The sequence below is a fragment of the Astatotilapia calliptera genome, chromosome 23 (assembly GCF_900246225.1).
Source record: "Astatotilapia calliptera chromosome 23, fAstCal1.2, whole genome shotgun sequence".
In the NCBI taxonomy this organism is placed as follows: Eukaryota; Metazoa; Chordata; class Actinopteri; order Cichliformes; family Cichlidae; genus Astatotilapia; species Astatotilapia calliptera.
In genome coordinates, this window is record NC_039323.1 from 12,021,373 (window position 1) to 12,147,347 (window position 125,975).

The 125,975-nt window shown below is 42.6% G+C and overlaps 5 protein-coding genes across 14 annotated transcripts; 2 read left to right on the forward strand and 3 right to left on the reverse strand.

Moving 5' to 3' along the window:
• The first annotated feature begins 10,067 nt into the window (after window positions 1-10,067).
• cyfip1 (cytoplasmic FMR1 interacting protein 1) lies at window positions 10,068-50,793 on the forward strand. 2 transcript variants are annotated; one of them, XM_026157660.1, is made up of 31 exons: window positions 10,068-10,551; window positions 24,414-24,531; window positions 24,947-25,036; window positions 25,372-25,449; window positions 26,990-27,091; window positions 27,174-27,355; window positions 28,159-28,255; window positions 28,389-28,517; window positions 28,593-28,697; window positions 29,001-29,092; window positions 29,975-30,092; window positions 30,558-30,680; window positions 30,775-30,900; window positions 31,274-31,440; window positions 32,203-32,350; window positions 33,985-34,138; window positions 34,523-34,679; window positions 35,534-35,630; window positions 35,970-36,046; window positions 36,822-36,930; window positions 37,015-37,134; window positions 37,230-37,429; window positions 37,699-37,786; window positions 42,741-42,884; window positions 42,992-43,082; window positions 43,940-44,070; window positions 44,192-44,264; window positions 46,727-46,821; window positions 47,225-47,463; window positions 47,543-47,690; window positions 50,189-50,793. In XM_026157660.1, exons 2-31 carry the CDS (start codon window positions 24,415-24,417, stop codon window positions 50,351-50,353), a joined length of 3,762 nt encoding a protein of 1,253 aa, XP_026013445.1. In that variant the 5' UTR covers window positions 10,068-10,551; window position 24,414; the 3' UTR covers window positions 50,354-50,793. The 2 variants fall into 2 exon arrangements, with proteins under 2 accessions (XP_026013445.1, XP_026013444.1); XM_026157659.1 differs by having other exon boundaries at window positions 10,069-10,551; window positions 24,411-24,531.
• On the reverse strand, window positions 37,793-43,933 carry fndc9 (fibronectin type III domain containing 9). Of its 4 annotated transcripts, XM_026157667.1 has the most exons (3): window positions 41,742-41,798; window positions 40,343-40,435; window positions 37,793-39,800 (listed from the first exon to the last, which is right to left on the reverse strand). In XM_026157667.1, the coding sequence occupies exon 3, from the start codon at window positions 39,719-39,721 to the stop codon at window positions 39,083-39,085; it is 639 nt and encodes a 212-aa protein (XP_026013452.1). In that variant the 5' UTR covers window positions 39,722-39,800; window positions 40,343-40,435; window positions 41,742-41,798; the 3' UTR covers window positions 37,793-39,082. The 4 variants fall into 4 exon arrangements, with proteins under 4 accessions (XP_026013452.1, XP_026013449.1, XP_026013451.1 ...); XM_026157664.1 differs by adding an exon at window positions 43,869-43,933 and having other exon boundaries at window positions 37,793-41,947; XM_026157666.1 differs by lacking the exon at window positions 40,343-40,435 and having other exon boundaries at window positions 41,742-42,734.
• A 4-nt stretch (window positions 50,794-50,797) lies between the features above and the next one.
• nipa2 (NIPA magnesium transporter 2) lies at window positions 50,798-57,870 on the reverse strand. 3 transcript variants are annotated; one of them, XM_026157661.1, is made up of 7 exons: window positions 57,229-57,506; window positions 56,974-57,125; window positions 56,655-56,888; window positions 56,184-56,240; window positions 55,020-55,110; window positions 54,757-54,917; window positions 50,798-51,896 (listed from the first exon to the last, which is right to left on the reverse strand). In XM_026157661.1, exons 2-7 carry the CDS (start codon window positions 57,032-57,034, stop codon window positions 51,238-51,240), a joined length of 1,263 nt encoding a protein of 420 aa, XP_026013446.1. In that variant the 5' UTR covers window positions 57,035-57,125; window positions 57,229-57,506; the 3' UTR covers window positions 50,798-51,237. The 3 variants fall into 3 exon arrangements, with proteins under 3 accessions (XP_026013446.1, XP_026013447.1, XP_026013448.1); XM_026157662.1 differs by lacking the exons at window positions 56,974-57,125; window positions 57,229-57,506 and adding an exon at window positions 57,514-57,870; XM_026157663.1 differs by lacking the exon at window positions 56,974-57,125.
• Window positions 57,871-60,231: 2,361 nt separating this feature from the next.
• On the reverse strand, window positions 60,232-65,404 carry nipa1 (NIPA magnesium transporter 1). Its single transcript, XM_026159797.1, has 5 exons — window positions 65,200-65,404; window positions 65,075-65,122; window positions 64,908-64,998; window positions 61,944-62,101; window positions 60,232-61,672 (listed from the first exon to the last, which is right to left on the reverse strand). Exons 1-5 carry the CDS (start codon window positions 65,387-65,389, stop codon window positions 61,170-61,172), a joined length of 990 nt encoding a protein of 329 aa, XP_026015582.1. The 5' UTR covers window positions 65,390-65,404; the 3' UTR covers window positions 60,232-61,169.
• On the forward strand, window positions 65,357-121,297 carry herc2 (HECT and RLD domain containing E3 ubiquitin protein ligase 2). Of its 4 annotated transcripts, XM_026159793.1 has the most exons (92): window positions 65,357-65,405; window positions 65,629-65,719; window positions 68,891-68,999; window positions 70,956-71,049; window positions 71,186-71,317; window positions 73,567-73,789; window positions 75,809-75,909; window positions 81,257-81,398; window positions 81,521-81,625; window positions 81,707-81,878; window positions 82,747-82,920; window positions 83,121-83,309; window positions 83,393-83,544; window positions 84,081-84,238; window positions 84,338-84,451; window positions 84,750-85,001; window positions 85,097-85,290; window positions 85,369-85,569; window positions 86,173-86,401; window positions 86,529-86,653; window positions 87,166-87,344; window positions 87,435-87,619; window positions 87,966-88,121; window positions 88,224-88,409; window positions 88,525-88,701; window positions 88,880-88,983; window positions 89,072-89,222; window positions 89,312-89,526; window positions 89,627-89,759; window positions 89,980-90,107; window positions 90,223-90,418; window positions 90,524-90,657; window positions 90,909-91,085; window positions 91,166-91,302; window positions 91,441-91,592; window positions 91,687-91,878; window positions 91,972-92,159; window positions 92,233-92,425; window positions 92,516-92,698; window positions 92,782-92,966; window positions 93,381-93,528; window positions 93,610-93,806; window positions 93,922-94,161; window positions 94,247-94,385; window positions 94,568-94,714; window positions 95,208-95,350; window positions 95,442-95,709; window positions 96,025-96,167; window positions 96,285-96,383; window positions 96,469-96,637; window positions 96,732-96,857; window positions 97,022-97,130; window positions 97,819-97,958; window positions 98,045-98,235; window positions 98,324-98,429; window positions 98,582-98,673; window positions 98,772-98,947; window positions 100,581-100,692; window positions 100,997-101,078; window positions 101,168-101,402; window positions 102,314-102,491; window positions 102,712-102,793; window positions 103,533-103,704; window positions 103,788-103,932; window positions 104,399-104,624; window positions 105,802-105,973; window positions 106,317-106,503; window positions 107,397-107,540; window positions 107,628-107,819; window positions 107,898-108,051; window positions 108,175-108,282; window positions 108,359-108,490; window positions 109,791-109,949; window positions 110,036-110,154; window positions 110,409-110,534; window positions 110,616-110,771; window positions 110,857-111,171; window positions 112,209-112,423; window positions 112,567-112,744; window positions 112,844-113,005; window positions 114,644-114,735; window positions 114,826-114,965; window positions 115,098-115,285; window positions 115,436-115,633; window positions 115,711-115,794; window positions 116,186-116,327; window positions 116,429-116,623; window positions 116,860-116,972; window positions 119,158-119,348; window positions 119,730-119,835; window positions 119,920-120,132; window positions 120,473-121,297. In XM_026159793.1, the coding sequence occupies exons 3-92, from the start codon at window positions 68,928-68,930 to the stop codon at window positions 120,743-120,745; spliced, it is 14,499 nt and encodes a 4,832-aa protein (XP_026015578.1). In that variant the 5' UTR covers window positions 65,357-65,405; window positions 65,629-65,719; window positions 68,891-68,927; the 3' UTR covers window positions 120,746-121,297. The 4 variants fall into 4 exon arrangements, with proteins under 4 accessions (XP_026015578.1, XP_026015577.1, XP_026015579.1 ...); XM_026159792.1 differs by lacking the exon at window positions 65,357-65,405 and having other exon boundaries at window positions 65,495-65,719; XM_026159794.1 differs by lacking the exon at window positions 65,357-65,405 and having other exon boundaries at window positions 65,495-65,719; window positions 93,613-93,806.
• Window positions 121,298-125,975: the final 4,678 nt, after the last annotated feature.

The window sequence follows — 125,975 nt, forward strand, 5'->3', positions numbered from 1 at the left end:
CCAATAGGCTGCCAGCCGAAGTGGAGTCCGATGCCGACTTCATGGAGGGGGTTTGTGTTCTACCACTCCCATGTGAGTCGGACCCGAGCGCTCTCGTTGCCCCAGGGGCGGACGAGATCGGCGACTATGTCGCCCAGGGGTTAGAGCCGGATTTAGCGGGGGAGGTACAACCAGTTATGGCCCTAAGTGAGCCAGAGGACAGCGATGGGGCCTCAGAGGCGAGTGATGAGGTGCACGAGGAGCGAGGGGAGGTTTTGCAGTCTGAACGCCCTTTGAGGCGAACCCGAGGGGTACCGCCTGCGAGGTATAGAGATTATGTTACGAAATGAAGCCATGGATTACTGTTATGCTCATTTGCAATGTAATGCGAGTCATATGTGAATGGTATAGAGTGTTACTGAACATGTGAGTTAATATGTGTTATTCTGTGTTTGTTACAGGGATGAACTGCTTGAGTCGTCGCTGGTGTGGCAGGGTTTAGCTGGGGGGAAATGTGAGGGCACATATTTACAACCCTTAGAAAACGGTCACGGGGTTGTTTACAGCCTGAAGCAGCCAAGAGGGAGTGACGTAGCGTGAAGAAGAGGGACATGCGCAGTGGGAGAGGAGACGAGCGGAGGAAAAAAAAGCACACGTGTCCGGATGAGAAGAGACGCTAGGAAAGGGCCGCGGTCAGGAAGAGACCCGAACAAAGTATAAACGGGAGGTTAGCGAGACAGTATACGGTACCGCAGCGAGTCTAGGCTGGGTTTCCGTCCGTGTATGCACTCTGACCCCGGCTACAGCGGCCTTACGGGTGTAACGTCGGGGCGAAGTGTCGGCGGAGATAGCGCTAGCAGAGGGGCTAATCGAGAGCTAAGGCTAGCGGCCGCTCCCCTCCAATCGGCCTCAGTTTTCCGGCGTTGCCAGTAGAGTTTGGCGACAAGAACGTTTAGAAAGCGAGACAGCGCGGCTGGCTGTCTGGCGAAGGATCAGCGAGTTTCCGGGAGAGGAATTGGGCGGCCTCACTTCGCACGGCCTGGGGACTGCCGTAGCTCCGTTAGCCCGCGGGACCGCCATCTTGGGCCCCGATGTCGGCGGTGTTTGGAGTACCCTGCCACCCAGACGACGCTCCGGTTGTTCACCCTGCTTCAGCTGGCTGTGTGTAAAAGTTTCACCTACCCGTGGGTTCATTACGCTCCATTTCAGGAGGGGCAAAGGTACAGTTTCTGTGTTTTATTTCCTTGCTTTGATGTGGACCAGAGAATGAACATTCTATTCCGGCTGTGGAAGTTCTGGACAGCCTAACAGACTGCAACTCCGGTTAATGACACATACCCCTAGAACTATCTGTCCGTCCCACCCCAGAGACAATTTACTGGATGAACTGTAAAGACTGAAAATGTTCCTTTGGTGTGTCGGACATTGTAAATGAGGTGATGAGACTGTGTCAACCATTTTAGACAGAATATTTGCTGTGTTAACTTTTACTGTTCTGCTGTGTTGTGAGTGTTTTTCCTGTGACTAGGGTGGGTTGTGTGGAGTCGAGGACTCCCAACTCTGGGTCTCACCAGTCTGTTTTGATTTATTTTACCTCATTTTATTTCTTTCATTTCTTTGGTCCTGGGGAGGCTCCTTGCTGTTTTCCCTTTGCTCTCCAGGGCCCTGTGGACATTGTTAACCAAGTTTGGTTTTTTTGAGGGCTCTCCAGATAAATAAAAAGAGCCACGTGGTTTAAAAAGTCGTTGTTGAATGCTTTTGTCCGACCCAGGTTGCCTTGGAGTAGGGGCACCCGAGTTATTTGGTTAGGCACAGGACGACGGAGCTAAGTGGGACCGTGCTAGTATTCCGTGTGCAGGCGCTGCTATCATTGCAGGTCCGGGCCTGGAGTCCTCCTTTTGTGCCTACTGTTGCCAGGTAACTAACCCCATTCTTACTGAAGTAAGTGTCCGGGTCAATCGCGCTAGAGGGGGGTACGGACTTAGATCCCACCACCCGCTAGTCGTTCAAGGCAGCCAGTGCGCCCTTCTACCCCTACATAGCAGGGCTAGTAGCCCCTCACACATGGCAGGCTTTTATCGTTGGTTCATACCACGATTCTCCACCAGGGCAGCTCTACTAACGGACTTGATAGGCATCAAGTGTCCTAATCAGATTAACTGGACAGAGGAGGCTATAGCAGCTTTCAAGGACATCAGTCAATCACTGAGTAGCGAACCAGTTTTGTACAGTCCAGACTTTAATGAGCACTTTTTCCTTCAAACGGATGCATCTCATAGGGGTCTGGGAGCAGTGCTACTTCAAGGTTTGGAAGGAGAACGTCATCCTGTTGCTTATATCAGCCGAAAGCTGTTCCCGAGAGAGGTTCGATATTCAACAGTGGAAAAGGAGGCCCTTGCAATCAAGTGGGCCCTTGATTCCTTCAGGTACTACCTTCTTGGAAGAGAATTCACCCTGGAGACGGATCACAGTGCACTTCAGTGGATTGAAAAGATGAAGGATAAGAACGGAAGGATCACAAGATGGTACCTTGCTCTGCAACCTTTCCGGTTTGTCATCAAGCACATTCCTGGGAAGAACAACGTTACCGCCGACTTCCTCTCTCGCTGTACCAGCGAGAGTCCTGAAGAGGGGGGGTGTGTGATGGCATCAGCCACACAGGGGTAAATTAGTCCATTTTTCACTTTATTAGTTTGCTTTGCAGTTTTCTTCATTAATCATTTGGTTAAACCTAACACTGATATTATGAGGCGCGCACATAGTAACATTGTGTGGTTTTTCTAAAATGTTTTGTTATATTAATTATGTTTCTCTTTCTTTGAGTTACCTGGGTTTGGGCGGTGGCTGTTTCCTGTCTGGGCAAAAGGCGTGGCTGAGGACTCTGGGGACAAAATGCCTGCTCAGCAGGACCAACCATGGGCTTACCAGGAGCAGGGGTGTTTTAGGTTTAGTTGGGTTATTCTGTGCTTAGTTAATATTAGTGTGTGTTTTTGTTTTCCCCCCTATTGTGTTCAAATGGTTTGGCCAAATCATTATAAAAGCTACCCTCATGTGTCTTTTTAATTAGGTCAGTTTGTGAGTTAAGTTGTGTCTCACTTTGTTGTTTAAGTTTTGGAAATTACTTTTTGTAGAGTTATATTTAGTTGACCTGTTTTATGGGCCTGCTAAGTATGGTTTTGAATTTTGTTAATTTTGGACTTTTTGAGGGTTAAAATAAAGAAAACCCTTTTTGAAGATATTTTTGCTTGTGTCCTCTTTGCTTTGGCTGCTTGGTCCCTCACATCTCTTCACATTCCATTTAACATATTGATCAAACTTTTATTTTATCTTTAATTAAGAATAAAGATGATTAGCAAAAGCACACAAAGAGACTCTGTTTTAGCACATAAATGATTGGATGTTGAGCCTTTTTACCCTCTCTCAAATGTAATGAGAGGTAAACCAGGGAGACTTCTCTTCTCTCTATCTTCTCTTCTCTTTCTACAACACCTTTCTCAACAATACACCAAGGGTATTGTGGGTATTTGTACAGTAAATGTAATTCTTGTAATTCTGTTGCCTGGAAAGCATTTACATTTATGTGATGCGGCACAGAAGTTGCACAAATCTCTGAAAATCAGATAAAAGAAACCACAGCTTCGAGCTTCAGGCGTGACATAATTTAATCATTCCTGACAGATGACAGTGTAAAAGAACATCTTGACTCAGTTTGACATTTCACGCAACCTCTGTGAAATATGTCAGTAAGTGATACTCTAATTGAAAAGTGAAGTATTGCAGTTATCTCACTTACTGTAAGTGCTGTGGGTTGGAAAATAGAAGCAAGAGCTGGGGTGGGAGGGGAGAGAGGTTCACCCGGCAAAGGTTTCCAGTGTGTTGTAGGGCTAACACAGAGAGACTGAAAACCTTTCACTTTTAAAACCCCATTTATAATCACTTATTAATATCACACTAATTGTGTCAATCGACATCATTTCATTACGACCACAAGCATATCTTTGAATTGTTGGAGAAAACACAAACTGCACAGAATCCCCAGCCAACCAGGAAGTTTGAATCCCGAACCTTCATTCAGTGAGGAAACTGTTCTAACCACTGCACCACCCTGATCTCAGCCCAAGCACTACAGAGGCAACTATGCTAAAACAGCTTGTCAAACACTGCCCCCTAATGGTGACCATTTATTAAGTTTGGCTAACCTCCTAAGACCCGAACTCTTTCATGGCATGGATTTTTAATTCCTCTTTCTCTGACATTTGAGCTGATTAGGACCTGATGAATGTAAAAACAAAGAATCACCAGATTTTTTTTTTTTACCTGATTTTTGTTTCTAAGAAAAGTGAGAGCCACATATGAGGACATTCGTTTTAAATTTTGATAAAACAGAGGCAGTATAATGTCCTCGTAAGTGGATATCAGGCCCTTGTAGAGCAAAATTTAGTATTTTTGGTCTAGACAACCAAAAATGTGATGGCCACGTATGTGGACGCCAGGTCCTAGGAGGTTAAAACTAATTTCTTTTTCCCGAGAATGTTTTTGATCTAAAAAAGGAAGATCGATATATATATATCTGTGTAGATGTTTGGGACATTTGGATAGTCATTCATGTCATAGTTGTTAAAGGAAAAAACACCAAACTGCTGATTTGTCACACATCAGAGGACCACCAGAAGCACCCAGTGAGGAGGAAATATAATTTAATTTATGCCATTTTTATGAAGTTAGATCACATTTTAAATTAAAACATTAAAATGTTACCTGACATATTCCTTTCTTTGCTTCAAGCAGTTCTTATCCTGTCTCTTAATCTATCGTAGATTAATATGGAATAACTTAAACTTCAGCTTAGTAAGACTCTGTACCTCATATATTACCATGAGCATTATCTCAAAATGCTGTGATGATCATACTTTGTCCATCAAGCGTGAAGAAAATTGAAAGAAACAAAAACTTTGTTGAACAGTAGATGGTGCTATTGGAATATTTTGTATAATATATAATAATATAATACTGTGGTGTTCTCACTGGGAAAAGGAAAATGAGAAAAAGTAAATCTTACTAAAAACATTTATATATTATAATTTTTTATTATGATATTATATTTTTTCATATAAAGACAAATTTATAGTGGTTTTAATAATGAAAAGAAAAAAAATAATGCAACTCAAAAACAGAAACTAAAAAAACATTTAAAGGATAATTTAGTGTGTCCGTCATATTGTTCCTGATTTTTGGTGCCCACCGGTGATATAAGTTCGATGGTAGATAGGGGGCAGGGTTTAATAAGAATATTTTCTTCTTCCTGCTCCTTTTCACACATGGTTGTTGTGTTTTGTTGACAGAAGATGTGGTTGTTTTGTTTGATTTGTAGTACCAAGTGTGAAATAAATAAAAATGAAATGAAATGAAATGAAATATAAATGATACACAAGGAAAATGCAAGGAAAACAATACATATTTCGTTAGCTTCATAGCATAAGTGCCTAAGTCATTTGACTTAGTCAAATGACTTAGGCAATTATGCTATGAAGCTAACGATTTGATTATTTGAGCCCAATAATGTAATCCACCATTCTTCTCTTTGATACATCCTCCAGCTTAGAGCTGTTTAAGTGATGAACACGGTTCATCAATATTTTCTGCTGGGAATGTTTCTGGAAGATTTCTTCTTGGTTTTCAGTTATCTTATCAAGCTTCATTACAACCTTCATTTGAAAGTCTAAGAAAAAAACAGATGAGCAAGTATTTTTAACATGTGAAGAAATGACAGACCTGTCACATCCAGTGTTGGTCAAGTTACTTGAGAAAAGTAATCAGTAATTAGTTACTGATTACTTCCCCAAAAAAGTAATCCTGTTACTTTACTGATTACTTATTTTCAAAACTAATTAATTACTTAGTTACTTAGTTACTTTTTAAAAACACGATTTACAACCTGAAGAGGTGATAAAGTGATAGATCTTTCAGCCCAATTCTACTTTTTCTGCATAATCCATCATACAAAATGTAATCAAATGGAAAGGTCCCTTTTTAAAACTTGTTTTATCAGTTTTAATCTTTTAACTTTATGCATCAAGCAAAACATTTAATTATATGCAACATTCTCTGAGTTGAATAAATTAGTTTAACATTTAAACCTATTTTCTGCACATTCCAGCACATAAAATAAAATATTTTTTGTGTTTACACTCACTCTTTCAAATAGATGCAAGTAAAACACAGCAGAAAATAAATAAAGTCAAAGACTCAGCGGTCCTGTTGCTCTATTTTTACCTGTAAAGCAGGACTGCGGTAGGCGGAGGTTTACCCTGGTGCAGGTGTGCCGCGGTCAGTTGAAGAATCCGTGAGTTTCTCTGTGAATTTCCCATTACGTCATGGCGCACTCGGTGCTTGCTCGGAAGTTTAGGGGTTTTTTTCGCTGTAAAAAGAAGTTTTCTTCCCACGCACAACGGACGCTAATGTTTTTGTCACTTTTTATGGAATCAAACTCAAAGTAAGGTCAGTACTTCCACGCTTTAACACTGCACGCTCATACTCTCTCCCACAATCGATATGTGATCCATTGTTGAGCTGCACACAGCTGTTGTCACTAATGGCGCACTCGCTTATGTCACTGTCGTGAGACATTCTCGCAAAAAATCACGGTTTTAGTAACGCAGTAACGCAGCGTTCCTATGGGAAAGTAACGGTAATCTAATTACCGTTTTTGCAATAGTAATCCCTTACTTTACTCGTTACTTGAAAAAAGTAATCAGATTACAGTAACGCGTTACAAGTAACACGTTACTGCCCATCTCTGGTCACATCTACATTAAACTCCAAACTGTGTCTTGTGTTGCATCATATTACTGAGGGGCATAATGAGAAAACTGACAAGAAAAGTCCATGGTGTATGTGGGTATGAATTTCTGTCATTTTAATTGCAATAACTTATAATTGTGTACTGTAATTCATATATTTTTAGTGTATAATGTGATGCCCGAGAAGAGTTTTCTGACACACAAGTGAAAAAAAAAACTGGAAAGATTTTTAACCAAACCTTACTATCATTTTAAAATAAATCTTCTGTCATTTTTAAAAGAACATTGGAATTCTTATGTCGACATGTATCCTGGTAATTAATTAGCTGAGGTATTAAATTTAAAGAAAACATAAGGAAGAAAATAACAATGGAAGTACTAGCTCCTGTAGCCAGCAGATGTCACTGTTGAGACATGGCAATATCAAATTCAATAATCTATTATTTCCAACAAGAGAGGGCATTTAGTTTATTAAATAAAGACCTTTAGACGCTGGATGTATAAAATCGGTGCAAATGATTAATAGATTTGCCTATTTTTCATCTCATTCACACTAACAACGTCATTTCACTGGACAAATTATTATTATTATTATTATCCATCCATCCATTCGCTTCCGCTTCTCCTTTTCAGGGTCGCGGGGGGCGCTGGAGCCTATCCCAACTGTCATAGGGCGAGAGGCGGGGCACACCCTGGACAGGTCGCCAGTCTGTCGCAGGGCCAACACACAGGGACAGACAAACAATGGCGCTCACGTTCACTCGCACATTCACACCTAACGGCAATTTGGATTTTTCCAATTAACCTATCCCCACAAGCTGCATGTCTTTGGACGGTGGGAGGAAACCGGAGTACCCGGAGGGAACCCACGCAAACACGGGGAGAACATGCAAACTCCACACAGAAAGACCCCGGCCTGATTTTTGGAATTGAACTCAGGACCTTCTTGCTGTGCAGCAACAGTGCTAACCACCGTGCTGCCCTATTATTATTATTATTATTATTATTTTAAAAGTGAATAAACAGATCTGGCAAATTAGACCACTTCACCTGGTGTGATGGCATCAGCCACACATGGGTAAAACAAGTCCATTTGTTCACTTATTAGTTTGGTTTACAGTTTTCTTCATTAATATAGTTCATTAATCATTTTATTTAAACCTAACACTGATATTATGAGCATAATAGCATTGTGTGGTTTTTCTAAAAATGTTTTCTGTTATATTAATTATGTTTCTCTTTCTTTGAGTTACCTGGTTTTGGGCAGTGGCTGTTTCCTGTTTGGGCAAAAGGCGTGGCTGAGGAATCCCAGAACAAAATGCCTGCTCAGCAGGACCAACCACGTGCTTATCAGGAACAGGGGTGTTTTAGGTTTACTCACGTTATTCTGTGCATAGTTAGTATTAGTGTTTGTTTTTGTTTCCCCCCTATTGTGTGTAAATTGTTTGGCCAAACCACTATAAAAGCTACCCTCTTGTGTCTTTGTAATTAGGTCAGTTTATGAGTTAAGTTGTGTCCACTTTGTTTTAAGTTTCTGAACATTACTTTTTGTAGAGTTATATTTAGTTGACCTCTTTTATGGGCCCGCTAATTATATTTTTGAATTTTGTCTTTTGAACTTTTTTTGAGGTTTAAAATGAAGAAAACCCATTTTGAAGACATTTTTTCCTGTCCTCTATGTCTTGGCTGCTTGGTCCCTCACACTTGGCAAAAAGTCCACTCTTAGCTCAAAACACACAACTGTACTGTGTGAGTAACTGTAAATATTAGGGCCACACAGTTAACTAGGAATTGAACCTTAGAAAAAGTAATTATGTAAGATGAATGTTTGATGAAATTATTTGCCAACAGTCTTTATTGATACTGGCTAGAGGCAATATCCAGCAGAGACACACACACACACATATTAAAAATAAATTCCCCTCTGGGCGGTCTTTATCCTTCAAGTTCAGGTCCTCCTGGGAGCTTGAGGGTAGCTTGCCCAGTTGCTTAGCCGTTCCTAGGACTGCGCTCTTCTGGACAGAGATATTTGATGTTGTTCCTGGGATCTGCTGGAGCCACTTGCCTAGCTTGGGGATCACTGCATCGAATACTCCGATTATCACAGGGACCACTGTTACCTTCACCCTCTACATCTTCTCGAGTTCTTCTCTCAGCCCTTGGTACTTCTCCAGGTTTTTGTGTTCCTTCTTCATGATATTGCTGTCGCTCAGTATAGCTACATCTATCACTATGGTCCTCTTCCTCTGCTAGTCATGTTAGTTAGCCATCACCAGGTTGTCTGTCTTTAACTTGAAGTCCCACAGGATCTTAGCTCGGTCACTCTCCACCACGCTAGGGGGGTGTCCCATTTGACCTAAGGACTTCCAGGGCAACTTAATTATGGCATTCAATCTATGCTCTGCCTGCTAGCATCTTGCACCCTTCTGTTATGTGCTAGATTGTCTCAGGGGCATCCTTGCACAGCCTAAGGGACCATCATGGAAGGACAGGCCCATGCACGGTATGTACCACCGGCAGGCAGAGGAAGTGGCTGATATCCAGAAATCCTTTACAGATATATAATCCTAGAGAGAGAGAGAGAACATTATATTTTATTGGAAGGCATTTAGATCTTGTGTTACATTTAGTGATTCTGTTCGTGAGCCAGTCAAACTTTAGTTTCACATGACCACTGCCAAATTTATCAACATGCTCCCTCCTTTGGGTGAGAAAGCGGGAGCATGATCTCCTTCTGCTTTGAAGAAAGTCATGCTCAGGATTGGCTCACTCTGTCAGTCTTCACCTTCTTGGTAAGTTCATTAAAGAGTTCAGAGCATTCTAGTTTATTTCTGAAGCTCCACCTTTTTAATTGGTTTCCATTCTTCACAAGGCTCTTTTGGTATATTACCACAATGTGATAATTTTTTGGCACTAGTCGCTCTCTATACACAGCCAAACTCCTATGCTTATTTTATTTTATTCTACTTCAATTGTGTCCATTTGCAGAATAATAATAAAATGGAGTCCAGAAGAGCTAAAGCTTGGAAGTACTTACATTACTTTGAGTTTGATTCCGTAAAAAGTCACAAAAACTTCCTACTGGGGAAGGTTCTTGTTGGCTTTATTTTGTGGCACCAACTAACCCCCATACATGGAGCAGGCTCTTACAGCATTCCACGGGCTTCGTTCTGTTGGAACTAACTGTTCTCCGTACTTTGGGCAGGTTCTTCTTGTTTGTATCTTGTGGTAATAACTACTCTCCATAAACGGAAAAAGTCCTTATGCTGCGCTTTTCTACTCTGCCTGAGCACTCAAAGCATTTTATTCAACGTGTATTATTCGCCCATTTACACAAACACTTTTTCCATCTACTTTTGACAGATTGATATCGACTCCGCCTTGGGGTACTAACCACCCACCATACTTCGAGCAGATTCTTGTTGGCTGTGTCTTGTGGCACTAACCGCCCTCCATACTTTGACAGACTTCTACGGCACATTCCTCCGACTGCACCTTTTATCCTCGGAGTTTCGGCCCTAGCGGAGGAGTCCAGCACGGCAGCTCTTTCAGTTTCCTGTTGAGTTTCCCTGTTTCAGGGACAGGAACTCCCAGCTCTGCTTCTGTCCCCCGCCCATGATAATAACACGGACCGAGGGCAGGACGCGATTCTTGGATTAAAGCCGTCCAAAGTCGGGACTTCCAGGGTCGCGAGAGGGATAACTTCCCAGCTTTATGGCGCTGTAGTCGGGTTATAAAGGCACAAGTTTTCCCTGCAAACCAACAACTCCGGGTGAGTAGAAACGATTGATCGCAGAGTTGGTTTCCAGCTAACTCGCCCACGGCTGGAAAAAGAAAAAGTTGTGCCGCTTCGGTTCGGCAGTTTCCTCCTTGTTGGGGCTCCATGCGGTAAAAACAGGCTCGGATCTAAAGATAATCAGCTCTAAGGAGGTGAACAGCTTGTCGCAGAGCCGTTTTCCTGCTCGAGGCCCGAGCTGTGACTAATCTCAGGCCACGGCACGAAGAGCCATTTTTACCGCAGAGTCCTGTTGGAGGCAGGACAGCCTCACACCAAAGAACCGCTTTAATCACACACTGTCATCGCGTTTCATTACCGACGAGTTAATTTTACTTGATAAAAGTAACACCTGGACTTCAGAGAGAGGCACCGGGAGTGAGAGCCGGGGTCAGAGATTTAAAACGGTCAAAGTTTTTCACTTTCAAACTAAAAACCGCCGAGTTTAAAACGTGAGGCTTAACATTTGGGGTTTTTCTCGACTTTTTCTTCTTCTGTTTTTTCCTTTGGGAATTACAGTCAGGAGAGGTGTGTTCAAGAACTATCTGTATTCCCCTGTGTCCTGATGCTGCATTCACGGTCCAGTAAATCAACTCAGTCATCCTTTGAACGCGTTTTAGTTAGGTATTTTGGTTTATTCGGCGTTTGGAGACTAAAGTTGAAAGTTCCAGAATATACCCCCCAACTGTGCTGACACTCACTGCTGTGTTCATGTGTTGAAAGAGAAATGATGTCTCGGTTGCTCAAACTGATGCTGGAGTTTGATCTACAGTTGATGTACAGTTTACATTCTGCAGAGACAGTGAGTTCAACTTTACTCAAATTTCTAATTTTGTTGAATTTTTTATCAGACAACAAAATAAACAAAATTATTTTTTTAACTTGATATTTATTTCTATAAGACAGCATAAAATATAAATACTTGCTAAAAAATCATTCTAAGCTATAAACTATATTACATATTTTAATACTCTGCAGTGTCAGGCCCTCCTTCCTGTTTGAGCTTCTATTTTATTCAAAAGAAGCAACCAATAAGCAAAAACAAAGCGCTCGTTTGCACCATGCCTGAGATAAAGTAGATATAAAAACCGCATCATAGAGGATGACACCAGATGAATCACTTCAGAACCCTACATGTGATCATTAACCTACACAATTCAACAGAAAAACAAACTGAAACCTTTTTTGGGGGTGGAGATAAAAGTAGAAAAACTAAAATAATATGTTTGCATAAGTGTGTGCACCCACCTATAAATGTGGATATGGGTGGGGATAATTAACCAAGCACATTCAGATTAATGCCAAATAGTCAGAGGACATTGACTCTGATTTAAAATCAATTTTTTGCTGCTCTCAGATGGTCATCAATACCTGAAAAAAACATGACACAACAGTGACTTCACCAACAACTAAAAACTGATGAAAATATGATTCCAGATGGTTTGTTTGGTTCAAAAGCAACACTGCACATGACCACAGAACAGCATACCTATGGTGAAGCACGGGGGAGGCAGTGTCATGCTCTTCTGTGGAGGGACCTGAAGAAAATGCGCTGAATTCTGCAATAAAATCAGTTGCCCAACACAGTTCCTGTTTAAGGATCCTCGTATTTATGCCGTTAGGTTATTATTGAAGTTTCTCACTCTTTTTTTTTTTTTTTTCCTTATGTGTGTGTTTTGTTTTGTGTGGTTTTTTTTTTTTTTTTTTTTTTTTTTTTTAGTTGAATTGTACAGGTTAAAGGTCACATTAATGGTGGAAAAGGTCCTGAAGTGATGTATCTTGTTGTCATTGTTTTACATCACAAAACCCTGGCATTCTAACAGGGCATCGGTTACAGGACATCGGTTATTATATAGAAATTATATCTATATTTAAATACTTTCTATAGAAAGTTCATATAATCGTACAGTAATTTTCAGATCTATTTCAATTCAATTTCACTTATACAGCGCCAAATCACAACAACAGTTGCCTCAAGGCACTTATTATATTGTAAGGTAGACCCTATAATAAAACACAGAAAAAAACCCAACGATCAAATGACGCCATATGAGCAAGCACTTTGGCGACAGTGGGAAGGAAAAACTCCCTTTTAAAAGGAAGAAACCTTCGGTAGAACCAGACTTGGGGAGGGGCGGCCATCTGCTGCGACCGGTTGAGGTGAGAGAAGGAAGACAGGATAAAAGACATGCTGTGCAAGAGAGCCAGATCGTGGGGGCGATCGTGGCTCAAGAGTTGGGAGTTCGCCTTGTAATCGGAAGGTTGCCGGTTCGAGCCCCGGCTTGGACAGTCTCGGTCGTTGTGTCCTTGGGCAAGACACTTCACCCGTTGCCTACTGGTGGTGGTCAGAGGTCTGTGTCTCTGCCAGAGTCTGGCAGCCTCGCCTCTGTCAGTGCGCCCCAGGGTGGCTGTGGCTACAATGTAGCTTGCTATCACCAGTGTGTGAATGTGTGTGTGAATGGGTGGATGACTGGATATGTGTGTATTGTGGGATGAACTTCATATAACAGAGCACCTTTCTAAAGCCATTGAAAGGGCTTTACTGGGAATATTAAAACATTGGGGGGTGCTGTTAGGATTTGTAAGGAGAAAGAACTGCCCTGTTTGTCACAGCTTTGTTATTACTCTTTTTATGAAGTGCTTTACTTATCAGTGTGTGCTGGAAGATGTGGCGGAAGGAAGGAAGGAAGGCAAGCGGGAGGGAGGGAGGGCTGGTGATGAGGCAAGATAGTGTGAGTTAGACTACATCTAATGTTGTTTTGGTAGAAGCTGCCATTTTATTTTATTTTTGTGATCCTGTAAGCCTTTAAATAATAAACCTCAGGTAATAGATTATAGCAAACTGTTCACACTGTAACATAGCAGGAAGCGGCTGAGAGGCTTCTGTGTTTTATATCTGTTAACTTCTGCAGATGTGAATCTGTTGGCCCTCTTAAGACAGAATCACCTTTATGAAAAAAATCTCTCCATCTTTTGCTAGTAAAAGTAAACAAGTAAGTAGGGTTTGCAGTTTGAGGCTTGACCTTCATTCTGGTAAAACTGGAAATGGGGGCAGTGAAATGTGTGAAAACCATAGATGTAAATACAATATATAAGGTAAAAACGTAGTTTGTGTAATTCTAATGAGCTTGGAAGTCAAGTTTTGGTTTGAGCGTCTTTATCCTTCAGCAGAGTCTTAAGTCTCTGAGCAGCTCTCTGTGAGGATCTTCAGGAATAGTTCTCCAGGCTTCTTGAAGGACATTCAAAGCTCTTCTTTGGATGTTTCTGCCTTTTGTTCTGTTATCTGTCAGGATGATCCCACACTGCTTCAGTGATGTTGAGGTCTGAGCTCTGGGAAGGCCCATTCATGACTGATAGTGTTCCCCTGTGTTTTTTCTATCCAGGTATGCTTTCGCTGCATAGGGTAGTGTGTTTGGGATAATTGATGAAGCCGTTGCAAATTAGATACTTTCCAGATGCTCCGTCGTGGATCATAATGTGATGGGACTTTTCTGTAACATCGCTATCACCACTGTGTTTTACAGATTGCTGTAGTCGATTACCTTTGTACCCAAAAATGACGATTATTGTACCATTTGGCCAGGGGGTTAGGGTTAGAAAGGCCTTCTAATTTATTTATCTTTTAATGTTTTTACCCTGTGGTATAGAAATGGTAACAAGTATTTTCCTTAGTCATAATAATTTATCATAACGACACTACTCAAGAATCAAGATTAACTCGCGATTTTTGCAAAGTTCTGTAAGTCAAACAAAAAGCAGGTTATCAGGAAATCAGAAAATAAAATACAGAAGACAAACACGATCCAGCCTGCACAGACACGAGGATCGCCGTGTTTGGGTCGGGATGATGTTGTAGGTGTCGTGCAGCGAGGATATTTCAAAGATGATTTTCAGGGGCGGATCTGGAGAAATTTTCTGAGGGTGGTATGGAAATCAGATGGGGTGGCAAAATCAAAGCCCTTTTTTTTTTGTTACACATATGAAAATGTTAGATTCTTTAATATGTGGTTAAAATACACATATACATGTGTTTCATATAAACCTAGCCTGTAACTTTTATATTGGCTTTAGCCCCAATAATTAAACACGTCAGTTACATTAAAAAATGCAAATTTTTAGGTTACTATGTAGCCCAGTAAGTATAAAATCCAGAAAGCTACACAACATGAGGTGGACCAGTTAGAAACACAAGTCTAACTTAAGTTTCACCATCTTTTATTAGAAATAATTACATTGTTACATGCTTACGTTTACACAAAATATCAGAAATCTGCACGATCGGTTGCTACTGACAACAAGAAACAAAGCTGTTTCCCATTTTTAAGGGGGGCAGTATGCAATATATTTAGTTTTATCATTTATATTCATTGTTAATTGTAGCTAGGCTCAAAGGGTTAATGTTAGCTTATTGTAATAAACAACACTGTCATGTGCAAAATGAGGGTGGCACTTTGGGTGGCAAGCGATTATCTGCTGGCCCCACAGTAGATCCGCCCCTGCTGCTTGGACGGATGGATCAGCTAATTCGACTGCCAGATTGATTCTGCACTGATAACCAAAAGCTTTGTGTTGTCACCTGCAAATAAGAAAGTGCAAAACTGTTTTCACACCTCTGTCATGAAAAACATCTCTGACTTCCTTCAGGCTGGTACTGTTTCATGCACCCAGCGAATGGCGTTAGTCGACGCAGCTGTGTTGTTGCCTGGTTGCCATGTTTGGAAACACATGTGAGCCTGATGTTGTGCAGGGTTTAGATTTACATCTGTTTGTTTTTTCACTTGAGAGGAATATGAAGCGTATGTGGCTTCCTCCCTGCGTGCTGATGTGAAAATCCTCTGAGAGTGTGATCCGCTGCTCTTTGTTTAAAGTGTTTTTATCTTTTTATGTGACGTGTGACAATTACACTCCAGCAGTGCCAAGCATACAGTCAGAGAAACTGATGCTTCCTTCTTTTAAAAAAGAAGGCTGCACAGCTGCTGTTTGCAGAAAATAACATTAAAAGGTCATTTTACAGGAAAAACACATACTTCCACTTTTCTTTTCTTCTAATTCCACCTCTAAATTTTTATGTTGGCATCTCCTAGAGTGGCTTTGGTTGATTCACAGCTCAAAATAATCCTCCTTTATCTGATAATTTAGCATTAATCTCAGTCTCTGTGTAAAATGAGCCGTTAGCCCCCCCTCCCCCAAGATAACTTTATTCTGATTGGCTGCCTCTCACAAGCAGAAGGTTTAAAGAGCTGGTGAGTGGGAGGGAGATGATCGTATTAGGGATATCCCCTCTTTGTGACCTCGGAGGTTAGAGAGTTGAAAAAACTGCGGTGACGCTGTAGGAAGTCCGGTGAATTTTTTATAATTTCATGCACAGCCCACCTACAGTTGCTCTTTGCCCTTCAAACATACAGGCAGTTTTCTTTGGGATCAGCACTTTGCCAGATTGTACCTCTTGTTTCTTTCTTGATTCTTTTCTCGTTTATGATAATTGCTCGGCTGATGTTTAGCTTGCGTTTGCGTCTGTCTAGCGCACCTCGGCCACAAGCTTGATGGTGGTTTTAATCTTCTTATTGCGCTGTTACGCCTGCAGACACATGGTGTGCAGCTTCAGGAGTGTGTGCAACAGCTCACAAACTAACAGGCTAAAATAACGCTTGTATGAGGACATAACTCTAGACATGTTAACAGGAACTGTGCACTGAAGTCAAGGTTCCTTTTTTCTTACATACAGGACATGGTTTCCCTCCTGAGTTAAAGCTGATCAGCAGACTCAGCAGCAGTTGTTCTTTGTGCTTACATCTTTTTTCCCTCTGCAGCAGTTTTTCAGTTAAAAAAAAAAAAGATCTTTGTTGAAATTTGCATCTCCTTTTTTATTGGTTACTTTCGATTTTAGTGGACATGAGGGTAAATTAGGAGTTCTTCCCCCGTACTGAAGTCGACCACGCATCACATGCTCTCTCTGTGGTTTATACTTCCCTGTTTTGCCAGTTTTTGATGACTGATCTGTAGTCTGTAATGGTGCTTACTTAACTGTTGGCAGTTCATCTTTGTTTGGCTAATTTATAAATCATCAGCTCTTTGCATTTATTCCCAGCTGACTTCCTTCTGTTTTTTTGTAAAACTATTTTTCAACGAGCCAAATCTATTTTTACTCCCAGGTCAAGAAAACATTTAATAAGAGCACAAGTTGCATAGAAATGTATTTCTTGTGCTCCACCTCAGTGTAGCTAAAGTAACAGGACTGCATTTTTGCGTTGGTTGGCTCTGATATTAAAAAAATGACTGTGAGATTGCAGTGCAATCAATGAAAATCAATGCTGTCAGTCAATATGAATTCAAACTCTGACTGCTGGCTATTGCAAAAGTCAGCCTTACAGATATTTTGTTCTATGTTGAAAGCAGTTATTTTTTAATAAAAACTGCAATAATGTCACAAACCTCAGTCATTTTGTCGTCTCAGATTTCTTAAGAAAAGACAACGTGTCACCATCTAGACTGTAACTGTCTGCCTCTTCCTCTTCCCATGGCAGAAGTTTCTAATGATGAGCTCAGTGTTTGGACAGTAATCCCTGACTGCTCTGAGCACCCAATTTATCACATTTTGCTCTACTTTTTGGATCTCTGTGATGTCAGAGAGAGCTGATATGTTTAATGTGGTAATCTAAGGATCAGAAGTTCCACTTTCCTGCTACTCAAATTATTTGTCAGAGGCATCCAGTCACAATAAAGCTAGTTTAAAGACGGGGATTCCAAACTCACCAAAACCAGACTAGCGGCAGTCCAGTTCTGGGAAGGAAGGGGAGCTCAAACGGTTTGTTTCACTCACTGAGGCTCCACTGAGATAAAAGAGGATTTTTTTGGGGGGGGGGAGAGAGAGATCTGTGAATTATGCAAAGCTATTGTATAGTTAAACATTTTTTAAAAAGTGGAGGTGAAATGTTTTCAAAGAGACACTTTTTTTTGTTTTGTTTTGTTTTGTTGTGAAACTTTTTATGCAGTCTCATTAATGTGAGGAAGTCTAAACAGTGCCAAGCAACTATTTGTGTATGTGCATCAGAAGAGCAGCTGCACATGTTCTATAGATATCACTATGGAGTGCATGCCTTAGCTTGTGTTCCACCATCCAGGTCTTTGGTATGCATTTGATGATGAATATAAGCTTATCACAAAAACTAAGAATATATGTTGTTTGAAAATTCATTTGTGGGTTGAGCAGCAGAGTTAAGTGGGCTGTGCCAATGCTAAACAACATCATTCTGCTACCGACACGTGTTTGGTGTCGTTTATTGGTATGGTGACCAAGTTAGTGATCAGCATGAGGAAGAGGTGCACGGTTGTTATGGTTCTTCCATATGCTGCTGAGGCCTTTTAATTGAATAAATTGTGAATATGTCTTGTTTCTTTAGACTTCAAACATCAAATTCAATAAATGACACCAAAGGAGATGATAACTCTGACACAGTTGTTTTATAATTTTGTGTATCTGACTGTATTAAGATTAATGAGCTTCTATTGTTCTTCGGTGTTGGATGACAACACTGAAGCCATGATTAAATGTTCTTTTCTTAGCATCAACCACCAAATATCCCATGAGTCATACGGGTGGGGCCGTGGCTCCAGCTCACCAGAACAGTTTACAGATTTAGACGAACCACCCCAGCTGACAGTTATTTCCCAAATCACCACCCAAACAGTCATTTCATAAATCCTGATGATACTTTCAGCCTTTAATTTTAAATGATTTGTTTTGGGTGGGGGTGTCATTACATCTAAAATCAATAAAATATGGAACATTTGTGATGTTGGGCTTGAAGGTTTACCTTTTGAGATGATGATGATGATGATGGTGATAACACATCCCATCATACTCTGAGGTGGTTAGAGGGGAAAAACATGCGGAACTAAAACCAGATTTAGTGTTTAGATTGTGACTCTTGGAGTGGGTTTAAAATTAATTTGGCTGCAGTTTCTAATGGAGCTTAAATTAGTTTTTCAGCCCTGAAAGTTTCATGTGCAGATGCTCTGAGGCGTGTAACCTGGAAAGTATTCATCGAATGAAAGTAAACTTTTGGATGGCACAAAGAAACGCAGTCAAGTTGCCGTACACAAAGAATCGGCTGATTTTTATGCTGATGCAGACTTTTAAAAATCTATTTAGTTGCGTATTTTTTTTCCCCACTGTATGTTTCCATCTGCTGATCAGCAGCTCGGTGACCCCTTCGGTGATCCCGCACACGCTGTGACCGCTGAGCTTTTGTTTTGGTGGTCAGTTGGTGTGAATTGTTGGACTCGCTGTCAGTTCTGATTGCAAAAGGTCTTTTGATTGTTGGGTATCAGTGACGTTAGACAGTCAGCAGCAGTGAGAATGCAAAGCAAAGCAGAGCATACCAAACACCTCCTAATTAGAGCTGGGCAATATGAGATTTTTTTCATATCACAATATGTTTTTTTCATTTCAGGCGATAACGATATCTATCACGATATAAGCCAAATAACTATATTTGTAAGATTTAAATGTGCCGTTGCTCACAAGTAAAATGTGAAATAATCAGCAGCTTGTTTTTATTTAAATATTTATTTCCCATAATAAGTTCAACAGGGTAGATGTACTTAAGGAACATGAGACTTTTTCAGATAAATAAAGGCAAATATTGCAAACTACACAAAAGGCAGCCGCTAAAGCGTTTAAGTTTCAAAATAGAACAAACGAAACAGACTAAATTGTCAATTCCACTTAGAAACAAAATATTAATTCTAAAAATAAATCTTAGTTTGTTTTACAGAAGAACAGACAAAACTGACTAACTTTTGTCAATATCACATAAACTGAGAACTAAAAGGAAATTCTCAATCTCTCCTTGTTGTATAGCTGAGCTTTTCAAACAGTTTTAACAGTTACTTTAGTCTGACAAAAGCCGAATGACGAATTAGCGCTTCCAGTCAGAGACTGAGGCTACGTCCACACGTACACGGGTATTTTTGAAAACTGAGATTTTCCGTTTTCGTTTTAAAAAATAATCCCGTCCACACATAAAGGCAGAAATGAAGGAAAACGCTGCTATGAACATGCCAAAGCAGCAGGTGGCGCTAGATTCCTAACCGTGCAGAAATGTTGGCCAATCAGAAGTCTAGAAGCCTCGGTGGGAAAAAGTAAACAAAGCTGGGGCATAGAAGCAGAACCGAGTCGTATGTGTGGAGGGACAGTAACTGTGTGTATATGTAAGCATTTAAACACTGCAGAGAGTAGAATTAACAGTATTGTAGAAATTCATTTCACCGAAACAATAACATGGCGCACAGTGTGACGCATGCACCAGTTTATTGTATTTCCAGACTTGCTTTCGGCACAATTTACAGTGCACGCTACTCTGTTTTTTGTCAGACTTGAAATAGCCGAAATACCTTCACACTACGGAACTTCTATGGCTCTTCCGTTCGACAATCTCTCCGGCGTTGGAACCATCATCTGTTTTCTCTTCGGTCACGCTCGGTTGATTTTTCTAGTCGGCGCACTCATTTCCTCCATTACGCGCTGGCTCCATTACCCGCTGGCTGCTTCCCAAACAAACACACGTGCGGCTTGGCACTTGTGCTGTACGTAACAAGTCACGCGACGTGACGCTGCGGCTGTGATTGGTTCGGCTCTGCGCTACTTAATTTGGATTGGCTGATCTTTTTTTTTTTTTTTTTTTTTTTTTTTTTTTAAGAGGACAAGAGCGACGAGGTCTATCGCGATAGCTTAATTTCTCTATCGAGTAAAAGTTATATCGCGATACATATCGTTATCGTTCTATCGCCCAGCTCTACTCCTAATACAGCTCATCTGTCCACTTTTAAACTAAATCTGTTGACCACATGCAGCATCAGGATGCATCACAAAAACACTAAATACACAATAATAGAATTAAAATAAGCCTAAAATCTTTCAAAAATAAATTATAGAATGAATTCAAATTATAGAATCGATTAAAGTGACACGCAAAACTCGAGAGGCATCAGCAGAATAAATGAAATATAATTATACACTTGAAGGTTTTGGGAACAACACAGAAATAAGCTCAAAGTATAAAAAATCAAAAACATTTCTCAGAAAGCACTAAATTAGACACTAAATACGTCTGTAAAAGTTTTAAAAAGGAAACGGGCTCTGACGAACCAGAGTTTGTCAGAAAGCAAACGGTCAAACAATAAAAAAATATCTTTAAAGAAATGAGCAGCCAGTGCAGTCATTGATGATGTATTTAAAAAAATAACTGGGACATGTGGCACACTATTGCGCTCATGAAACACAGTCCTGTGGTCAGATGGGTGAGGAGGTTTCTTCCTGTTAAAAGGGAGTTTTTCTTTCCCACTTTCGCCAAAGTGCTTGCTCATAGGGGGTCATATGATTGTGTTATTGTAGGTTCTAGCTTACAACATAAAGCGCCTTAAGGCAACTGTTGTTATTATTTGGCACTGTATAAATAAAATTGAATGGAACTGAGGCAGGAAAATTGTGCCAAGATTAGCAGGTAAATAAAAAAGCTGCTGTCAGATTGGGGGGGCTGCTCATCGCCAAAGAAATGAATTTTGGTCAGTACTAATAGTAGATTCATTAAACTTTAAAAAAGGAGAAACTCGTCGCTATTTAATCTTATTTACTTAAACTTTGAACTATGATTCAACTGCATAAACTGGACAGAATGACGATGGACTTTTGTGGAGAGGAAAAAGGAAATGTTGCGCTGAAAGGCCGAACGAGAGAATCATTGTAAAACTGAATGTGGTAAAACAGTCTGACTTTCATCTCCATTATTTCGTTTTCACATTAGACACGTTTGTCATTGTAGCCGAGACAGTGACTGAAGTTGAACGTAATAGCCCAGTAGCCCAGTGAGATTGTTGTTTTCAGCGGTGCTGAGGTTATGATTCAGCAGTGACCTCGTTGGCTGAGGCTTTGGACAGGAAGTGTCCGGACAGTCTGAGGCTGTTGCATAAAGGGGAATCTAAACATGGTGTGAAGCTTCTCTGTCTGCCGCTGCATTGTTTCACTGTGTTTGAGGTCCTCAGTATGACTTTAGCAACCCCCCCACCCCTCCCTTATTCTGCTGCCTGCAGGCTGACAGACCGGCCGACAGGTTAATACCTGGCACCTGAGCTGCCTCCTGCAAATAAAATCTCTGCTGTCTTAGTTTAAGCCGTGTTAGCGGAGCTACTTTAGAGAATGCACTGTGGGTTAGTAGGTTAGTTTACCTCTGGCCTCTCAACATCTGTCTTGGTTTAGAGTTTGAACATTTGCCTATTTTAGCATGAGGGTAAAACAAAATCCAGACTTAAAGTCTCACAGCTTTTAGCTCTTAACGGACTGAATCCAAACTCCACCTCGAACCCTACATGGGCCACCAGTGACCTGGTGGATGATGTTTCTACCTGCACCAGTGCAAGACTAACGTTTGTAATCTGCAGCCAAACATCTGACATTACGCTCGGTGCCTGTTCATGTTTCTCTCAGGGTAAATTAAATTACGAAACAATAACTCATGTCACGTTGCACTTTATTAACAGTTTGTGTGACTTGAGAAACTGATAAGATAAGATAAGATAACCTTTATTAGTCCCACACGTGGGAAATTTGTTTTGTCACAGCAGGAAGTGGACAGTGCAAAAGTTATGACGCAAAAATTAGAATACAATAAGAATAAATACAGTACACAGCTGTACAGAATAGAATAAAATAATATACTATATACAGTAGAATAAAATAGAATAAAAATATACAATAAGATAAAAATAGAATACGAATGCTATATACAACTGAGTAAAAATACAACGATGCCAGAAAAGATTATTGCACTTAGTGTTATTGCACATGTGTGGATGTGTGTGTTTGTTCAGTTAAAGTCTTTGTTGTGGAGTCTGACAGCAGTGGGGAGGAAAGACCTGCGAAATCTCTCCGTCCCACACCGTGGGTGCCGCAGTCTCCCACTGAAGGAGCTGCTCAGTGCTGTCACAGTCTGCTGCATGGGGTGGGAGACGTTGTCCAACAGGGATGACAGCTTAGCCGCCATTCTCCTGTCACTCACCACCTCCACTGGGTCCAGAGGGCATCCTAGAACAGAGCTGGCCCTTCGGATCACCCTGTTCAGCAGACCACACCATAAAAGATAGCAGAAGCCACCACAGAGTCATAGAATTTCTTCAGGAGTGGGCCCTCCACTCCAAACGACCTGAGTCTCCGCAGCAGGTACAGCCTGCTCTGCCCTTTCCTGTAGAGGGCGTCTGAGTTATGAGTCCAGTCCAGTCTGTTGTTCAGATGAACACCAAGGTACCTGTAGCTGTCCACAGCCTCAATGTCCATACCCTGGATGTTCAGTGGTTGCAGTGGAGAATGCTTGTGCCTGCGGAAGTCTACCACCAGCTCCTTGGTTTTACTGGCGTTGATCTGGAGGTAGTTCAGCTGGCACCAGTCCACAAAGTCTTGAGTCAGTCCTCTGTACTCCTTGTCGTCCCCATCAGTGATGAGGCCGACTATTGCAGAGTCATCAGAGAACTTCTGCAGGAAGCACTGGGTGGAATTGTGGGAGAAGTCTGCAGTGTAGATGGTGAAGAGGAACGGAGCCAGAACCGTTCCCTGTGGGGCCCCCGTACTGCAGACGACCCTGTCCGACACACAGCCCTGAGTCCTCACATACTGTGGTCGGTCGGTGAGGTAGTCCAAAATCCAGGTAGTGAGGTGATGGTCCACTCCAGAGTTCTCCAGCTTGTCCTTCAGAACCGAGGGAAGAATAGTGTTGAAGGCACTGGAGAAATCAAAGAACATGATTCTCACAGTGCTTCCAGCGGTCTCCAGGTGAGCGAGGGAACGATGTAGGAGGTGAATGACGGCATCATCCGCGCCAATGCCAAGCTGGTAGGCAAACTGAAGTGGGTCCAGTGATGAGCTTGTTAGGCGCCGAAGCTGAGCCAGGACCAACCGCTCCAGGGTCTTCATCAGGTGGGATGTCAGAGCCACCGGCCTGTAGCTGTTGAGGTCCTTGGGGCGTGAAGTCTTTGGCACTGGTACAACACAGGAGGTTTTCCAGAGCTGTGGGACTCTTCCCAACCTCAGGCTCAGGTTGAAGAGGTGCTCCATCACCCCACACAGTTGGTCCGCGCAGGACCTGACGACCCTCGAGCTGATGCCATCTGGGCCCGCTGCCTTCTTGCCATTAAACCTCCTCAGTTCCCTCCTAAGCTGGGTGGTTGAGAGAGACAGGCTGGAGCCTTGTGTTGAGTGTGTATTGGATGCTGTTGTTGGGGGTGGGGGGGTCACGTCATGAGTCACGTCAGCCTCAGTGTTACTTTTTGTTTTAGTGCTATTGTCATTGCAGCTGCATGCAGGTTGGTAACAGTGTGATGAGCTACAGAGGGTGTCAATATGTGCAACCAGCATAAAACAGTAGAAGTATTTACTGTAACAGGCAATGGCACGTTTGACTTATTTCCTGTGTAGCTAAAGTGTTGGCTGTTAAAAAACATAAAACGGTATAAGATTAAGATGTTCTTTACTCTGAGGGTTTACTTTGGTTGTTCTAATGTTGCACTTGGTTGAGCGTTGAAGCCTATGGGACATTTAATGTTAATAACAGCTCTGATCGTATCTTTTGCCCCACATTATAATAACGGGAAAACTAAGCCTGGAATAAATCAAACTGAACTTCTTTTAAAGTGAGAAAAATATTAAAATACGACATCACTGGGCTGAACCACATGGAGTTCTTCGAAGGTAGAAAATATTCTGACCTGATTCAGCTGAAATCATCACAGATGTTATAATGAGCAGCAGTTTAAGTTTACTAATTATGTCCAAAGTGTAAATTTGTTTCTTTTCTTGTGCTTTTCAGCAGCATGACGACTGCAGTGACCTTAGAGGATGCTCTCTCCAACGTGGACCTGCTGGAGGAGCTGCCGCTCCCCGACCAGCAGCCATGCATCGAGCCCCTCCCCTCCTCCGTCATGTACCAGGTCAGTACTCAGGAAACCTTGAAGCACACTTCTTAACATAAATAATAGGAATGATGCTGGGTCACTACAAACATAAACATACACCCACATGTAAGTGCAAACATGTGCAGTGTATGAGCATACCTTATGGACACATTTAACCCACTGATTCCTCAGTGAAGTACATTTAACCGCTGTGAGAACCAGCAAGGTGTATCAGCAAGCTCCACAGATTCCAGAAATACGATGAAATCGCCCCGTTAGATATAATTATCTAAGCTAATGATGGCTTATTGTGGCCAGCTGTGAAGTGTTCAACATGAAGTTCAGAGGAGAAGAAATCGAAAGTGATTTGGTTTCAGTATACAGATGTTCTTTATCCGTGTGAGCGCTGTGATACGATGCTTACCTTTCATTTTCCGTCTTTCCATCACAGCCCAACTTCAACACCAACTTTGAGGACAGGAACGCGTTCGTCACCGGGATCGCCACGTACATCGAGCAGGCCACCATCCACTCCAGCATGGTACAGTACACTCGCTCTGATTTCAGATTGCTCGCTTTTGTCTTCTGACTTACTGGGAAAAATAAATCTGTCAGAATTGGGTCAAAGGCCTGCTGGAAACGGGGCCTGGGAAGGTTCCCACCATTTGGTGTTTGTCTGGCAGGCAAACACAAACAGGATCCAAACCCAGAAGGAAATGACCCGGGGACAGACGATGCTTTGTGTCCCATTAGCGAGGGATGATGGTTCGGGGTCTCTGCGTGCAGGCAGGGCGGGTTTCAATGCATGCATGCTTTGTTGTGAATCATTGTAGATCGTTTCTTTAATCGCTGATGTGACTGGTTTTTTTCATGTAGAACGACATGCTGGAGGAGGGGCAGGAATACGCTGTCATGCTCTACACCTGGAGGAGCTGCTCACGTGCAATACCACAGGTAATACCACAGAGCGCGTTACTGCTTTGGTTGTTCTCAGGGCAGTGAGTCAGTGTGTAGAGAGAAAATGACATCAGACATCTTAAGTGTATTTATTTTTGTTTTTCTCTACAAGGAGGAGTGCTGAAAAAAGTGAATGAATAAGTGAATGATCTAATTAATATATGCACACTGGTAAATTCATCAACAGAGGTACAAAATAATTGTAGATATCAAAAACAAAAGAGTAAAAAGTTTGATATTTTAGTTCTAATTTGCTTTTGGGTTAATTTGTCCTTTTTATTAATGCCATATTTTTTTCATTTTTTCCTCTTACCTTTGTATGTTCCAGTTTAAATGTATGTATTTTAATAGTTAATGTACTATATACCTTATTATCAGTATAACAGGAACTTTATTGGGTGTTGTTTGTTGAATTGCTTCCTTTATCTGTTCTGTTTGTTTCATCGTCACACTTTTATTATTTTTCACAATTTCAAAAAACAAACAAAAAAGAGAAAATATTTAACAATAAGCAGAGGAATAAGTGATGATGCAGCTTAAAGCTGAGATATCAGTTTGTCACATTTGCCAATGAACTAATTCAATTCAATTTTATTTATACAGTGCCAAATCACAACAACGCTCGCCTCAAGGCGCTTTATATTGTAAGGTAGACCCTACAATAATACATACAGAGAAAAACCCAACAATCATATGACCCCCTTTTAGCACTTTGGCGACAGTGGGAAGGAAAAACTCCCTTTTAACAGGAAGAAACCTCCAGCTGAACCAGGCTCAGGGAGGGGCGGCCAGAAGGAAGACAGGATAAAAGACATGCTGTAGAAGAGAGCCAGAGATTGATAACATGTATGATTCAGTGCAGAGAGGTCTGTTAATACATAGTGACTGAAAAAGAAAAACTCAATGCATCATGGGAATCCCCCAGCAGCCTAATTCATGCTTATTATTAATTTTGATGCTAACTGGGACTTTAGGTTTTTTCCAGATCATTTGAACTAAAAACAAAAACGGAATCATTATTTGTTTAATTCCTGTCTTTGGTGTCTTGTAGTGGATCTCAGGTTGATCATAGATGTGATGTAATGATATTGTTTTTATTTTTGTGTTGATTTCTGCTGAAATTTCTTTTTATTTGATGAACATTAAACTGATTGGATGATGAAAACGTGAACAGTAAAACATTTTTTTTTTTTTAAAAAAACAACCAATTTCATAGTCGAGCCTTTTGATTAAACTGCATTGTGCACATCTGATGGTCACCTAAAGCTGGGATGTTGGTTTGTGACACTGCGGTGCTAACGCTGACGATGCAACAGAGGGCTGACTGAGGCAAAAAGAGTTAACTTTAGTAGAGTAGATGAGGTGGAGGAGGGTCAGACTGTTCTGTCTCTGCTGATTCTTTAAGAGAAGTCTCAGCTTCCAGAGAGCATTCGACTTACTGAATCTGCTGTAACTAGGACCCAGTCAGAAAAAGGTCATGTTTTTCTTTGGTTCATAAGATGAACACTGCTCTTTGCGTTTGTTTCTTTCTTCTCAGGTGAAATGCAACGAGCAGCCCAACAGAGTGGAGATCTATGAGAAGACTGTCGAGGTGCTGGAGCCTGAAGTCACCAAACTGATGAACTTCATGTACTTCCAGGTATCATCAATTCTTTGATCAGCAGATACTGATGATGACCGGCCGTCTCTAAATCCTCTAAAGCTGCTTTATTTTCCCGCAGCGCACAGCCATCGATCGTTTCTGCGGCGAGGTCCGCCGTCTGTGTCACACCGAGCGCAGGAAGGACTTTGTCTCCGAGGCGTACCTGCTGACCCTCGGGAAGTTTATCAACATGTTTGCCGTGCTGGATGAGCTGAAGAACATGAAGTGCAGCGTCAAAAACGACCACTCGGCGTACAAACGGTACTCCATAAAACACACGCTCTCCTGCACTCACGAGGCCGGTTAGCCCCACAGACACTAGATGGCAGCATCAGTCAGCAACCTGGAAACCATTTACTATCCCCTTCCTGATCTCGGTGTTGGAATATATGGAATTAATCATATGGAGTATGATAAAGAGCAGAGGCTCATTCGACCCTCCTTGCTTCTGCTTTGACTTATTTGTCTGCGTGTCTGCAGGTTTACAGATGCAAAGTGTCTGAACAGAAATCGGTAAAAGAGCTTCCCACATGCGGTCAGACATTCAGAGCTTCAGTATGATGTCAAAGTGTTCATAGTAAACACGATAAAAGTTCATGTTCATTTTTTTTTTCTTCTCCCTTTTAACTTGCTCAGCTTTTTAGCCACATTTTAGGACGTTTGAGGAAAATGAATCAGTCCAGTTTTGCCTGCCTAACATCAGGGAGTTCTCAGGATGACCTTTTTAACACTCAGCGTTAAAAGGCTGATGGGTATTATTGTCTCCATACTGGGCGGGCGGTCACATTTGTGAATGCAATAATGCCAGAACAAAGTGACGCGTCATATAATGTCTCGATTTGATACCATAGGTGCATCTAGTAAAAGTCTCCGTCACGTTTGAATCTCAGTGAGCTTGACTTCAGGGGTAGCACTCCCGTCAGTGTTTCTTCTCGATGTAAAATACATAAGTTGATCTCTGGGAATTTCAAGCGCAGCTCACGTATGTGTTCACGTCTCTCTCTGGTATAGAGAGGCTGTGTTTGGTCTTTAAAACGAATGCACCGTTTCTCTCCTCTGCTCAGAGCCGCTCAGTTTCTCCGAAAGATGTCGGAGCCTTCGTCCATTCAGGAGTCTCAGAATTTGTCCATGTTTCTGGCTAATCACAACAAAATCACCCAGGTTGGTCTAAAGAGTGTAAAACACTCTTTGCAGCATTCATAACGTCAAATCTCATTTCTCCATATTCTTTGGCACACAGGATTTGACAAGTAAATATTTCTTTAATATTAAACTCTTGTGTACCCTCTGCCAGTCGTTGCAGCAGCAGCTGGAGGTGATCCACGGATATGAAGAGCTGCTGGCGGATATCGTGAACCTGTGTGCCGATTACTACGACAACAAGCTGTACCTCACTCCCAGCGAGAAACACATGCTGCTCAAAGTAAGTGACGCTGCGGAGGCTCGTTTTAAACCAGAGCGCTGTGCACAGGATAACCACAGCTCTCCTCTTCTCCAGGTGATGGGCTTCGGCTTGTACCTCATGGATGGAAACAGCAGCAACATCTACAAACTGGATGCCAAGAAGAGAATAAACCTGAGCAAGATCGACAAGTTTTTCAAGGTACGGCGGGACGTGTGACATGAACAAAAAACACAAACACATCTGTTCTTGACTGGAAAAACAAAAAACCGATGATGAGTGATACGTTATATAAGATTTCTTTTTACGGCTGTTTGATGTATTTAGGAAATAAATACCAAAACTTCAAACCATGGAATAAAATCCCACATGTAAAAAGCTAATGGTAATGCTAGCTTTATCGATCGTCAAATCGGTGTTTAAAATGCTAGTTTCCACCTTGTGGTTGTCATCATGGTTGCTGTCCACGGTTTTAAATGGTTCGTGTGTTCTTGGTGTTCGCAGCAACTCCAGGTGGTGCCGCTGTTTGGAGACATGCAGATTGAGTTGTCCCGGTACATCAAGACCAGCGCTCACTTTGAAGAGAACAAGTCCAGGTGAGAGCAGAAGACAGCTGCGTGGCTGAAATTTTAGGAGCTGACAGACTGTTAAAACTATGATTTTTCTTTTTCTTTTCTCCCGCTCCAAACGTGAACAGTCAAAAACGAAATTTGCTTTTCGTTCATCGCAGTTCTTTCTCCAACCAGCTGTGACCGTCGGCATGATGGGATCTAATTTGAATAAAGTGTAGCAGTTTAATGCTGCTCAGAACAGATTTCTCCCTTTAAACTGTGAGCTGCAGACTTTTATTGAAGCTCGTGTCCACTTTTTCTACTAGAGTTATTCAAAATGTCGGACATTGTCCCGATAAATGGGACAAGGGATAAAAATGCGGTCTGGGCACCTGGTCCGCTATATTTGTAGGGACGATGATGTCAGTTTGTCTAAAATATGTGAGCCACAGTTTGATTTCTTGTCTTGTAGTCTCAGTGAAATCTCTCAGCAGTTGTTGGACTGATGATTTTGCTTCAGCTGAATGTTGTCGTCCCCCCCAGGCGGGGAATGTGCTTTGTTGTAGGAGCAGGCAGCTGCAGACAGCACGGACACAGTTTTTACTATGTGACTTTTTCATAAGTCAGTGTGAAGGGTTGACGTGGTGTCGGTGCGTTGTAGCATTTCATCTTTGTGATCGAGTTGAACTTTGGCAAACTTTGGCAGGCGTGTGGTCTCACGCTCTCCTTTAAAACAAACATGCTGCAGCAAAATGACATTTTTACTCGATCCATGCACCACCTCTCTATCGGGTTTCATTTGTTTTTATGCGTAATCTTAGCAGCTGGCACCTAAAGCTGTTTTTCTCCTATGGATGCTTTTCTTTATCATCACTCATTTATCCCATAATTCCTTGCTCTGATTCTCTCCTCTTTCTTATGTTTTAGGTGGACTTGCACGTCCATATCCAGCAGCCCTCAGTACAACATCTGTGAGCAGATGCTTCAGATCCGAGACGATCACATGCGCTTCATCTCCGAGCTCGCTCGCTACAGCAACAGTGAGGTTAGTGTGGCTTTCCCTCGGATGTTAAAGATCATCGGCGAGGTATTGGATTGAATGCGGTGCAGGTTTATTGTCATAATAAGCTGCTGTAGAGGATCAGTATCCCGCTGACCTTTATTTCACCAGAGAGAAACACACTCCAGCTTTTAAAGCTTTCTTATGTTCATTGGTATGTTTAAATTCCCAGCTGTGATGTAAGAGGCTTTTCAGCAGATGTCTTAACCCGGCGGATTTTCAGGGGTCATTGTTTAGTGTGACTGAGATGGGAATTTAACTGACTTGTGGGTCAGAAATACACTGAACACAGGAATGATAAGGGCAGGAAAGATAAATTCGAAGAGGGCCGTTTTTATTGGTATTTAGGTTTATGCTGATTTTCTTTTTTTCAGCACTAATCTATACTGTGAGAAAGTCAGGATTGTGTGGATTGAGCCTTAAATGACGTTTGTTTGTGTGCTGATGTAGGTGGTGACTGGGTCAGGGCGTCAGGAAGCCCAGAAGACTGACACTGAGTACAGGAAGCTGTTTGACTTGGCCCTGCAGGGCATGCAGCTGCTCTCACAGTGGAGCGCTCATGTTATGGAAGTGGTGAGGAGAAAACGCATGATGAATGATTCCAGCTGAGATGTTTGTATTTATAAAAGTAAGAGTAATCCTCCCCCCTTCCCAACTCTTCCTGCAGTATTCCTGGAAACTGGTACATCCCACAGACAAGTACTCCAATAAAGAGTGCCCCGACAACGCCGAGGAGTACGAGAGGGCCACCAGATACAACTACACCAGCGAGGAGAAGTTTGCCCTCGTAGAGGTCTGTCACATCAGTGCACACATTTAAATGGTCACTCCATGTGAAATCATTCAGACCGGAAAAACATTCCCACTGCAACCTACCAGAATCAGCGTATTCTTTATGTACCCACTGTACATAGCGTCCTTCTAAGTTTCTTGGTGGATGTGATCTGTCCAAGCTGTTATAGAGAATACATGAACAACAGTTTTGTTCCTCATTTTCACATAAGCTGCATTCAGAGTGTTAAAATATGAATATATTGGAAGCAGATTTTGAGCCAGAAGGAATCAGGACTTGGATGCTGATTGATTTTTTTTTTTCATGGAATGACAAGATTGGTCTTTTGATCCACTTGAATTCTTGTCCCTGATCCATTGTTGTGATTTTACAGGTGATTGCAATGATAAAGGGACTGCAGGTGCTGATGGGACGCATGGAGAGCGTGTTCAACCACGCCATCCGTCACACCATCTACTCAGCTCTGCAGGACTTTGCTCAGGTCACTCTGCGTGATCCGCTGCGCCTCGCTATCAAGAAGAAGAAAAATGTCATCCAGAGGTTCGAATCGCATTACAGTCAGATTTAGATCGCACTCAGATTTAGATCCAGTTTGTGGGAGATGTGATGGTTTATTAAAAAGCGCTGATTCCCCCCGAAAATGTTTAAATTGCCTTTGTGATGCAAATAAAACAACATGGGGGACTCAGCTGATTGCACCATCCTGTGCTGGACTTCCACCCCACAGTCCTTAGAGATCTCCAGAGCAGAACAAAGCTTGTGTTGCAGATCATCCATCCACAGGACACAAAGCTCTCTCTGGAGAGGCGGTTAACTGATAATGAGGACCGCTTCAGTAACGATCCAGCCAGTGAGTGAGCCCACAGGGACACATTGGGCTGAACTTAGCTTTCAAAATAAGAGTGCAGGGACTCTTCACTAGTAATTTGATTGCGAGCTGCTTCGTTGTCTGAGATGGACAAAAAAATAATAATTAAAAATGCTCAAATTAATTGGCAAACTATTGCTTCAAATATCTGGCCATCCTGCTCAAGTAAAACCTGTTTGCCTAAATAATTTCCTGCTTAATGTCAATTTATTTACCATGTTTAGCTCATCTGTTATTAAGTTGTGTTTGAGACTACATTTGTTAACATAGTGAATAGAAATATTGTGGTTTTTGCATGAACCACCATTTATACACATTCTCATTTTCGGTTCGTTGGTGCTCCAGTAAAGGCCTAAGTGCGTCTTCCTTTTGGCTGAAGACACAAAGTAAAACCGTCTCATTCAAAAGTATTTTGTTTTTCCTTCTTTCTGCAGCGTCCTCCAGGCCATCCGAAAGACCGTGTGCGATTGGGAGACCGGCCGGGAGCCTCACAATGACCCCGCCCTCCGTGGAGAAAAAGATCCAAAGGGTGGCTTTGACATTAAAGTTCCTCGCCGCGCCGTGGGGCCGTCCAGCACGCAGGTCTCACCTCACTGACATTCTTTATCATAACTCATTTTAATGTATGAGGATGCAGGATGCTACATAGACGTTTTGCGTATAGTTACATTTTGGCTGAACTGCATTTTCATGTAGTACCAGTGTATACCACGCAGTGGTGTAAGTTATTAAGAACACAGGAAAAGGTGTGCGGCATAAAGTAAAGCCTCTCGAGAAAATGCAAGTAGGACTAAAACGAGATATCAAAGGTTACGTCTGAAAACGGCAACAAACCCACGGGTAGAGCACTGCCCCCTGGTGGTGAAGGTTTGACATTAAAATTTGCAGAGGGTATTTACTGTAAGGAGCCTTTTTAATGTGGATAAAATGGTGACGAATTAATCAAAATCCACAATAATTCTGTATATATTCTGTATAATTCTATATTATGTTTCTAATGTTTCACACTGCATATTTGAATGAATGAGTGAAAAGCAAAAAAGTTACAAAAGTACATAAATGCACTGTAGCATAGTAAATCACTGTAGGTGATCCTCCAGCACTTTTCCTAACCTGGAAACCCATCATCCATCAGCCCAGCTATCACCACCTCTCACTGAGAATTGGAAGGGGATGTTGGATTTACTAGCTTTTCAAAGATCCTCTTACCTGCTTTTGATATTTTGTAGTATGAAAGCTTCAGAAGATGGTTACTTTTTGTTTTCTACTTTTTTTTTTTTTTTAATGAATTGTGAATCTTCTGTGTAAAAGGTGTTACGGGATTGGACTAAGACGTTTTTTGGGTTTACGGTACTCAGTTTGTGGCTCTGAGACCTCTGCTTTCACCATCGGCAGTTACACCGCACACCTCACCTTGGGTTCTTTTTATACCCATTCATCCTGTGTGGTGCTGGGTTTAAAGTTGTGTTTTATGTCAGACTCAGTAGTACCATCTGTTATGTTCTGTACTGCAGACAGATTTATCAGCTCAGGGGTCATTTCCAAGAACTAATCTGTTTTCCAGGTGTGTGCAGGTGTGTGGCACTATTTGTTTACGCACCAGAGCGCATCAGCACAGTTAGCTTTTGATTTGTTTCCAGGATTATATAATTCTGCTTCCTGTGGAGGCAGTTTTGCATAATAACTGACCGCTCACATCCTGTCCTCAGTTATTCTTTATTAATTAACATGGGAATTAATAAGAAATGTCAGAGGATGACACCATAGATAATCTCATGTACCGTATTTTAAATAAAACGAACATGTTTCTTTCAAAATAAAAGCCTTGCTAAGAAACAGAGTTTCTATCCATGCTAAAGCACTTTTAATTTGAGATGGATACAGCAGTTACCTGGAATATTTGAACTGCTACAGTATTTTATTCCTTAGCTTAAGAGGAAAAAAATAAACATGATGAAGCGCCGATCTATTGCGCTCTGACAGGACCACACCCTGGGGTGCAAATATGCAACACACTAGGAAACCAGGAAAGAGGCAAACACTTTTCCACACCACTATGGAATGACTGAGATGATGAAAATGTTGAAAGCAACACGGAGCTTTCATACCGGCTGCCCACCTGTAATGAGATTAGTGTTTGCAGGGTTGTGAGTACAGTCAGCAGGGCGCCGGCACTAATTAGGTCTTCCTTTACTCAATTCTCTTTGTTGATGCAGCTCTACATGGTGAGGACCATGCTGGAGTCACTCATTGCTGAAAAAAGTGGCTCAAAGAAGACTCTGCGCAGCGGCCTGGAGGGCCCCACCATCCTGGACATCGAGAGATTTCACCGAGAGTCCTTCTTTTACACTCACCTGCTGAACTTTAGCGGTAAGAGGCAGATGCAATCAGTCACACCTGAGAACGTTTCATCTCTGCCTCCCTTAGAATAAGATGATTCTTATTTTATTTTCCTATTACGACTTTTGGATATTTAACGATATTTAATGAACATTTCTGGGATTAGAGGGTTGGCTTGAAAAGTCATAATTTTTGAGCACTCATAACTTCAAGTACAGGACTTTGAAGCTCTGTTTAAAAAGTGCAACCAACTCACACACATCTCATCACTCACACACTCAGAAAGTCATAGTCTAAAACTCAAATCATTTTGTTCAGCAAACGATAAATATCATCACCAGCCCGAGGCCCCTGACAGCTTTTGGAAGGGGACTCTGATGTAACCTTCTTCCATCTCCCCTCTCTTCCCTTCAGAGACCTTGCAGCAGTGCTGTGACCTCTCCCAGCTGTGGTTCAGAGAGTTCTTTCTGGAGCTCACCATGGGTCGCAGGATCCAGTTCCCCATCGAGATGTCCATGCCCTGGATCCTCACCGATCACATCCTGGAGACTAAGGAGGCTTCAATGATGGAGTAAATATGCTTCTTTTGTAACCAAGAACATTTATTTCCACTGGTTACCACCAACTCTGATAACTACTGGACAGTTTCCCTCCCATTCTTATTATTAAGTTCTTCATCCTATGTGAAAGATGGGCTGATTGTTTGGTGTTCTTCTCACAGCAGTGGAAATAGATATTCTCCATGGTATAATTTGCAACTTGGTGCAAAAACGGAGGACTGCGTTTGTCCTTCTCTAACTAAACTTCATGTTTAGTCACAGTCTGGCTCTTTGCGATTGGCGGTTGCGATCGGACAGATGCGTTCTGACAACTTCAGCGCTCGTTTCTTTTCATCTTCCATTTTCAAATAGGACCCTGGATGAAATCCTAAAAATTGGGATTATCCGTGAATGTTTTCGTGTCTGCTTTAAATCTTTGCTGCAGGATTACGTTGATACGAGGCAGGTTTTACATAAGCCATTAAGCACATCAGCTGGCAGGAAGCATACGTGCTGTAATTCTTCAAATATTCACCCAAAATTTTTGGGAAAAAAAGAAAAGAAAAACTCTCCGTTTTACTCTTATTTACTATGGAGAGTAAGTGTTTTGTGCAGGTCGTGCATATTTAAGCAGATGTCTGTGTGGCGCGTATCAGTTCTGCTAGTTTCCAAAGAGCGGCGCTGAACGACGATGGTTAACCTCGAGTGAACACGATCGAACTGATGAGTTTGATGTAACGCTTCCTTTTTTAACCAACTGCTGCTGCAGCTAAATGAAGCTTCTTATTTTACACGTCTCAGCTTTTATCCTTGTTGCTGAACAGATTAATTCTCTCACGGTTGCAGGGTGTGTTTAATTCTAGAATAACATCTTAATCCCCTGCAGGTATGTGCTATATCCTCTGGATTTGTACAACGACAGCGCACACTACGCCCTGACCAAATTCAAGAAGCAGTTCCTCTACGATGAAATAGAGGCAGAGGTAAAGGATCATGATCTCAGATATGTGGCGGCTGCATCACCGCGCTCATAATGCCTCTGACTGCACGGCTTTCCTAAATATCCTGTTTGTTGCTTACAAGCTCTCCTATAGTCACCTCATTAATCTCAGTTTCCTGTCCATTTCATGAGCTGTTGAGTAGCTGCATTTCTATTCATTATGTAGCCGCTTGCAGAGCTTTGTTAATGTGCATGTAGAATGGATTTGGCTCGGTTCTTTACAAAAATCTGTGAAAATAATTTTTCTCCTTAAACCAGAAGAAAGTACTATTTCATTGGTCATCTATGTTGAAACTTTTAAACATTTTTTTTTTTTCTTCAGGTTAACCTGTGCTTTGATCAGTTTGTCTACAAGCTTGCTGATCAGATATTTGGGTACTACAAGATTCTAGCTGGAAGGTACGTCGACCCCTCTCCCCCTTATGTGCAGACACACAGTCTCATAAGAAAGGATTTGATTGCTTCGTCTGTTTTCTAATGTGTTGATTCCAGTAGTAATCAAGTAGCATGATTAGTTTGAGAAGCAGTCGGATCACTTTTCCAATGTTTTTACGTTGTCAAGGCCTCAACGACAGCTAGCTTATTTGTCGTCCAGCTAGAGTGATAGTGTGAACGTAGCAGAGGGTATTAAAAAACTCTGTGGGAGGATGAAGGGGATAAAGGTGCTATAGCACATGTGCTTAGGTACAAATTATTTATTTAATATTTGTAATATTGCAAATGTCAAATATGACAGACACAAACAGGACATAGTCGGACAATTTCAAATGCACCTCTACCCTCCAGGATTGTGGGGATCCGAGGGAACGGTTCAAAACTCGGCTCACTTCCAGTTCTATCACAATAGCTTTGCATAATTCACAGTTCAGAATAATCCTCCTTTATCCTACACTGGACCTCGGGGGAGCCCCTGTGTTATGTCTCTGAAGCAAACTATTTTAGTTTCTCCCCATTGAAGCCATCTCTGTTCTGATTGGCTGCCCCTCACTGAGCGTTTAGAGCAGTCTGAGCTTATGGCTCACAGAGGTTTGTGTACATACACTGACCTCGTCATTAGAAACTCTGGTCATGATTAAAGTGAACCAGATATACATGCCAGGAAATAAGGAGCAGGCCTAAAGGTGTGATTTTTACAAACCTTGACTTCTCTGTGTTTATGTGAATCCTCTTTCAGTCTTCTGCTTGACAAACGGCTGAGATCTGACTGCAAGAACCAAGGAGCCAACATTCCCTGGCCGTCCTCTAACCGCTACGAGACTCTGCTGAAGCAACGCCACGTCCAGGTATAAGCTGCACGCTGTCGTGCTTTCCACCTCGCTGTACTCCCACCTTCATGTTGTCTCTAACTAACTGGCTGTGAACCTCAGCTTCTAGGCCGCTCCATCGATCTCAACAGACTCATCACTCAGAGGGTTTCTGCTGCTCTTTACAAATCTATGGAGTTGGCTATCGGTCGCTTCGAGAGTGAGGATCTAACCTCCATCATGGTATGTAGTTGTAATTTAATTTAGCTGATGATTCCTGGGGTTTTTCATTTGACTTAGTTAAAAATATATATTGGTGGTGTGTGACTTGTTTAAAGGAGCTGGAAGGCCTTCTGGAGGTCAACCGCATGACGCACAAGCTCCTGAGCAAGTTCTTGACTCTGGACAGCTTTGACGCCATGTTTCGCGAAGCCAACCACAACGTGTCGGCCCCTTATGGCAGGATAACACTGCACGTCTTCTGGGAGCTCAACTACGACTTCTTACCCAACTATTGCTACAACGGGTCTACCAACAGGTGACATTTCAGAATAAAATCACGGTGAAGGTCACAGAAAGACCAAAATGTTCATATATTAATGCCAGTAGCTGGAGCTAAAACTAAGAGGCAGTTTCTTATAAACGTTCACAGCTGTTTATTTATTTTATTTTTTATAGTTTTATTAGATAAAATATCAGATTGTGCTTCTCAAAGGTTTAGGGGGGAAAAGGGAGTAATTGTGTGGGTCTTGTATTTTCAATCCCGATGTTATTTTAATGGAGATATGTTTCCAACTCTGCCTTCAGGTTTGTGCGCACCATCCTGCCCTTCTCTCAGGAGTTCCAGAGGGATAAACCACCCAACGCTCAGCCTCAGTACCTGTACGGGTCAAAGGTCAGGACATTTTTCTGTTAGAGCTCCCACACTTTATCTCCTCATATTACAGGGGTGGACTCTCAGATATTCAGTATACGCTGTCAAACTGTATCCACAGAATACAAGGGTGAAAGCATTACTCTGGGAAGTGTGTGCACGTGCTCAGACGTCCCCTCGGAGGAAATGAATGCCTTAAATGTCATGAAATGTGAAAACTCCATGCAGCACATGAGTCAATCACATGTTCTTCTGTTTAACGTGTAGTTATGTGGACCAACACGCTGGGGGCGCTAACCTGATAGTGTAGCTATGATGCTGTCAGACTGTTTCAGTCCTCACACTCATGATGTTGATGTCTGTGTGTTCCTGTGTCTAAAAATAAGACCAGAAACTGTGTATAAAAGATGGACGTGGCCGCTGTGATGTCACTCACTGGTCGGTGAAGTCCTGTTATGAAGCATCGAGGTGACCGTTCTCACCATCGCTTCTTGAAGCCAGACGTGAAGAGAGAGGGGCGGATCTGACTATGACAGACGCTGACTGAACACTCTTTGGCTACTAATGTTTTTTTTTGGGGGGGGGGGGTTCCCAAGGCAATTCAAATCCACTTTTCATATCATCTTTATAAATCACACATCAAGGATTTTGTCTTTTTTCATTGTACTGCAGAATACTTTGATATCCAATCAAAATAATGTAAATAATACTTGGATAAATCAAAATCACTCCCAGACATGTCCAAAAGTAGTTGTTGTTTTTACTTTGGGAGAACAAATATGGCTTGAGAGGGTTTTGTAATTTCACTGTAGGAGAGGTTAAAAAATACATTTAAAAAATATATTTTTGGTTTATTTATGGACATAAATAAATGACATGAATATAAAAGAATGATCTACAGAGTTATGAGTAAAACAATTTTATTTATTTTTAATGTTTTTGTGGATAGTGAAGCTTTGATTAAACAGACAACATTTGTTTCTGTCTGAGCCCGTTCTATAAACACGCAGGCGACGCGTTAAATGACAGATTTTTTTTATTTTTCTGCATGGATAAATTTTTGTCAGTGCCAAAAGAAAGATGAGTGCCATATTAATGATATTTAATTTTTGGTTTGTAATTTTTTTTAGGTCTTAAAAGCATAAATCTTTTTATTTAAAATGGTGTGCATGTGTGCGTGTGTGTTGAAACCTTGCTGTAATAGGTTGGAAATGTTTCCTCTGAGGAAAAACACACAAATAGGATTTTGTGAGTGGATGAAAATACTCGGTGACAATTGAATCTGAACAATGCTGTGATGACCTTAATCCAGTTGATTCATGTTGGCTCGCTGCCGGACAGCTTAGCCAGCGTCCTCAACTCATGGTCTTGGGTAATTATGTGACCCGTAGGCTGCGCCGAGAGGTGGGGTGATTGCATGATGTTGGAGAGTTTGATGCTGTCTTGGCTGCTGCTTCTCGTAGTGTAGAGGGCTCCAGATGTGGACATGCCTTGACAGGTTGAGTTGGTCACCACCGGGTGTCCGGCTGCGGCCTGGCCGGGGAGGATACAGATGTTGTTAAGACAGCTCCACAACAGGATGCTGGCGATGACGAGGAGCAAGATGCAGCAGATGAGCCATACGGCCATTGCCAGCTCCCAGCCGGCTCTGTCGTGACCTTCGCTGCTGTCGCTCAGAGTGCTGAACACTTGGCATTGTTCCCGCACCGGATTGGCAGCCTGACACGTCACACACAAGAAGTAGGCAGTCTGAGGGAGGAGATTGGCCAGGTGTGTGCTGGTCTGACTGACAGGGATACGATCCTCATACATGAAGCTTTTGCGCTTGTAGCCCATGAACAGGCTGTTCCAGTTGGGGTCGTACATGACGCTGTAGAAGGTGTCAATGCAGGTGGGGGAGGATGGCCAGCTCACCCTGGCTGAGGTGGAGGAGATGTTGTAGATTGCAATCACCATTGTGAGAAGATGGAGTCTGCAGGAATGAAGTGCATCCTCAGTTACTGCAGCTGTCTGATGCTTGCGATGTAAAACTGAGCTGGAAAAAAGGAAGATGGGAACACAGTGAGACACTGAAAGGACTAATTTGAGATGACAGGGTGAGGTATTTCTGTGCTCTTTCCCCATCTAAGAGCTAATATAAGAAGACTTCATCAATAATAAGCTTTCTCTTGGCTCAGTGAGCCATTTGGTCATGATTCATAACATTTAAATAAGTCACCATCCTAGTTATGTTGCACAACAGAAGCTTTCACATTTTACTCTTAATTTTGGCTCCTTCCCACCCATATTTTTTTAACCCATTTCCTTTTTTTTCCACCGATCAGCACTTTTGTTCCCTTTAAGAAGCAAAGCACTTTTAACCAGATTTGAGAAGTGATTCTCAAGCTCTTAATCCAGTTACTCCTTAGAACATAAGTAGCAACCATTATTTATTCCACAAAAACAGGCATCCGAGGCTCGAGACAGCGTTAAGTAATAAGTAAACAAAGTAAGTAAATGTTTTAGTGGAGGCAGCACATCTAAAGAGCTGAAATGCTTGAATTCGCTCACAGGGAAGACCTAGTCAGCTTGACGCACCTTATAGGAGAAAGAAACCTGATGTTCAGTCCCCTCAGAAGAGTCCCAAAGATCCCGGATGAGCCCCCATTTATGTCGCAACTAGGTTTGAGGCTAAAAACAAAAAAACGTGTGCACTAAATTTAAAAAAGAAAAATGAAAACAATAATAATATGCCGGACAAATACCAGAGAATTACCACATACGTGATCCAAGTTAAGAATTTATGAATTAGGCCTGACTCTCATACACCTACCCATGCACATTTTATTTATGTACAATTAGCAGTTAAACACATGCTCAAACTGCACGGCCACTGTTGTCCCTTTAAGGATTATAGAAGGGAATAACACATCTGCTTTACTTTGATCTATAACAACTAAAAATGTAAACACTGATATCAGTGGCTGTTCTTTATTTAATGCTTATAGCATCTATGCAATTGTACTTTTGATGCTGATATTGGTCGCCGTCGTCGGCGGTTCCAGATTTTGTCTCAGGTCTTTAATGTCAGTGTTTTGTTGCGTTTCAGATAGAAGTGAATGGAGGTGGTTCTAAATAGTTGGTGGAAAAGCAGCATTAAGTCTTAGGACTGTTCTGACGTAAGTGGGCAAAAACGCATCCAAAAACTCATCAATTTATGGTTTCAATAAAAGCTCTAATTACTTCCTGACTTTAAATCCTGCTCCCATTTGCAGTATGCACAGAGCTTAGCATAATGAAAAATGTCATGACCACACAGCCGATCCTCACCATGTTATATAAAGCATAACGAGGGGGAAACAAAGCAATGTCGGAGGATAATAAGCATTGTACAAAGAGTTATCTGGAACAGATGGGTGGGAGGGAGCTGAGATTATGCACAGATGATGCAAATTGCATAATGGAAATTTATTTTTCTGAGCTGTCCAGTTTACGAGCTTTTTATTTCAATATTTTAATAAATCCTGAAATTTATTTTATAAAATCACACTTTGACCCAAAGCACCTGCTGACATATTTAACTATTGCAAGAGTTTATTTTGCTTTAAAAATCTAAACTTAATCTTCAGTATTGAATAATATTTTACGTGCATTGAATAAAATGACACCCAAATGTAAAAATGATTAAAAGTTTTCACTTTGCCCTTAACCAGTGCAGGGTGGGTTTGGTGCTCACTGCAGGCTCAGTTAAAAGAAATGCTGATGACAAATGATGCTTTAAACCCTCCTAAATACTGGTGCTTTTCAGACAAAGTTAATCTCACAGGTTTCATTTTGTTTTCTTTTTGCCACATTTTTACAACTGTAAAGAAATCTTGTGGTTTTTCAGAGGTGTCATAAAAAAGCATCTTGTTATTGACGTTTCTATAACTATTGGCTGTAACAAGTAACCAGTACGACCACCGTCATCAATTCAAAGCATAAAACGGAAACTTACCGGGAGACCTGTGCCAGCACATGTTGGTGTTTGCTCAGATTATCCCGTAATGCTGCTGCTGCTGCTCGTCACTCACTTAAAAAATCTTTTCTTGTGTCGCCGCTCTGATGCTGCGTGCTGCTGTGGAGATTTCTAACCTCAGTACTGACGCAGAGATCGGTGTGTCCTCATCGCCGCTGCTGCTGGATTAGAGCTTCACCTCACTGCTGACAGGAGAGAGGGAGGACTAAAAATCTGTGGTGTATGTAAGGGAAAAGTGCACAGTGCAGACAAATCAATCTTTATATGTTAGCAAATTTGGTTGCTTTGATTTTGTTTTCCATGCCAGCGAGTTAATGCAGAGACATCATAGTGTTATTGATCGTTATTTCCCCTTCGGGCAGCACTTTGATTTATGTCAGAGTATCTTGTATATCTGACACTGGAGCTTAAATGTGCTTCAGTTGGCGAGACCATCTGCCTAACTGTTTGTTCCACAGCAAAAGCTCTGAACAACTGGCAGCCAGATTGTCGTATTGCTGTTCGTGGTCCCCAGAGGATAATCCTAATGTGGAAAATGTTCCCATTTTACTCGCTTTAAAAGTGCCATGGAATTTAATGTAAGCATTCGTTGATTCCTTTCACTTTTATTTACAACGCATCAGCTCACAACAGCAGGTTAGTGTGTCTGATTATTGTGATCCTCTCAAATGTTTAACACTGTGATGACACAAGAGGAAAACTTACCCTCTCCTCTACTATGACCTTCTTTTCCGGCCTCAGCTGTTCTTTGGGTTTATTTTGGCTTTTTCTTTTTAATTAAGCTGCTTTATAACGTAGCACTTGGGGACTGTGGGGACAAAGAACTCCCTTAAAGAGAAGCAGACTCTGAAAGAGTAGTTGGTGGACTGCTTTCTCAGAGCTTCACCATCCCCCCCTTTAAATATCTCAAAACAAAGTCCCTGCATGGTGGTGTGCAATATTCATACTAACCTTTTTGATGTCTTTCTCTGCATGTAGACCCTGAACCTGGCCTATAGCAGCACTTTTGGCTCCTATAGAAACTTTCTGGGCCCCCCACACATTAAGGTGATGTGCAGACTGCTGGGCTACCAGGGCATTGCTGTGGTGATGGAGGAGCTGCTGAAGGTTGTCAAAAGCCTGGTGAGTGTGTAATGATGTGCAGGAGCTATGATTTCATGATGCTACTGTGCTTCATTCTTTGTGAGTTCACTTCCCTTTAAGTGGAGTTAAGCTCTCTGTTTCTACAGCTTCAGGGCACCATAATGCAGTATGTGAAGACCCTGATGGAGGTGATGCCCAAGATTTGCAGACTTCCACGCTACGAGTACGGTTCCCCGGGTATGTCAAAGTGTAGCCAGCTGATACACAATGTCTGGGTCTGATACAAGCAGTAAAAAAAACTCAGCAGATACTGCACATGTAGAAAAAGATAACAGTGATATTTGATACGAGTCAAAGAACACCCATACATGTGAATATAAGCCACTGCGTGGAGACATCTGGTGCTTTTTGGTCTCAGTGCTGGATTTTGCTTGTTTTGTGTGTTAGCGTTCAAACTGCATTTTATTGACTTTCATTTTAACTGGTAGAAAAGGCAAAACCTCTGAGCACAGTGGATTTGCTCTGTCAGTCGTGTCAGGGTCTTAGCCGCACAGACTGAATCTGCAGAACAAGTCGGAGTAAAATCTGAAGCTGTGAGTCAGGAGCGAACGCTTCATTCAAATGAAGCAAACTGCTGGAAATGAGTCGTATTTAACATTTTAATCAAAGCTTTCAAATGTGAGGAGAAAAACTGGTCACATTTCCTTTTGTTAGATGACCTTGTTCAGTCAAAAGATTTGCGTCACATCTACGTGTATCCAGCAATGATCCAGAAGCACCTAGTCTGACATGTAGGCAAAACACTGATTGGCGTAAAGGTTTTCCTTAATGGGAAAGGAAGTATCAGTGGACGTTCACCAGGAAGAGGAGGCACAAAAAAAGTAATCAAAGAGTTGCGGTGGACACGTTTCAGTACAGAGACCTTTATCTTGACTTTCTTTACTCCACTGAGGGAGCAGCAACAGAACAAACATGAGCCCACAAAACCTGCCCTTCATGTGCTTATCAGGGAGCGCTGCATACCTGCTGTAATCTACTTTTGAGTGCTGTTATCTGTAGCAGATATGTGATAACTGCAGTGTAATTCCATTCAGGTATCCTGGAGTTCTTCCACCACCAGCTGAAGGACATCGTTGAGTACGCTGAGCTCAAGACTGTGTGTTTCCAGAACCTGAGGGAGGTGGGCAACGCCATCCTGTTCTGTATGCTGAGTGAGCAGAGCCTGGTACGGGTCGCGGGGTCATCGGGAGCCTCTGGCGACTTTAAGATGCTCCGCAGATGTTTTCATTATTTTTTTTCCTCATGCAGTCGCCTCCTATTCTAAAGTTTTGCTGTTTTCCCTCCAGTCACAGGAAGAAGTTTGTGATTTGCTGCATGCTGCACCTTTCCAGAACATTCTTCCCAGAGTCCATGTCAAAGGTAAATACTGAGAGGAAAAGTCAATTTTATTTGCACAGTCAAAACAGCAGGAGGGACCCAAAAACTTTTCCAGTTCAGACACATGTATTAACATCCCAGATCTCTAAAACGTCCACTTGAATAAGCGGCCTAAATTTAATAAACAAAGTAAGAATGTGTAATATTTTGTAGTCCCTGCACAAGTCACAGTTGTTCCTGGGCAGGGTTGGACTTGTTTATAACTTTATGGACAAATTTCTAGGCAAAGTCAACAGGCAGATGGGTTCCTATTGATAACTTTGTGCTCTTTGCTCTGCGCAGTTCATACAGTGTAATCAATAAACTGTCTCCGTGCTTTATCTGCTCTGGGTCCAAAACAATGATTCAAGCGTCTGAAATCTCTGCTCGCTGTTGAATAAAAGGCGGATTCTGGTGGTGCCAGGGTGACTCCCAGCGATTTAACCATAACCCGAAATCACAAAACTCTTTAATTTCCCTTCATGCGACCTTAAGCTCATTGCATCCTGCTTAAGTAATCTAAAAAGGGTCACAAGGACTTCATCACATTGACCCTTTTATCCATCTGTCCGTCCATGCTCTGCTGTTATCGCTCCGCTCAGATCATTCTGGCAGCAGGATTTATCCAGATTTGCCTCATTTTTCAAATCGTCCTGGAGGAACTTGAAGTGTTTCCTGGCCACATGAGATTTATGATCTCTTGTGCTTCCTTTTGGGTTTTCTACCTTTGGATGGAAGGATCCTGATCAGATACCAGAATCCTCTCGATGTCTGTCTGCTTTGACATGAAGGAGCAGCTGCACTGAGCTTGTTCTGGATAAGGCTTATTTTATTTGTATGAACCCCCACCTTTTTTTTTTTTTCTCTAACCAAAGACAAGTTTGTTTAAATAGAGGCTCATTTCATCTGCGTGTATTCATGATCTCATCTTTTGGTTCCAAAGTTGACTAACAATGAGACTCATTAACCAGCTGAAAAAACGAAACCTTTCCATGTAAATTTCCTCCTTGGTTTTTCCCGTCGCTCAAGGGTGAGATGCTGAGATGCAGCACTCAGTTGTTTTCCATCATTAAAGTATTGTTTTAGGAAAAGCTTAACAATTTTGAAAACAGCTGGGTGCTGTGTTCTAGCAAACATTAGTTCAGCGGGAGTCAAGAGTGCTTTTGTTGGGTACGGTTTTCAGCCGGGATTACAGAGAGTCAGTTATTCCAGCGCAGCATTATCTGCAGCAGGTGTGCATGCGTGTGTGTGTGTGTGTGTGTCAGAGACACCAGCGTGCCATACTGTGGTTTACTGATATGTTTTCATGGGTTGCAGAACATTGTAGAGGTTGCATCTTGTTCTGGCTGAAAATATTGCTAATTTTTATGATTGTTTTTAAATATTAAAATCCCATAAATTTAAAATTTTATAAACCCAAACTGGATGCTGTAGCCATCATGTGTGCGTTTGATTTTCTATTAATAACAAACTCGATCTGTGCCTCTCATCTCAATTTTTTTTTCTTTTGATGTTTACAATAACTTTAGCTTATTCCAGGCAAGCAAAATTTTACCTTCATTCTCTGAATATTTCCAGACTTGCATTGGGGCTTAATAGAAATTTGGCACATTCTTAATTTTCTTTTTCCAACATCTTTTTAAACCCTCATAATTCAGAAATATCCAGAAGAAATTTTAAGAGCTGAAAAACACATTTACTGTCTGTTTACATGAACTGCAACCAAATAAATTTTATACCCAACTCGTGTCAAAATCGATGACAAAATCCGATTTTTGCTCGGCGCGATTTTGTTTTTCTCTGTAAATCGTAGTTTGAATAAGCTGTAGCAGTTTAACGTCTGTGACGTAGAGGAGCATAAACGGCCACAGGGTACCCTGGATGTTTGATCCGTTTCTGATGAATCATCGGTGGTTGCTCATAAAAAGCTCATCTTCTAACTGTGATTCCATCTGTGTGATAATATTTTTCCATTAATGTTTTATTTTAAATGTTCAGTATGAGTAAGCCCATGCACGAAGGTGCGGTTTGTGCATTTACTTTCCACTTGATGTTGATCACACTTTTTCTTTTTCTTTTTTTTTTTTTTTTTTTGCCTTTCTTGCTGGTGTCATAAAGCTCCGTTACACAACCTGTGTATTTCCAGGACCTGGTAATCTGGAAAAATCTTAATATGAAGGTCAAATTCTGGCAGGCTTCATTAAATTTACTAAAGTTAATGTAGAAACAAAACAGCTGATTGTGAGAAGTTTTTGTTTTATTTAATTTTTTTTTGTTATACAAGTAACAACTCTGTCGAACTGCGTTTTGGCACATTTTCACTTTTTTCCTTTCTTAGTCTGAATTTTCTATTTCTTGTAAGCTTTTATTTTTTTATTTTTTTAAACCTCTTTCTTAAGAACAAATTTCCACTGGTTGACAATCCTCAACTTAAACTTCATGCATTTCTTTGTCTGTCTGTGTAGAGGGGGAGCGCCTCGACGCCAAGATGAAGCACTTGGAGGCCAAATACACGGCGCTGCATATGGTTCCCCTGATAGAACGCCTCGGCACACCACAGGTAAGAGCCGTCGGATGGTGTGTTCACTTTCCCTCGGGTTAGTTATGTAAATACAAATGCTGGAGTGTTTCAGGGCCAATTCAAAACCAGCTGATGTTTGTCTCTAACAACCAATGAGGAAACTACTTTCTTCTCAGTACAGCTGAGAGCTGGAGTTAAAACATCTTCAGAACTTAAATAAATTCTCCAGGAGGACTTCATGAACAAATTTGCTGCCATATAAATGTGTTTCATCGTGTGGACTTTATCCTGAGGATGACATCAGGCAATAAACCAACTTATTTTGTTTCCCTCTGAACACACCATTAAGACAGATAAGCTACAGTTGCTCCTGTGTCATGTGACACTTATGGAGGATGCTGACCGGTAGACGATCTTTTGAATGCTTTTACTTCTCTTTCAGCAAATAGCCATCGCTCGTGAGGGCGACCTATTGACCAAAGAGCGCCTGTGTTGCGGTCTGTCCATGTTTGAGGTTATCCTCACACGTGTGCGAGGCTTCCTGGAGGACCCTGTGTGGCGTGGGCCGTTGCCCAGCAACGGCGTGATGCACGTGGACGAGTGTGTGGAGTTCCACCGCCTCTGGAGCGCCATGCAGTTTGTGTACTGCATTCCTGTGGGAGCCCACGAGTTCACAGTGGAGTGAGTGTGGCCGAACACAAACACGCACACGCTTCCTCTCACCTAATATTTACTGACACACCCTCTTCCTGTCCTCCAGGCAGTGCTTTGGAGACGGCCTCCACTGGGCAGGCTGCATGATCATCGCCCTGCTGGGACAGCAGAGACGCTTTGACATCCTTGACTTCAGCTACCACCTCCTCAAGGTGCAGAAGCACGACGGGAAGGATGAGATCATCAAGAGCGTGGTGAGTTTGAAAGACATGAGCACGGCTGTTAAATACAGCATACATAAGGTGCAGATTTAACGCATCTTCCCTCACCTGACGTCCCCGAGCATCTCCACCAGTTACTGCATCCAAAATAATGAGCACACCATCTCAAATAGCAAATGTACCAAGAATATAAGTAAAGACCTGCGTATGTCTTCAATTCAGTTAGATTTTTTTATTCATTTTTAATTATTATTTTTGACACACATCAAGAAAATGTGATTGACTTTTCTGCTTCATGCCATAACCTGCTGATATGATTTGAAACCTCAACAACAGGCTGTTAAACGCACGGCTGAACTCTGAACATTAGATAATAAAATCTGCTGATGGCGCCCTGCGTGACGTGACGTGCAAAGTTAATAAAGATTATGACCCGTATGGAATTTATCAAGGTGAGTTTAGGTTCACATGACTTCTGTTTGTTGTCGTTTTGTAGCCTTTAGGGTGTTGATAATGATGTAATCTGGCTTCAGTCACACCAGATCATATGAGACTCAGATTTAAAAAGCTATATTCCTTTTTTAACCTCTGTAAATAAGTGATACTTTTCTATAAATACTTTGTAAAAAACCACAGTAAGAACTGGTAATGAAGCATGAAAGATGAGCTTGATGAGTTTCAGATCCTCCACCTCTTAATTTTTGTCGTGGAGCAGCCAATAACGTCGCAGCGTTTAAAGTCACTAAACAAGATCCGTCTCAGGTGTGAGACTGCAACAGTTAAAGTAACTTCGTACATTACTGAGAGCAAACCACACTGAACTGTTGTTTTTGTTTTCTAATGCTGTGTTTCTGCTTGGAGTCCAAAATTATGAATTATGAATTTCACTGCTAACAGAAAGCTAAATACAGCTCAGCGTGAAGCTGCAGACGTCCGTCCTTCTGCTTCATGAGCACAAGCGTGTCGGCGATCACAAGAGCGGCTTCAGGTGTTCATTTTCTTCAGTTTTGCAGCACTCTGGTCCTTGCGGAGGCAGCGCAGGGAAGTTGAAATCAGAACTCGGATTTCTGTCAAAAAAAAATACTTGAATAATTTATGTTGAAATCTGTTACTGAGTGTATCCCCTCAGAATGTAGCAAAGAGCACAAAAGGCTTCAGCGTGACCCACTGAATCATAAATGGACTGTTTTTTGTTTTTTTTGGGGGGGGGGGGGGGTTTTCCCTCACGGACTATGAAAGAGTTTTGAATCAGTTGGGAGTGAAGTGTAGGACGATGAAAGAGAAATGGGCGTGATGGTTCTGTTTGCTAGGAGCTTACCTGCCTCTCAGGAATTTTTGTTGCGTTTTGTTTTCCGTGATTGTTGATGAACTCTTTGTTGAGTATTGTGCGTTGGCAACACTGACCCAGCAACATTGTGATGCATTCATGGGCAGATAAGTAGGTCACTGAGAACCAAACCCACAGGTTTCACTAAGTACATGGGGGGGGGAAAGCTAATCAGCGTGGCTGCACATGAAAACACAGAATGAGGTTCTGAAGTCGTCAGATAGTCGCTGCAGGTAACCCTCCGCGATGTTACACTCTTCAGCGTTTGTGTGGATTAAGCAGATGAGTTTGTTTTAGAACTGCCGGGAGCTGGATTTAACCTTGAAATGAGCCTGGCTAACTGTCCCGTTTTCTTGGTGCTCAGCTCACATCTCCCAGCTGGATCCTCAGATTGAACTGAAACACTGTTAAAGTTCATAATAAGCTGTTTTATACACAATTGCATACAATTTCCTGTTCTTCCACTGCCATTTGGAAACACCAAATATCAAACAGGCTCTTATAGCTCCTCCCCCTTTATGGGAGCTTTTTATAATTGGCTGTCCCAGATAAACAGAAGGTTTAAACAGCAGGTCAGCGGGGCTTTTCTGTAGTTCCACAGAAATAAATCCTAAAGCCCAAGAAAGAGTTGGCATTTTTTCCTGAAGTTGCTCATTCAGAACATCCTCATGTTCTACAACAAGCCACTAAATGAGACTGCAGAAGATGTCAGGCAAACTCCAACCCACCAAATGCACAAGCTCAGAGGCATTGATGGCCACCACGACTGCAATGTTTATGTCTGAAGTTCAGTTTTGTTTTTTGTTTTTTTATGCAACTGATGCAAATGCTCTTGAGAAACTGCAGAGAAAAGTTATCTGGCTAAAACGTATCACAAACTGTTATTTCCTGTGATGATCCAAAAGCCCGTAGGGGGGGGGTTAAGAAAAATAATGTTGGGAATTATTGTGTTGTCAACTTCAGGGCTGACCTACGGTACTATAAATACACCCTGCTCTCTCTGTGACCTCAGAATGGAGAGTTGGAAAAACTGTGTAACACTGAGCGTTTAGCACAGTCTGAGCTGTTGGCTTTATGTGCTATTAGAAACTGTGGCCACGTTTAAAATAAACGTTCACCAGTGAAATAGGATCTGACATAAAAGCAGCAACGTGATTAAGTGGGACCTGTTCTGAGCTCATTCCCGTGTTTGTCTCCCTTTCAGCCTCTAAAGAAGATGGTGGACAGAATCCGTAGATTCCAAGTCCTCAACAACGAGATCTTCGCCATCCTGAACAAGTACATGAAGTCTGGCGACGGCGAGAACATGCCGGTCGAGCACGTCCGATGCTTCCAGCCTCCGATACACCAGTCGCTCGCCAGCAGCTGAGGCGGCCGTCGACACTGTGGACCAGCGTGAAGTTTCAAACACTGTCCGCATCACCACGAATATCGCCCTTTAGGTCTGAGGACCATCATGTGTCAGAAGTTGGGCCACTTTTTCTTTTTTGTATTCATTTGTGCCTTATCAGAAAAGAATATTTCCCCTTTTTGGATATTCTTTGTTTTATACTTGCAGACAGAAGTAGATCAGAGAGAGGAAGTAGTTTTTATCTGACGTATTTAAGGGTTTGCGGTGGCGGGTGTTTGAGGGTGAGCATTAATCTATTTTAAGTGTGGGTGATGGTAAATTTATATTTTCTACACTGTTCAACTTGCATGCTAAACATTTTAAGTGGAACTGAAGTAACAGAGCTCAAGCTCATGTTCAGCATTTATTCACTGTGCCTTATGTTTTAATCATTTAATTCAATAAATATGTAACAAATGTTGGTTTGTGTCAAGCTTTTAATGTAAAAACTGCAAAGAAAAAGTTCAGAACTCCCAACATTAACTGCCGTTACCTTCAAGTATGACGACAACTCAAATCATAGAACGTCCTATCAAATGTAGTCATTGTCAGCAGGACTTCATAAAGTATATATATATTTATATATATATATTAAAACTTCATCTGATTCATAGAAAGGAAGTCAGTGCATGAAGGTGCATGTCCATAAAACCTTTTTATAAAACTTATTTACAGCGCTACACAGGAATGAAATTAAGTTTAACTAGAGATGAATATGAGCCATATTCCAAGAAAAGTAAGGCAAATTAAAACATTAACTACAATCCACTGGTCTGTTTACGCCCCGGATCGCTGATTGTCTCATTCTCGCGCTCCACGTCTACATCAGAGCCGCGGCCGAGTCTTCTGGAATAGGGAGGTCCTTAGTGATCCAGCAAGGACGTCATCGTGCCATTCCTTCTGGAGACGCTGTCGAAATGCGAAGCCGTGTCTCGCTCCTCCAAGTCTCCGGCCGACTTCTCGTCCAGCAGTTCGTAGGCGGTGTGAGATGCTATGCCGTTGGCTGTGGGAAACGCTCGTTCTTCCTTCCGCATGGACACCGCGAGCGTGGCCAGGCTCACGCTAACGTCTTTAAAGGCGTGGAGCAGGAAGATGCCCACGATGATTGTGAGGAAGCCACTGAGTGTACCGATGACATCGTCCGCTCCCATGTGCTCCCACTCTTTGAAGAGGATGGCAGAGCAGGTGAGCACGGACGTGGTGAAGAACACGTAGTAGATTGGCGTTACCAGGGAGGTGTTGAAAATGTCCAGAGCTTTGTTCAGGTAGTTGATTTGCGTGCTCACACAGCCCACTAGACCCAGGAGCAGGATCCACGCCAGCGGGTTTTTCACCACGCTCGTCCCGGCGATCGCTTCCTTGATGGCGATGCCCAGTCCTTTCACACAGGACACAGAGAGTGCTCCGATTACCGAGCAGATGGTGATGTAGACTAGGATGTTGGTCTGGCCGTGGCGGGGACCCACAACAAATATGAAGATGAGTGCAACGATGATGACGAGGGTGGCAAAGACAAGGAACCCTGAGAAAGAAAAGGAGAAGAGGTGGGACGGGGAGCATTTCAAGAAAATAAGCATCTGCAAACCATCACTTCAATAAATCCAATCTTTTCTAATTCCGGGTTGCAGGGGGCTGATCCCAGCTGCCATAATGTGTACACCTAGGCCAGGTTGCCACTCTGTCACTGGACTAATGGAGAGACAACAATTTACACTCACATTCACACATATGGGCAATTTAGAATCATTAACCCAACCCCACCGAGTACCCAGAGAGAACCCACGCACACACAGGGAGAACATACAAACGTTTAACAGTTAAAATTAATGTAGCCCTTCCAACTTTAACGTGTGACACACAAATCTTTTTTTTTTTTTTTTTTACTTCCAGAGAGCAGGAGTCTGTTTTGTGAGGTTTTTTTCACATCGTCTTTGAGCTAAAACAAATCGACTGAAGCAGAATGACACAAGTTTAGCTTTTCAAAACCATAGAAACAGATTTATTTCCCTCATATTTTGCATATTAACACATTTGTTCATATGAGAGTAGTTAGATAACTAAAAGTACTCGCAGAAAGAAACATCTTAACCAGCTGAAAGAAAGAGATTACATTATTGTTTCAGTTATTTTAAAGTTTTTCCATGACCTGTTATTCTCACATGACTCTTAAGTCAGGAAGTGTTAGATTTGTATTATAAAGATTGGATCTTGCTCCTGACCAAATATTCTCCACATTCAAATAATCAGAAAGAGTAATGCTAACAATGAAACTAACAGTGGATACTAAATACTTTTTTGCTTCAGATGTGAACTTTGTGTTACAACAACAGAAAGTGACTCAAACAATTCCTGAGTTATCGCAGGTAAATTCCAGCTTCCATTTCCTGTCTGATGGAAATGAAAATATTCCAAATATACAGTGGGGCAAAAAAGTATTTAGTCAGCCACCGATTGTGCAAGTTCCCCCACTTAAAATGATGACAGAGGTCAGTAATTTGCACCAGAGGTACACTTCAACTGTGAGAGACAGAATGTGAAAAAAAAAATCCATGAATCCACATGGTAGGATTTGTAAAGAATTTATTCGTAAATCAGGGTGGAAAATAAGTATTTTGTCACCTCAAACAAGGAAAAGCTCTGGCTCTCACAGACCTGTAACGTCTTCTGTAAGAAGCTTTTCTGTCCCCCACTCGTTACCTGTATGAATGGCACCTGTTTGAACTCATCATCTGTATAAAAGACACCTGTCCACAGCCTCAAACAGTCAGACTCCAAACTCCGCCATGGCCAAGACCAAAGAGCTTTCGAAGGACACCAGGAAAAGTATTGTAGACCTGCACCAGACTGGGAAGAGTGAATCTACAATAGGCAAGCAGCTTGGTGTGAAAAAATCAACTGTGGGAGCAATCATCAGAAAATGGAAGACATACAAGACCACTGATAATCTCCCTCGATCTGGGGCTCCACGCAAGATCTCATCCCGTGGGGTCAAAATGATCATGAGAACGGTGAGCAAAGATCCCAGAACCACACGGGGGGACCTGGTGAATGACCTGCAGAGAGCTGGGACCAAAGTAACAAAGGTCACCATCAGTAACACACTACAACGGCAGGGAATCAAATCCCGCAGTGCCAGACGTGTTCCGCTGCTGAAGCCAGTGCATGTCCAGGCCCGTCTGAAGTTTGCCAGAGAGCACATGGATGATACAGCAGAGGATTGGGAGAATGTCATGTGGTCAGATGAAACCAAAGTAGAACTTTTTGGTATAAACTCAACTCGTCGTGTTTGGAGGAAGAAGAATACTGAGTTGCATCCCAAGAACACCATACCTACTGTGAAGCATGGGGGTGGAAACATCATGCTATGGGGCTGTTTTTCTGCCAAGGGGACAGGACGACTGATCCGTGTTAAGGACAGAATGAATGGGGCCATGTATCGTGAGATTTTGAGCCAAAACCTCCTTCCATCAGTGAGAACTTTGAAGATGAAACGAGGCTGGGTCTTCCAACATGACAATGATCCAAAACACACCGCCCGGGCAACAAAGGAGTGGCTCCGTAAGAAGCATTTGAAAGTCCTGGAGTGGCCTAGCCAGTCTCCAGACCTCAACCCCATAGAAAATCTGTGGCGGGAGTTGAAAGTCCGTGTTGCTCGGCGTATAGTAAACGTTTGACCTCTGTTATTGCCAACAAAGGTTATGTTACAAAGTATTGAGTTGTATTTTTGTTATTGACCAAATACTTATTTTCCACCCTGATTTACGAATAAATTCTTTACAAATCCTACCATGTGGATTCATGGATTTTTTTTTTCACATTCTGTCTCTCACAGTTGAAGTGTACCTCTGGTGCAAATTACTGACCTCTGTCATCATTTTAGGTGGGGGAACTTGCACAATCGGTGGCTGACTAAATACTTTTTTGCCCCACTGTAGCATCTGCTGAATGCGCTTTCACAAAAGTGAAAATACACGCTTTAGTTGTTCAGAGGGTGTGGTTCACTGAAACCTGCTGCTGGTAAACAAAGAAACTGAACATTTCTTCCACCTGATTGCCTGGAGCCAGTTTCCTCAGTGAAACAGAAGAACGATGCAAAATAGGATAACAAGTTTCCTGAAAGATCAACTTGCGTTTTTGTTTTTTTGTTTTTTTTTTTGTACATTGTATTGATCAGTGAAAATCTGCAGATCTCTGTTAGCGCCCGGGACCGGTGTTGGGAGTATAGTGGCTTGTGATCCCCTGAAGCTGGGTTTGTGCTGCCTTCAGGAATCGAACCTGAGACCTTTTGCATGTAAGGCATGATCATGTTTTGTGAAGCAAAGATGAATATTTGGAGGAAATATCTGTAGACACGATCTACAGAGAAGAATTTTTTTCTGTACCTGGGTCAACCAGCTTGGCCGCCATCTCCTCGAGGCTGCTGATCTCCTCTTCCTTCGGCGCGTGAATGACCATGGTGGTGGAGCCCAGGATACTGAGCAGACAGCCAAGCTTCCCGTGCAGGTTTAACCGTTCCGTCAGGAAGTATGACGACAGCACGGCGCTGCGACCAAAAATAAATAAATAAATAAATTCATTTCAGGTCACACACACTCTTACACAATCAAAACATTGAGGTGGATGAGACACATGCACTCATCAGTACCTGACGAGCACGCTCAGGGCTCCCAGCGGTGTGACTAGCGTTGCAGGAGCAAAGGCGTACGCGGCGAAGTTGGCCGCTTCCCCAGCCCCCACTGCAAAAGGTTAACAGACAGTTATTTCCACACATGAAGGAAAGTAGAACTGTCCTGTGACAGAGACATGCAAACACTGTAATACTATCTGAGGTTTAGGGCATTTTGCAACAGAGGTAGTAGAGAAAGAAAGGTTTGACAATGGGACAGTGACAAAATATCTTAAAGCTAGCGAGATGAAGCTGGATTATTACATCTGTAATAATGAAATACATGCACCAATATACCATCTGATTCAACAATGAGATTACATTTAGCTCATTTGTTATTACCAAACACTTTCGTTCATTCCCAGGTCCTTGTTTTTATTTTTGGACTTTCCTAGAGTAGCCCTGCATGATTCACAGTTCAAAATAATCCTAATTTATCTCACTTGTGTAGTCAGACTTCATCGACTGCCTGAAATAAGCCGTTTCAGCCCCTTTAAGGAGACTTTCTGATCCCAGAGTAGGAAACAAATCTGTGATAAACTGAGTGTTTGGAGCAGTCTGAGCTTTGAAGGATTATTGTAAATACACTGAGCTCATCATTAGAAACTTTGGACATGTTTAATATGAACATCCACCACTGGAAAAGGATGACAAGAGAGAGAAAAAAAACAAGGTTTGCTTTAAAATCAAGTGTAAGACTGAGATCGTGATTACTTAACATGGTTAATCAGTCCTTGGAGAACTTAAATATCTAATATTAAAAAAAAAAGTTCTTCCTTGAATTTGAATTGTCATTCAAGAGAATGGAATTAAATAAGTAAGAAAGAATAAATCTGGGCAGGTTTTCTTCAGCTCAATCTGCCAAAGACCAATTCTGAGCTTTTCTGTAACGATAACAAAAGTGAAGGAGACACAAAAGAAGTCCTGAATGTGTCAAAATAACAACAGCAGCAGGTCTCCTTCAAACAGCATCAGCAATCAGCATGAGCCCAGGTGGTGCATCCACAAAGACAAATACCAGCTCCTGAAACCACATGTGACCTCAACATATGCAAATATGTTATGCACCAACTCTGGAGAATGTCTGCTACACCTGCATCTGAATGATCTCATTTCATTTTGAGCCACAGCGTTATCACTTACTTGATAGTAAACCTGCCCACCACAGCCACTCTTTCAGATACGCATGACCTCCCTGCCCTGAAAAGCAAAAGAAAAGTTTTCATTTCCACGTGATTCCTCATTTCAATGTCACTTGCATGTAAGCAAAACCTGAATTATGCAACTCCTCGCTTTGACTGCAGGTCAGGCGATGGATGTGAACTGAAGGTCGAGCAGAGCGCTGGAGTTAATGATTGCTAGGATTTAAGAGTGTTCATGACTCATGCACACAAACAACATGCAGACACACACTTAAACACACCCTGCACAGGTGAGGAGAACCTGACAAGCCTGAAATGTCACAATGGATAAGCATGTGTGGAAACACCCCTCACAGGGAGTGCCTGTGAGGGGGGAACAGACAAGCAAACAAACAGAAAAAGAAGACTGAAGTGTGGGTCCCCTCAAGGATTGGGGTAACCAGCATCGATGCTCAGAAAAAAGCACCCCTACCTGCCCGTGTGGACCCCTTCCTCGCCAACCTCAGAAGTCCTTTCTTCTTCAGGATAAAACTGCCTCCGATGAAGATGCTGGAGCTGACGGCCAGCGCCAAGCCAATGTAGAAGTCATATTTGCCCCTGTCTTGAGCCATAGTGAGGCTGGATGTGTTGATGCGGTCTGTCACATTTACCAGCTGACAGCGCAGGTGCTGACCCGGTAAGGTGCAGTTCTGTCCGACCCAAACACCTGACAGCAGAAGAACAGACCACAGGCTGGAGTGAGAGACTCATAAAGACCAGTGTTTAACGTCAGCACCCCAGCAGGAACCTACCGTGACCACAGTCCACTCTACACCCTGGAAAAGCATCACCTGAGGAGTTGGAGGAATCCATCTACCTGCTGTCCTTCCTACCTACAGTCTGCTCCCATTCACGCACATCCGAGTGACTCTCGGTAAAACCTGAAGGGTTTCTGGGTGTTGTACTGAGATACATTCAAAAGCATTGTGCAACTAAGTCACCTGCTATGTAAATCACCCATCTCCAGTACTCAAGAATTCAGGAAGTGATACGAAAGGGAGGCTCACCTGGCCGCGATAGGTGAGGCTTAATGTCGAGTTAGCCTCAGGCGGTCTCTTTTTTTACGGGCTGCTTTGGTGTTTAACTGAGTCTTCCCTGTGTGGACACTAATCTGTGCTTTAACTCACCGGCAGAAATAAAGAAAGCGTGTAAATGCTGCTATACGCCGCTAGCCGCATTAGCTTCATTAGCGCGGAGGCTAGCTGGCTGACTGGTTGGCTAACGCAGAGTGAATGAAGCCACTGAGAGTCTCTTTGCGCCGCCTTTAACGAGCACAGAGCTCGGATTATTACCTGCTCACCGCGGGCTGCTCAGCTCCACACACACAAGAAGGTTCTCGCTGATGAACAGTCTGCTTTCCGGCTCCGTGGCTGCGCATCACCTACTGCTCCCTCCGCGTTCAACCAGCGCGCACACGCCGAGCCTCCAGACGCTGCTGCCGCACTGCGCGCCGCTCCTTCCGCCTCGCACAGGACACGCGGCCGGAGCGGTGTGCCCTCCGCCGGCGGGACCCAGCACCGCAGGCGGGACGCAACATCGGAACCACCTGGACCCGGAACCGCAGGCGTACTGGAAACTCCATCTCCATCATCAGGTCTACCGGGGAAACCTAGCAGCGCTTTATCATTAAAAAGAAAATCAGTGGTTACTAAGGTTATGATAGTTAAGTAAAACTAAACTGCTAAAACTAAATGTAATATCTATATATATGTATATATGTATAGATGTATAGATAGATAGATAGATAGATTTCAAACGCACTAAAAATAAAATAATAATATAGATATCCTTATGATTTAGCATTTATTCGTTTTATCACAGTTTTATTACACTTGGTATTGAGGGTAATGTTTTTGAGACTGTCAGTCAGCTGCTTTCAAAAGGGCATGCCTCTCTATGCCCTTCATACCAATGACTGTAGAAAACAGTCATTGCTTCATACAATCATAATTAGAAAGACTAAAACAAAAGATTTTCAAGCAATTAAAAACTAAATTGAAGCAAAATAAATAAATAAATAAGCACTCTGGAAAATAACTGAAACCAAACTGAATTTAAAAATAAAAAGTCAAAATGAAATAAAAATCCCAAATAAAAAATAACAAATTATACTTCCTAAATAATACATTTTATTGCAAATCTGGTTTCTAATCAGACAGGTCTCACTTCAAAACATTTTGGTGTAATTTTCCAAAACAATGTATTTTAAATGTCATCCTTTGAAACCTGAATGGCCTGTTTTTGTTTCTCATACCTATATATGCTTATCTGTGGCAGACATTATAGATGTTTTAATATTATTAATTAATTAAGCGGTTTTAAAAAGCATGCAAATGTTTGTCTTTGAAATAAAGACATAAAAACTTGCAGTTCGGTGCTTAACAATGTTCATTAAACCACCAGCCTGGGTAAGGTTTATGCCACAGCTGGCATAAATGAACAGTATTGGTATTTACCAAAATCATTTTTATGTTTTTCTAATAAGTAATCCACCAGTATACGCAGGCTGTTTAATAATAATATTGTAACACTAAAAATATTTTTTTCTTCATTAATTTTAAAATGTGTTCTTTTACAACACCTAATAAAACATTTGTAAGGATGCCAAATTCCAGTTATTTTCTTGCATTCCTGATCAGAAAAATTAGTTTTAGTGGTTAAATCCTATGCTCAGATAATTTCTGACTTCTCCGAGGAGTCTATTGTGCTGGCTTGAATTTGGGTATAAAAATGTGAACAGAATCGTATAATTTTTCATTTTAAACATTTTTAAACAGTTTTTTTTAACTCGATGTTTGAGTGAATTATAGATAGACAGTATGCTGGTCTGATTTGAGCACCAAACTTGAGATAAACTGAATAATGTGATTGCACTAAAGTCCTCACACTCAGGGTGCTTTTCATCCTTTGTTATTTGGCTGCTTCAGTTTCAAAAATCTGGTTTGGAAATGTGGAAAATTTCAAAGAGTTTGTGCAAAAAGACTCAGATCTGAGGTCTCTACAGCAGGAAATCTGATCACCATGGTTCACTGCAGAACAGGGAACCATAAATATGCGCGGAGTCATAATTGACCATGCTGGGTCAGTCTCTAGTTAACAGTAAATGAGAAAGTGTCACTACAGTTTAAAAAGACGGAAGGAACTTATTCATTTATTCAAATATGTAGTTTATATTTGTTATGTTTGACTAACTAAAATAATATCCAACTCAGTTGATCGTCTATGCAAACTATTCAGACCGTCTCCTGAAATCTTCAGATTATGAGACAAAATTTCATGTTTGAGCTGCATTATAGCACAGCTTACAAACTCAAGCATGAATGTAATATTCATTCAATTGTATTCAGACATTATAATCAAAGTAAACAAGTTTATTGGCCCGTTTAAGTTAAAAGGGAAGATTAGAAGACAGTCATAAGTGTGGATGTGCTCGTCATGTTTATCATTTTTCATGATCTACTCTTAATAGTTTATGATAACAATAAAGTCACAGCCAGGAAACATCTGCTGACGTCTTCAGTGACCTCCAATAAGCTGAATTTAACACCCAGACTTTGTGTTCACTGGTGTGATAGTCAGAGAGATTCATTATGTGCCTCACAGTTTTCAAATTGTCCCAGAGGAACATCCAAGCTCCTCAGGTGTGTCCAAACTTTTGACTGGTGCTGTACATCATGTGAGATATTTGGACTGGAGCCTCCTTCCCTCCAAATAACAGAAGACAATGAAAAGCTAATCTGTAAGCTATTTCAGTAGAATTTAGCTTATCTTGTGTGATTTAAAAGTATTAATCAATCTCCCTTTTAAAGGATTATGAGTTATAGTCAGTTGCATTTAAAATGGATATAAATTAAGGGTTTGACACTGATGGAGGCACATCTTACGTCCACTTGTGTGTTTGTTCTTCTGTGAAGAGCTTCTGATGATGTTCACATGCTGGTATGTTTGCTCTGAGTCTGTGCATTAGTAATCTCAGGAGGAATGACTCATATAAATAACCAGGCATGAAAGTAGAACATTAATTAATTTATTCAAGTTTTAATGTATTCGTGTAAACAGCGAGTGGCCACAGAAGAGAAGGAATGTGTTACAAAATTCTCCTTTGCACAGAATACTCAGTCGTCCTCCACACAGCTGAAGAGGCAGCTTATGGAGTTACCTTCAATAATTTACAGGCGGCCTGAACTCACGGAGGTGATTCTAAGAACTGAGACAGCCTGTAAAAGCCTGATGGGCAAGACTCTGGAGGAAAGGAAGAAAGTTATTTACACAACAGTGACAAATTAACTGTCGGTCCTCAGACCGCATTTAAGCTTGTAATGAAATGCCTCATTTATGATTCCAGTGCTCTTTAGAGTTTTTCAAGCAGGAAAATGTTCTATCAGTCTACACGTCCTCCAACTTTTCTTTTTTTTTTTTTTCATTTTAAAAAAACAAAAGAAACAAAAACAGGATTTGGACCACTGGTGCGATGAGGAGAATGGAAAGTGGTTTTTAACATTGCAGGCTTTGATATGATTGAAATTTTCTGCTTCTTTTTCATTAAACTGTGATATTTTACATTGGACAACACATGGAGAGGAGAAAGAGGACCCCTGATTTTTAATGTTTCTGCACAAAATCTTTGAACTCCATATCCCCAAACCAGATGATTTAGAGTTTGTTAAAGTTCACTCAGTCGTAGATAAAGGCATTAGAAACACAGAGAGAAACATTAAAAATATAATCTTCTTTAAAATAAAAGGTGTCATAAGATAATTCAGCTGATTGAGGGTTAACTAGATGAAAGCGTTAACATCATATCTAGTGTTACTTCAAACATATTTAAGATAAAATAAACTAATTATATATCTTATGTTGTTTTGGTCATTCAAACTGGAGGTAGGAAAAAGTCTCAGGAACTCAACTTTGGCGCAGATGCGATGTAAAGGATTAAAAGGCATCTGAATCAGTCTGACTTTTCCTCTTTTTTCTTCCACGTAATCAGCGCCTCCTGGGAAATGTGCAGTAAAACAACACCGACGCACACCGTGGTTAAAGCACACAGTATGGCGAGGCTGTCTGTTATAGTCAGCGCGGTCCACTCCTTAAAGAGAAGACCGGAAGCTAAAATCACGGTGGACGTGAACGTCACATAGTAAATCGCTTCAAATATGTTGGAGCTGAAACACTCCAGCGCCTTGTTGATGAAGAAGAACTGTGTGAGGATACTGACAGCCAGCGTGCCCAGCAAGCCCAGGAAGAGCGCCCGAGCCCTGCTGCTTGACGGGCCCTCGCCGAATGCGTCCGGAACCGCCAAGCCGAGGCCTTTGCTGCTCGGCACTGTGAAGCTTCCCAGCAAGGAACATATGGCAACGTACACCATGATGTTAGATGTGCCATGAGCCGGAGCGACCCACACGATGAGAATGATCAGCAGCAGGACCACCACAAGGGCGTACGTGACAAACACTGCAGGACAACAAGAGAAACCAAGAGTTATTTTAGGAGCAGGTGTAGAGAAGTTGTATTACACACTAACTATAGTCCTTTTTACTGTCTGCAAAGTAAAGGAGTGTATATTGGTATTTAATGGCCTACTGAAAAGCTTCTGGACACAACAGATCAGTCAGATGAGGAAGTGTATATACACATATACATAATGTTGGTGTAAAACAGAATGACTGATTAAGTGCATAATCAGTGTGAAGGAAACAGCAAATAAAGAGCCCCTCTGCGTTACCTGGGTCGAGGAGCCTCTCCTCCAACTCGAGCCTTGAAGTTGCCTCTGCTGTCGGGGCGTGAATGATGAGCACCACAGAGCCGCAGCAGCATAAAACACAGCCGAGCTTCCCCAGGATGCTTAAATGCTCTTTCAAGATCCAGGAGGCCAACACAGCCCTGCAGCACCCAAACACACACCGTCAAAAGTTCAAGAAATTAAAGTGTTTAAACAGTTTCTTCTCTTGTAGAGCTTAAATCAGGGGTGGGGAACTCCAGGCCTCAAGGGCTGGTGTCCTGCAGGTTTTAGATCTCACCCTGGGTCAGTACAACTGAATCAAATGATTAGTTCATTACCAGGCCTCTGGAGAACTTCAAGACATGTTGAGGAGGTAATTAAGCCATTTAGATCAACTGTGTTGGATGAAGGACACATCTAAAACCTGCAGGACACTGGCCCTTGAGGCCTGGAGTTCACCCACCCCTGGTTTAAATGATGCAGCAGTATCATTTAAACCATTCACTAATACTACCAACAGTTTAAAGGCTGTAAATATTAATCATACTGTTGACTCCCATCAGCAAATAAAGAGGACCTTTACTGAAAGGAGTGGCTGAGATTTATTGGCTGTGTCCCGACAGTTTTACACACCTACAACCGGTGATCCAGTTTCATTAAGTTATATGATTTACAGATGCTGGCGTTGACTGACAGACATGATTTTATTTTTAAAATAACAAAAAAATTATCAGCTTTTTACAGTTGATCTTCAACTTCAGGCATGTTACCTAAAGTAGAAGATTTACAACTTCAGGTAACATACCTGTCAGATGAGAGGTGTGGCAGTGATAAGGATATAAGGATTTATGTCTTCAAGTGCAACAGAAACAACTGATTCAACAGGGCGAGAAGTTTAATCCTCTCAGGTTAAAGTAACACAAACATTCTGCTGTCAGAAATTGTGATTTCTGTCTTTTAATAACCGTTTTCCCAAGTCTCAAATAAATAATCAATCAGTGGACAAAAAGAAATAAGGATGATCACTGTTATACCTTAAAAACCATTTCAGAATCAGAAAACTTTGTTGTCCATTGGAAAGCAGGGGATTTAAACGTGTTACTCAGTGTATACAAACAAAACAGCAAAAGAAAAGGAACATAAGACACGATATAAACGCCACACAGCAAGATCATGTGATGCTCAAAAAACAAACAAACATTATTTGGCTGCAGGGAACTGATAGTGCTGTCTTTATGTCCCACTGCCTGGGTGGAGATCTGACACTGTGTGGTGTCAGTTTTTTTGTTTATCTGCTCAGTGACCCGTGACAGTTTTTGATTTGTTTTTACTGAAATAAATGTGTGCCAATATACGATGCTGTAAGTGTGAACATCTGGTCTGGTTTTGTGGTGAGTCACAGGAAGTGTTCCGCATAGCTCACTACTAGGCCCCATCCTCTTCACTTTTTCAATTCTAAAAGCCAAATCTAACTTAAATTTAAGCGTTAATGGGTAAATGAAATGGTGTATCTAGCTTCTCATCAGCAGGGGCAGATTCAGCTCCGATCGTTGACTTTTAATTATTTCTTTGAACATAAATCTGTAACGACTTCAAAAAAAGAAGAGTTGGGTGCACAAGTTTGAATTTATTTTGGATTTTCTGTAATCCAGACAGAGTCAAAAATATAGATACAAACACAAATAAACATACACACTCACTTTAATTTTTTAATAAGTGATGCTGCAGGTTTTACGAAGTTGACAAGGCCAAGGACTGTTAACTTCTTGTTAGTGGTCATGATTGACTTTGGTTGTTGCTGTTTGCCAGCATTAAAAAGGATTTGTTTGACAACACTCAATAGACTGACCAATACTCAGAACAAATCCAAGGAACTCAGTGAAGATCTAAGAATAAAAATTGTAGTTTTACGCAAGTTGAAAAGGTCTCTTGAATCCATTTCTAAGCAACTGCAGAATTATCAATTCAAACAACCGTAGATAAGTACAAGTTACTCAGATATATCACCACTTTGCTAAAGTCTGAACGAAGACCAAAACTGTCTCCCTTGGATGAGAGGAAATTGGTAAGTATTTTTGGGGAACAACCAAGGAACCATCAAGGCTCAAGCATGCCATAAGCTGGAACCTGTTGTAACACCAGCATCGCTGTACACAGTGAAGCAAATTTTACATCGCCATGAACTGAGAGGGAACCACCAAGAAAGAAACCCCTGCTCCAAAATCAAAACCTCCAACAGCTTGATTTAAAATTGCAAATGCCCAGGTGGACAAGTCAAATGTTTCCTGGAGAAAAGGTCAGACAAGAACATTTTTATCTATTTTAACAAATGACAAAAGGTATGTTTGGAGTAAAGGTGAGTCCTTCAAACCTAAAAACACTACACGATCTGTTAAGCATGGTGGTGGTAGTATCATGCTCTCAGGCTGCTTTGCTTCGACGGTACTGGTAGATTGCAAAAAGTGGATTGACTAATGATGAAGACCGACTACCTCCAAATTCTTCATCTTAACCCCAATTCGATTGTTAAAAGTTAATGCTCCAAACACACATTAATACTTAAAACTGCTCTTGGAATTACTAAAGCAGGATAACATAATGCTTTGGAAATGCTTTTGGAACCACAATCCTAAATGAAAATTAGTGGATAACACTTAAAAGCGGGGTCAGTGCCAGGAAATAAAGCAGCTTAAATTAATTCTACCAAATATAGCAAGAAGAGTGGTTGATTTGGTACTATATAGAATTAAACAAAATATTAGTGGGGTTATATAGATTTATGGTTGGACCTATAAAGACATTAAAGACGTATGTTGTACATATATAGCTCAAAATGACCATGATATTCATGCCCATGAGGAGTTGATTAAAACTTCTGTATGATGTTTGTAGTTTAGCCCAAAAAGATTCCACGTGGAGCTGAATACTTAAGAAACAAACAACCAAATGACGAGCAACTGAACTCACCCAAACAGCACTCCTAGGGCTCCCAGAGGAGTAACTACCACCGCAGGGGCCACATTGTATGCCAGGAAATTACCAACCTGACCCGTAATCACTGCAGAGATTCACAGACAGGTGTGTGAGACATATAATTTTCTAAATAACACACCAAGTCTGTAAATGATACTCACTACACAGTGTCCCACTCCACCACACCACATCTGTGAGGTACGATCTTCCTGTTGGAGAACATTCAAAACTTCAGTCAGTCTCTATTAATCCACAAACAGCCACGTTTACTGTTTCTGTGCTTTACCTCTGTGGCGGGAACGTAGTATCCCTTTTTTCTGCAGCACAAATGTCGACCCATTAATGAAACTTGATATTATAGCTATTGTTATTCCCAGATTTTGAGAAGAAACTGCCGGTAGTCCTGAGTCAGAGGCCATTACTGCTGCTCTGTTTACTTCCCGTTTCTTTGAGCCACAGCGACACCCAGCGGACATCTCAGCTTCACCCCAGGTCAGCCCAGCCTCTCCTATGTCCCGCCTCAAGTCTGAAAGTAGCGTTAATTTTATAACACCGCTCTGCGCGCGCAGGGCGGTCGCACTGGAATCAGTGGAATCAACATTGCTGCCTCTTGCGCAATAAACCCCGCCCGTGGGTACGCTGTGGTGATACACATGCATCGCACTGAAGCAGGCAGTTAAAACTACGTAATTTGTTTCCATGTCTCGTGCACTAGTTCGCGATCCGTCAATCAAGCCCATAATGAAGGTCTCGTTAATGCAGCAGAGCAGCTGAGGGGACGAGAGCAGATTGAGAAGAAACCGCAGGTAATTCACAGCGTTGTTGCTGAAAACTGACATGTTCCTGTCTGTGTTACTGAGCTCCGTGACCCGCTGCGTGTCGCTCGGTTCGGTGTCAGCTCACAGCAGCTCGTTTATCAGCGCCTGCATGAGAGCTGCTTTGGGCACGGGCTAGTGCTAGCTGGCTAGCAGGCTAAGTGATTAGCTTTAGCGCCAAGCTAACGCTGCCCAGCGTTAGGTACAGCTTTATGAGCTCAGTGATGCTGTGTCAGTGTGCGGTGTTCTCTGACTGCTGTTTGTTATCATGTGTGGGGAAATAGCGTCAAAACATCAAGGTTATCACTGCTTTTGCTAGCATGCAATGCTGCGATCTGCTGTTTTCCTCCCAGCGATTTATGTAGCTGAAACATTTCTGGCCCCAAATCATAATCGCCTTCATGTTATTTAACGTCGTTCAACGCCTTATTTAGGCTCTGATTAGGTTATAATTATTACTACCCCTGTTATGGATGAGTCTTTCTTGTCTTATGTAAAGTTGTTTTTCAAACCCAGCTGCTAAAGCTCAACCCACTTACTGCTTAATCACATTTTTATGCATCATCTGTCAGTGAATATTCGAGTCCAAGTTTCCCATTTGTTTACACGCCTTTTCATATTACCTGACTATGGAGAGCTTTCCTTACTGTCACTCTACACACACAGACGAATATTTATATAAAACGAAGTAACATTAACATGATATTAACACGCTAAACTAGTATAGTCGTTGCTGTATACTACTTTCTGTGTCAAACAGCCAACAAAACTGAATTACAGTCGTAAAAACAGGGCTTACATAAAGTAGAATAAATGCAGCATGACAAACATGGCCAGTAGGGTAAAATAACAAAAAATTAATATAATTAAGCATGTTAAGCACGTTTGATTTTGCAGATTTCTATGATAGATGCACTTCCTAATGCAGCCCAAATTTTCCTCCTGGGACCATCCAATGATCTTGTCAGACAAATATGTAAACCACTGCTGTAGTGGTTAGTGGACATATTGAACAAAGGATATTGAAGATGAAATTGTCTGGCATAAGGACCCCAAGTGACGTCATCATGAATGTAGTGAAGGAGGACATGCAGAGGGTTGGTGTGACAGAGGATACTAGGGATAGAGCGAGGTTGATGCAGGTGATATGATGTGGTAACTGCTAAAAGAAGAAGAAAAATAGTCTTCTTCTAAATATCCACTGTGTGATGGCAGTAATCTATAGTAGATCCCAAGTTTGTCTCAGTTCCTTTTCTAACAGCAAACGGTGATACCATTTCTAATGAGACAAGCTTTAGAAGCAGTTAGGAGGGTGTGAGGTTCATAAGGTTTGACTAAATCCATAAGCAGGCTTTAAAAGTAATTTAAGTTAAAATCTATCTGATACCTAAGAGTTGGCCAGTGTGGGCATCGAGGATGGTGATGTGGTTTCATCTCTGGCAGTTTAGGTGGATGTGGGACCTTTGGCACAGATTCGAGTAGAGGAAATTGTAGAAGTCTAAACCTGATGCTAGGAAGGAGTTGATGACTTTATCAAGATGCGTTAGAGATGTAAAAAAAATTTTATTAAATGTATTTCTTCGCTGGGGAAGGCTAGCCAGTACGGCCTTATTAATTTGTGTGTGAAAGCACAGCTCAAAGTCAAAGATCACATTCAGATTGATGCTGAGGGCAGATTTTCAAGGTTTTTATTCAGGTTCCAGGTCAGATATGGAAGGAATAATAAGAGCTTCAGATCTGGACTCTTTGATCTAAAGAAAGAAATGCATTTTGTTACTAAATAGGCTAAATGGAGCATATACCTGTGTATCAGCCATATGAGCAACAGTGTAAATCACCATTATATTGATGGATTATCTAACGGATAAGTGTAGGTATTACAGGATCAGGCAGCACAAGAGGAACAGATGTTTTGCAGAGAGTGGTCAATGTATTATCCAGAGCCACAGTTATTTGGATGACTTCTGCATCAAACAGTGAAGGAATCAAAATAGTGTGAGGATTCCAACTGAATTTGAATAGCCATGATGGAGGAGAAGAAACACAGACACATTCAAACAGCTAACAGAGACACTGCGTTGCATGAAAATGTCTGAGATTATACCACATCGCAAGCAGCACAATTCCACTCAGATTCACATTCCTTTCCACCTGGAAACTAGAATAGAAGTAATTACTGTGGCCTAGGAAGTAGGGCTGGGCAATATGAGAAAAATCTAATATCACAAAATTTTTTGGCTTTGTTGCGATACACTATATATATCACGATATGTCTTGAGCCCCAGCACCTGTGGTAACGTGGGCTAAGGGGGTGAGCTGCAGTTTTAAGCCTTCATGAAATCAAGTTTTTCACGTAAAGATCGGCATGTGTGGTATCCACAGAAACTTCAGAATCTCGGTTAAAAGCTCATGAGAACCATTTCTACAACCACTAAACACTGTGAAAACTACAAACAATTAAAAGAGCAGTTACGCAATTTTGCAAAATGTCCCTAAACACAGAAAACAAAGCCACAAACTCACTTGACTTTTTGTAACGAAGCAAATTGTGCATTGTCTAAAAGCAGAGATCTTGCAGATTTCAAAACTGCAAGTTTTGTCACGCTCCGACCAAAATCTTCCACTTGGGAATGGGAATCAATGCATTCGTGGCATGTGGAAGGGAAAAAAACATTAAATTTCATGCAGACAGCTTAATATTTCCATGGCAACCTATACTCGATGGTTACGATAAAACCATTGAGTATAGCCATCATACGCAGAAAAACTTGCGATACATCCATTATATTCAATATATCGCCCACCCCTACTAGAAAGGTCTTCTTGAAGCACATCAAACTGCTTTCACTGTGTTCCCTCTGGTTCTTCGTTACCTCGCTGAGCTCATCCATCTAATTGTCTTCACTTGAGCGATAATCGTCAGGATAAAAACAGACATGCTTTTAATGATTTTACTGACTTTACCTAGGATGAAGTCACTAAAAAGTAGCATATTAAGGGAAAACTTGAAACAAACCTGGAAAGTAAAGTTTGTAATTGATGGTCATAAAGCTCAGTCCATTTTCATGTACTTACATTGTCATTATTTGTGGATTCTCACCTTGCAGTGACTTTATTAAATTGTCTTTTTATAGCACTCCTTGTTGCATGGTTTTCTTGCAGGTTGGCTGCGTTTGCAGCCCAGAGAGGAGAGGGAAAGATGCCTTCTCCATCATTTACCCTCGATGCTCAGCTGAGATTTCATGACAAATGGCTGAAGATAGACCTGCAGGTATGTACACGAGAAGGAGGCAGTGGCACAAAATAATATTTATCGTGGTGGGTTTTGTTTTTTGGTTGGTTTTTTTTTTTTTTTTTTCCCCCCAGTCACTTGATCTGTCAAGTGACTGAGGAGAAGAGATGATCTGTAATGTTTCTTATCTTTACCTCAGCTGTGAGATCAATTTTCCAGATTAACTGGGAAAACGTTACCCCATGTCAGTGTGTCATACTCACTGTTGTCCCCTAGCTGTTTCTTTGTTTTCTAAATATTTCAGAATCGTGGTGCCTTATTGATTGTATTTTACATGACTGACTGCTGTCATGTCAGAACTAGAATTAGTAGAGTTTTATATTTTGAAACCTTTAGTTTTCAGTTAAGTTTAATTTCACTTACTTTGCAGAGAGGGTTTTGTCATTTCACTTTAGTTTTTTATTCTTAAGAAATGTTCAGACTTAGTTGAGTTTTTAACTGGTTTCGGTGTTTGTGTCACTTTTTTCTTTTATATGTAATAGTTGGTGTTTTTCTGGAGCCCAATTTTGAGAGGCTCAAAACAGGAAAAACTGTGCATTACAATAATACAGACAGTTGGCTCACAGGGCAGTAAACATCTGCAGCAGAGCCTCTCGAGATTAGTTCTGACTAAAACCAGGGACATTTCCTCTGTATTTGTATTTTCAGGGCTTGAGTGGAATTGCTCTGTATATTAATTTGTGCCTCACACATGCATAAGAATGGATGAAAATTACATTTTTGATTTTAGGTCCGAGGCATGTAGGATACAAAATGGCTCTATAGAGGCCACTATGAAAATTTCTATGAAGGTCGAAGTCTACAAGAAGCCTTGATTACATATCTGCGTCAGACCTCATGCAGATGATTATTGTTTTTCTGGTTCAGCCTGTAATAAAGTACATCACCAGAAAATCTTTCTTTTTTCTTTTTTTGAATGTCTGTGTTGTGCAAACAAACCCTTGTTGTTAGTAATTATGAGGTCTTTCAGTGAATACACCACAAACTTAACAGGCTGCAGTCTCTCTACCCGGAACTTGAAAATTAATTTGGATCATCCAATCAGGACTTGATTTTAGGGCCCACCATTTTCCCACCATAAAAGCTTCTTTCAGCACTGAAGGAAGTGCAGCTTTAGTGTTATCTGTCTGCTCAGTCTCTGAGCTAACATGGGTTCAAATTTGTCTAAGAATGAGGAAACATTTGGCTTTCAGCTTGTGAATATTTCAGAGCAAACCAATGTCATGCATGTGTGTTGTAGCACTAAGGGGATGACACACAAATGGTTTTTTTCTTCAGTCGGTTGACACTCTGAGATAAAACAGCTATTCTGGTACTCTTGAGTTGTGAAGGCTGCACAGATAGATGAAAGGACCTCTGTGTACACTCTTTAGCGAGGAATAAAATTCAGGGAAATGATGTGGAATGACCTGATTATGGAGAAAATAATGCTCTTGGCCATCTTGAGCTGACCTTGAGCACCCTTAAAGAAAATGGTTAGCAGCAATTGAATTTTCAAAATAAGAGGATTATCCAGTAGGATATTATTTCTGTTGTTATCACAGTTCGTTCAGCATGTAACTCAGCCTGTATCCAAGTCAGTGTCTGACCCTCTGAGGAAAAACTTTGGATCAATGAATGATCAGAGTGGATCCATATTAGCTGTTGTGTTCTGATAACGTGATGGAAATGTGTCTGCAGAAGTGACTAGAGAACAAACCGAACGCTATTAATACGCACCACTGTGTGGCTCAGGTCAGGACTTTTTTGTGGGGGGGTTCACAGTATGTAAGTAGAAATTGTTGTTTTCGAATAAATTACTTCACTGCTGGAAATTTTCCTTTAGCTGTGGATAAAACCTTTGAGGTGGTGTCAAATATGTCTCCATGCAGCATTAATAAAAGCAGAGGTTTCTGTTCTGCACTGCACTGATTGTGTTTCTCTTCCTTCTGGCAGCGGGCTTTTTCTCCAGAGGGTCTGAGTGAGATGTGGAATGAGATGGTAAAAGATGAGGAGATAACATTCAACGGAGAAGAATCAGCTCACCCAGGTATTTATGTGTGACATGTGACACCTATTTCCACGCCGTCTGAGGATTGATACCTGAGATTGGGACAGACAGCAGTGCTTTAACCTTGCTGCTGAGGATGAAGGTTAACGTCCTAATCTCTTCTGACTCTTTATAGAAGACTGCACTGACTGTTTTGGAGCTCAGAAGAAGGATGAGCCCAATGATAAAGAGAAGAAGGAAGAGGAGGAGACGTCGACGTCGGTGCATCACTCCATCATTGAGACATGGGACTGGGGACGGCAGCCAGGTAAGAAAACTACCTGAGTGAGTTTAAAAGTCGGGTTAGCTGCAGTTATTCCTGCTGCAGTCTCGTGCTCCCCCTGTGACTCCTGTTATTTTACGCCTTTCTGTTTCCAAGTAGGGTAATTAATACTACGCTGAGAGCAGAGGGTTTCGTAACACCTACATGTGAACTACATAAATCTCGTTTTAGCTAACAGCTCATCTCTCACTGTTTGGCGGTGTGTCTGGCCATGTTGATGTGTGTGTGTTTTGCTGGCACGTGAGGTGTGGAAACTGAAATGACAACCTAAAGGCTGCTGGTCTGAGTGGTTATTTTTACCCTGCAGAGTTTAATCTTAGTTGGCATTACGTTGGTTCACAGCGGGATACAGACTCTCACCCAGTTTGTTTGCTGGTGGGGCTGGGTGGGACGGTTCATGGTGGCAGGAGATAAGCACCGAGCAGGCGGGCCAGTTAATACAGATTTTGATACTGTCTGCCTGGTTGCTTCCTCCTTTTTTTTATTATTGACTGAGACAGGAAGTTGGGCTGGTGTGTACAGTGAGTGTAACTGGATCGCTGCATGGACAAGTGCTCTGTCATTGATGCTTAAAGTTCAAACGGCACACTTCCTGCTTTCCCATTGGATGTTTGTAATTTCCCGAGCTGCTGCGTTGAAGCCAGGATGTTGACATGTGAGATCTTTGCAGGTTTCCTCTCTGTCCCTTGTTAGATTTTTATTAAAGATGTGATAATTTCCTGTGAGTCTAATATTTCTTCAGCTGTGAGGAATGCAGACTGAGCAGAGAGTCTGACTAGGATCCATATCTGTTCTGACAGCTGAGCACAGCTGACTGCTGTGTGGCTCATACAACCTCAGGACAGTCTGGCTTACATAAAGCTTAAGTGGATTTCAGAACTGCTATTTTGGCCCACTTCGCCTTCCCTGCAGCGCTGTGGTATAGACACAAAAAGGGTTTCTTTTGAGTCAGATCAGAACTCAGGACTTGTTGTGATGAAACTCAGTGGGACAAAATTTATTTTATTTTTTAGTTGAGCAACCCTGAAGCATCTAACCAAAAAGCTTAGGTTGCTATACCCGGGGTTGGAAGTGGGGTCTTAAATCTGCATTCATTTAAATGTCCAGCAGGGTGGGACTTCCTGATGAGTTTAGTTTTTTGCTCGTTTCAGGTAATTGATGAGTACGACATGTTTGTTTTTTGTAAATTATGGTCATTCGATGGGCCTAAAAGGATGATTATCCAGGATGTTTATTGCCTGATGATTTGTCAACTAACTTATTAGACAATGAGTCCATTTGCTCGTTTCACTTAAGTTTTTTTATTAGTTTCAGTGTTATTTGTTTTTTAGTCCATTCATTGAGCCAGCCATCTATTTTCTAGCAATTATCTGGGTCTGTGTTTTGGCGTCAGCAGCCTAGACGGAGACCTCTCTCCCTGGCCGTCTTCTCCAGCTCTTGCAAAGGGTTGCCTAAGCATTCCCAAGCCTCCTCACCTAGGCTCTTCAACTCCTCTCTAAGGCTGAGCCCAGACACTAAGCTGATATTCGCCACTTTTATCAGCTTGTCACCATAGGTATGAGTAGGAACATAGATCGATGAATAAATTGACAGCTTTACTTCCACACTGAGCCTCATAACAGATCAGTACAGTGTCAACATCACTGCAGATGTCACACCAATCCACCAGTCTCCTACTCCATCTTCCCCTACTGTGAACGAGAGCCTACTTAAACTCCTTCACACTTGAGATGGCAACTAATTTCCCAAAAAATGAAAAAAAAAAACAAAAAAAACCCCAACCCAAAACAACAAAAAAGCTGAATCTCATATAGTAAAGCAGATCTTTTTAGGGTAAAGTAACTAAATAAATGAATCAAGCAAAAACATAATAAAATGGCATACTAAATGTATGTAGTAGATATGACTTTAGCTACAAGACAGCAACTCATTCAATCGTTCAGGTAAGCTGCTGAGCAGGTACTTTGTAGAGAGATTACATGGTGTGTAGCTCTGCAGCTCTTACAAAAACAAAAAGACCCATTAAAATGGACCAAAGATGGGGAAATCCCAGGAAGTATGTTATGACCTCTTTTTTAGCTGATATGCAGATTTATCACTCAAAACTAGTGACTTCACTCCTGTAGCTTATTTGCAAATTGAGTGTTTCTGGTCATAAACAAATGACATGCCAGTGCACTCACTTATTTTTACTATGTTATTCTTTTCTTTGAACCGTGTGTGTGTGTGTGTAGATGACAAGGAACTGAAGGACTGCCTGATGGTTCTGGTTGAGGACCAGCAGAAGCTCTCTGCTCAGATGGCCAAAAGCACCCTGTCTGCCCAGCGTCTGCGCCAGCGTCTCGTCATCCTGGAGCGCTATCTCATCTCTCTCAGCCACAGCATGATGGAGGAGAAGTACAAGGTCCGCTGGAAGACTCCGCCCAGCCCACCACTGCCAGCTGCTGACAACAAGAGGTAAATAAAAATGTTTCCTTTCTCAGGAATTGTGCACAAAACATTGGTCTTATGAGAGAACAGAGGCAGATTTAGAAACTGAGTAATTCCATGGAGAGTCAATGAGCTCCTCTCTGACCTCTTCAGAATCAGCTGATCTTTTTTGTACAATGACGCCTTGCAAAACTTGACCTTCATACTATGAATATTTTTAGAGTTAGAGAGTTGGAGTGAGGTGGGGGTGGTGGTTATTTAAGATTTGTCTTGTTTTTTGTTTATTTTTATTTTTTATCCTTAGCTGTAAAGCCACATTGGACTAGTGAACTGGTCCGTCGGGTTTGTGCAATTAGTCAAGTGTAGTAATCTGGAAGGTTATACACTCATGTCTTCTACAGCACATGCTGCAGGTTAAAGCAACGATTGAAGTCGATGAATGAGGCATTCTGAGTCTGTGCCAACATTTATACATGACTGATGGACTAAAAATGGAATAAAAATAATAATCCTCAACTTTCAGCAACCATTTTTAATGTTCTCTCTAGCCCACAGTGGTTGAGGAGTATGGCAACGTTTAGCGCAGGGGTGTCCAACTCCAGGCCTCAAGGGCTGGCGTCCTGCAGGTGTTAGGTCTCACTCTGGGTCAACACACCCGAATCAAATGATTAGTTCATTATCAGGCCTCTGAAGAACTTCAAGACACGTTGAGGAGGTCATTTAGCCATTTAAATCAGCTGTGTTTGATCAGGGATACATCTAAAACTTGCAGAACACTGGGCCTTGAGGCCTGGAGTTCCCCCACTCATGATCTAGATGGAGCTTAATTTTTTCTTTGTGTGTGTGTGTCCATGTTCAGAGAGCAGTGTACCATGAATACCTTATCCTATCATGATTAACCCCATAATGTCCTCCTTCTCTTCTTACTATAACTGAATTTATCTTAGCTTCCTTACCAGAGGGAGGGAGTTGTGGTCATTTAAAGCTTTAAAGTGCTTGTAAAATGGGCCATAAAGGGATAAAGTAGATTATTGTAGGGCCAATAGAAACTGTGTCAAACTTACTGTTTCATTCTTCCTGACTGCCAGAGGAGGTGTGAAATAGCTGGATAGCCATCGTATGATTAGAGATTGAGACAGAGTACCAAGAAAGTAACACATGTGACCTGGGTGACGTAAGGAACCCGGCACTCAGTAGTAGTCACTAAGCGAGCATCAGTGCTCACCGCCTGTGCCAGTAGCTTTGTAACCTTCAGCTGGAGCAGTTTCATCCTCCTGAGACTGCATAGCCAGTACCCATCTCTGAAGTCTCGCTTCTGTTTTGATGGGGAAGTGGAGTAAGAGTAAACAGTATTGTATACTCTTAACTATTATGGTGTGTCTATCCAGTCACTGAAAGTTAAACCCTGCAGCTCAGTGTAAGTGCACACTGTGTTTTCTTTAAGTAAGCCTCTTAGGCATGCTCCAATAGGTCTCTCATATGCATAGTAAATGTAGGCCGTACTCTAAATGTGCTCCATATTTACTGTGCAGGGCTTTTAGTTCCAGGCATTTATTTGGAGCAGACTTGATTTTTTTTATTTCTAATTGAAAACCTCATTTTAGGATCTGCTGTTGCTGCCCTGTGATTGCATCACAGCGATGATACTAGGGGTGAACCGTTCATCAAATTTTAAATAGATTTTTGGCTTTCAGCATTTATGAAAGGAACACAATTGTAATTTAAAATCATCTCTCTTAGGCATTCCTTTTTGTGACAAAATCTTAATTTTCCTTGTGTTATAAATCAAATGGACTTAAACCTGTACAGTAGTGGATTTTTCATCCTTTCCGAAGCCTCCCTAGCTCTTCAGTTGAGCTTGAGCTAAAATGGTGAAACTTTTTGTCACAAGGCTCTAAAGGAAGTAAAAGTCACACACAGACAGAAGAAATCCAATGCATCTTCTGTATGTGGGCTTCAGTTGGCTGTTTGATAGTATGGTTTTTACAATGATGATAATAATATGATAATATTTAATTGATCCGTATGTGCTCGTATTCTTTTCAGCCCTCGTCCAGCCAGTAAAGGTGTGGAAGGTTTGGCCAGAGTCGGCTCCAGGGCAGCTCTTTCTTTTGCCTTTGCTTTCCTTCGCCGGGCATGGAGATCAGGTAAGAAGTGCTGATAGTGAAGACATTTTGTCCTTCGGCGCCGGTGATGATAGGTGTTGTCATGGTGGTGCAAGTTTGCTTAACAGCTGCTGAAGAATGCGTTGCGCCACATTAGAAGCTGCTCGTCGTAAACAACCAAACATCTTTCGCAAGGCTGTGTTTTTAGTCGTGCTGCTAGACGACAGACTGACAGAAGAGGGCCAAGGAGGCAATCCTGCTGCTTTGGCACAAGAATGAATCCAAAGTAGCTGTTTTGGATGTCGTTAAATGTAACTCTGTCATCATGCGTGGTCTTCATTACAGGCAGATAAATCAGGATCCAGTGTCTTGCTTTAGTGTCATGTATTATAATAATGATAATTATAATCATCATCCTCGGGCTATAAATTCAAAATGACTAATAATATTCAGTTATTAACTTTTATTTTGATGTAAATTAGTCACAGATTCTGATTACGTTTATTCAAGCGTAAATCTTTGACCATGTTATTCATTCACTCCCTTCATTTTCAGCTTTGCTAGTGGAGGTGTTGTTTTTGTTAACATTGTGAGGGCTTTGTGTCCACGGGGACTGGGTGGGAACAAAGTGCCTCCCTGTCCTCCATAGCCCTCCTGTAACATGAGCAACACGCACACACGGACACCTCCTATCCCCATTTTAGCCGTGTTCCTGGAAATACTCTTTAGGAACAATGAAGTGTAACACACTTTTTAAAAAAATAAAAAAATTTGTTTGGGCTTTTTTTTGATTGTTTGGATATTTCTTTTTTTTTTTTTTTTTTTTTTTTTTGGGGGGGGGGGGGGGGGGGGTGAATTTTAATCTCTGTTATGATTCTTCTTCCTTCCTCCTCCTCCACTGCGAATCAAGCACACCCTTTTTACTTTGCAGCAGTGAGTTGATCACCTCCCTAGCCCAGTGCTCAAACTCGTTTTGGTATGACATTACAGAATAGCTGCACTAGAGGAAGTAAATCTTACAAGGATTTCACAGGTGAACCTGTGGAATGATCAATAATGGTCTCAGATCCCTCAGCGTCTCTGACCAGGTCTTTCTTGGGGGATAACAATTAGTCTTTCAAAGAGCACATTGAAAGACTAATTGCATCACAGTTATCCTGTGGTGAAGGCAAGATGGCAGAAACTGGTGGTTGGTCTTCAAACACAGGTTTTATGTTCAAAATTAGCCACTATTCTGGGCCCAAAACTGCTCTTTTTCAATTAAATTGAGCAGTAACATTTTGAGTGGAAGGAGGTGATATGTAACTACTTTAAGCTTCAAACTGGGGCTCATGTTGGTCAAGGGTTACAGAAACAGGACTTTGGTAGGTGACATCACAGCTTTCTCTCTGAGTGGTCATTAAACACGTGAAATAAGCCAAATTAAGATATGGATAAACTCTATTTAATGTCGGTAGCTGCGTATTTAAAATCAGATTTTAGCAGCGAGGGGAAGGAGAAAGGAAATAGTTTTAAAGGAATGTCTGAGTTACATTCTTAATCAGAGGTTTTTGTTTCACCGTTTCTTGCCCATAACAAAGAAAACTGGAAATGTCTACCGTATTTTCATGACCATAAGACGCACTGTACTAAAAGGCGCAGTCTCAGTTATGTGTGCCATTACTGTATTTAACACACACATAAGGCGCACTGGATCATAGGGCGCATACAAGTACCGTATGCGTATTTAAAAATAAAGCGGGAGCAAACCTGAGTTCGGTGCCTTACTCACATTTCTATTACCGGTAATCGTCATCATCAACAACACACAAGCATACAAGTGTGCATATAGTGGGGCAAAAAAGTATTTAGTCAGCCACCGATTGTGCAAGTTCCCCCACTTAAAATGATGACAGAGGTCAGTAATTTGCACCAGAGGTACACTTCAACTGTGAGAGACAGAATGTGAAAAAAAAATCCATGAATCCACATGGTAGGATTTGTAAAGAATTTATTTGTAAATTAGGGTGGAAAATAAGTATTTGGTCACCTGAAACAAGGAAAATCTCTGGCTCTCACAGACCTGTAACGTCTCCTGTAAGAAGCTTTTCTGTCCCCCACTCGTTACCTGTATGAATGGCACCTGTTTGAACTCATCATCTGTATAAAAGACACCTGTCCACAGCCTCAAACAGTCAGACTTCAAACTCCGCCATGGCCAAGACCAAAGAGCTTTCGAAGGACACCAGGAAAAGTATTGTAGACCTGCACCAGACTGGGAAGAGTGAATCTACAATAGGCAAGCAGCTTGGTGTGAAAAAATCAACTGTGGGAGCAATCATCAGAAAATGGAAGACATACAAGACCACTGATAATCTCCCTCCATCTGGGGCTCCACGCAAGATCTCATCCCGTGGGGTCAAAATGATCATGAGAACGGTGAGCAAAGATCCCAGAACCACACAGGGGGACCTGGTGAATGACCTGCAGAGAGCGGGGACCAAAGTAACAAAGGTCACCATCAGTAACACACTACAACGGCAGGGAATCAAATCCCGCAGTGCCAGACGTGTTCCGCTGCTGAAGCCAGTGCATGTCCAGGCCCGTCTGAAGTTTGCCAGAGAGCACATGGATGATACAGCAGAGGATTGGGAGAATGTCATGTGGTCAGATGAAACCAAAGTAGAACTTTTTGGTATAAACTCAACTCGTCGTGTTTGGAGGAAGAAGAATACTGAGTTGAACCCAAGAACACCATACCTACTCTGAAGCATGGGGGTGGAAACATCATGCTATGGGGCTGTTTTTCTGCCAAGGGGACAGGATGACTGATCTGTGTTAAGGACAGAATGAATGGGGCCATGTATCGTGAGATTTTGAGCCAAAACCTCCTTCCATCAGTGAGAACTTTGAAGATGAAACGAGGCTGGGTCTTCCAACATGACAATGATCCAAAACACACCGCCCGGGCAACAAAGGAGTGGCTCCGTAAGAAGCATTTGAAAGTCCTGGAGTGGCCTAGCCAGTCTCCAGACCTCAACCCCATAGAAAATCTGTGGCGGGAGTTGAAAGTCCGTGTTGCTCGGCGACAGCCCCAAAACATCACTGCTCTCGAGAAGATCTGGATGGAGGAATGGGCCAAAATACCAGCTACTGTGTGTGCAAACCTGGTAAAGACCTATAGTAAACGTTTGACCTCTGTTATTGCCAACAAAGGTTATGTTACAAAGTATTGAGTTGCATTTTTGTTATTGATCAAATACTTATTTTCCACCCTGATTTACGAATAAATTCTTTACAAATCCTACCATGTGGATTCATGGATTTTTTTTTTTTTTTTTTTCACATTCTGTCTCTCACAGTTGAAGTGTACCTCTGGTGCAAATTACTGACCTCTATCATCATTTTAGGTGGGGGAACTTGCACAATCGGTGACTGACTAAATACTTTTTTGCCCCACTGTATTTAAAAAATAAAGCAGGAGCAAAACAAAGTTTGGTACTCACATTTTTATCATCAATCAAACCCATCGAAGTCCTCATCCTCTGTGTCTGAATTGAACAGCTGCGCTGAATCTCCATCAAACATGCCAAGTTCACTTTCTTCACTGTCAGAGTCACTTTCCGTGCCGTGCGGCTCCTCGGAAATGATGCCGGCTTTTGCGAAAGCTCGAACAACAGTGCCAGCAGACATGTTAGCCCAAGCATCTACAATCCATTGGCAAATTGTGGCGTAACTCGCCCGGCGCTGCCTTCCACTCTAGGTGAAACTGGTCTCCATCGGTCATCCATCGCTCCCAGGCCGCTCGCAGCCTTACTTTGAACGGGCGGTTCACACCGATGCCCAGCGGTTGGAGTTCCTTTGTCAGGCCTCCCGGAATTACCGCAAGCTCACGGTTCATTTGTTTCACTAGTTTTTTCACATCGGCTGTGAGATGGGCACGCATAGAGTCACAGATTAAGAGCGATGGTGATGCGTGGAAAAAACCACCTGGTCTCCTTACATACACCTCCCTCAGCCACTCTTTCATCATTTCCTCATCCATCCAGCCCTTTTCATTTGCTTTAATGATGATTCCTGCTGGAAACTTCTCTTTAGGCAAAGTCTTTCGCTTAAAAATCACCATAGGCGGCAGTTTCTGTCCATTAGCATGGCAGCCAAGCACAACAGTGAAAGAAGACTTTTCGTGCCCCGTTGTGCGTATCGCTACCATGCTGGTCCCCTTCTTCTCCACAGTGTGACTCACCGGGATGTCAAAAGTGAGCGGGACCTCGTCCATGTTTGTGATGTGGCTGGGCTGGATGTTTTTGTCGCCGATGTGTTTGCTGCAGTAAGAGCGGAAGATGGCCAGCTTTTCCTTATAATCCGCTGGAAGTTTCTGCGCTACCGTAGTCCCGGTCCTGATGGAAAAATGGCACCGTTTCATAAAACGAAAGCACCAAGACGGACCTCCTTGGAAATGTTCAATTTTCATCTCTTCAGCTAGTGAAACTGCTTTTAGCCGAATGGTGACCGTCGAAACGCTTCTCCCGCTCGTTCTTTGCTCGATGATCCACCGCTCGAGTCTCGGGCCACCTCGCCTTATGTCCGCGGAAACTCAGCTGTGTTTTCTTGACCTGCCGGAGCTTGTTTTCTAGCTTCCTCCGTTTGCGAACCATCGATTCGTTAATCTTAAATTCTCTCGCGGCTGCTCGATTTCCATGTTCCTCCGCATAGCTGATGGCCTTCAGTTTAAACTGTGCTTCATAAGCGTGTCTCTTTGCCATTTTCAGGGTTGTTAAAACAACGATGTTCCACATAATGCACATACCTGTCCTTTTAGACAGGTATGTGCGATTGTCCGGTATATACGATCAACGCCCACACTTCACCCTTTAGCGTTCTCATGGTGTTCTCTACTACGTCCTCCTTACAACACGCTATTGGGCGCGCCGTACTTTTTGAAGAAAATCTAAGACTTTTAAGTGCGCCTTATGGTTGTGAAAATACGGTACATAAGAACAGCTTTACTGTGAGTTCTGCTGTATCAGACTAGAGTCTGTAAACGCTGGGAAGCTAACGGATGTCAACGTTGGGCACATTAGCTGATTGCACATATACTGGTTTTCTTATAGTTCTGGTATGCTGCTGTCAGAAATGCCAGTAATCCAGTGAGCCTCAGTTCCTCTCGCACTGGGAGTGCACAGTTTGGGTCACCTCAGTGTTTAAACTGACATTTTAGACCCTGTTACAACTCTGGTGGCCTGGTTCCTCAATAGTTAAACATTTGAAAGCACTGGAAATTGCACGTCTCTGCAGCTTAAAAAAATGCTACAAATGCTCTGTCCTTCTTATTGCTTTATATTTAATCTGTACTGTATAATGTAGCTACTCTGCAGTGTTTTAAACATGAAAATGTTTGTCTTTGCAGGAGATGATGCAGATCTTTGCAGTGAGTTGCTTCAGGAGTCTCTGGATGCCCTGCGAGCGCTGCCCGAGGCGACACTGTTTGATGAGGGAACTGTGTCATCAGTGTGGCTGGAGGTTGTCGAGAGGGCCACAAAGTTCTTGAGGTCTGTTGTTTTATCAGTTGTACATAATGTTTAATCCCCAAATTTTGCAAGATAAATAACATCTCGTCTTATAAATTGCATAACTTTGTGTGATTCTCATCTCTTGTCTCCTTTGTGAACAGTGATGTACATGGAAGTGCCAGCATCAAATGTAACATTCCCCTTCAGGATCAACATCTAGCCTTGGCCATCCTGCTGGAGCTGGCTGTTCAGAGGGGAACACTCAGGTAACCAGATCTCCTTATTACCTGTTTATTTGTTAATGCCAAATCTAACTTTTCTGCTCATCTGTTGTTATGTCCTACCAGTCAGCTGCTGTCTGCTGTTCTGCTGCTTTTGCGTCTGTGGGAAAGTGGCACCAGAGAGATGGACAATGAGCGCTCCACGCAGGGAACCAGTGCTCCATTACTGCCGCTCCTGCAGCGCTTTCAGAACATACATAGCAGCAAGGAGGAGCCCGTTCCTGAAGAGGAAGCTGAGGTGGAAATTTTCTTTTCCCAGCTGGTTTCTAAAAGAAAATAAGACATGGGCTGACTGGAGATTGATTTCAATTTTTATTTTATTACCATATCATGCATAAAACATGACACCAGTAAAAGGAGAGATCAGAAACAAATAACCCAACTTGAAGTCTTTCCCTAGCACTGAAATGGAAACGGCCAACTTAAAAGCACCAATTTGTTTGTCAAACTGTCTCAGATATTTCATAAAATATGCCATAATCAGAAAATTACACAAAAAAAATGTAATCCATTCTCAACTGCTACTAATTCACATAGTTCACACGTCCTGCTGTCCTCTGGGATGCTTTTAAATCTCCTGCCTTCCTCTTCAAACTGTGCTTCTTGTCCAGTTTGCAGTATCATAGAGCTCAGAACTATATTTTGCTTAATTTGAATATATGTTCTCAAATTGGACTTTTAACAAAATATCTTGCACAACCTGTAGTTTTGCCTTTTCATTGGCTCTGAATGAATAATAATTCATGTTTTTACTTTGATTTAGTGCCAGCCTCCATCTCCAAACAGCAGCTATTTAATCTGCATTAAAAAGCAGTGTGAGGGCAGATGAAAAACTAAATGAAATTCATTGATTTAGAGAGGTAGATCTTTTATATTTATTTTAAACGGGGGGAGAAAAATTATAACCCTGTTATAATAAACAACATGCAGGAAAATCGAGACCATAAGAACAGATAAAGTGCTATCGATATAAATTGTGTTGATTCACGTCTCTCTTGGGAACACGTCTTAAAATGCCCTGTTTTTCTTTTTTTGTTTTTTTTTTTCCATTCATGGTTGAGAATGAAGCTAATTAATATTTCATGGATCTTTGCTGTGGTTTCCAGATCCTCACAGCCCCTCTGAGTCCAAATGAGAGTTTCCTGCGATACTTGACGTTGCCTCAGGATAACGACCTGGCTATCGATCTTCGTCAGACTGCTGTAGTAATCATGGCTCACCTGGACCGCCTAGCTTCTCCTTGCAGCCCTCCACACTGCAACTCGCCTACGTCACACAAGGTGACCCCTCTTTTTATTAGCTGTCACTGCTGAAGTGTTTGGTTCAGTTGTTTTTTACATTTTTAAGTATTACTTAAATCTGTCTTTTTTACGAGCATTATTCAGACCCCCACCTTCAGATTTGAATATGTGACTTGAATATGTGTTGCCTAAGTAGTTAATGCTCAAGCATAAACCAATACTGTCTTGTTTTGTTCCAGGGAACCTTGCAGGAAGTGATTGCCTGGGGCCTCTTGGGTTGGAAACTTTATGCCAATGTTAATGCACCCATTCAGTGCAAAGCCCTGTCGAGCCTCGGGGTCACACAGATTGTCTGTTCAGAAAAGGGGTTTCTTATCCTTTCCAGCAGCGGTGCTGTTTACAGCCAGAACTACAAGAGCACAACCCTGGTCAGTTCTGTCAGTTTCTCTGAGGTCGATCGTTTCATCTCTGCATCTGCAGCAGGTTGAGACTCTGAATTGTTTTGTTGCAGGCTCCCATGCTAATCCACGTTCTAAGCTCCAGAAAGATTGTGAAACTTGCAGCTCATCCTGATGGGCAGCATTACTTGGCCCTATCGTCCAACGGGGAGGTGTTCTCCTGGGGGTGCGGTGATGGTGGCCGGCTTGGACATGGAGATACCACGTAAGCAACCAGAGAAAAAACATGTCCATCCTTTAAAAAGGCTTACACACATTTTGTGCTTCCACCTTTTTGGGGGGGTGTATTAGTGGAGAGTATGTAGGTACAGACATACAACAAAGGGCATCAGGTTGGACTTGAACTCGAGCTGCTGCATTTTCAGCCTCGTGACAGTCGCTGTTATATTACCACTTTATTACACTGAATGTGTTTGTCTATTACAGATATAACAGTGGAGTTGTAGGTTTTTGGAGCATTAAATTAGATTTTGAAGATCTGTTTAAGTTAAATTATTGATGAAACAGGTGGTGCATTATTTCCCAAAATCTGGGACATTTCTATTAATGTTTTGTGCTCGTAGGCCAGAGACAGAATCAAAGGCTTCTGATGATAGAGTGAAATCCCCCAACCCTGCCAGTTCATTTTAAAAGAATCTGTGTTATTAGTAAAATCATAATGAAAATAAAAATATAAATGATAATTATTAATGGTAATGAGCTTCCTGAAAAATTTAGCCTTCTATTTTTACTTTATTTCAGATACCTAGAAGAACCTAAAATGATTGGAACCTTCAATGGAAAACAGGCCGGAAAGCATGTGGTGCATATTGCTTGTGGGAGCACATACAGTGCTGCGATCACTGCTGATGGCGAGCTCTATACATGGGGAAGAGGGAACTATGGTCGGCTTGGCCACGGTGAGCTCCAAATCAACTGCCCCTGATAGATATTCTTGACTTTTTTTTTTGGTCTCTTTGTCTTTACTAAAATTAGTTGTAATCTGTTGGGGTTTCTAGGCTCCAGTGAGGACCAGACTACTCCCATGGTAGTGACGGCATTCAAAGGGCTGAAGGTGGTGGATGTGGCATGTGGGAGTGGTGATGCCCAAACTCTTGCTGTGACAGAGAATGGTAAGCATGCTTCCTGTGGGTGATTAAAAATGCTGGAATTAAAATCCAGGAATTAATGTTTTTAAAATGTCTGTTAGTTAAATAATTGAACCCCCTTTAAAGTTTCATGTGAATTGCTTAGTGTTGTTGTGTCCGACCTGTGTCACCTATTACAAAACCATTAGCAACAGTAGCAGCTGGTGTGTTTCTTGCTTCTTGGTAGCCAGCATATCGGCCATTTTTAGCTTGATTTTTAATAATAGAAGCCACTAGAAATCACCCAGGCTACAGCGTTTAGCTCCTCAATCTGTTACCACAGGTCAGGTGTGGTCCTGGGGTGATGGAGATTATGGTAAACTGGGCCGAGGAGGCAGTGACGGCTGTAAGACACCCAAGCTGGTGGAGAAGCTGCAGGATCTGGACATAGTAAAGGTGTGCTGCGGAAGCCAGTTTTCAGTAGCCCTCACCAAAGATGGCCAGGTGTACACCTGGGGGAAGGGAGACAACCAGCGCCTTGGTCACGGCACCGATGAGCATGTCCGATACCCAAAGCTGCTTGATAGTTTACAGGGTGAGTGAGCTTGACCTTAACATTGATTTTCAGAAGCTTATTTAAAAAAACTAAAAAAACAAAAAAACAACAACAAACGTGTTGTTTGCAATCAGGAAAGAAAGTTGTGGACGTAGCTGTGGGGTCGACACACTGCTTGGCCCTCACTGATGATGGAGAGGTGCTCAGCTGGGGCAGCAATGACAAGCTACAGCACTTTGATACGCTCTTTTCCAATAAGAAGCAGCCTAAAGCTCTCCCGGGGCTCAACTCCAAACACATAGTTGGAATCTCCTGTGGACCCGGACAGGTAAGATACCATCACTGTTGGTCTCATAATGTTAGTAAAGAACGAGACACAGATCAGTTACCATTTGCTTGTTTTCAGAGCTTTGCCTGGTCCTCGAGCTCCGAGTGGTCTGTGGGGAAACGTGTGCCCTTCGTAGTGGATGTTTGCCCCATGAGTTTCGAGCAGTTGGACTTGCTCCTGCGGCAGGTCAGCGAGGGCATGGATGGCAGCTCAGACTGGCCCCCTCCGCAGGAGAAGGAGTGCATGGTAGTCGCCACACTCAACCTGCTCAGGCTCCAGGTAGGAAACGGCCTTTGAACGGGTGTGGTTTGATTGGAAATGCTTGTAGAAGTAGAATTTTTCCTCTGCATGTTTGTTTTGTGATGGAGCAAATTATTTGATATTAAGTCTATATCATACAATATTACTGGAGAGGAACAGAATTGTTTTGGTGGGTATGTGCTGTTTTTGAACAGCAGCTCTGTTTTTTTCACATCTGCATTTACTTTTTAGTTAACATTAATAACTTTGCAGTGGAAGAAGACTCCATCTCTTTAGTAAGAATTTCACTGTGTGATTTTTATTTTTTTTATTTATTTTTTTGGGGTTTTTTTTTTTTTTTTTTGATAGTCGGGCCTGAGTCATGTTGTGCTGGACTTGGTTCAAATTTTCTTGACATGCTTAAAGGGATGATTCAGTGAAAAGTCCAAATTTGTCTTAGACTTCCCCAAATTTTATTTATTTATTTATTTATTTATTTATTTTTCTTTTTCTTTTTTTTGGTCATACTTCTGTCCTGTGGTTCCCATTTCAAAGATTAAATGATCAACGAACTGAACAATCAAAGAAATGAAAGGAAATAATTATTTATTGCAGCCCTAAACCTTCACTGTTTTTCCTCAGTTGCATGCAGCCATCAGTAATCAGGTGGATCCAGAGGAGCTGGGGCTGGGCCTTGGAAGTGTGCTGCTCAACAACCTGAAACAAACAGTGGTGGTCCTAGCTAGCAATGCTGGGGTGCTCAACACAGTTCAAGCAGCTGCCCAGGCTGTCCTCCAGAGCGGCTGGTCCGTGCTGCTACCCACAGCTGAGGAAAGGGCAAGGGCTCTGTCCTCACTCCTGCCTAATGCTGGTGAGTACAAATCAAAACATCTGGTAACACTGATTCAGTATGAAAATAAACATTTAATAGTCCATTACCTGTGATCGGTTTGATGGAAGTGCCTGCAAAGGCTGAGTTTTTAATTTTTATTTTCTAGCATCTGGAAATGAGATGAGTGTGAGTCCCGGCCGGCGCTTCATGATCGACCTGTTGGTCAGCAGCTTAATGGCTGATGGAGGGTTGGAGTCTGCACTCAATGCAGCCATCACTGCTGAGATACAGGTCAGTGTAGTAAATGCACGAGTCAGCACTTGGTTGTCTGTTTGAAATGCTGAGTAAATTCTCTCTTGACTGATATTTGTATATGTGACACAAGGCTCACTCATTTGTTGGCACCCCCGGCACAGAATGCCAGTGCAATGCGATTTTAGTTTTGTTTTTTTGTTTTTTTTTTTCAGTGTGAAAAGTGGCAGCAGAAGTTGTAGCTGGAAGTGCATAGAAGGAAATAATGGTACCTTATGGGCCTCTGACAGTTGTTGAAGGCTGTGTTGCCACAATGCGTAATTGCGTTTCTGGGGAGGTGCACATCAGGTTACAGCGTAGTGTTTCAAAAGCACTTGTAATTACAATTTGCCTGTGGCATACATTTAACAATGTCTAAATCCCACTTTAGAGCACACATGGACAAAATTTGTGACCAAGGACCAGAACCGGCCCATCGAACATCTCCATGTGCTCCCTGACATCCTAAATGATGGTAATAATTTTGTGTATTATATTTTTTTTCATGATAGGACATTGAAGCAAAGAAGGAGGCTCAGAAAGAGAAGGAGATTGATGAACAGGAAGCTAATGCCTCCACCATACACCGGTGTCGCACCATGCTGGACAAAGACCTCATCAACACGGGCATCTATGAGTCGGCAGGGAAGCAAAGCTTGCCCCTTGTGCAGCTTGTACAGCAACTCCTGAGGTACCTTCACAAATTGTGCTGCATATACTCCTATAATGTGGTATAATACTTCACTCCCTGCTAGCATATTCATGGATTTAACTTCTGCAGAAACATCGCCTCCCAGACCATTGCAAGGCTAAAAGATGTTGCTCGTCGCATCTCAAACTATTTGGAGGCAGAGCATGTCAGTAAGGAGCGCTCTGCATCTCTGGACCTACTGCTGCGCTTCCAGAGGCTGCTGGTCAGCAAGCTTTACCTGGGAGTCAATGGCACAGAAAATGTTAATGGATACAGTAAGTCTCTTCTAGCTCTTTCGTTTGTGTAGACAGAGGTTACAAGCAAAGCAGTGCTGTCTCAGTGAGGTGGACAGTGAGGCTCATATGCATCCAATGTGTGGTTTGGCCATAAATCTGACATCAACCTAACCTGATGTGCCTTCTGTTCCAACCAGCTGATTGGTTCGGCACTGTGCCCGGTGTCCAAACATGCATGGGATGAGTGCTTTTGACTTTGTTAACTATCTCATATCTATTGAGGAAATGTTATTTCACAGTAATTGTTTTAATGGTTTTAGTCCCCACCGCTAATTAAGAATGAGTTGCAGAAATGCAGTGTGTGATTTCTCTGGTGCTTTTCTAGATCCTGAGCTCCTGGGTGTTGGTTCCTTGTTAAAAAAGTACATCGCTTTGTTGTGCACTCACATTGGAGACATCCTCCCAGTGGCAATAAGTATCGCTTCTACTGGTTGCCGCCACTTTGCCGAGGTCTCTCGTGTCATCGAAGGAGATCTAACTGGTAAAAAAAAAAATTTCCCTCAGATTTGTATTTCCAGCATATTTATGCTTTAGAGATGTTTGCAACACAGTACTGAATACTGTACTGTTTGTTCTTTGGTAGGAGTGCTTCTCCCTGAGCTGGTGGTGTCCATCATCCTTCTCCTCACCATTGACGCTGGTCTGATGCAGGAGACCGGCTCGATCCCTCTCCTGGCTGGACTCCTGGAACACTTGGACCGTTTCAACCACCTGGCTCCAGGACACGAGAGGGACGATAATGAGGATCTGGCCTGGCCAGGAATTATGGGTAAAACAACATCTATGTTTTACTTGAGTGACATCCTAAATTTTAGGGCAAAGATGAGATGCTACTCTGTGCGTTTCTTTTTAGACTGTAACTAGACTTTCTGCTGTGTTGGCAGGGTCTTTCTTTACAGGGCAGAGCTCCAAGAACAATGAGGAGGTTTCACTCATCCGCAAGGCTGACCTGGAGAATCACAACAAAGATGGTGGCTTTTGGACTGTAATAGATGGAAAAGTGTATGACATCAAAGACTTTCAGGCCCAGTCCCAGTCACTGACAGGAAACAGTGTCCTGGGTAAGACTAAACAGTAGTTTTGGAATGTAATGTGACATCCAGGATTATTTAAAATAACACAGGGACACCCTAAGTGCTCAGTGTTGTAAACATGGAAGCTCAGAGGCTGGACTTTGTCAAAGGGTTATAAGAGAACTGATGTCAGAACTCATGCCATTTGTTCTTTGCGGTTTAACAGCCCAGTTTGCAGGAGAGGACCCTGTGGTTGCTTTGGAAGCTGCTCTGCAGTTTGAAGACACTAGAGAGTCCATGCAGGCCTTCTGCGTTGGCCAATATATGGAGGTACCAGTTGTACTTTTATTTTAAACACAACTTCTTTTCTTTGTTGGTGGCTTTAGCCTTTGATATTGGGACTTTTTATCATTTTCAGCCTAACCAGGAGACGGTCACTACTCCAGACCTCAGCAGCCTTTCTTCTCCACTTATTGACACTGAGAGGAACATGGGACTGCTCCTGGGTCTGCACGCCTCCTACTTGGCCAAGAGCACCGCCCTGTCCCCCATGGAGATTGAATGTGCCAGTAGGTTTAATGGTTTTACATCAGCCTGGTTTAAAAATTCACACTTCAGGTTGGAATTAATTTAACACAAGTGTTTGCTCTCTGCACAGAATGGCTCCAGTCCTCCATATTTTCAGGGGGTTTGCAGACCAGTCAGATCCACTACAACTACAATGAGGAGAAGGACGAAGACCACTGCAGCTCACTGGGCACAACCACTCCTGATAAGACCAAACTTTATTCCCGCAGAATAACTCTCAGCGATCACGCACAGCCTTTCTTGCAGGCCATTGCTGACAACAACACTCAGGACCATACTGTGAAGGTACAAGCAAGGCAGAAATGCCTGAAGAGGTTGTTTCACAGTGAGAAGGAGGCTGATGGGTAATAATGTCATGTTTTGCTTTTTGTTTGGAATATTTTAGGACTTCCTATGCCAAATAGAGCGCTGCTGTAAGCAGTACCATCTTATTGCGCCCATCACCTTCCTCCCAGAGCACCCTGTGGAAGAAGTTGGTCGCCTGCTGCTCTGCTGCCTCCTCAAGCATCAAGACCTCGGTAACTTAGCAACTGAACCCAGAGTGGTCACCTGAGGAGAAATTAGAGGCTAATTATGGCTCACTAAAATGTGTTTTTTCTTCTTGTATTTAATTATACTGAGATTCACATGAGTTTCCTTCATGTAACACTGCTAATACCACACAAAGATATTTCCTAATGAAACTGATCGATGGTGAGTTGCATGTGAAGTTTTAAATAAAAATCTTTCCTGTCACAGGTCACGTTGCGCTCTCACTTGTCAGTCAATGTGCCTTGGGTGTGGACCAAGGAAAGCAGAGATCCCTCCCTAAATCTGTGATTGATGTATGCCGCATGGTCTACCAGGCAAAGTGTTCTCTAATTAAGGTATGCTTTCTGCTTGTGAAATATTTACACGTTATGCGCAGTTAAGCTGTGATGCAAAAGGAAGCAGGAAGATGAACGGAAATGCTAATGCAATGATTGCTTTGTCTTATCATAGACCCATCAGGACCAAGGCCGCTCTTATAAGGAGGTGTGCGCCCCTGTTATTGAGCGTCTGCGCTTTTTATTTAATGAGCTGCGTCCAGCTGTAAGCAACGACCTGTCTATAGTGTCCAAACTGAAGCTGCTGAGCTCCCAGCCACGCTGGAGGAGCATCACCCAGAAGCTCATCAGGGATCGTAGGAAAAAAAGAGGTGGGGCATCAAGAATCTACTGCAGGGTAACAGGTTTTTTAATTTATAATCCATCTACTCCTTTTGAATGTGAATGTTATCTTTTTTTCTTTTTTTTTTTTGTAGTGCCTAAGAAATCAGAGTCGGCTGATATTGAAGAGCCAAAGCTGGAGAATGAAGGGACCAATGAAGAGGAACTTAATGTTCACATCAGCCCCGCTCCTGCTGACAGGAAATCACCCACTGACAAAACAGCCAAGGTAGTTTAACAGGATTAGTTCATGAGATAAAAAAAATGGCCAAAAAAACATAAAGAAGATGGCTTCAGTTTAAAATCTATTCACCTTCATACACAACGAAAGTTTGGCTCAGTCTGAATTTGTAGATTTATTTATGTACATTTATGTTGCACTTTCATCCCTTGCAGTTGTAGCTAAAATATCAGAGCAGGACAGTGGAGTGTGTGTGTCTACAGAGTTTGTTGTCAACCTATTATTGCATGTCTTGGCAGCAAGACAAGTGGCAGCCGCTTCTTAACACTGTGGCCAGCGTCCAGAAGTATCGCTGGCTGAAGCACAGCGTTCAAGGTGCTTTCTCTCAGTCCAGCCTCATGGCCACCATCGTGGACTTTGCACTGAAAGAGGAGCCACTGGATGTGGAGAAAATGAGGAAGTGTCTTCTCAAGCAGGTGGGAGTCGGTGTGTGACAATGTTTTAAAGCAGAGTATATAAAACAGGCGGAAATTTGATTAATTCTGTTTCCTTATAGCTGGAGAGGGCTGAAGTGAGACTGGAAGGCATTGACACCATGCTGAAGCTGGCCTCTAAAAGCTTCTTGCTGCCGTCTGTGCAGTATGCAATGCTCTGCGGCTGGCAAAGAATCATACCAGAAGGGACCAACATTGGGTAGATCACCTGGTTCAAATCCATGTTAAAATTACACTTCTTGTTTGTTTCTTTTGAAGTTATTTGTAATAATCACATGACAGTTATTCTAATGATGTAATCCTGGTGCAATTTTTGTGTTTGTGTTTTTTTTCTCAGAGAGCCCTTGTCTGATTGCCTGAAGGATGTAGATCTGATCCCTCCCTTCAACCGCATGCTTTTGGAGGTGACGTTTGGAAAGTTGTATTCCTGGGCCATCCAGAACGTTCGTAACATCTTGCTTGAAGCAAGCGCTCGCTTCAAAGAGCTAGGTGAGTGCTGAAAAATAAGTGGTTAATTCATTTCACACTATTCTTGACCTGTTGTAGACAAACCAGCTGAATGACCACCTGTTCTTGTGACCAGGTGTGCAGCCAGTTCCTTTACAAACCATCACAAACGAGAACCCGGCGGGACCAAGCCTTGGAACCATTCCGCAGGCCCGCTTCCTTCTGGCCATGATACACATGCTGTCCCTGAAACACGGCTCTAACAGTCTCAGTCTGTTGCTGAATTCAGGCATATTGGCCCTCACTCAGAGTATTCTCAGACTGATAGGTGAGTAGTGTCCAGTCAAAGGCAACCCAGAATGAAATGAAGTGTGTACATATTGTTTGTTCGGTGTTTGATGCCTCTTTTCTGACGCTTCAGGACCGAGTACAGACAGCAGTGATGAGGACCTGAGTTTATGTGCACATGGAGGCTCAGCGACAGTCCTGGAGGAGTCCAGAAAAGAGGCAGCTCCCGCCCCTCTACCTGCCTCTGGCCCAGAGCTGGCTGCCATGATGAAGATAGGTACCAGAGTCATGAGGGGAGTCGACTGGAAATGGGGCGATCAGGTACCTAAATCAGTTTTTACTCTAGCTGCTTATTTTATGGACATATTTAACATTATGTGCGTGGTCTGTCCAGGACGGCCCAGCACCAGGTCTTGGCAGGGTCATTGGGGAGCTGGGTGAGGACGGTTGGATCAGGGTTCAGTGGGATACAGGCAGCACCAACTCCTACAGGATGGGCAAAGAGGGAAAGTATGACCTTAAACTTGCAGAGCCACCACCAGCAGCACAGCCCCCTGTTGAGGACTCGGACACAGAGGACGACACAGGTCAGTTTAAAGGACAGGCTCAGTAGAGATCCTCACAGCTACAGGTAAAGTGTGATGTTCCAGTAATCACCTGTTATGTCCTTTATACAGAGGGAGAGCTGATTGAGAAGAGCAGCCATCCTACGGCAATGATGCTAACCAGCACAGTCAACCTGCTGAAGACACTGTCACTCTCAGCTGGAATCCATGCTGAGGTGCTTCAGTCAGATGCTACACGGACCCTGTGTGGCCTTCTCAGGATGCTTGTGGAAAGTGGCGCTAATGACAAGTCTGGTAATTGGATTGCCGTTTTCTTTTTCCTAAGGTCTTATATTGAACAGCATGTTATTCTAACCTGACCTCCTCTGTGCTGTCAGGCTGTCACGCGCACAGATTGGTGTCTCGGGAGCAGCACAGGAGCTGGTGTACCCTCGGCTTCATACGCAGCATTGCTCTCATGCCGCAGATGTGCAGCACCCTCAGTACCTCTGCGTGGATCGGACTGCTCATCCGAATTGTTGAGGGACACCAGTCCTTCAATGCTATTACCTTGCAGAGACAGGTTGAGTACCAGGATTTGCTTCCTCTGCTATTAATGATGCCATTCTTTAGTACTAGAAAACTCTATCCTGTTACGTAGAGAAATGTGTTGTTCATTGTTAAATATAGTTATAGGAAGCATATTATTAAATTATTTTGGGTTCTAAACAGAGATTTGTTAACTGCAGTTTGTCAAACTAAGAGAAAAATCACGAAGAATTAGATTCTCAACATTTACAGTTAATCTTTCCATTAACTGTAGTTTAGATGAAAGGTTTTGCTTCTTCTCACTCCTACAGTCCAAAAACAAGTTAAAGAAACAGCTTTTGTAGTTTCTACAGAAGCACATAATTTATTTTTGTTGATCAACCAGTAAATTAGCCACACAATCTGAGTGGAGATGTCATCTTTTCTCTCATTCACCCTGTGTTTCCAGATCTTGGCACTACGTCTCCTTCAGGCGGTCCTGCCTTCATGGGACAAAACGGAGCGCTCTCAGGACATGAAGTTCCTGGTGGAGAAGTTGTTTGGCTTTTTGGGAAGCTTGCTGAGCACCTGCTCATCAGACCTGCCACTCCTCCGAGGTGCTGCAATGGTTCAGGCTTAAAGTAACAAATGCAATGCTGTTGTTGTCATTGTATTTTTAATTGGTTGTTCCTTCTCAGAAGGTTCCCTGAGAAGGAGGAAGTCCCGCCCACAGGCGTCTCTAACAGCCACTCACAGCAGCACGCTGGCAGAGGAGATTGTGGCTGTTCTGCGTACTCTGCACTCTCTCAGTCAGTGGAACAGCCTGATAAATGATTACATCAACAACCAGCTGAGCTCCATCGCAGATGTTATGGCAAGCTGCCAATCTGAAGTGGTAAGATTTATTGTGGCATTATGAGTCCAATTACCGTGTTGCTTAAATGTTAACTTACAACAGTGCTTTTATTCTGCCAGTCAGCTCTAACAAAGCGATAATTATAAATGTCCAGAACTGTCAGTGTTTCCTGGAGGAGTGTTTCCCTGATTTGGAGGGTCCCAGAGTGGGCAGTCTGATGGCAGTGCTGGCGGTGATTGGTGGGATCGACGGGCGCCTCAGGCTTGGTGGCCAAGTCGTTCACGAGGAGTATGGAGAGGGAACGGTCACACGCATCACCCCAAAAGGGCGCATCACTGTCCAGTTTCATGAGATGAGAACCTGCAGAGTTTGCTTGCTCAGCCATCTTAAAACGGTGCGGGAATGCTCAGATACTCACAGATGCATTGAAACTGGCTCCACTTAGCAGTCTGACTTTATTTAATGTTTCTACTCTTTAGCTTCCTGCCATATCCTTCAGTGTGCAGAACCTGCCATTCACTGAACCCATGTTGGCTGTTTGGGCCCAGCTGGTCAGCCTGGCTGGAAGCAAACTGGAAAAACAACGCATGAAAAAGTCACTTAGCCGAGGGCTTACAGGTGCAGACTTGATTGCCTTGCATGTAACTGAAATAAACAAACGAACAATTTTTAAGAAAAATCATCGACTCTGTTTACAGCAGTATGTTTTATAGTATTCTGGCAATATTTGAGACACTGAAAGCGTTTGTTTGGTCACAGACTGAAAGTTTAGTGGGTGTAATCAATGCTGTTGTTTCCAGCCGACCAGGTGGACCTCTCTTTGCTGCGGTGCCAGCAGCTGAGGCTTTATGTTTTAAAGGCAGCTCGGGCCCTGCTGTCTCATCAGGACAAACTCAGGCAGATCCTCTCCCAACCTGCAGTGGTGGACATAGGACCCAATCCCAGTGGTAAGACCTCACCCAGTGAAAGGCTAGGTTAGTACATCTTAAAAATGGACTGAGGAAGTTTGATCATTAGGGACTATTACTGCTGTTTGATGCAGTTTAGTGATTTCAAGGTTCAGTTCACAGGACATTACTGAGATATCAGATGTGTTTCCATACTTGGAGCAAATTCTAGCCATTTAAGGTTTGAAGGCCTTGCACACTGTGGGTGTTTTCTTAAAATGTACAGCAAGTTGCTGATCAGAGTTTAAATCTTTATTTGCTTACCTTTGAAGTGAAAATGTAGAGTTCGATTTAACCTTAAGGTCGAGGGCACGGATCAAGTTTAGGAAAATCTTGTGAATGCAATAACTTGAGAAATAGGCAACATAGGATTTTAAAATTTCTACCATAGGTGCATCTACTATGAGGCTGAGGGGTACCACTGGTAGCCACCAGAATTTTTTTTTTTTCAATCTAGATCTTGTCCAGAACTTGTCTGTCTCTCTATGTGCAGAGGATCCAGTGGTTTCATCTCCTGATGTGGGCGACTTGTCTCCTGAGGGACCTCTGCCTCCACTGATTCTCCTGCAGCAGCTGCTTTCTGCCGCCACACAGCCTTCTCCCATCAAAGCCATTTTTGACAGGCAAGAGATGGAGGTATGTCAGTCTAGCTGATTGCAGACAGCTGGTGTCAGCGGTAATGTTGCTGATGTATTCGGTGTGACTTTGACGTTATATGTATGTGCAGGCGGCAGCTCTGGCAGTGTGTCAGTACCTGGCTGTGGAATCTGCCCACCCATCCTCGCCGCTGTTTGAGGAAAGCAGCTCTAGTGAAGCCACCACACCCATCACCACGCAGCACATCAGACCACCCAAACAGAAGAAACAGAAGTCCTCCCCTATCCCGCCCTTACCAATAGTTGGCCAGCTCATGGAGATGGGATTCCCTCGGAAAAACATCGAGTTTGCCTTGAAATCTCTGTCTGGGACTACAGGCAATGCCTCCGGTATCCCAGGTATCTTATCACATGAGTGCTTGGTAGCGCTATAGATAATTTAATGTGAAATTACACATATCTGGAAAAGGTACCCACGTACATTAAAGGCCTGTAGGTCAGGAAATGTTAATAATATGAAGGTAACATTTTTCAGTGGATCCATTAAATATATATTAAAGTTCTTGTGCATTTTAAAAACAAAACAAAAAAACAAACAGCTGATTTTGAAAAGATACAGTATGAGATACCGATTTGTTTTTCATAAAACAAGGCCTGCTTGCCTCATGATGTTTAGACATTTACCTCAGGAGAGTAACTGAGCATATCCATCAGGTGTTGAGACTCTGGTGAGCTGGCTGCTCGACCATCCAGACGTTCATGTCACTGAGCTGTCAGATGCCGACACTGTGTCTGATGAATACTCAGATGAGGAGGTGCTGGAGGAGCTGGAGGAGGCAGAGCCGGCATTCTCTGTGGTGTGTTCCTTACTCTTTTATTTCTGGTGTGACCCGCACAGTTACATGTCCCTCAGCTTGTCAGATTCAATTATTAATACCTTCATATATGATTAAAATACGTGTCTGTCACATTAGCCTTCAGGTGCAGTTGTGACTGAAAGCCAGATATTTAAGAAGAGATCTGATTTCCAAAGCAACGATGATTACGCTGTTTATGTGAGAGAGAACATTCAGGTGAGAGTGTTTGCTTTTGTATGTTTTCTGAATCTGCCTTAAAGACATGATGAATTGGTGTTACGACTCAGCGGCTTCCCTACAGGTGGGGATGATGGTGAAGTGCTGCAGAACGTACGAGGAAGTGTATGATGGCGATGTGGGCAAAGTGATTAAGCTGGACAGAGATGGGCTTCATGACTTGAATGTGCAGTGTGACTGGCAAAATAAAGGAGGAACATACTGGGTTCGCTACATCCACATCGAGCTGCTTGGTAAGATAACAGTTAATGTGATGCTTTGCAGGCATGCTAATAACAGGAAGTAAATAGACATAAGAAACCCGTGTCTCTGATTTTGCCGTTTCAGGATTCCCACCACAGAGTTCTCCTTCTCACATAAAGATTGGTGACAAAGTGAGGGTGAAGCCCACAGTCACAACACCAAAGTACAAGTGGGGCTCTGTCACACACAGGAGTGTGGGGGTGGTTAAAGGTAAGCAGAGTCACTCCAGTCTTAAGACAGAGTATCATCTGTTTTTCTTTGAATTGAATTGAAAATTTTATTTCAGTCAACAACAACAACAGATTTTTCTTCTGTTATTGTAACTTGAATCCACAGTTTATTGTGCTAATAGAGCCTCATTGTTTGTTTTTTAGCTTTCAGTGCCAATGGAAAAGATGTGATTGTCGACTTTCCACAGCAGTCCCACTGGACTGGTTTGTTGTCTGAGATGGAACTGGTCCCCAGTGTTCATCCTGGAGTGAGGTAAAGATGTACTAAATTGGTATCTTAGTATGTTGTGAGTAGCAATGTGAGGGATTAGTTGTCCAGATTTTTATATATTGCTTAGTAGCAGAAATACTTATTGGTTAAACTAATTGTTTATATTTTAACAGTTGCTAAGACATCATCCACCACTAGCTTGGTGTCAATTTGTTAACAAGCTTTAGACGAAGGGGTCAGTCAAGCAGATCACAGCTACATGAAGTTCCTGCAGATGTTGAAAATCAACATCATCAGAATAAAATGACCACTGTACTTGAGCAGTAACCACATCCCACACAGGTGTTTCAGCATTAACCTGCGAGGAAAGTCTCCTTCTGAGCAACGAGGCCAATATTTCTAGAAGATCCACTTACCTTGTTCTGAGCAGTTTCACGTGGGAATTTATTTTTATTTATTTTAAATATATCTGTAGTCTTTGCACATGGTTTTGAGTAACCGAGTCATTATTTCTGGAAAGGTACATTTGAAGCTGAGGTATTCAGATCTAATTTTTTGATGCTTTGAGCAGCACAGAGTGAGTATATTCAAGAAGAGGGAGGTCTATAGTTTGCTTTCAAAGCTAAGAAACTTGCAGTGAAATAAATGGACCAAGACCCATAAGGAAAATAGGTGAATTAGATTTTGCTTGAACTGAACATTTTACATGAAACCCTATTGCTTTCTCCAGATGTGACGGCTGCCAGATGTTTCCTATTAATGGCCCCAGATTTAAATGTAAAAATTGTGACGACTTTGACTTCTGTGAAAACTGCTTCAAGACACGCAAACACAACACCAGACATTCCTTTGGCAGGATCAATGAGCCTGGTTAGTCCTACATTCGCCAACATAAAATTCTGTGGTGGTTCTACGTACGTGTGCATAAACCTGTCCTCCACCTTCTCCACAAACAGGCCAGTCTCCGGCTTTCTGTGGGCGTTCAGGAAAACAGCTAAAGAAGCACCACAGCAGCCAGCGTGGGATGCTGATTGACGATTGGTCTCGAGCCGTCAAGAGCCTCAACGTGTCGTCGTCGGTTAACCAGGCTTCGCGCCTCATCGACTGCAGTGATCAGTGTTGGCAGTCCTCTGGCTCACAGGGGAAGGTAAGAGCGAATTGCATAGTCTAATAGGCTGGATGACAGCCTGATTAGTTTGCTTTATTAACGTTTAATATTTTCTTTTTCTTTGCAGCACTGGATTCGTCTTGAGCTTTTCCCAGACGTTCTTGTTCACAGGCTGAAGATGATCGTAGACCCGGCGGACAGCAGCTACATGCCCTCGTTAGTGGTGGTGTCAGGTGAGTTCAGATGTTTTTTGTTTTATGTAAAATTGTACTGATTTTAGTATTTTTTTCCCTTTTGTTTGAGCAGATGACAGTTTAATTTTAAACTTTGAGACCAATTGTTTGTTTTTTAGCATTTTGATCATTCTGACATTTTTATCACGCAGGTGGAAACTCTTTGAACAACTTAATTGAACTCAAGACAATTAACATCAATCCCACTGACACCACTGTCCTCCTCCTTTGTGACTGCACTGAGGTTTGTCTGCTTCAATAACTGACTGACTGCTTCTAATTGTTTTTGTTTTCCCCCTAAGCTCAAGTGTCGTAATAACTTTATATAAACACCCCCAACAGTATCACAGGTACATTGAGATTGCAATCAAGCAATGCCGCAGCTCTGGTATCGACTGCAAGATTCACGGACTCGGCATTGTGGGACGCATTAGAGCTGAGGATGAAGACCTGGCTACAGTCCCTTTCCTGGCCTCTGACAATGAAGAAGAGGATGATGAAAAAACTGCAGCTGGGAGGTGAGATGAGGCAGAATTATTTCCAGGTTCCAATCATACATATGTGCGATTTGCTTTCCAGGGGATAGCCTGTGAGTTTGTGGTTCTACCATGTGGCCTGTCACCGAACCCAATGATGTTTGTGAGATGCACTGAGGCAGCAGTGGGTACTACTCAGCAAAAGGACATTTGAGTAGCAGCACACATCAAAAACTGGCTGCTGCCAGCTCCTACCTGTCAACAGGAAGAGAATTTAGACTTCCAGATAAATGTGGAACAGAGCGTATTGAGACCCACTGAACATATTAACTTCACAGCGCTCAGACTTGATGCCCTCCAGTGAAGACTTTCTCCAGACAGACTGGTGACGATGCAGTCAACCATAGCTCTTTGTTGCAGGGCAGCTCTGTTACCCTCAGACAGTGCCAGAGGCTGCTGAGCCTGATGGATTCCTCTTTAGCAGAGATACCGCTGGGTACATGAGAGGTTTTCAGCTCTGAGTGGCCTCACTGGGATTAGACCGTCATCGTGACTCCCTCCATGGACTGCTCAGGTCAGACTCTGGGCATGGTTTTAGCCAGGAAGGTGGTCTCCATAGATGCCTCCCTTGTGGACCAGGGTGAACTTATGAGGGGAGAACAGTGAATGATCGTTAGGCCCCCCACAGACAGTTCATGCACATAAACTGTCTGGAACTGCTGGCAGTTTATCAGTCGCTAAAACATTTGCTCTCTTGGCTGAAAGGGCATCATGTTTTAGTGAGGTCAGATGCTTCCACTGTTATGGCTTATATCAATAGAAATGGGGATCTGAGGTCACGTAGATTACACACACTGGCCCACTGACTGTTAGTCAGCAGTCATCTATAGTCATTGACAGCGACTTGTGTTTGGAGAATTTTGAACTTGTCCATGGATTTTGGAAAAAAAAGGAAAAAAACCACTGCCCTCGAGACTGTAGCAGTAAAGCAGATCTGGCTGCAGTTCACTCAGTTGCCTGTGGACGTTTTTGAGTAAGTGGAGCGTGTTCAGTGCCCACACTGGGGGCTTACGAATGGCCAAGGACCCTCCTTTTTACATTTCCCCCAGTGGCCCTCATTCCCCCAGCTTTGGCCAGATAGGGACAGGCACCCACACTAGGCCAGGTAAACACTGGCTGGCAGAAATTTTTCAGCTGCTGCTCTTCAGCTCACCATGGCCTTTGCTACTGTGCAGAGACTTTTAGGCACAGGGGGAAATATTCCACGTCCACCCAGAGAGGCTAGCTCTTCGGCCCTGGCCTGAGTAGATCAACCTGAGCATGCTTGGGGCTCCTTTATAGTGTTATTGACACTGTTCAGTGTGTTAGAGCGCCATTCACAAGCTACATGAGCACAAATGGCATAAGTGCTACTTAGAATCACAGGGCATCCCATTACTGTGCTCTGTGGCAGTGATTCTGTTATTTCCTCAGGCTCTGGTTAAAAAGAGTAAGACCTTTGTTACTATCAAATTCTATTTAGCAGCTATTTCAGTCTGCCAGCACTCCCTGATAGTGGTTTTAAACTTGTGACAAACGTAACTGTGCAACAATGTTTTATTAAAATTTTTTATTATTATTTTAAAACAAGGAAAAATGTGAATCCATATTCAGCCTCTCTCGCTTTACTTTTCAGTCTTGCTCGGAAGAAGCCGTCAGGACTGGAGTCCGCAGCCACCATCAGGACCAAAGTTTTTGTGTGGGGTCTGAATGACAAGGACCAACTGGGAGGACTCAAAGGCTCCAAGGTGCCGTTTCTCCTAATGAATCAGTAATTGAAAGTTTAGGGCTTGTGTGCCTTTGTCCCAAATTAAAAACTATGTAGTATGAACACTAACCAGTGATTTACACGCTTCAAATTTTAACTTTTTTCCCCCTCCACGTTAACATCTGATGTTTGTTTTTTCCAGATATATATTGTGTGTGTGTGTGTGTGTGTGTGTGTGTGTGTGTGTGTGCGCGTGTGTGTGTGTGTGTACACAGCATGGACAGGAAAACATCCTTTGGGTGTGAGTGAGCTGCACTCTCTAATCTCTTTCGGTTTGTTCACAGATCAAAGTGCCATCCTTCTCCGAAACCCTGTCTGCACTCAATGTGGTGCAAGTGGCTGGTGGCTCCAAAAGCCTCTTTGCAGGTGAGGAATGAATAGAAATGCTTTTGAAGATCTGTCCATTCACACGTGTTGTGCTACAGTAGTGTGTAACTGATATGTCGTCGTTGCAGTGACTGTCGAGGGGAAGATTTACGCATGTGGTGAGGCAACTAATGGCAGATTGGGTTTGGGCCTCTCCAGTGGGACCATCCCAATCCCCCGTCAGATCACCGCCCTCAGTAACTACGTGATAAAGAAGGTCGCTGTGCATTCAGGAGGACGCCACGCTATGGCCCTGACTGTGGACGGGAAGGTGTTTTCCTGGGGCGAAGGAGACGACGGCAAGCTTGGGCACTTTAGTAGAATGTAAGTCATTGAATGTGGCCACTGTGCACACCCCAGATACTTAACGCACCTTTTATTAAACTCACTGTGTATTTTTAGCAAACTATGACTTGTATAATATCTACATGAAGTGATGAATTAATAAAAGAAATAACAAAAATGTGTGTAGTTTCTCAGACAGTCAACAGTCAGTCAACAGCTCATACACTGTGGAGCTACACGCCGATTGGCTCAGTTTAATTATAATAAAACACTCCTAAAAGGGTAATAGCTTTTATCTTTTCAGCTTTGAAGGTCCTGTAGATCTTCTTCAGTGTAAGGTTGAAGTATAAATTGAGCTCATGATTTCACAAGCTGTGTTCCAACTTCAGGAGTTTGATTTGACAGTTTACTGCCTTCATATAGTCTTGTAGCTGTACTCGTCCTTAATCGTCATTGTGATTTATTCTTAAATAAACCTTTTCATGATTTATCAGCTTTAAATCTTAATTATAGTTGTTGCATGCACTGATTATGAAAAAAAAGACAGGCAGCACAATATGATGATTACACTTACAATGCACCTTTTTGTCATGAAACATCATCATCTTCTCTTGTTTAGAACGGAGTCAGTCAGTTTGGGCATTTCTTTATAACGTTAGCTAAAGCTGTTGGGTGCAGATATATGCTGTAGTGAAGGCAGGCCAACAGGGGCTAAAGCTGTGTTAAGTCTATGTCGCAACTTATGACCTAACCGTAAACTCCTTTTAACTCCTCTACCACGTAATGTTCCAAGCAGTTTAGTTGATGCAGGCTGTGTCAGCGAGATGTGTAGTTAATTTTTTATATCGTCATATGTGCTTCATGGACAGCAGTTTCTAATGAAATAGAAATAAGTAAGGACTATTAAGAAGAGTCTGATTTTTATTTGTTTGCTTTATTTTTTCCTTTAGGAACTGTGACAAGCCCCGGCTTATTGAGGCGCTGAAGACGAAGCGCATCCGTGACATCGCCTGTGGCAGCTCTCACAGCGCTGCCATCACATCCAGCGGGGAGCTGTACAGCTGGGGGTTGGGTGAATATGGCCGACTCGGACACGGGGACAACACCACTCAGCTGAGGCCCAAACTGGTAAGCTCAGCCTTTGTTTACTTTACACACATGGCTGCCCATTGTGTCATCAGCTGATCAAAGAAAGATGAAATTTGCATCCAGTATAGTCTATGATGAATTCACACACTTTACACAGTAGAATTCACAGCTTTGAAGCAGCAGACAGATTGCTTGCTACATACAGACTTAACTGCATGACGTGTGATTTGATTGTCTTACTCTTCTGTCTGTCGTTCAGGTGAAAGTACTTCTGGGACACCGTGTTATCCAAGTGGCTTGTGGGAGCAGGGATGCTCAAACTCTAGCCCTCACTGATGAAGGTATTTCTCTTATTGCCCTTAAAAGTAGCCCTACAGATTAACAGCTGTTGGATTTGGCAACATAGTCACGTTGTACTGTTGACATTGTGATTGTCGCCGACTAATGCAATTGGATTGAAACTAAAATATCGTTGTTGTTTTTATTTATACAGCACATTTAATGTGCTGTATAAAGCAACATCAACCAAAGTGCTGTAAAGGATTACAAAATAACTAGTAACTATATTATCTTCAATCACTTCTGTCATTTAAAAACTGTCCAACAGGCAGAAATCCCAGCAGCTCTTTCTGGCTTTGTAATGGATCAGTGAAGTCTGTTCTCCTCTATCAGCAAAATACGACCAACTAACAGTGAAGAGCAGCATTTAGACTTTGATCAAGCTTCCTCTTAAAAAAAAAAAAATACACTCATGCAAGTGTTTAACTTTTAACCTTTTTTTTAAAACGGTCTTGTCCGACAGCTTTAGCAAGCGAACCATCCCCAGAGTGCTCTGTTGTGCCAAACCCATTTGCTTTGCCAAGAGAAGCTTTACAAACTTTATAGGCTCGTCTTGTTAAGTCTTTTTCTTGTCTTTATTTGGTTATTTTATCACTAGTGCTAAAGCTGACAGGAGAGGCAAAATTTGAACTTTTAAATGGTTCCAGTAAAAAAAAAAAAAAAAAAAAAAAAAAAAAAAAATTTTTGACACAATTGGGTTCCAGTTTCTAGTCCGTAATGTTTTGGGGTTTTTTTCTTCAGGATTTGTGTTCTCCTGGGGGGATGGGGACTTTGGGAAGCTGGGTCGTGGAGGAAGCGAAGGCTGCAACGTACCACAGAACATCGAAAGGCTCAACGGGCAGGGCGTCTGCCAGATTGAGTGTGGAGCACAGTTCTCCCTGGCTCTCACTAAATCTGGAGTGGTGTGGACCTGGTGAGATGAATGTGTTCCACGTTTAGGTTATCATTCATTATCTGTCCTCAGGCTTTCTTTGACCGTTAACTGTTTCCAAACAGGGGCAAAGGCGATTATTTCCGGTTGGGCCACGGCACCGACGTCCATGTGCGGAAGCCCCAGATGGTGGAGGGACTGAGGGGCAAAAAGATTGTCCACGTTGCTGTCGGAGCGCTGCACTGTCTGGCTGTCACAGACACAGGACAGGTTTGTACTGACCTCAACAAATGGTGTTAGAAACCAGAGCACACCCTTCAAAGTCTGATCATTTAGTGCCGTGGCTCTGCTCCAGATGTGAGTTTGTGTTCCTGCAGCAAGACCTGATTTATTGAGCAGTTAGCTCTGACCTTTTGCTCTCACACTGATTTTTTTTTTTCTCTCTTCACCTTGTTTAATAGTTTTCCTCAGTACAAATTTGATTATACTAACATATCACCTCCAATGATAAGAGGCAGCTGGTCAATGTTTTTTAAGAGACTGTTGAAAGTAAAAGCTTGGCGCTGAGCCTTCACTTTACAGGAAACAAAGCGATTCAGAAATGTGTCAAATGTACAGAAATCTAAGGTGGTGTGAAATGTTTGATGGTATCTCGTAACCTTTTGTTTGTGACATACACGAATAACAGGTGTAATAAAAACTCCATCTAATTAAAGGCTTTATGCTTCTCTGTCAGGTGTATGCGTGGGGTGATAATGACCACGGGCAGCAGGGAAATGGTACTACCACAGTTAACAGGAAGCCCACCCTGGTTCAGGGTCTGGAGGGACAGAAAATCACTCGGGTGGCATGTGGCTCATCCCACAGTGTGGCCTGGACCACAGTGGATGTGACCACCCCCTCTGTTCATGAGCCAGTTCTTTTCCAGACAGCCAGGGACTCCCTCGGAGCGTCATACCTGGGTAAGCCTTGCTGTTTACATGCAGCTTCTCCACAAGGTGGAGCTGTGCAGTCATTCAGTGCAGCCAAGCAATTTTTCAGCAATGATGCTTTAAAGAGTCTTTTTTAATCAGCATTTAAGGTAAATATATGCTATTAAAAAACATCTGATGGATGCTCTTGAGTTCACTTATTTTCTAAATATGCGCCCAGCTCTGCACATCCTATATTGCCAGTTGTGGTAATAGTAGGGCAACTGCAGGGGTTGGATATTGAGACGATGGGGCATACATCGACCTTTTCTTGAACAAAAAGTGCTAAAACCACCTCCATAAGACGACACTGTGTCAGACGTCAACCTTTCGGCTTAATTTTTCACCTTCAGTTTTGAAGTATTAAAAAGCCTGCAGTTCCTCTGTGTACAGTAGGCTCTTAATGTCAGTCAGTCCCCCATAGACAGGGGAAGATGCTAAAAGGTCCATCTAATTTTATGCTTTTTAACAATTATATAGCATCGTGACTTTTTTATTTAACTCACCTGTTTAAATTGGCTTAAGGCCTAAAGTTTGCTTTATCACACTTTGACTGACAGGCGAATGGTTACATTTGTGGTTTTAGCTGCTAGCTTTTTGCTAGGCTGCCCCTCGGCTAATGGAGTCCCTGAACTGCATCTCTGGACCTTTTTTGTGCTGTAGGAGATTTAGGACTGTCTAACACTTGAAATAATGGGGGTTACCCATCTGAGAGCTGACTCAAATTTGAAACTAAAAAGCAAACTCATTTCCTATTATGGTCTCTCTCAGTGGGCCCAGGTGTAGCTCATTTAGCTAGTTACCATCAGATCAAGAGCTGCACGACAAAGAACGACACAACAGAGATAAAACAAGCACAACCTTCAGGACGTCCGGGCAGTATGGGTCATCACAGCAATAAATTAACAATATATTTCTCTTCTGTACGGCCTTTGCTTTTCAATCTGGAAGCTCTCAACATCCATCTTTCACAGAGTCTGTCTGTCTCCCTCATTGTGTGCAGGACCCAAACACGACCATATCAACATCTGCATCAGGCTTCAGCAGCAGTTACTTTTCTTAGCTGCAGGTGGTAGAAAACACAGGCCTGGAAGTAAAGCTGGAGCTATTTTACGCTGCCTCCCATCAATGACAGTGCGTCTCATTGTTTTGGTGTTGTACTCTGTAGGTGTCCAGTCAGACAGTGACTCATCATCAGTGAGTAACAAGCTGAGTGGGCAGAGCAGCGTGAAGTCTAATCGACCCTCACTGGCCAAAATTCTCCTCAGTCTGGATGGAAACCTGGCCAAACAGCAGGCTCTGTCTCATGTGCTGTCAGCCCTTCAAATCATGTATGCAAGGTAGGCTGTGTGCACGGTTTGAAAAATCTATTTCTAATGTGCAGGAAGACTTGCATGGAAAATGTACTTTCCTTAAATGATAGAAATGTGAGAAGTAAAAGAAAACAGGTAAAGAAATTCAACTAACAATACATGATATGAAACTTATATCCTGCAGCTATTCAGGGCTTGAATGCTGTAACTTCTATCTTGTTCGTTTAATTATGTATGACCAAACTGGCTGACTCCGTTCTAAACAGGAGAAGATGATGATGTTTCTGAATAAATTAAGTATCTGACTGGCAGGAGTCGTCATCATTAATTGGCGTTAAACGTTGACAGACTGTGTTGTGTGTTCCCTCAGAGATGCAGTGGTGGGTGCACTCATGCCGGCCAGCATGATCCTGCCAACAGAGTGTCCTTCCTCTTCACCTATTCCCCCATCAGACTCTTCATCCTCATCCAGCGTGAGCGATGAAGAAGATCCTCCCGTTCCACCAGAAGCTGAAGAGCGAGTCAGCCCAAATCCCTGGCAAGACAAGAAGGGAGAGGTCAGGAACACAATACACCTTGCCTCTTAAAAACCTCACGGTTTAGTAAATGTCAGTGAGGCTGTTCTCGTGCTGTTTGGGTTTTTGAAGCGCTGCCTCAGCTGGACTTTCTGCTGATTTCCTGTTAAATTGTAAAAACACTCAGTGTGCATTTTTTGTCGATGACGACCAGGTGTGGGGATGCAGTCATCAGCAAACTGCATTTGGGTCCAATCTTGGAGCTCTCACAGGACCTTGATGAGAGTTATGACTTTAAGTTTCTGCAAACATTTCCATTCTTGGTGTTCTTTCTAAAGATAACTGTTATGGTTATCTCTGAGCATGATCCAGCTTCATTTAAACAACCTGAAACCATTACTTATCCATGTTTTTAAACTTCCTTGTTGTGCAAAGAGCCCTCCTCTCAGAGAGTGGTGTGTCTGAAATATGTAGTAGTCACCCGCAACAAACAGGCCTATAACAAACAGGCCTGTGACTTTTTGGGGTGGATAGTTTTCTTTTGATCCTCACAGCACTGAGACTTTGGTGAAGCTGACTTTTTTCACAGCCTAACCACACAGCAAGAGGGTCCTGAGTTTGAACCCCAGATGGGCCCTTCTCTATGGAGAACAGATTTGTGTGGTTTTTACCCCTGAGCTGTTAAAAGCTGATGGGATACTGCCGTCACCTCACAGGGGCAGCGTGGACATCCAACTTTGTGAACACAGTAACTCAAGAACGAGGCAGTATAGGACTTGGAAAAGTTGGAATGTCTGTGACCTTAAACAGTATATTAGATGTATATTTACTCTCAGATATGAAGATTCTTAGTGGGAGCTTGTTAACCGTGTGCAGTAAATATTGTTGTTTGTTGGCGTTTGGTGAACTTGGGTGAATTTGGTGTGTATGAACAGGTTCCCTCATCTGAAGACGCTATCACCCCGTCATCAGCAGTAACTCCATCAGCCTGTGGAGCCTCCTCACGTCCTTTCATCCCTGTCACTGATGACCCCGGAGCAGCCAGCATCATAGCTGAGACCATGGCGAAGACCAAAGAAGTAAGTCAGTCTGGTGGCAAGCAGAGACTTTGCCCTGAGCCAAGTGTTGTTAGCTTAAAGGTTTTTCTGTTGTTTGCTTCTCCTCAGGACTCTGAGAGTCAGAGCAAAGTGGTTGGTCCGGAGCCTCAGTACCTGGATGAGTTCACCAGTCTGCTTGTGCCGGATGACACACGAGTAATGGTGGACGTGTTGAAGCTTGCAGTATCCTGTCGTTCTGGGGAGAAAGGCAAGGAGGTCCTGTCTGCAGTGCTGTCTGGCATGGGCACAGCGTATCCACAGGTACTGTCATATATTCCCTGGAAGCTGTGCGTGCATCGCTCTGCAAATTGTTAACATTCTGTATGTGGGTCCTTGCAGGTTGCTGACATGCTGCTGGAGTTATGCGTCACTGAATTGGAGGATGTTGCTACAGATTCTCAGAGCGGCCGTCTGTCCTCCCAGCCAGTCGTCGTAGAAAGCAGCCATCCCTACACAGACGACACATCGACCAGCGGCACCGTAAAGATCCCAGGTTAGGAAAAAAAAAAAGACCTTTGAAAGGCAGAGATCATTATCAGGGTCTTATTGAATCTCAGTAAAATCACTCTCTCGGACATAAACAGCAATAAACAGCAACTTCTGTTTTGCTCTTCAGGTGCCGAGGGTCTGAGGATAGAGTTTGACCGACAGTGTTCGACCGAGAGACGCCACGACCCGCTAACAATCATGGATGGAGCCAACAGGATTGTCTCTGTCAGATCAGGTGATGAGGGGAAGAGATTAAACTTTACTCTCGCAAAATACAAGAAATGAAAAATTAATGTAGCTTTGCGTTTCAGGTCGGGAGTGGTCTGACTGGTCAAGTGAATTAAGGATCCCCGGAGATGAACTCAAATGGAAGTTTACCAGTGATGGGTCGGTTAATGGGTGGGGCTGGCGCTTCACAGTCTACCCCATCATGCCTGCAGCGGGTAAGACATGATGGATAACAAACTTTTCTGATAATAGTTCTTTATTATTAGGGTTGTAAACGTTTACTATTGCACTGATGCTGAACAAACACTGTCATGGTGTGTGCCCAAGCAGCAGCCTCCACCTTGTACAGCTCTTATAATAGCTTTATAGGCTAAACATGTTTTTTGTAGGATGGAAACCCATGTTGTTTTTTATTTGGTGTCAGTAGGGACTCACTCATTGCTGGTGCCAGTTTCAAGTGGACGTTTGAACAACTTTAGCTTTTGGCACTTCAGCGTTGATTTTATTTTTCAGCAACAAGTGGATGGTAGCTACTAATTGTGTGTCAGGCCTAGAGCTGGGCGATATGAGATTTTTTCATATCACGATATGTTTTTTTGCAGAAATGTTGGCCAATCAGAAGTCTAGAAGCCTCGGTGGGAAAAAGTAAACAAAGCTGGGGCATAGAAGCAGAACAGAGTCGTATGTGTGGAGGGACTAACTGTGTGTATATGTAAGCATTTAAACACTGCAAAGAGTAGAATTAACAGTATTGTAGAAATTCATTTAACCGAAACAATAACGTGGCGCACAGTGTGACGCATGCACCAGTTCATTGTATTTCCAGACTTGCTTTCGGCACAATTTACAGTGCACGCTACTCTGTTTTTTGTCAGACTTGAAATAGCCGAAATACCTTCACACTACGGAACTTCTATGGCTCTTCCGTTCGACAATCTCTCCGGCGTTGGAACCGTCAACTGTTTTCTCTTCGGTCACGCTCGGTTGATTTTTCTAGTCGGCACACTCATTTCCTCCATTACCCGCTGGCTGCTTCCCAAACAAACACACGTGCGGCTTGGCACTTGTACGTAACAAGTCACGCGACGTGACGCTGCGGCTGTGATTGGTTCGGCTCTGCGCTACTTAATTTGGATTGGCTGATCTTTTTTTTTTTTTTTTTTTTAAAAGAGGACAAGAGCGACGAGGTCTATCGCGATAGCTTAATTTCTCTATCGAGTAAAAGTTATATCGCGATACATATCGTTATCGTTCTATCGCCCAGCTCTAGTCAGGCCTCAGCTCTGCCAATCAGAGTCTCTGATCTGAACGCAGTCTGTTAACCAGGCTTTCTGGTGTCAGCTGATGTGGACCTCCATCCTCATCCAAATATGGCCCAAAAACAACAGCACTGTGGTACCCAAAAGCTAATGTTGAGACTTTAAAATGTAGAGTCCAGAAACCAGTTGGTGATAATATGATGGTATTTTTTAAAGTGTATGTCTGTGACAGTCAGACTTCATTCTTCTTCTTCAGGTCCCAAAGACTTGCTGTCTGATCGCTGTATCTTGTCCTGCCCCTCCATGGATCTGGTCATATGTCTCCTGGACTTTAGGCTCAACTTTGCATCCAATAGGAGCATCGTGCCCCGTCTAGCCGCTTCTCTTGCTGCTTGTGCTCAGCTCAGTGCTCTAGGTACAGAATTGTGCTCTTGCTTCACCAGGTTATTTCTTAATAAAGTACGAAATAAATTTTCACAGAACTAAATTTGTTTTGTGTAGCTGCTGGTCACAGGATGTGGGCTCTGCAGAGGCTACGGAAGCTTCTGACCACAGAGTTCGGTCAGTCAATCAACATAAACAGGCTGCTGGGCGACAGTGAAGGAGAGGCTCGCTCTATGGTGAGTACACTGTCATAATTAAGATATCTGCCCGATGGCTTAATTGGAATATTCGTTATCCATTTATTATGGTAAATTATTGGCCTGTAAAAGAGAGCTAAAAAATATTTGACTCTCGTGAAGATGTTGTAGCTAAAAAAAAAAAGAAAAGAAAAAGTCCAGAAAAAACATTTCTTCCTGAAGAAAAGACGAGTGTTAGTTATACATGTGGTTGCTCAGCACATGCGACTGACCGATGGCCTTTCTTTTTTCAGAGCTTCACAGGTAGTGCTCTGGCTGCTTTGGTCAAGGGGCTGCCTGAGGCTCTGCAGAGGCAGTATGAGTACGAAGACCCGATTGTCCGCGGAGGGAAACAGCTGCTTCACAGTCCATTTTTCAAGGTATACACGCAGTTGTTCTCTTAAATACACGGTAACACCATAGTTTTCCTTTGCAGAGCATAACTTTAACACTTTGCCCAGGTACTGGTTGCTCTTGCCTGTGACCTCGAGCTCGATACCTTACCTTGCTGTGCGGAGACACATAAGTGGGCCTGGTTCCGCCGATATTGCACTGCCTCCAGAGTGGCTGTGGCTCTAGATAAGAGAACATCTTTACCCAGACCTTTCCTGGATGAGGTACGTCTGCACAGCTGTGTTGTCTGTGCAAGCTTTCATTTTGCCCTGAAAATCTCTCTAATCCATTTTCCTTCACCTTTTAAAGGTTACAAAGAAAATTCGCGAGCTCATGGCAGATCACGAGAGCATGAACACCCTGCATGAGAGTCACGACTTATTCAAGCGCGAGCACGACGAGCAGCTTGTGCAGTGGATGAACCGGCGCCCAGATGACTGGACGCTTTCTGCCGGGGGGAGTGGCACCATTTACGGCTGGGGGCACAACCACAGAGGGCAGCTAGGGGGCATTGAGGGGGCAAAAGTCAAAGTACCTACATCTACAGAAGCCCTCGCCACATTGCGGCCAATCCAGCTTATTGGTGGGGAGCAGACTCTGTTTGCTGTCACTGCTGATGGAAAGGTGTGTTTGCTTTTACCTGTCATGAAAACCTCTGTGCCAGTAACCCTTCACAGAGCATACATCGACAATATCAGCTGAACCATTGCTGCACGACTACTGTAGGGTCATTCATAAAAATGCATCACTACCTCCCACTTTAGCACATTTTTTCCCCCAGCTTTAGTATATTCAATGAAGCCGTTCAAGGAAGTAAATTAATACTATGAATATTTTCCTCAGAGTACAAAAATTTTTTTTTTCCCCCAGCATTTCTGAGCTCTCATAACTTAATCTGTGCAGAAAATTTTAAGATAAGAAGAACTTTATTTATCCCGAGGGAAATTCTTTTGTCATACACATGCTCAATGCAGCAAGAGGGACAGAGGAATAGGATATACAATAGAATACTAGTATACAGTAATATACAGTAGGATAGTGCAAAATATAATATCAAATAACTCTAACAAGTAACAATATAATGATATCCTGAAAAATAAATATCTCAGCTATCAGTGAAGGTGATTCTAAAAGTGGCATAGTATTGTGCAAATGAATAAAAGAGAGTAGCATTATGATGGGGAGATGAAACAAACGTTCGATGAAAAACTGTTGGGTGATATTGCACGGTCTGAATGGAAACAGAATAACTTTGTTAGCGAGGATGAGTTGTACAGTCCTATCGCCACCGGCACAAAGGATTTCCTGTGGCGGTCAGTTCTGCATTTCGGGGCGATTAGTCTTTTGCTGCATATGCTCCGATGGTCCATCATGGAGGCGTGCATGGGGTGGGAGGGGTTGTCCATGATACAAAGAAGCTTTTTTTAGCATTCTCTTCTCAGACACCACCTCCAGGTTCTCCAGTCTGACACCCAGGACAGAACCAGCCTTTTTAATCGTGTGATATTTCATACTCCAAGTATCGCAATTTAAAGTCATGTACTTGTCATGTAAAAATGCATGGCTTGATTAAATATACGATAGACTGTGTACGTAAAGTCATCTCAACCTTTATTTTTGCTTTGGGTTCTAACACCAGTTTATTTTCTGTCGATGCTCAGCTCTATGCCACAGGATATGGTGCAGGGGGCAGGCTGGGTATCGGTGGCACTGAGTCTGTGTCGACCCCAACCTTGCTGGAGTCGATTCAGCACGTGTTCATCAGAAAGGTGGCTGTGAACTCTGGAGGAAAGCACTGCTTGGCACTGTCCTCTGAGGGAGAAGTCTACTCATGGGGTGAAGCTGAGGACGGGAAACTCGGCCATGGGAACAGAAGGTTAAGACTACATGCACTAAAAATAAGAAAGCCTCTTTCATATTAAGTTTATAGTTCATACATATATATAAAACTAAACCTCACTCAAAAATTTGGACAGTAAAGTAAATTTTTGTGCTAACTGTGCGTCCTTTTGTCTTTAGCCCCTGTGACCGTCCCCGTGTGATCGAGTCTCTGAGGGGAGTGGAAGTGGTGGATATTGCAGCCGGAGGAGCTCACAGTGCCTGCATCACTGCCAGCGGAGAGCTCTTCACGTGGGGCAAGGGTCGCTATGGACGCCTGGGACACGGAGACAGCGAGGACCAGCTTAAACCCAAGCTGGTCTGTGGTCACTCGACTCAGTTTCTCACAAGACTCAAAAAAAAAATAAAAATAAAATGTGCTTAACTTGTAAAGAGTAACTGTGTGTGCTTTATCCAGGTGGATGCACTGCAGGGTCACAGAGTCATTGATGTCGCCTGCGGCAGCGGGGATGCCCAGACACTATGTCTAACTGATGATGACATGGTCTGGTCCTGGGGAGATGGGGACTATGGCAAACTGGGCCGGGGAGGCAGTGATGGCTGCAAAGTCCCCATGAAGGTAAGAAGGATTACAGAGCAGTGTGTACTGGAGGTGAACAGAGGCATCAGTTATACCTCAGTTTTCTAGTTATTTCATGTGGGAGACCAGAGTCTGAATCACCTAATCAGTTTTCTGTTCTTTGTAAAGTCAGTATACACAACTTTTAGTTAAAGGTATTTATTGTAAATTCTTGTGCCCCCAAAAAATAGATAAATAGGTTCATGTAAAATGGGGCCAGACTGCACTTTTTTAGGTACTACCAATTTTGTTAAGCAGCAGCTTTGCTAAATACATAGAAGGGTGTGTCATGCTGCCAAATATCTTCTCTTTGGTGTGGTAAGATTGGCTTTTGAAGATGACTTAAAGGCCACGGCAAGAGAATGGTGTCACCTGTCATGGTGTACAACAGTTATGCTGGCACCACCTGGATATGCAAAGATGAAGACTGTTAGAAAAGGTCCTGAGGGTGAAGACCATGAAAAGGCTGTAATGGAAGCACAACTTTCTGTTTCTGACTCTCCACCCTGGAAAGTTGAGATCATATCAAAGGGTCAGAGATATGAACTTGCTTTAATAATCTTTATTTTTGTTTTTCCACATAATTATTAAATTGCTGAACGTGACAGTTTAAAGATTGTGAATTTCAATAAAAATAATTTAAATTTCAAATAATATTAATTTCAAAATGGGCAGCACGGTGGCACGGTGGATAGCACTGTTGCCGCACAGCAAGAAGGTCCTGAGTTCAATTCCAACACCAGGCCGGGGTCTTTCTGTGTGGAGTTTGCATGTTCTCCCCGTGTTTGCGTGGGTTCCCTCCGGGTACTCCGGCTTCCTCCCACCGTCCAAAGACATGCAGCTTGTGGGGATAGGTTAATTGGAAAATCCAAATTGTCACTAGGTGTGAATGTGCGAATGAATGTGAGTGCGAATGGTTGTCTGTCCCTGTGTGTTGGCCCTGCGACAGACTGGCGACCTGTCCAGGGTGTACCCTGCCTCTCGCCCTATGACAGCTGGGATAGGCTCCAGCGCCCCCCGCGACCCTGAAAAGGAGAAGCGGAAGCGAATGGATGGATGGATTAATTTCAAATAATAAAAACCCCAAAACCTTTGACCATACTTATCATGAGAAAATTGGTACACAAAAAATTTTTGAATCCAGAATTAGCTTTGCAGTTTTTCATTACCGAAATTGTTTTGAATTTACGGAAGGGTTTGTTGTTCTGTTTGGTAATATTTGTACACTGTAAACACAAAAGGACAGGGAACCAAAGTGTAATGTGCTGTGTTATATTAATGTATAATGAGTATTTTGCTTGTTTAGACATATGTAGCGTTGTTCTTATTTTTAAAGCTCTGTGTGTACAGACACAGGTTGGTTCTGAGGCCTTGTCGCCTTTTTGTTTTTCAGTAAATGTAACAGGATTTCTCGGCTCCTCACCCTAACATGATCAGCTTCACTGTTTCACTCATAATGACAGAACAGGATAGAAACAGTGGCAGAGTGCAAATGAAATGATGACGTAGTTCTGCGTTTTATTCCTGTAATGTCGGCTCTACAGAGGAAGACCTTATCAAGGTGTTTTAAAAGCCACAAACGTGAGTTACGTTTCAATGCTGAAAAATTGAAAGTTAACCTGTCCCTCTGCTTTTCAGATTGACTCTCTCACCGGCCTTGGAGTGGTCAAAGTCGAGTGTGGTTCGCAGTTTTCTGTGGCTCTCACGAAGTCTGGAGCTGTGTATACGTGGTAAGTACAGAGACGAGCTGTCAAGTTCAGGTGTTGTATTTGGTTGTGATGAGGTGGCTCATCGTGGTGTGTTAATGTGTCCTTTTAAAGGGGAAAAGGTGACTACCATCGGCTGGGCCATGGCTCTGATGACCACGTTCGAAGGCCCAGGCAGGTCCAAGGGCTACAAGGGAAGAAAGTCATCGCCATCGCTACGGGGTCCCTTCACTGTGTGTGCTGCACAGAGGATGGTAGGAAGAATGTTTTCTGTGCGATCGTGCTTTTTTTTTTGGTACAAATTCTCTTTATCATTAAACCTAGCAGATCGGTTATGTTGAGTTAGATTTAGCTTCACAAAAGGTTTTGTTGCTTGTTTGGCTCAGGAGAAGTGTACACATGGGGTGACAACGATGAAGGCCAACTTGGAGATGGGACTACGAACGCCATCCAGAGGCCGCGGCTGGTGGCTGCACTGCAGGGCAAGAAAATCAACAGGGTGGCCTGTGGATCTGCTCACACTCTGGCCTGGTCCACAAGCAAGCCCACTAATGCAGGAAAGCTGCCTGCCCAGGTACTACACTCACTTAAGGTAGAAACTGAGGTTAAAAAAAAATTAGGTTTCAGCTTCCAGTAGATGGCATTAAAGTTGTGCAGATAAAAATATATTTAAAAAAAAAAATGAAAGCCAGATCCAACCAGATGAGCGTGTGCTGTGTTTCAGGTTCCCATGGAGTACAACCACCTGCAGGAGATCCCGATCATGGCCCTGAGGAACAGGCTGGTGCTGCTGCATCACATCTCAGAGCTTTTCTGCCCGTGCATACCGATGTTTGACCTGGAGGGCCGGCTCGGTCAGACGGGCCATGGCCCCTCGGTGGGATTCGACACACTCAGGGGCATTCTCATCTCCCAGGGCAAGGTGGGACAGCACGGTACTGAGAAACCAATTCCATGATGTGACAGGCACTAAAACATTTCTTTAAATTATTTGAACAGGAAGCGGCTTTCAGGAAGGTAGTTCAAGCCACGATGGTGAGGGACAGACAGCATGGACCTGTGGTGGAGCTGAACAGGATACAGGTACTTTTAGAAACACATGCATATAGCTCACATAATCACTCACTTTGGTCTACTTTCAAGTCTCCGGACCCCCTTACTGTAGTTCCCTCTCCCTGTGAGGCTGCGTTCCAGACTGGCTCCTGACTGTTACATGTGATGTCTTTCATAAGGGGATTGTTTCATGGTGTGTGATCTGCTCTCCAGCTTGTCTGTAGGGAGTCTTTCCTCCTCCTCCACCCCTTTCCCCTTCATCTAACTTGAGTTGTATCTGTAGTGGGAGCTGTCATAACGAGCTGGTCATGCACATCAGGACTTCCTCTCTATCTAGCAGGAAGTTGTTAAGCCCACAACAGAACCAGATCAAACTAATCTCTATTTTTTTTCTTTCCTCCCCTTCTTCTTCACCCCACAGGTGAAGCGTTCCCGTAGCAAAGGAGGTCTGGCAGGTCCTGATGGAACAAAGTCTGTGTTTGGTCAGATGTGTGCCAAAATGAGCTCTTTTAGCCCCGACAGCCTGCTGCTTCCTCATCGCGTGTGGAAGGTCAAATTTGTAGGTACGTGTCCACGCTGTGATGCCCACGCCTCCCTTTAAACTCCGAACTGTCAGAAACTTTTTCTTACCCTTGTTTTAAATACGCTGCACCTATTTTCTCAGGGGAGTCTGTGGATGACTGCGGTGGAGGCTACAGCGAGTCCATCGCTGAAATGTGCGAGGAGCTGCAGAACGCACTGACTCCTCTGCTCATTGTCACCCCAAATGGCCGCGACGAGTCGGGCGCCAACAGGGACTGCTTCCTGCTAAACCCCGCAGCCAAGTCCGCTCTTCACATGAGCATGTTCCGCTTCCTAGGTATAATCCAGTTAATCTCCCAGTCAGGACTGGGGTGTTAATCCCAGATAAACCAACTCTGAAAATATGCTTTTAGTATAAAAAGTGTAAATATTTCATCTGCATTTTCACTGATAAAGCACCTGGCTTGTTTTATTTAGTACACATAATTTTTATTATTGGTTCACGCGTCCTCGCACAGCTCAGTGTTCATGTTTGATCTGTGGGTAATGTCCTCTGCCTTGCTGCGTCTGCAGGAGTGCTCCTAGGGATTGCAATCCGGACTGGAAGCCCTCTTAGCCTGAATTTGGCAGAGCCTGTTTGGAAACAGCTGGCAGGCATGAATCTGACCATCGCTGACCTCAGTGAGGTACGTGCACAGCCCCCTCACAGGCGTGTTTGTTTTCATTTTTGCTTTAACTTATTATAAAATAAATAAGTATACTTTGTAGTTTTTTTGGGTTTTTTTTTTTTGTTTTTTTTTTAAAGACACTATTAACCTCCTAAGACCCGAACTATTCCATTAGTATTTTGGTCTAGACAACCCAAAATGTGATGTCCGCATATGTGGACGCCAGGTCCTAAGAGGTTAAGAGTTGGATTGATTCCCTCTGCTGTCACTGTCTTTCCTTTTACATGGACCACAACCAAAAGAGGACCGTGCTTCTGTTTTGCTCTTTATCTGTCTGAAGCTGGAAGGATGGATGCTGCAATAAGTAGAACAGCTGGGCAAAGAGTTTTGCTGTCTGAGGAGGCAAAAAAGGCAAAGGGGATGTAGCAGGTTTCCACATAACCAGTGGTTAGTTTAAAAATAACAAAAATGCAGGAGAAGCTCATTGGCCGTTTTTAGTTCTGACTTCACCTGTGAAGCAAACTGGCTGCCCTCCCTTAACAAACATAGTTTCTCCCCTTTGGTTTTCTTTCTCTCCCTCTTTCTTTCATTCTTTCTCCCTGTCCTATCCCCCAGTCATGTCTGTCCCGTTTGTAGCAACTGAAAATAAAATAAATTCATAATTATAATAAAGGTCAATCAAATGGACCAATATGGCAAGGCCATGATGATCCACTTGGTAAAATAAATCCGCTTGGCTTCTTTCTTGGCCTTAAGACAACAATTCTGATGGCTAAAGATCCAAACGGGACACAAAAAAAAACAAAAAAAACAAACAAAAAAACATAGTTTCGTGAAGTAAAGGTTAGTGAAGTAAAGGAAGTGCAGACATGGACAATAACCATTTCACTCATGCAGGCTATAAAATGTAATGCTTCTCAACAAAAAGGCTTAAAATGATGACGGTGTTGTAGTTACTAATTCTTTTCCAGATGTAATTATCAATAGAGCAAGTAAATTTGACCCAGCATTAGAGCAAGAAGTGGAAAGAGTCTGCATCGAAGGAAGCGACAAAGGGGAAAAGGAGAAAGTAAAGAGATCAAAAGCAAAACCACAGTGAATTTGAAGTGATCATGCACTCAGAGCAGAGAGCGTGGACACTCAGGAGCATTTAAAATGATACGTTTCCGTTTTTGTTTTTTTAATGTTGGTGAATGCTCAAAATGGAAAGCAGTCAGGTTTTCTGTAGTTGCAGCATGCCAGCTCCGATGCACTTAAGCATCAGCTGCGTGCTACAGGCATCTCTTTGCTTTTGTGTCTTTGTTCCTGATTTACAAATGATTGTAAAAGGAATAAACGACTCTTAAACTCTGACACGAGGCACCAAAATCATTGCTGAGTCAAAGCCACATCTGTTCTCACACAAGGGCCATTTAAAGCGTATTATAGCTTCATATTGTCCATTCTTTCTTGGGGCCGGTACCCACAAAACACTCAGACAGAAGCTCAGAATTCAGCTTTTCCTCCTCCCTGCAGCTGGAAAGGTGAAAGACTGAAAATGTTGTATAATATCTGACATAACAAACCACATGACGTGCATTATAACATGGAGGAGAAACCCACTCGTATATATTCCTCCTGAGATTAAAACCTAAGCCCCTCCGCTGTTCTGCAGTGGTACGGACCTCTCTAGATGTTTCTCGAAACTCACACTGTGCTGCTCCTCAGAAAGGTTAGAATCTATACTTGCTGAAGTGAAGAATGTCGCGAGGCATAACCTCAGCTTTTGTCTCAGAGATGGTGTGAGTCGACTCCTGCCCTTAAACTCTGATCATGAGCTCCTGAGCCGTCTTTGGGGGAACAGTGGAGTGGAAAAAAGGGCTTCTACCTCACAAAGCTGCCCTTGTTTTGTGGTTTTGCCCCTGAGATATTGGAAAGGTTAGCTGGGAAATGAATTTAGCACAAGACTCCAAAAAATGGATCACTCCAGCGCTCACGGGAACTGTGTTGTGTTAATGAGATGTGGGCACATGCTCACACACACACACACACACACACACACACACACACACACACACACACACACACACACACACACACACACACACACACACACACACACACACACGGATAAATGTTGCGTAAAGTTCAGCTAAATTGTACGTTTATTACTCAGTTTAGTTCAAATTCCCAGCAGTGATTTGCTCTGTTTTTTTCCCCCCAGGTTGATAAGGATTTTATTCCTGGCTTGATGTACATTCGGGACAACGAGGCCACACCTGAGGAGTTCGAGGCCTTGACCCTGCCCTTTACCGTGCCCAATGCTAGCGGCCAAGACATCCAGCTCAGCTCCAAGTACTCCCACATCACCCTGGAGAACCGCGCAGAATACGTCCGCCTGGCCATCAACTACAGGTAAGAGAACATGCTCACTGCATACAAATAATCTATTTTCACAAATAAGCTCTGGACAGTTTCTAGAGCATCAGGTTAACAAATCTCCCACAGCTCTCCTCTCTCACATTAAGTCCACAGCAGGAAGTAGTCTGCTTCAGACTTGTTCATACTGCAGGAAATACTGTGTGGTTTAGGTGATGGAGGTTTCTGGATAAAGTGAATCATGACGCCCACTCACTGAGTTTTAATGCACCAAAATCTGAACTGATGCCCTGGGTAGCTGGCAGGTTAAAGGTCGCTTGATGTCTCATCATTCTAAGGCCTATAAACGTTGATGTCTGCAGTGCATGTGTGAAAACAGCTGTGCATTTGTTTGAGTTTCCCTCTGTCTTCCTGCAGACTCCACGAGTTCGATGAGCAAGTGTCTGCAGTGCGTGAGGGAATGGCTCGAGTGGTCCCCGTCCCCCTGCTGTCACTTTTCACTGGCTACGAGCTGGAAACAATGGTGAGGGAGAGCAGCTCTAGGCTGTGAAGCCACATCTGTCCCCAGGTTGTGTGCAGATTTTATAGTGCGTTTGTTTCTTCGCAGGTGTGCGGAAGCCCGGACATCCCGCTGCACCTGCTGAAGTCAGTGGCCACTTATAAAGGGGTGGAGCCGACAGCACCTCTCATTCAGTGGTTCTGGGACGTGATGGAGTCCTTCTCAAACACAGAGAGGTCTCTATTCCTGAGGTTCGTCTGGGGCCGCACACGTCTGCCGCGCACCATCGCTGATTTCCGAGGAAGAGACTTTGTGGTCCAGGTGAGAAACCTAAAAGCTGTCCCCTGATTCTTTTTCACGCTTTTCGTGAGTGAAATGATTGACTCTGCGTCACCAACTACCTGCATAAATGTCGTACTGTATACTGTCATAGTAAACTGACGTGTAACCGTGACATGTAGCCAGGCTGCAACTAATCTGACGCATGTGCACATGCAAAGATGAACATTTATGTTTAACGTTGTTCTTGAAATTGTTTCACTTTTTTTTTCTACTACTACTTTTTCTCGACTAAAGAATCAGCAGAAACATCTCTCGCCCTGATTCAAATACATAAAATAAAGCTCTAAATATAAAACTAATGTTCCGCGTTTGTCTTCAGGTGCTGGATAAGTACAACCCCCCCGACCACTTCCTGCCAGAGTCCTACACGTGTTTCTTCCTCCTCAAGCTGCCCAGGTACTCGTGTAAACAGGTCCTGGAAGAGAAGCTGAAGTACGCCATTCACTTCTGCAAGTCCATTGACACAGACGATTACGCCCGCATCGCCCTGTCCGGCGAGCCCGCAGCCGACGACAGCAGCGAGGACTCCGACAACGAGGACGCAGACTCGTTTGCGTCCGACTCCACCCAGGATTACTTAACGGGACACTGAAGGGCCGCAGAGAGACTGCTGGTCTCATGTGTCGATGCACACATACATAGAAACACTGCAAAGACACAAATGTCTGTGTGTGGGGGTGGCGGGGGTGTGCAATGAGCTTTAAAAGCGTTATAAGCTAAAGAGAGGAACGAACACGGCCTCACTCTGGGTTAGTTTCTGATTGTTGTGTTACAGAATTGTGTATTATTCCAGCTGAACTAAAAAAAAAACAGGCTCTAGCCTAGCACTGTGGTAGATCCCATCTGGTTTGTGTGAGTTTCCTCTCCGTAGGGTGTATATAGAAGTTCATGTGCGAAAAACAGTAGTGTTTTTGTTTCTTGGTGTTTCTTTATAATAAATTTAAAAAAAGTTTTTAACTTAAAGTCAGTGTTTCTCACCAGGCTCAGTCCGAGCCCACTGAAGGGTCATTTTAAGATTCCTATACCCCGCCCCTCCCCACAACCATATCTGTGCACCATCTCCTTAACAAATGTACATAATGCGACTGTGCCATGTATTCACAGGTCTCATTCCTGCTTATTAAATGTAATCTGATTAATCCCATGTTTTCTGTGTGAAACACAAATCACTACAAGCTCACATCAAAATGACATTCAGTTCTCAGTTTTATTCCTGTCAGACATCGTTTTGCAGATTAAGGTTATTGCATAAATGTCATGTTTGGAAAGAGTTGAAGGCCGCCCTAATGAAACCGCTCTATCCTTTTGTTTTCTGTTGTCCTCGTCTTACAAGAGGAGGTGCTCTAGCTAGAAGCCGATCAGATTTTCTCTTTGATTTCTGGAAGAATCCGTTTTCATATGCGGCACAAACATCCCAGCTTGATGGCGGCGGAGTGTTAAAGAAGTCTCCCGTGATTACTTGTGGGGGATTGTTGCTTGAGCACCGGGAGAGCAGCGCCTCTCTCTCATGTCCTGGGAAAAAGGCAATCAGACACGATCGTACAGACTCCTTATGGTGTCTTTAGCTCCAGTAACCGCTCTGAAATGTCTTCGGCTTTGACTTCCACCTTGCATAATCATGCACAGTTAAGTGGAGTCACGAGAGGTAAAAAAAATAATAAAAAAGGCCTCTGTTTTATGAAGCCTTGAAGGCTTGCCTTAGAAATCATTAGCATTCTTTGTGGACTTAGTCCTTTTTTTCACCACGTACAGTACTCTGCTGGGAGTCAGGTGCTTTTCACTACAGTCCAGGCTTCAGGCAGAGAGGGAGGATGGCTGAGCCCTTCATCTCCAGCTGTTTCCTATATAGTCTGTAACATAAGTGGAGGTTAATATTTCCCCCTAAATGACCTTTATTCAAGCGGATTACTTTCTGGAAACGCCATATTTCTACTAAAGCACTTTAGTCATAATGTGTTTTTGTTTTTTAGTTTTGGTTATTTCAGATTAGATTCCTGCCTCAATTGTGGAAAAAGTGTCCTGTCAGGCAAAAGTGGCAAACTTGTTTAATATTATATAAGAATAAATGCAATTTCAAATCTTTGCAAGGGATTATTACGACTGGAATTAGAAGTGTGATCTAGGGGAGTAGCAGAAGGGTGACCTGGGGTGACACCAGCCCTCTGTTATCATTTCAGTGCAACGATGTCAAAATAATGGGATGAAGTATTTAAAAAAAAAAAAAAAACTACTGCGCCTCATTCAAGGCTGCAGTGTTGCACCCTGCGGCTCAGGAGAAAGTTTGTCGCCTACCAGTTGGAAGGTTGGTGGTTCGATCCACAGCTGAATTGGGCAAAGTACTGAACTGAAAGTGCATCTGTCGGAGTACGAGTGGATGTTGGATAAAGTGCTTCGGTACTGAAAGTACTGCTTGTATGACTCTGTGAATGAGGCTTCTAGCAGAAACGCATAAGTACCCGTCCATTGTGATGATGCACGATAAAATCGTATCCACAGGAAGGTAATACAAGATGAGTTAGTGGGACTTCAACTCACTAACTGGTTAGAACGGTCCGTAAATTCCAGAACATGCAGTGTAAAAGACAAGATGAACCAATGATTGTTTAGGGTGTGGCCTGTGAATGACATCACTTCTGATGCACTGTTTCAACCGAAACACTCAAGGCTGCAAAAAGGTAATGTTTATGTCCATCTTTGGATACAGTCTTTAACCTGTTACTGGGGAATTACAGCTAAGTATAGCCATTTAGGTTTCAGCAAGAAGAAAAAAGGTTCCCGTGGTCATGTGAGAGCGTGCGCTGCGTTCCGCAAATCATCATGCTAAGCAGTTTAATGTTAATTCTATAATACCAAAACATAACGCAAGTTATGTCACAGGACTTTACAGAGTAAGGTCAAGACATAATATTATGGGAAACCTAGCGAGTCGTGTGTAGAGGCAACACTGTAGTGAAGAAGAAGCCCCAGGTACCTGCACCGAGATGAAACTGAATCATTGAATGCAGTGGTGTCATATAAATGCACAGGGAGTGAAAAGATGGAAGCAAAGGAACTACAAAATTCATCAAAAAGGAAAGTTTGAAGCCTGATCTTAAGAGTGAAGAGGATGTCTGTCTCCTGAACTGGGAGCAGGTTCCTCAGGAGAGGGCTGAAGGTTTTGGCTGCTGTATTTAGATCATGTGGACTGAGGGATGCTGCTCGGGGTGAGCAGGCAGCCCATGTGACTGCATGTGGGTGGCAAAGGTTTTTATCATCTCCAACCCTCTTTTTTTTACTCATCACTGTAAATAAGCATTGTAAAATAAGAGGGCCGTTTCTGTGCCGTAGTCTTCCTGTCAGGAGCACTTTCCTGTTTTTCAACCCACAAAACCGCCAAATTGTACTCCTGGCATGTCACTTTTCATACAGGGTGGAGCAGTTTGAAATGCTTTGTGTGTGAATGACACATGACAAACTGGTGAAAAAACATCAAAGCAGTCAGACATGCCGAATACAAACACGTGAATTAGTCTCTTCAGCTGAACGGAGCGGATCGGTGCAGTCTAACGTACGTGTTCAAAGTGGCTGAAGTCATGTGGATCAGTGAACCAGAAAAAATTCCTGGAAAGGCAACACATGAAAGAGTGTTGGGTTGGGGAGTGACATTAAAAACTCCATACTGGTCATACAACTACGTTTTTGTGTCACATGAAAGAACAGAATGAAATGATCTGCAAAAAATTTATTGCCAAAGACAAAGTACCAAATGTTAAACTGAGAAATGAGGCTGGTTTTCGAAGAAGAAAAGCTCATTTGGAATTGGATGCCGTGCTGCATTCTTTTAACAAGGTTTGACTGTTAAAGAGACTACCTGGTTTCCTCAGTTCCCAAATATCTTCCTTTCATTCCTTGGTTTCAGAAAGCTTTAAATGTTTCTGATTCTCTCATTACAGTCCAAACTTTACACCTCATCCCAAAAAGACAAACTAAAATTTTAAATCTTAAAACATTTATACAAGAGTAATGTTTGGATCCTCGGGTGTTTGTCTGGGCCTCGTTGCAGCCCCTTAGTTCACCCAGAAATTTAAATAAGCTGTTCTGACTTCTCTGCTTCTCTTTGAGAAACTGTCTTCTGATAATGAGGCTGGTCACCCTTTTAGAGGTTTCTGAGATTGAATTCATGCACGGCAAAGAGTAAAAAAAAAAAACTGGGATAAACTGAGTGTTTCGAGCAGTCTGCAGCTCACAGGGAATATTGTGCACACACTGACCTCATCATGAGAAACTTTGTCTAATATGAAGCTCCACCGGTGAAACAGGAGATACGTGACAGGAAGTGAGGAGAAGAATACATTCAAACTGCTGCAGATTAGAGCAACGTCTAAATGGCCTCAACAGTGTACAAGTGAACTTTGACCCTTAGATATTTCACTTGAACATCATCAGGCTCCTCAGCAGAGTGCTGACAATCAGATAGTGTCTTCACATTCGGTTCAGAGGCCTGCACTGTTTTTACTCTTCTTGTATTCTGTAGATCAAGAGGATCATGTGCCACCAACTCAGAAACCTTCTCTGGCTCAGCAGACAGCTAACAAGCATTCAGATCAAGGCACTGAGTGAACAGGCAGATTTATCCCAGCTGAACATCTCTGAACGCCTGCTGCTCAGCCGGGCTCATGGACATGAGTGTGTAACTAAAGCGAGTTCACATTAACTTCTGCTTTGTGTGAGCCTGCATCACATGACTCCGTTGTCATGACCAGTCAGCATCCAGCACTCAGTCCTGATGAGATGAACACAAAGCAGCGAAAAGCTCCTTCACTCTGACGCCGCGGTGACGCCGGTTAAACCTCCGTCAGACTCCCAGTTTACTCTCCTCTCTGTCGTTCATGTGATTTCTCTGTTCTCACTACGACATCTCACATCAGCCCACAAGACCAGAGCGTAGCCGCCCTCACCCCCCCCGGGACATCTTCTTTGTCAAGCTTTATCCTCACAGGCAGCCCCGAGTCCAGACCAGGTGACTCAGACCGCTCAATGGGAGACGCTGTCTTCAGACTTCTGAGAATTAACTCTTTAAGGTCATTTTTGGGGACTTATGAGAAATATATTTGTATCGCTGTTTGTGTTCAGTTCACTGAACAGATCATTTTTATAGGCTGGAGGTTTTAGTGGTGGGAGTTTCTAATTACTTAGGTCCTGTTAGTCTGGTTCACTAGCTTTTACTCATGGATGGCAGGATGTTAAAATCCTAATCTGCTCAGCTGTGTTGGGTCAAATGCAAATATATTAAGAGATTAAATTAAAGATACAGTCCCTGGTTTTGTTGAAGCGTTCTGCAAATCCTTGAATTTTAAAAAGCCTCAGTTGTTTTTAAAATTCAATTTTCTTTATTTAAATAAAGAGAAAAAATGTAGAAAAACAAGGTCACAAAACAGAGATGAAATTAAAAAAAAATAGTTTTTAAATCAGATCCTTCTGCCCAGTCCTGACCTTAGATGCTGTTTAGCACAATGAAAAAGAAAAAAAAAAGCTTCAGATGCATCAAGTTTTATTGTGAATCTTTTTTCTCTCTTTTGTCTTTTTAAATTCTGCGTTTTCATTTAAATTGATTAAAGTTCCCATTTTTAAAATATAAAAACCCCTGACTTCTAACAAAAGGAATGTTAGTAACCTTTCGCGTCAGCAACCATTTTCAATGATATTTAATTAATCAGTTTTTCTTTCTCCACTTTCACAAACCGTTCAAATCATTTTCTCTCTTTTGTTAAAAGAATAATTTAAAAAAAGCCATTTTCTCTCATTTTTTAGTCATAAACATCCACCATAGAAGCCGCAGCACC

What these genes read in the sequence shown, in the direction of transcription:
- herc2 (XM_026159793.1), top strand. Translation starts at nt 68,928, where the DNA reads ATGCCTTCTCCATCATTTACCCTCGATGCTCAGCTGAGATTTCATGAC. An exon ending in ACTCGCCTACGTCACACAAG is followed by an intron (nt 82,921 to 83,120) that starts GTGACCCCTCTT and finishes GTTTTGTTCCAG; the next exon opens with GGAACCTTGCAGGAAGTGAT. An exon ending in CATCGAAGGAGATCTAACTG is followed by an intron (nt 88,122 to 88,223) that starts GTAAAAAAAAAA and finishes GTTCTTTGGTAG; the next exon opens with GAGTGCTTCTCCCTGAGCTG.
- nipa2 (XM_026157661.1), bottom strand. Translation starts at nt 57,034, where the DNA reads ATGGATTCCTCCAACTCCTCAGGTGATGCTTTTCCAGGGTGTAGAGTG. An exon ending in TAGAGTGGACTGTGGTCACG is followed by an intron (nt 56,889 to 56,973) that starts GTAGGTTCCTGC and finishes TTCTGCTGTCAG; the next exon opens with GTGTTTGGGTCGGACAGAAC. An exon ending in GCCCTGAGCGTGCTCGTCAG is followed by an intron (nt 54,918 to 55,019) that starts GTACTGATGAGT and finishes TTTTGGTCGCAG; the next exon opens with CGCCGTGCTGTCGTCATACT.
- nipa1 (XM_026159797.1), bottom strand. Translation starts at nt 65,389, where the DNA reads ATGTCCGCTGGGTGTCGCTGTGGCTCAAAGAAACGGGAAGTAAACAGA. An exon ending in GCCCTAGGAGTGCTGTTTGG is followed by an intron (nt 62,102 to 64,907) that starts GTGAGTTCAGTT and finishes TGGGTGCTGCAG; the next exon opens with GGCTGTGTTGGCCTCCTGGA. An exon ending in GGAGAGGCTCCTCGACCCAG is followed by an intron (nt 61,673 to 61,943) that starts GTAACGCAGAGG and finishes GTTGTCCTGCAG; the next exon opens with TGTTTGTCACGTACGCCCTT.
- cyfip1 (XM_026157660.1), top strand. Translation starts at nt 24,415, where the DNA reads ATGACGACTGCAGTGACCTTAGAGGATGCTCTCTCCAACGTGGACCTG. An exon ending in ACGATGAAATAGAGGCAGAG is followed by an intron (nt 35,631 to 35,969) that starts GTAAAGGATCAT and finishes TTTTTTCTTCAG; the next exon opens with GTTAACCTGTGCTTTGATCA. An exon ending in TACAACGGGTCTACCAACAG is followed by an intron (nt 37,430 to 37,698) that starts GTGACATTTCAG and finishes CTCTGCCTTCAG; the next exon opens with GTTTGTGCGCACCATCCTGC.
- fndc9 (XM_026157664.1), bottom strand. Translation starts at nt 39,889, where the DNA reads ATGGGGAAAGAGCACAGAAATACCTCACCCTGTCATCTCAAATTAGTC.